Genomic DNA, 144,179 nt, shown 5'->3' with positions numbered 1-144,179 from the left:
TCAAGTCATTTTGATTTATACCTAGACACTGAATCCAGATGGCTCTGGAGAAGAAAGTGAGACTGAAGACTTAGCACAGCACCCCCTCACTCAAATCCAATTCATGTGTTTGTCAAGCCATCACCTCCCTTATGTCATGGGTTTTCTTTGATAATGAAGGACAAACATCTTCAGCCCCTTTCTATACTATCAGGTTGACTAAGAAACTTCTTCAGACCTCTTAAAAGAGAAAAAATATTTTATTCTCAATGAATACTTAATGTCTGAAAGGGTCACCTCTTTGTAAATGGATCACATCAAAGTCATGGCACATTTATGCCATGGAATCTCATTAAATGGATGAGGTGAATTCAAATGACTATTATCTCCTAGATCAACTCCTCACTCTGCAATCCCATATCATTTTTGATAAAGATGTGTGAAGTTATCAGATATGTGTGATGACTATAAGAATAGGAAGTAAAGGAGAAGAAAAAGTTATAGATGTATGGAAAGTTATAGTTGGGAAGGGGTTAAAACATATGAGATAAGCATTTTAATCATCTATCAAATACCAAGTAGTTTGATAAGTGATTTACAAATGTAACCTCATTTTATTGGGAAAAAATTTATCGACTTTTCCTATTACCCTTTTACAAACAAGGAAATTGAAAACATAAAAGTTCAAGGGAGTTGACTAAGGGCAAATTGCCTGTAAATGGTAGATTTGGGATCTGAACCTTTTGGAGAAGTCTATTGTTCTCTTTGCTGAATGGTACTCCTTCCTGCAATCAATCAATGACTGAATGAATAAACAAATGAATGAGTAGATGAATGTATGTATAAATAAATGCATGAAAGAATAAATGGATAGATAGATGAATTTAGGAATGAATGAAAAATAAGCCAAAGACACAGAAATATGATAGTCTTAGAGAGAGAAAATTTAAGTTTGTAATTTAACTCTGACTAAATAAAACACTTTTCATAAGATTCTTCCAAACCATCTATTTCAAAAAAGATTTAGATAGACAAGTAGCTATGGCATTTTCTTTTTGTTCACAATAACTGTGGGATTTGCCTGCCATGAACATAGAAGCTTTCTCAGCTTAGTTTGTGTTTTTCATTTGATCTAACCAAATCATATCTATTTGTCTGTCTCTCTTATTTGGCACTTCTCTCTCTTATTCCTCCCAATCCTCCCTCCCCAAATTAAGACTCTACTGGTATTAACATATCCAACCTACTGATTAATCTAAATCTAAAGGTTAAATAATTCTTTGAAAAAAAAAGTGCTAGGTTCTAAAATGAACCTTTGCTATAATGTCAGTATTTGCAAGGTTCTATTCCATTCTTATGATCTCTTTGGCCAATATATCTTGTCAGAAAGGAAGGTCATCTGAATAATTTATCTGTGCTAATACGAGCAACTCATATTACCTGTTTGTCTTTCAAGTGGATTTTATGCTCTTTGGGGGTCTTTAAAAGTTAAAAATGCTGCCACCACTCTCAAATACTTTAAAATATACTAGCAGTTAGCATTCTTCAAATTAATTTTTTAAAAATTATTTCAATAACTATTTCAATACAATTGGTTTCCTTGGTAGTCCTGTTTTTTTTTTTATTGTATAAATTTAAAGCCATCATTCTGTGGAGGTGTCTTTGGCTTTACTAGACTACCATAAGGGTCAAGGATACACATAAAGGTTAATAACTCCTGCTCTATCCCATTTCCACTCTAAAGAAAATGCTTAAAGTCATATCCCTTTTTTCACTTGTCCCAAAAGATTTAGAGAACATAAAGTTCAAAAATTGTTTCCAGAAGGTCTTGAAATGGGAGGAGGAGTACATTTCTTGACTTCACAGAGCCAGCTGGTTGATGGGACATTTTCACTTAGGGGAAGAATACAGCCTCCAGACTGTGGGAAATATCATCAATTTTCTTTTGCAGGCATTTTTAAAGAAATGTACCTGATCCATGGGATGTGACTAAAAATGAGAGCATTTCAACACACACAATATAAAACTAAACAGACTAGAGATAAAAGGATTTTCTTATGGCCAGATCTAAGCCCCATGACACAATGGAAGCTAGGGGGCTGATCCCACTTAAGAGCTCCCTGCACAATTCAGGGCGCCAGTCTTCAACTTATAGCTTATAGAGCTGTAGAGGCACTGGATATTTAGAAAAACAAAACCTAGGCTCTGGGGCTTTGAGGCCACCAATCAGCTCAATGTATAACCCATAGGCAAAGGCTGCACTTAGAGGTTGTTGCTGGTGTCCAGATGAGCAAAGGGTATTTTCTTTTCAAGGGTTAGAAAGAACAAGGAAAACAAGCAGAAAATATGTCTTTTCTTGCATCAACTACTTGCTTAACCCTTATTTTCACAGCTAATAAAGGGAGTCTTCATTTTTCAACTGAAGTGTTGTCAAATAGTTTACATTTCTCTTTAATCTGTTTTACAGAAAAGGAAATTAAGGCTGGGGGTACTTTAGGTGATTTCCCCCATATCCATAGAGATAATAAGTACTTGGGCTAGGATTTAAGCCCAGGTCTTCTGGATATCATATATAAATTTACAAATTGCAGTAAACTATATCTTTATCACCCTTCCCCCTAAGAAAGATGGTTTAAAGGACAAAGATATTTCTGTAGCAAAATTATTAAAGGTCTTCTCTCCATCATTCTCTTCCTTTCTCCAATTTATCCTGTACACTCTGCCAGATTAATTTCTTTTAAGTTTTGATGAATAGATGCTAGAGAATGACTCCTTGCCCTTTATAAGAAGTCACTTTTTATTGAATAATAATAGCTGGTATTTCTTTTGTACTTTATGAATTACAGGGAGTACTTTCTCTCCAATTCTGCTATGAATTACATAGATGAAATTCTACTCCAAAAGTAGTAATAATAATAATAATTAACTTCATTTTCCAGATTAGGAGACTGAGGTAAAGAAAATAAAAGTTTGTCTAGTACACAGTAATTTTCACAGTTAGGATTAGAACACAGATCCTCTGGACCAGACATTCTTAGCCTTGGACTCTTGGGCATATTCCAAAGGTCCATGAACTTGTGTTTTTTTTAAACAATTGTATTTCAGCATAAATTATGTCCTTTGTAATCCTAGATACTTTTTGGTATCTAAAAACATACCAGGATAATCTTTAGGGATAACCAGACTTCCACAGGGCTCTATGATACATAAAAAAGATTGAGAATCCTATTCTGAACCAAATTCCAGTCCTATTGAGATTCAGAAACTTTAAAGGGACCTTTGTTATCATTAACCACAAGTATTTCATTGACAAGGCACAAGAGATAAAATGATTTGTTCAAAGTATGTAACAGGACCAGTATCCAAACCAAGAAGACAATCATAATATGTTGGCAAGAGGTCTACTTTTGGAATCAAGGGACTTAAGTACCTACCTTAGGTTATGCACTTTAATACTTCAGAATTCTTGGGCAAGTCACAAACCTTCTCTTGTTCTCGGTTTCCTCAAATATAATATGGCCATCTAAATGATACAGTGGATAGAGCACTAGACTTGAAATCTTTTAGAATGTAATAAGAGGTAAACAAAGAAAAAAAAACCTTTCTGGATGGAAATACAATTCAGATCCTGAAGATAAACAAGCCTGGGGTTGAATGCTGACCCCAAACCACATGCGTTTTTAAAATCCTCAAAAAAAAATTAAATGGAGAAAGTGATGAAGGGTTTCATGCATCATAGTGAAGGTTCATTCATTAGATCTGAAAACCACTTCTATAGTTCTTTGGTAAATAAGATATAGATTTGCTAAGTTTATTGACATAGTAATGATAGGAAAGCTTCAGTTTGCTCATTCTTTTACCAAAATAAAAGTGCTTATCAATTCTTGGCCTGCCTTAATATTAATTTAATTCTTTAAAATGGTAGAATAAACAAATAGGATACCTGCTATTCTGTACCTGATTGTGACCAAAAAAAGGAGAAATTGAACTAGAAATGCAAGAAATCTTAGAGGAAGTGATCATTTCATCTTAGAATTTATGACAGAGCTGTAGGGGGAAAACTGGTTAATGTAATTCTACAGACACAAATGGAAACAATTCCAATAAAAGGGAAAATAATTTTAAAAAACATCAATGTGGAACTAAAAATAATTTAATTCACCAACTTAAATTTATAGAAAATGAAAACAAGGAAGGGTAACAGAGGATGATTATGACAATGTGGTACAGGACTTTCAGAATAATCAGGAATTCTAAAACTAAGAAAGAACTGAGGTTCATGATAAATATTAAGAACAAAAAAGACTTCTTTGGTTGTATTACATGAAAGAGCAGAATCAGAGAAGAGGGAGGGCCATTGCCTTAGAAGTAGATTGTATAATATGTATGACAAAGAGGAAATTGTTTATCTTTTTGTTCCCACTATCTTTGAAAAAGGACAAGATTTCTCAGGTTAGAAAAGAAAGATAACCAGGTTGACCAGGAGTTTAAATGAGAAGAGGGTAAGAGAGTATCAAGATACCTTACTTAGTTAAACTATATCTTAGAGTTCAGAAAGAACTAGGAGAAGGGATTTCTGTGCCCTTTTCAGGATCTCAGAAAGATCATGAGAACTGAGAGATGAGCTACAGCACTGAACACTTTTCTCAATTTTCAGGAAAACAAGAGACTAGAATCCACAACTTACATAAAAATTAGGTTGATTTTGATTACTGACAAAATTCTTAAATGTGTCATCCAAAAGGATAGTTCTGGAATATTTAGAAAGGGAACTGATGATTTGGTTTTTTTTAGGTTTTTGCAAGGTAAATGGGGTTAGGTGGCTTGCCCAAGGCCACACAGCTAGGTAATTATCAAGTGTCTGAGACTGGATTTGAACCCAGGTACTCCTGACTCCAGGGCCAGTGCTTTATCCACTGCGCCACCTAGCACCCCCTAAAACTGATGATTTCTAAGAGACATCCTCATCAGAAATTTTCATTTCTTTTTTTGTTTTTGACAGAACTTCAAGACTGATAAAGCATCTTATTGCTATAGACATCCAGTAAGTATACTTCAGCAAGTAAATATTTGATCAGTGTCCTCATATCCTATGGATAAAGTAGAAATGTGAATCCTAGGTGCTATTAAAATTAAATAAATTCGGTACTGACTGAACTGTTTGGATATAGAAACATCATTAATGAACTGATATCAGCTTGAAGGGAGATCTCTAGGAATGTCTTAGGTTTCTATTTATGACCTTTGCTCATGAAGACTGATAGATCAAAGAGTCATAGGATTTAGAGCTAGGAAAGTCCTTAAGAATCATGGAGAACAAACTTCCATTTTATAGATGAGGAACCTAAAGTGCAGATAAGTGAAAAGGATCAGCTCCAAATTACACAGCTAATGAGCAGCATTGCTTGGGTTGAACCTGGGCTTTCTGATTACTCGTCCAGGGTTCTTTCCTCTATGAGTCTATGCCATGACAGCTTATCAGGTAGAGAACAGAATGAATAACAGAATCAGTAGGCAAAAGAAAAATATCTAGAGGAGATAAATGTAAAAAATGGTATTCACTTGAGTTCAAAAAAGCAACTTCAGATTTTCAAAAAATATTAAAATAGTATCATTTTTATAGCACTTTAAGCTTTGCGAATTATTTTACAAATATTAAATCATAATGTCAGGGAGGTGATGCCATGACAAGTACAGGAATTGGATTTGAATGAGGAGATGCTATGCTAAGTCACCAGTATCTCTTTCTCCTCCAGAGCCATGTGACTAGTGGCCAGATATGAATCAAGAGGACTAGAGATGTCCCCGGATGGGAGGCAATCAAGGTTAAGTGACTTGCCTAAGATCACAGAGCTAGTAAGTGTCAAGTGTCTGAGGTTGAATTTGAATTCCCATCCTCCTATCTACTAGATGTTCCAGGTTCCTAGTACCAGTTGGGAAAGTCTAAGCAAGTAAGTTTAGCAAGAAACTGGCAAGAAAAGGGTGACAAGTGTGTTAGAGACTCAATGAAAATGTCATAGCATAATCAACTGAATAAAATTCAATTGAAGAAATTTCTATCGCACATACACTACTGATATTCAAGTATCTGAAAAGTTTCTTTTTTGAAAGAACAACAAACTTTTGTTTCAACCCCAGAGGATAAACCAATAGAACAATGAATGTGATAAATAGAGTTCAGGAACTTAGATTTGGGAAAATATGTCTTTAAAAGATGTTATCAGATACTTACTAGTTATGTGACTCTGGAATAGACAAAACACTTAACTTGCTCCTGACTCAGTTTTCTCATCTGTAAAATGAAGATGATTATATCTCTCTTCCAGGGTAGTGAGACTCAAAAGAGATAACATATACAATGATTTGAAAATCTTTAAATAATATCTAAATGTGAATTTGTATTATTTTTATTATTAACAATAGGTGGAAGTTTCAGAGAGAGTCAAATTTCAGCTGAATTTAAGGAAAAACTTCCTTACAATTAAGTCTGTTCAAAAGTGCAATGAGTTATAGCAGGAAGTAATGATTTCCATCTCACTAGAGGTCTTTAGGTACATACTGGCTGTCCATTTGCTAGAGAAGTTTTATAGAGATTTCCTATTCTGGGAAAAATTGTCCTTGATGAATGCTGAGATTCTATCTCTGGGGTTCTGTGATCTCATTCTGTGAGAGTGCTTTCTCTGGTATGTACCATGCAAAGCCATAAAATGGATATAAAGATCAATTGGATATGGTACCTAATGCCAGCATCATATTTTGCTCACCTGCCCAGTTTTCTGATCCTCTTCAAATATGATAAACATGATATCTAGCTTCTTTTAAATCAGTGATAAAAAACACGGAACAAGATAATACTAAGGACAGAACCCTAGGGCATGCCATGTTATACTTCCCTACAACTTAATTCAGCCATTAATCTACATGCATGGGACACAGTTGTTCATCTGACTTCTACCACCCACCTGATATTTTTGCACCTTGTTTTGCTGAAATCCATATATACCAAGCCCACATCATTCCTCTGATCTGCCTATAGGGATTTGAAGTCTAAAGACTGAGCTTGAAATCCTGTCTGATTTTTGCCACCAATGTCACCCAGAGTAAGTGACTTTACCTCTCTAGGTCTATTCACTTGTTAAAGGAGTAGATTGGATTAGATTATCTAACAGTTTGCTCTCTTTCCATATTAATTCCTATGCTCCTATAACCTATGTGCTTATTTTAGTCATGACTTTGTTTCTAGTGAACTCAAAGAATGATTGAAATCAAATTAACTTGTCTAAATTCTTTTTATTTCCTCCAAGTGCCTACTCTAGCTATATATATAGTCTCCTATAGATACCCTTGGAATTCCTTCTCCCTGTAGAAAAATCATATCCATTTTCCAGGCACAAATCATTTTTTTCTTGAAACTTCTGCCCTCAGAAATGACCTTTTTTCTTATAATTTTTGTTTGTAATTTGTGTGTCATGTTTTTGTTTTTAAATTCTGTATATTTTTGTATATTATATGTAATGTCTTGTATTATAATATTACTTTATATCCTGTATGTCTCAGTTCCCTTATCTGTAAAATGAGCTGAAAAAGAAAATGGCAAACCATTCTAGTTTCTCTACCAAGAAAACCTGAAATGGAATCAAGAAGAGTTGGACTCCATTCAGCAACAACTGTATTTAGAGACAAATAGGTTCAAGTAAATAGTTCTGCTACTTATTCCTTGTATGATCTCAGGAAAGTTGTTCCACCTCTCTTGTCTTCAGTTTTATAATCTTCAAAATAAAAAGGTTAGACTAGCTGGTCCCTAACATTTCTTCCAACTCTAAGTTCTATAAGCATGACAGGTGTCTAATAAATTGTTACTGCAATGTCAAATTAAGGATAAATTCTTAGCTTTCCAGTTCTTTTTTTCAAGGCAATGGGGTTAAGTGGCTTGCCCAAGGCCACACAGCTAGGTAATTATTAGGTGTCTGAGACCAGATTTGAACCCAGGTACTCCTGACTCCAGGGGTGGTGCTTTATCCACTGTGCCACCTAGCCTCCCCTCTTTCTAGTTTTTTTTTTTTATAAAAATGATAGTGTTATTTACAAACTTGAACTTAGCTTTTCTCAAAAGACATCTCAGGTGCCATTTCCTAAGGGAAGTCTTGAAATAACTTTGAATTTATTTTGTGCATCCTTGATATTTGATATTGTAAGTGAGTTTCCTCATTGAAGAGTTCTCAATACTAATGAAATCACAGATACATTCACCATATCTATCCCTGGAACACCTTGCCTTCACTCATCTGGAGAATATGTAAGCTCTCTGAGGATTGCTTCATATTTTTTCTTTTTATCCCCAACACCTAATGCATTGCCATTAATGAACAATTTTTGGTTGATTGATCTATGTATACGGTATTAAAAATACTAGTTGGGGCATCTAGGTGACTCAGTGAATAGAAAACCAACCCTGGAGTCAGTAGGACCTGAGTTTAAAAGGGACCTCAGACACTTGACACTAGCGTGTGACCTTGCCTCACAAAACCAAAAAGAAATTAATATAAAAATATAATTTATCTTTATTTTACTGCAATGTACCTTACAAAAACTCATTTGATCCTAATAAATTTTGTATTATTTGTAGCTCCATATTTCCAGGTGAGGAAACTGAGGCAAACTGAAGTTGACCAACTTGCCCAAGGTCACACAACTACTAAATACCTAATAATGGATTTGAACTCAGATCTTTCTGACTCCACGAGCAGCATTTATTCACCATGCACTAAAATGTAAATTCCTTGAGGACAGGGAATATTTAGATTATTGTCTGTCTCCAGCATTTCTCATAGTGCTTCCCATATAGTAAATTTTTGCTGAACTAAATTGAACTCAAAACTTGACGACTCCTTAGGAAATGAGTTCCCAAAGAATATTCATCCATGATACCATAGGAGAATTCCTTTTCAAAGTACTCACTTCTTTCAACAAGTATTCAAAGGATGCTCCTTGGGTTTTAGTATAAAAGAAAGGTAGTTTTCATGCCCTTGTTTATTTGCTCAGTTTTTGTTCTATCCCTTTCCCCTCTTTCATCTTTATGAAAATGAAGAATCCTAATCTTTTATTCTATTCTCATACCAGAAGCTCCCCCATCCCTGCTGGTATCCCCCCCCCCATCACTTAATGCTGATTACATTGGTCTGTCCTGGAATGTCAGTCATAATGAATCCCACTTTAAATGAAAGGAGATGTGTGCTTTCTGAGCTGTCTGAAAATGGACAAGGTCTCCAAAGGGCATCCCCAAGAAAACAGGAGCTGCCAGGGAGAAGTGGGCCATCCCTGACCAAACACTTGCCTCTTTTGTCTGAAACAAAGAAAAGGCCATTCAGAAATCTAATTGATTAAAATTGAGGGAAATTGCCGGACCATTGATAATTGCTGTGAAAGACCAATGGTCCCCCTAAATGATTGTCACTTCAGAGGAAGCTGACCACTAACAACCAATCAAGGGGCATTATGAAGAACAGTAACCTTTTAATGACCCCCAATTTCCCTCTCAGGAAATACTTTAGCTTTGCCTTGAAAGCCAGTTCCAAACACTCTCAGGCACCAGATTTACCTTTAATTCCTGAATCGCTTAAGTACTGAAAACCATTCACACTCCAAATGTCTTTCACATGCTTAAGAGATGGATAGGACTCAATGTTAGCCTTGACTAATTCCTTTATTTGCCAGCCTTGGAATATGAAAAATGAGCAGCTCTCTTCCAACCCTGTGACTCTATAAACCAACCCTCACATGCCTTAAGAAATACTTTGGAATCATAATAACTCATGGTGATAGAGAGCTTTACTGTTTACAAACACTTTACTAGCTGTGTTATTATAGCAGACAGTGCTTAGAAGGATGAAAAAAGCCTTGGATTTGGAATCAGGAAGCCTAGATTCAAATCTCAGCTTTTGCTATTTACTGCCTGTGTGATGTTTAACAATCGATCTTGAGAGCCTCAGTTTCCTTACTTGTAAAAGGTTCCTGAGCAGTGTTAATCTGATGATGCTGTGAGCTCTTCTGTCCTCAGAGGTACCCTGTAAGGTAGGTATTACAATTATGATTATCCTCATTTTACAAGAGTAAATGAAGTTTCCAAGGATACCTAAGATGGAAAGGATACTAAGTGGAAAGTCATGGAACCAGAAACTCATATTTTGAAGTTCAAATTGAGGACTTTATCCCTCTATATCACCACTGACTGATAGGCAAAATCATATGTTTCTTTGAACCAATGAATTCTGCATCATTTGCTTTCTTCTTGAAACTTTCCACAAAGTCAGACATAGACACATGTTTAATTCAAAATAAAATTTTTCTTAATTTAAAATTCATTTTCTATTTTGCTTTATTATATGGCCTTACATATTTTCTTCAGGAGCAGGGGTATAGCAGGACTGGCACAAAGATTTTTAAGAATAGGTGAAATTCTATAGGTAAAGATAGATCCCTTTTAGGGAAATAGAACAAAATCTCCTTCAGGAAACCTGCATTGGCTTAAGCTGAGGAATTGTTTATAACCCAGCAAGAAGTGGAACTGTTATTCATACTTCAAGTATCAGGCTAAAGTAAATTTAGGGGCGGCTAGGTGGCTCAGTGCTAGAGCAGCATCCCTAGAGTCAGGAGGATCTGAGTTCAAAGACAGACTCAAACACTTAATAATTACCTAGCTGTGTGACCTTGGGAAAGTCAATTAACCCCATTGCCTTGCAAAAAACCCCCAAAAGTCAATTCAACTGCGAGGCTTCTTACTAACCTAGTTCTTTCCCATACAAAGGTGAATCAAACAGATAGATAGACAGACAGACAGAAATTGTGAGAGACACAGATGCAGAGAGAGATACGAGAGATACATATATATACATATATATATATATATATATATATATATATATATAGAGAGAGAGAGAGAGAGAGAGAGAGAGAGAGAGAGAGAGAAACAGAAAGAGGAGGGAGAGACAGAAAGAGAGAAGGGGAGAAGAAAACAAAGAGAGGAAAGGGAAATAGGGAAGGGAGAACAAGAGGGAGAAGGAGGGAGAAAGCAACAGGGGAATTAGAAGGGATGAGAGAGAGAGAGAGAGAGAGAGAGAGAGAGAGAGAGAGAGAGAGAGAGAGATCTTTCCTAGAAGTAAAGAATCCTTGACTTTGCCATTAGCTCCCTTACTCATAAGACCTTAGGCAAATTACACCCCATATCTTGGGTTCAGCTTTCTCAACTGTAAAATGAAGGAGTTGCCTTAGATGACTTCTAAGATAAGTCTTCCAGATCTAAGTATTTTTTTTGATTCTCTGTCTTGAACTAGAATCTGAGAGCACAGTTTCAAAATTCCAAGTCCAGAATTTTTTTAAAACAAAAGGAAAGGAAAAGATAAGATCTGTGTGCTAGCACTAGGCAGATCCTAAGCACTTTACAACTATTGCATCCACATTGCCATGTCTTTATGAAATAATCAGGACTATTGGAGAAAGTTGGAACAATTAATTGTATGCTGTGCGCACAATCTGTGTCTAATACATACTTGCTGAATTGAATTAAATTGTGATAAACTTTGTTGATCTGAATGTTCTAGGTCTTGGAGGGAGTAAGTTGCAAGCTAAGCAACCGACCAGAGGTAAGGAAGTTGTATTATTTATTAAATTAGCCTATAACACTTTATTTAATCATAAATATTTTGTTGTTTGGATTTTGGGGGCAGTATATTTGAAAGAAGAATCAGGAAATTACAACTTCCCAAACTATCCATTGGACAGGACAAGAGACCATCTAGTCTAGCCTGTGCCTAAGCAAGAGCTTTTAAAATACACGTACCAGGCGTCCATCAATATACTCAATATCAGTTGTTGGGTACAAGGAAATGTGAAGTCCACAGCAAAGAACTAAAGAAATCCAGTTTTATTGAAGGGAGATGCTCATGAAATGAAGGGAAATAAGCAAAAATGATAAGAAAAGAAGCTTTGGATCTTGGGTAGAATTGGAGACGCCATTGGAATCCTGTGTGGAACTGCACACCCCACTGTGACTCCTTTAGAGATAAGACATCCAATCTCAAGGCAGTAAAATTTATTGCTTTTTTAAAATTTTTTGCAAGGCAATGGAGTTAAGTGAATTGCCCAAGGTCGCACAGCTAGGTATTTCTTAAGTGTCTGAGGCCAGATTCCGCTGTGCCACCTGGCTGTCCCTTAACCTATTGGATTTTTATAAGGTTCTTATCTGTTTCTATTAGGGTGAGGCATTGAGGAAGGGGGAAAGGACCACTAACCCAGGGCTCCAAATTGGTATTGCTTCATACTAGTTGGAGGAAGGAAGACTACTAGAGAATTGAAGGCTAATTCATTTTATACTTTCACCATAAAGAAAAGGGGCCTTTGGTCATGACTGCTACTCTCACTCTAACAGAATGAGTCAGGTTCTTTCACAGGACTTTTTGTTTTTGGCTTCCCTAGGGTTTCTCCATTTGGTTTATTGAGATGACCACTGAATTCTTTATGAAATCATTCAAATTTTGCTTGAAGAATTGTCACGGGGAGAGTCATATAGAAGAGAACTCTTCCACTTTTGTGGAGCTCTACTGTTAGAAAATTATTTTTCTTTCTTTTCAGCTTCCACCCATTCCCCCAATTCTGCCCTCAGAGGTTAAATACATATGTATTTATATGATGTATATATACATATATATATATATATATATATATGCACATACATCATCATTCCTTCTTCAAAGCAGCCAGGTGACACAGTGGAGAGAGCACTGAGCCTGGCATCAGGAAACTCATCTGCCTATGTTCAAATCTGGCCTTTCAGATACTTATTAGCTATGGGCCCCGGGCAAGTTGCTTGACCCTGTTTATCTCCATTTTCTCCTCTATAAAATTAACTAGAGAAGGAAATAGCAAACCTCTCTAGTATCTTTGCCAAGAAAATTCAAAATGGGCTCAGAAGAGTGTGAAACAACTGAACAAATTTCCTCTGTGATATAGCCCTTAAAGAAAATGTCTGTGTCTCTACAAATGTTCTCTTCTCTAGGTATCTCTAGTTCTTTCAACTAACTTCCTATGGCATGAATGAACTAATTCTTTACTATTCTTAGATGCTTTTCAGATTATCACATAAAATACAGAATATGAATGATAGTTTATTTTTTATATTTTTAAAGATCCTGGATTAGACCCATTTGTTAGGGATATGGAGTACAAATTCAGTTTACATGCAACTATTCAAGATCACATTTACTGGAAAAAACACATTGGTGCTAGTTTTCCTACAAACAAGATTTTCTTCAAACCCACTTACTTTTTCCTCTCATGTTCTTCTAATGTCCTGCCTACATTCTCAGAAAGTCAGTGAATTAAGCAGAATTATGAAGAGTAGACTAACTCTGGAATGGATTAGACTATGCATTTGTCAATAATAATACATTTTCAGATATGGAGAATATTTACAAAAAATAATCTTTTTTCCAAATGACATTTCTCAAAAATATCCTAAGTTCCTAGTTTTTGATAATAGAAAAAAATGATTGTAACTGTTGATATGATTCCAAACTAAAGCAGGATAAAATGTTAAAGTTATCTCAATTAATTCTCTAAACCATGAAATCTGGTTTCAACTAATGAAACACTTATTTGATTCAATTCAATAAAAAATAATTGAGCCAGTGAGGGATAATGACAAGAGCACAGGACTTGGGTTTCAAATACCAATTCTTCCTATTTAGCTTGAAGTCATCTAAATTTCTATAGAGGTGAGAAAACTGGGGTTAAGGCAGGGAAGGTTATAGATAGTTATATTAAGATTAGGAGAGTGGGGTAAATAGATATGGTAGGATCTTATAAAGGAGATGGTAAAATAAGGAGTAATATGGGGAGGGAAAAGATAAGTAAATAGAGACGGAGTGAAAAGAGTTTAAGAAGGAAAATGATGAGTAAAAATACAGTGGAAGGCAATTCACAAATATCAATTATATCTTTGAATGTGCATGGGAAATGTATCTGGGAATGACTGAACAAGTTGTGATTAATGATAGTAATATTATAGTATAAAAATTATGACTTCAATGACTTTAGAAAAAACATGAAAAGATTAGAATGAAATAAGGAAGAATAAAAAACTGCAAATCCAAGAGAACATTGTATACAAAAATAGCATTACTGTTTTAAGAATGATTTTTGAGTGCAGAGAAGTTATTTTGTCTATTATAAATACTCAAATTAATTAAAAAGAAAAATAAATATGTGATCTTTATCCAGAGAAAGAGTTGATAAATAGAAGCATATTTAAAATAATTGTACCTTTAAATATTTAGTAAATGCTTTTCATTTATCTATCCTGCTTTGATTTTTAATTTTTGGTATTATAGATCTTAGGGCAGCTAGGAGGCACAGTGGCTAAAGCATGGCACTTGGAATCAAGAAAACTTATCTTCCTGAGTACAAATCTGGTCTGGCACTTAACTAGTTATGTGAACCTTGTTTGTCTCAGTTCCTAATCTGTAAAATGAGTTTGGTATGGAAATGGCTAACTATTTCAGCATTGTTGCCTAGAAAATCTCCAAAATGAGACCACAAGTTGAACATGACTGAACAACAACAATATATATAGAGATCATCATCCCTCTGAGCCTTACGGACATGTCAGAAGACCTGGACTTGAGTCCTACTTCCACTATTTATCAGATGGAGTTCCTTGAGCAAGCCAGGTATCTTCCATGAACCTCTATTTCCTTGCCTGAAAAACGATGTTTGACTCAAAAGGTTGTTATGAGGTCAAGATGAGATAATGAATATGGTTTTATTTTGTACATAACAAAAGGATGAACTAATGGACAAATATAAAGTTAGATTGTTATGAACAATAGTTCCTCTGATATGGAGCTAGCCTTACAGTTTGGCTGAGACCTGAATTCAATCCCTGAGTCTGACACAAAATAGTTGTATTGGCAATGGGTAAATAATTTGTCTTCTCAGTATTCCTGGAAACTTTCTAAGACTCTTAAGTTACAAGCAAGATGCTGATCAGAATTTCCCACATTGGAATGTAATAGGTGATGAAATCTCAAGGCCAGTTCCTCTCCCCCAAATCGAGGATGCCTTCCTGAAATAGTTAAGGATCATTTAGCTGAAAGTTATTTTGTTTATATCCTTGAATTTATACAATTTTTAAAGATATTTACTATTCTCAGCCTATGCTAGCTATGTGAATGTATTCCTGTGTTTCATATAACCAAGTACCTTGCAATGGAATTTGGAAATAACACACACACACACACACACATACACACACACACACAAATTTCTGGAGAAGAAAATCAGATCAACTTCAGGAATAAAGCAAACTACTCTCATGTTATACTAAGAGACAATTTTCTGAAATGTAATGTTATGTAATGTACTTTGAATGTCTTTAATACTATTTGAATTCTAGATATCATTATTCTCGTTTTTGCTGTTGTTGTTGTTATAATAGAATTTTAAAAGCCTCTTTAAAAGGTAATGAATGGAAAATATGGTTTCAAATAGTCCATTTCTAAATAGGACTGGGTGTACAGACTAAGCAACCAGCAAAACTATCATTGAATGGAGTAGTCAAAAAGAATTGCATTTCTACAGTCACCTATTCAAAGGAGTCTAAATGGCCAGAATACTAAATTACAGTTTGAGTAAAACCTTATGTATTATTTACAAGTACAGTGGTAGCTGTCAGGTCAGTTAAATCAATTATTCACCATTTGTTCAATTTAACTTTGTATAAATCTTCATTTTCTCACTCAGCAAATTCCAAATTTATTGCAAAGCCTTATGTACTGTCAGTAATGAGAATAAAGTGCTAAATTTAAAGCTGAAGACAGTATGCTAAATTTATAAGTGATGCCCTCTTGGTTTGCTTCAATCCCCTGCCACTCGCCCACACCCCAAGTCATCTTTCCTTTTGATCTTTGCATGTAAGTCATAAATAGAACCTCTATACATCCATCCTGGGAAAAGGAGTAACAAGATATCTTTGTTTGAGAGTCTGGAACTGCAAAGAGCCCAGAATCTCACACTGAATTCCCTCCCAAAGGCAATATAGCTCCAGTCAGTTTGAGAGAGGAGACTGTGCTCAGATCTTATCCCTTCAGTGTAAACTGATGAAAATGGTAAAGTCAGCTCATTTCATTCCTTTGTGACTATTATGACCAAAGCAACCTGGAAATTTTGAAGGAGGGGTCTTTACAAAGGCTGAAAAGCAGAATCGCAAATATCAGAGGTGAAAGGAAGCTCTAAGGTCATTTAAGTTTAATCAGTACTATACTAAGATTACCCACTACAACCTACCTGATAAATGGTTTTCTAAACTTTACCCAAAGGCTTTACCCAAAATGAGGGTAAAACCAGTGCATCTCAAGGGAACCTATTACACTTCGGGATGAATCTTAATATCAGGAAGCTTTTCCTTGTTTTAAACCCACATTTTCCTTTTGTCATTTTCCATCCAGTACTACTAGGTCTACCATCTATGGCTCTACTAAGAAACAGCAATCATTCTTTCACATGACAATCCTTGAAACTTCTAAGAATGGATGATATTTGTTTGTTAAATTTGATGATTTTTCAAGATCAATCTCTAAATTGAAGAAATTAGCAAAGTTTAGCTTAGTCATTGATGCATGAGAAAAGATTTCAGCAAATATATATTAAGTGTTGTTGTTATATGACTGACTGGGTGAGAAGTTTAGAAGGGGATACAATCAACAAACAATTTATAAGCAATTTATAATTATGCCACAAGCTACTAAATTGTGTATACCCTTTGAGATTTGATATCACTACTATGCCTACAAGTAAAAGAGACCAAAGAAAGAAGAATCCATATGTACAAAGTTTTATAGCAACTATTTTTATAATAGCAAAGAACTGAAAATTTAAAAAATTTCCATTAATTGGAGAGTATAATGGAATAAGATCTTGCTCTAAGAAATGATGAAAGAAAGATTTCAAAGAAACCTGGAAAGACTTGAGTTGAGATAGAGTGAAGAGAGAGGAACCAAAGGAATAATTTATTAGATTTCAACAACAGTAACATTGTAAAAGACAAACAGCTTAAAAAGTCTTAATAATTCTGAATAACTCAATGACAGATGACAATTCCGGAACACCACAGAACACCAGTAATGAATCATGCTAACCACCTACTGACAGTGAGATGGTGGATTCAGGGAACAGAATAAGACCTATTATCAGACATGACCAATGTGAGATAAAAAAAAACCTTTGATATGCTTAACCATGTATATTCATTTTTATATTGGTTTATTTTGTTTTAATTTTTTTCCTTGAATAGTGGTCAATGGGAAGGATTTTTTTAATTAAAAAAATTCATTTACTTTTAAAAGAGACACCTCAACAGCAACATGGGGATGATGATCAACCTTAATGGATTTATTCATCAGGTACAACAATCAGGCACAATTTGGGGGTATCTGCAATGGAGAATACCATCTGTATCCAGAAAAAGAATTGTGGAGTTTCAACAAAGACCAAAGACTATTAACTTTAATTTTAAAAATCTTATTATATAATTTTACTATGTCTTATACGTTATTTTTCTTCCTTAAGGATATGATTTCTCTCCCATCACATTAGATCAATATACACCATGGAAACAATGAAAAGACTAACAGACTGCCTTCTTTGGGGCGTGGGGGGAGGGAAGCAAGATTAGGGGAAAACTGTAAAATTCAAAATAAATAAAATCTTTCTAAAAAATTTTTAAAAGAGAAAAAGAATTAGTAAACACTTGCTATAAAATAACTATAACCCTTGGGAGAAGTCTGCAGTGCAATAGGAAACATAGCATATGTTTCCTATTGTATATAAAATATGAATATATATGTTTTCATAGGATATAAAAAAGTCTAACCAAAATTGCAAAGCTATGGATACATAGGAAAAGTGCAAGGTGCTGTAAGTACAAGGTTCCCATCACAGGGGACAAGAAGTCCTTTTAAAAAATGATTAAAGTATGGAAACTTTTTCCTTGGTGACTTCCCAAACTCCTTTTCTTTATCTTGTCAAAAGACCACCTACCACCTCCTTTCCTACCTCCCCAAATGATACTCTAAATTTTGGCTATCAAACTCAAAACAATTCTCCTCCATCTTCCTAATCAAAAATTTAGATATCTTCAGCCTAATGTTATCAAGCAAGTATAGAATTAATTAAAATAATTCATAATAAAATTAAATTGATATTAATATTTAATTTTCCCAAGAGTTATTTGCATTTTAATAGAAAACCTTGTTAATTCAACTACACATTTAATTGATAAAAATGTGGTTTTTTTCTTTAAAGAACCAGAGAGCAATAACAGAAAATCAGAATAATATATGTATATGTGTGTGTATATGAAAATAGTATGTAAAAAGTTGGACTTTTAAAGTAGGGAGAAATTTGGGATTTGGAATCATTGAAAGTGACATGTAATTTCCCAATTTGCAGGGAGTAAAGAGTAAAAAGAAGAGAGATAGATAAATAATCTATATGTGTAAATCTAGATATATGCACATACTCATACATTTATACAAATATTTTTGATATTATAGAGTCCCATTAATATATGTCTGTATACATGTTGTTATATGTATATGCATTACCCTACATACCAATAAATATGTATATATATATATATATTATAAATACCCATCCATGTAACTATATGTGTGTGTATATTTCATATATACTAATGGTCTAAATGAAAAAGTCATCTATCTAATTCTATAGTATAAACTATAATATATATATGTATATATGTTTGTGTATGTGTATATATATTTATTTATATATTTCTATCATCTATTTTCTTTTCCTAATGTTTATGGTTATAAAAGTCTCTTTTGAATGACTACAAATTTAATTGAGAAGATGCTGAAAAGTTTTAAAGTTCAGGGCAAATGGTATAATTTTACCTGTGAATTCAAGCATTTGAAAAATAGAAGAGTAACAAGAGCTGATATTTGTATCACATTTTAAGATTTGCAAAGAATTGTACATACATTAACTCTTTTGAGATTATCAGCAATCCTGTGAAATGGCACAATAATTATTAAGCCTATTTTACAGATAAGAAAAATTTTACAGATACAGGAAAAAAATGGCCAAATATTTATTAAACATCTACTATATATGGCCATCACTGTGCTAAATAATTTTCAATTATTATCTCAATCGATCCATACAAGAACCCTGGGAAACAGGTGCTATTTTTATCTCTGTTTTATAGATGACGAAACTGAAGCAGACAGGTTAAGTCACTTGCCCAGAGTTGCATAGTTAGTAGATGTTTGAGGACCAGATTTGAACTTACATCTTCCTGGCTCCTGGTCCAGTTTTTTTATCTACTGTGTCTCCAAGATTTACAAAATTAGTGTCTCAAATTAGATTTAAACCCAGGTCTTGACTCCAAATGCTAAACTCTTTTCAATACACAGATCTTGAAAGTTCACAGAAGTATGCAGGGATCCTAAGGGATCAAGGCTGGTCATTAGAAGTAAAATCCAGAAAAGTATTTGCAAATTCCATGCTTCTTGTGAAAAAGTAGGCAGATGTAAAGTTCTTTCCACCAAGAGGGTTAGGTAATCTCAGCTTAAATTTTGACTCTTGCGCTTACTAGCTTTATGATTTTGGACAAATCACTTCATTGTTCTCTATTTCCTATCTCTAAAATGGAAATAATAACATTGTTAAGGTGGTTATGAGAGAAATTCATTAAAAAACATTAAAGCACCATATAAATGCAAGTTATTGCCACCTAACTGCAGGTTTGTGGATGAGAAAGTATTACATAAATCTTAAGGGACTACAGAAATATGAAATTAGTGTTTACCCCACAGGGCTCATTTTGAAGGGAGTGATTCTTGAAGAGAGTGATTATAAACTTCAGTGATAAAAAATATGAACAATCATTTCAGAGAGTTTACATTTCAGTCACGTTTCTCCACACACCCCCACCCTTTTTCTGATGAGCCTAAACCAAGAAAATTCAAATTTAAAGATATCATGGAATCAAGTCCTGAAATCACTGAGTTCTTATAGCTCCAACCTCACTGCAGGAGAACTAGATATTAAAATTAGCATGCTTGGGGAATCAACTTCACAATTCTATAAGAAGACAGAGTACAGGCAGTAAGCCAACTGAACTCTCCCACTATTCCCCTCTAAACAACTTTTCAAAATCTCCTCAAGTCAAATTTTGGAGTAGCAGAGTCTATAAAAGATCTGAATGAGACATTGTTCTAGCCTAAGACAACTCAGGAGGTAAGCAGGACAGATCTATGACATTAGAGTGGGACCCCATCTAGAGTACCAGCAGTGGACACTGGAAGCAACTGAGACAGTAGCAGTAGCAACAGCAACTACAGGAGCACCTGGTCCAGAGATGCAGTTCTAGGTCACAGTTTCAGGACTAAGAGAAATGCTAGATTGGTCACAAGGGAAAAGGGATCCTAGTCACACTTGGAAGGCAGAAAGGAGAGCTAGCATTTGTGGTTGCAGGACAGCAGGGGACCTTGTCCTAGAACCAAGACCGAGAAGAGCTCTTGTGAATAAAAAGAGCAGAAGTCATTCCAAGATAAAGAGCAAAGCACAGATCAGGAGAGAACTACACCTCTCTCCTGATCACAGCACCTTATAAGCACTGAAGACCCACAGACCCCTGAACTAGATTTAAAAACAACAACACAAAAAGCTTGAAGCTTGGGACAGTGTATCTCCATACCCTGGGAAATGAGGTAGGGGGAAGGTCTTGACCAAAAAAAAAAAAATAAACTACAACAGTAGCAAGGAAAACCAAGACACAAACTCAGGAAAAGACAACAATAGGGAAAGAACTCTTAAGAAAAGACTCTAAAAAAATATGGGGGGGGGGGAGGGTTGGAGTCAAGATGATGGCATGAGGATCGGTTTTCTCAGGAACTTTCTTCAAAATATTTCAAAAACCATAAAATTACAATTCTAACTAAATTTTCTAGAGACAAGACCCACAGAAAGATCCAGTGAGGCAATTCTCCAGCCCAAAGTAACCTGGAAAATAGTGGGAAAGTTTTGTTCCATAGGGTTGAAGGGGAGTGTCAGTACAGCCAGGATTACTGGGCAGAAGCCAAGGAACTCTAGCCATCTGGGAACACTCCACGGGACACCTGGGTCCCTGGAAGGGCTGGCTCTTGGCAGCAGAAACAGTTTCCTAACCTGTCAACCCAGGGAACACCAAGCACAACTTGGAAGATCATCAGGAAAACCTCTGCCAAATTGAATGTGGAGCCCAGGCTAGGGTGGCCCTAAGTGCAGCCATGGCCCTCAGCACAACCACAGCCCTCAATGTAGTCCAAATTCCAAGAAATGAAAGCAGGCCAACAGAGCCACCCGGCACCTGCTCCCAAAGCATTCAGCCCACCGAAGGTAACAGAGTTGGGGAAGACTGTCAAGGTCCCTCCTCCGTCCCTAGGACAGGATTCTGGAGCTTTGTCCATATTCAGACCCTGCTCACAATCTGGGCCCCCATATTGTTATAGATCAGGGACCCTCCTCACAGCTCCAGGACAGAGGGGAGGGCTTGGGGTCATCCACAGACCAGAACACAAGCAAGAGATAAGTCAGAGCCTCTCATAAGACTTTGAAGTAACTGAGGTCCTTGTAGGGGTGTTCCAATAATATTCAAAAGTTCAGGAAGTATCCCAAACACAGGGCACAGGCTGGGAAAATAAACAGAACAAAAGAAACCTGACCATGGACAATTATGTTGGTTCCACTGAGGATCAAAATACACAATCAGAAGATGACAAAGCTCAAGCTTCTGTATCCAAAGGAAAATAGAAATTGGTCTCAGGCTATGACAGAGCTCAAAAAAACTTTTTTTAAATCAAGTAAGGAAGGTAGAGTAAAAGTTGGGAAGAGAAATGAGAACAATACAGGAAAAACATGAAATCAAGTCAGCAACTTAGTCAAAGAGATCTGAAAAAATGCTGAAGAAAGCAACATGCTGAGGGCAGCTGGGTGGTGCAGTGGATAGAGCACCATCCCTGGAGTCAGGAGGATCTGAGTTCAAATCCATCCTTAGACAATAATCTCCTGGCTGTGTGACCTTGGGCTTCAGCATCCTTAAATCCTTCATAATTTATCCTTCTCGTCCACTCTCTCTATGCTTTACCTGAGTCCTATACTTGAAGATCAGACTTTCTGTTCAGCTCTGGCTGTTTCAAAAGGAACATTTGAAATTCCCCTACTTCACTGAATGTCCATCTTTTCCCCAGAAGAGGATGTTCAGTTTTGCTGGGTAGTTGATTCTTGGTTGCATTCCAAGCTCTTTTACCTTCTGAAATATTATATTCCAAGCCCTATGAGCTCTTACTATGGATATTAATCCTGACTGTAGCTCCATGATATTTGAATTGTTTCATTCGGTTTGTAATATTTTCTCTTTGACATGGGAGTTCTAGCATATGGCTATAATATTCCTGGGAGTTATTTTTTTGGATATCTTTCAGGAGATCAATGGATTTTCTCAATTTCTATTTTGCCCTCTGCTTCTAGGATATAAGTGCAATTTTCCTGTAGAAATTCTTTAAAAAATTAAATTATTTCCTGTATGGGAAGATGATACTGATAATACTCATATGAACCTTCTCATTTATTAGAGCAATTAGAAAGAGTATATGTAGATAACATACAGGAGGGAACTGAAATGAAGGTATAATATATTGTAAAAATGGAGTCAATGAATATAAAGGGAATGTACTGGGAGAAAGGGAAAGGAGAGGTAGAATGGGCTAAGATATTTCATGTAAAAGAGTTAAGACAAAGCTTTTGCAATGGAATGGAAGGGCAGAAGGTGAGGGGGAATGAGGGAGCCTTCATTCTTGTTGGAAACGGCTCAGAGAGGAAACAACACATATACTTAATAGAAGAAATCTAGAAGGAAAAAGGAGAGAAAGGGGATGGGAGAAAGGGGATGGGGTAAATGGGAGGGGGGATGTAGGGGATAAAGGAGAGGGTAAGATCATGGGAGATGGTGGTCAGATACAAGACATTTTCTTTTTTATTTTTTGCAAGGTGGTGGGATTGGGTGGCCTGTCTGGGACCTCAGGGCTGGGTGATTGCTGGGTCTCTGGGGTGGGATGTAGGTTTAGAACCTCCTGGCCCCAGGGTTAGTGCTCTGTACACTGTGCCACTCGGTTGCCTCACAGCACACTTTTGAAGAGGGACAGAGTGAAAAGAGAGAGAAAATATAAGAAATAGTAGTGGGGAGGAATGGGTGGAGGGAATTACAATAAGCAACAGCAATTGTGGAAAAATATGGAAATAATTTCTCTGATGGACTTATGATAAAGAATGTGATCCACCCCAGAGATAGAGCTGATGGTGTCTAAAACAGACTGAAGTATTTTTTTCTCTTTCTTTCACTTTATTTCTCATAAAGGAGAGGGAGCATTATGTTTACTCTTACAACAAGACTATTTTAGTGTTGTGTAAATAAATAAAAATGTAAATTAAATTTAAAAATAAATAGGTGGGGAGCAGCTAGGTGGCACAGTGGATAGAGTACTGGCCCTGGAGGCAGGAGGACCTGAGTTCAAATCCAACCTCAGACACTTAATAATTACCTAGCTGTGTGACCTTGGAAAAGTCACTTAACCCCATTGCCTTGCCAAAAAAAAAGAAAACCAAAAATAAATAGGTGGCATAACTAATAAAAAAAATTTATTGAATTCAAGGCCAGAATGAATACCTGGAAGAGTTAAAGAGATGAGTGATAGTGGAAAATTTGCTAAAAGAAATTCAAGTGACACAAGAAAATTATGAAAAGAGAATGAATAGCTTGGTAAAAGAGACACACAAAAAATCATGAATAAAATAACATCATAGAAAAAATAGGACTGGACTAATGATAAGAGAGAGAGAGAAAAAACAAATTCACTGAAGAAAAGAACTTAAAAAGCAAAATTAATCAAATAGAAAAAGAGGCACAAAAAACTAAGAAAATAATTTCTCCAAAATTATAATTGGGCAATTTAGAAGTTACTGATTCCTTTGACACTAAGAAATAGTAAAACAAAATTAAGATATTGAAAAAAATGGAAGAAAATGAGAAATATTCCATTAAGAACTGAGTAAAGTTTATAAAAAAAATAAAAATCATTCCTTAACTGACAAGTGACCAAAGAATATGATTGAGGTAGTTTTCAGAAGAAGAAATAAAAAGCTCTCTAAATTCCTATGAAAATGCTCTAAATCACTATTGATTAAAGAAATTCAAATTAAAACAACCCAGTTATCACTTTACACCTATAAAAAATGACAAATGCTAGAGAAGATGAGGAAAAATAGGCATATTAATAAACTGTTGGTGAAGATGTAAACTAGTCCAACAATTCTACAAGAACAACTTAGAACTATGCCCAAAGGACTTTAAAGTTTTGCATACTCTGATTCTGTAATACCACTGCTGTGTCTCTACTTCAACTTGAGAAGAGAAAAAGAAAAAGGACATATATGTGCCTGATTATTCACAGAAGTTCTTTTTGTGCTGGCAAAAAAAAATTGAAATTGAGAGAATGTTTATCAGTCAAGGGATGGCTAAACAACCTGAGACATATGATTGTGATGGAGTACTTACCACTGTTCTATAAGAATTGAGATGGGTGGTTCCAGAAAAATGAATAGTAAGAACTATATGAACTGTTTCAAAGTGAAGTGAGAACTAGGAGATCCTTGTGATAGTAACAGTAATGTTGTAATCATGATCAGCTGTGAGAGACAGCTACTTTCATTCATACAACAATTTAAGGCAATTCTCATGGAATCATGATAAAAACTGCTTTCTACCTTGAGAGAGGACTAATGAACTCGGAGTTCAAGTTGAAATATACTCTTCTCATTTTATTTTTGGTGTGATGTTTTACATGATTACAGATATATGATTGATAGCATATTGCTTTTCTTCTCAGTGCTTGGAGGAGGAATGGGAGGAAGGCAGAAAATTGGTAACTCAACAATTTAAAAGATAATAGTTTAAAAATAAATAATAATTTGTTTTAAAAATTCTTATTGAAGTAGACAAAGATAAAGAAGTGAGAAATTCATGAAAATAAATGATAAATTCAATCTTAGGACATGATATTTAACCCAGTGAATTGTTCCACATTCCTGAAATTTCATCTGAGAGATTTTGAGTGCTATGATTACTAAAAATGTCAGGCCAACGCATAAATGGCATTCTAGACTGACAAGTTGGCACATCTATTGAAGTCCTAGCACCTGAAATCTTTTATGCGCTCTTGATCAAGCTTTTTGGCTTTCTCATTTCTCAAGAAATTAGGAAAAGTTTTAACTAACTTTCCTTATAACTCTAAAATTCAGCTGGAAAATTCAGGCTTACAAAAATCTTGTGTTCTAATACTGCCAAGGCACCTGCAGGCAGGACTCAAAATTCAATAATTTAAGGAGCTTTTGGGTGGTGAATTAATTAAATGTTTGATCAAATATAACATGCAAATTTTAAAGTTTTAGTCCTTGGCAGAATAAAGGTTCCCTATCCCTGTGCTAGAGTTATAGTATTACCTTTTTTTTTATATAGTTTTTGCTAGGCAATGGGGTTAAGTGGCTTGCCCAAGGCCACACAGCTAGGTAATTGTTAAGTATCTGAGGCCGGATTTGAACTCAGGTACTCCTGACTCCAGGGCCGGTGCTCTGCGCCACCTAGCCACCCCAGTATTACCTTTCTGTTGTCTATTTGGGTCCAAATACTTCAAAATAATGATTTCAAATTCCTGAAACCAAGAAGGAATCTGAAGAAATGTTCCTTTACAGGAATATCATTGGTTCATTTGATCATGGAGAGCATTCATTGCCTGGAAATGATCACCAAGAAGTTAATGGGATTGCGGATGTATCAGGACATAATGGCCTGTATGGATTGCTTACCTGCTCACTTTGACATTGGGATTAGAAGCACAGGAAAGAAAGGAAACCCGGGGGCTTCTAGCCATAACTAAATTAGCTTCCTTTGTTTCTTGAGTTTGACTCATTTTTGGAGGAAAAGTAATTACAAGGCCAGAAAAATCTAGGGACTTTATCCCAAGTCAAGAATCATGAGGTCAGCCTAGGAAATTAGTGACCTAGATCTTGTAGATGTGATCCCAGGCAAAAGTCTTAGTTTTTGGTTAGTCTATGCCTACTCCTAGAAACTTTCTTATTTTCCTTGTTAAAAGAACTATAAACTTGAGGGCACAGATTATGAAATATTTATGTCACAGAGAGTTTTGAAGTTCATACAGGATTTAGCAGGAAATGAAACAAACAGGGCAAATTACTCTGTTTGGGGTTTGGTCTCTGAGCTTTGTTCTTACCTCTCCTATTATAGCTACATAATTTAGAGAACAGTAAACAGGATACCTATTGTGACTGGAGCTGCCTTTCTGGGGAAGGAACCCTGACAATCCCTTTAGGAAAATTGTGTTATTCTGATAAATTGTTAGCTTCATCATGATGTTAACTATTTGATAGCAAAAGGTGCTTGTTGCCTATTGGAGTGGATTCAATTAGGTTTTAAGAACTATTCATTGGCCAGGTAGAGCTACAAAGGGCCTTGGAGATCATGACATGTAGTATTTCCTAGGTGCCAATCCACAGCAAATTTTTACCAACCACAAAACTGAGCAATTATTATTATGACCAATAAAATGATTGGTAATTAGCTAATTAGCATTAGCAGAGGTCCTTAATTATTAAAATCGATAAGCTTAAAAATAACCTGTTTTGTTCCTCCTACCTGAAAAATATTTCTATTTAAGGCAAGCATCCGTTTCATCTAGGTTGCACCTTGGGAAGGAGAGGAAAAGAAGTAGACTCTAAAAGAATAAATAAATCTTGAAATTTTTATGTCACTGAAAGAAGAAGATTAGGAGAAGAATAACATGCAGAGTGAGCCTTCACTATGAGAGACAGAATCCTCGTGGGAGAGAAGTTTGAGGTAACAGGAAGAAAGCCATGGAAAGCCATGGGAATCATGGTTTCAGGGCCATCTAAATCTATGCCCTGGGAGAAAGCCCCAGTGGTTATGCCCTAGATATTAGCTATGCTTCCCACCTCCCCCAATAATTCCAATTTCAAATCCCTCTCATTTCATTCCTTAAGATTTCTCTCTTTAAGGTCAAAAAAAGGAAGGATAAATTTTCTGTTCTACAGTATGGCTTTTAATTGGAGACTTTTCTGTTAATATAAACACAATAAATAAAAAATAAACTAATCAATATTTATATATAAATTTTAAGTTTATAAAGCACTTAGTGTACTTTAATTCATTAGATTTGGCATTGTAGATTTGGCGTCAAAAAGACCTAAATTCAAATTTGACCTTGCTGCTTTCTAGCTTTCTAGCTGTGTGACCCTCAGTAAGTCATTTAATGTCTATTTGTCTTAGTTTCCTTAACTGTAAAATTGGGAGAATAGTCGATGCTACATTTATCCCCAGGGATCATATGATAATCAAAGATTATAATATTTATTAAAGTCCTTGATGTAATAGTAGGTGCTATGTAATTATTTCCCCTTCACAATAACCCTGGAAAGCTGATGCTATTCTTATCCCCATTTTTCAGGTGAGAAAGCTGAGACAGAAAATGGTTAAGTGACTTATCCAGAGACACAAAACCAGTAAGTTTCAGAGGCAGAATTTAAACTCAATTCTTCAAGAGTTCAGACTTAACATCTTATCTGCTGCTCCACTCAGTTGCTAAATTCCTCGTTTTAATCATTTTCCTAAAACCCCAAAACCATATTTTTTCATTGTACCAAATTGCTTCTTTCATACAACTTTATTCATTTATTTGCTATTTACTTATATATCTTTTTATTTTATTCATTTACCCATTTATTTGTTTATCCATTCATCCCTATATTTGTCTGCTCGCTTATTCGATCCAGCCATATGATTTTGCCAGTGTTTGAAATACTAGGTATGCTGAATCCTCAACTTGTTTGCAATTTTTAGTCTTCAAGAGTTCCTTGAAATACAGGCATCATGAACCCAATTCTACCTGATTGCAATGTCTACATTCTAACATTCATAGAACATTGTCCATCACACTACTCACTCCTGACAAAGTCAAGAAAAATACCTAGTTCTTCTGAATTCTGTTTCAGTAGGGCTAAAATTATCTAAATGGACCAGTAAAACATAGTGGCAATTATAAAATAAACATGATATTTGGAAGATTATGTAACTCATACATAAGTTCCCAATAACCAGTAAGCATATTTTCTTTCATAATACTTATTTGTTTTTAATTTAATTTAATTTTTAATTTATGAAATTAAACAAGCATTTATATAACAAATTTTTTAAAAAGATGATTGAACATGAAACTGTTAACCTACTATATACCAAATTGCTTTTCCTTTCAAATATACAACAAAATTATCATACAATTATTTTCTTCTTTCCTCTTCCCTCCCAATTCCATCCTAGAGATGGCTATGGTTAGTCACAAATAAGCATAAATGATGTATGTATGTGTATATATACATATATGTAAAATTAAACTATATATGCTTCTATTTATCAGTTCTTTCTCTGAATACAAATAGTGTCTCTCTTCATATATCCTTTGTAATTAATTTTGGTATTTACAATAGACAAAAATAACATTCACTCAAAATCATTCTAAAAATAATAATGTTGTTACTGTAAAGAATGTTCTCTTGATTCTTCTCATTTTGCTTTTCACTATTTCATGCACACCTTCCCATGCTTTTCTAAAACTCATTGACCTCATTATTTCTTATTGTACAATTAAATTCCATCTCAATCATATACTATAACTTGTTCAGTCATTCCCCAACTAAGGGGTATCCTTGCAGTTTCCAGTTTGTTGTCAACACAAAGAGAGCCGCTATAAACATTTAAGAATATATAGGTTCTCTTCCTTTTCCCTTACTAAGCTTTGAAATATAACAGGTACTAGAATTGCTGGGCCAAAAAGTATAAAGGTGTTCTAATAAATCTTTCCAGATTGTTCTCCAAAATGGCTGAGTCAATTCATAATTCTACCAACAATGAATTAGTGGCCCAGTTTTTCTGTATCCCCTCCAACATTTATCACTTTCCCCTTTCTATCATTTTAGCCAAGCTGGTAGATGCAAAATATCTCCTTTGTTTTAGTTAGTATTTTCTAATCAATGATGATTTTAAGCAGTTTCATATGACCCTAGATTGTTTTGGTTTCTTCATTGTAAAACTTCCTTTTCATATCCTTACACAATCTATCAACTAGCATTTATAGATTTGACAAAGTTCTTTGTATATTTTAGATATTAGAACTTTGATTTTTTTAAAAAAATATTTTTCCCAATTTTTTGCTTTCCTTATAACTGTGGCTATATTTGTTTTATTTATACAAAACTTTTAATTTAAAGTAATATAAATTATTCATTATATACCTAACTTTACTCTGTTTTTTATCTATTTATAATTTGTTCACCTTTTTATAATTCTGATGTCATATGTCCCATGTTCTAATTTTCTCAAAATATTTCTCTTTATATCTTTCTCTTTGTACATTTGTGATGATCACTAACTCATTATATGATTTCAAGCAAGCCTCACTTTTCTATATTCCCCTTTTTCAAAACCTGAATTTGGAATCAGAATATCTGACTTTAAAATTGGCTATACTATGTATGAGATTTTAGAGAGATCATTATTTATCAGTTTATTATAAAATGGAGAGGATCACCAGAAAACTTCTAGGGTATTTTTTTTACTCTAAAATCCTTTTATTTCATTCATATCTAAATTTACAATCTAGTAATTCTTGTCTCTGACTCTTGGAATATCAAATTCCTGTCAAGGTTCAGGTTAAGTAATGCCTCTTAAAAGAAGCCTTCCCTGATTTGTTCAACTGTTAGTACATATATTTCTTTGTAATACCTTTTATATACTTTATATACTTATATACTTTGCCTTTATCTCCATATAGTCTCTCTTCAACAGAAATATAAGCTTCTTGAAGATAGGCTTTTGGTTATGTCTTTATAACCCCAGCACTTATCCTAGAGCCTTATATGTAGTAGAAGTCTAATAAATGTTGATCGTGCTATATTTGAACTACGTTGGAAAATTAGAAGCACTTTAGAAATACTAGGTGGCATTTATTAATCTCTCCAAAGATATACTAATATACTATTCAGTCAATTGAAGGAAGCATTACAGACTGTTAATTCAAATCTTGCAATTCCACTGGCTCCTTGCAATGAACTGGGAAACAAACATGTTAGCACTAATATTTTTAATGGATTAAAGTGAAAGAGATGCAGCACACTCAGGCTTCCAACAGGTTTCCATGGAAACTCCAATGCCTCTTGGAAGGGCTCCAAGTTAGAGGAGTCATACTTCAGCTTGGAGGGAGATGATAGAAGAGATTTTTTTCTTTTTGATTGAATTCTCCTTATGGTTCCCCAAGTATTGAATGAAAATTCTAATTGGGGGCCACACCATATCTATACTCCTACAATGGAGACCATATTTTCTCCCCATCATAAATAATGACAAAGATCTAGTCAGGAACACTTTGGGTCACAGATGCCCATGCTATTCCTGATTAGGCATTCCTTCTTCTCAGTTTCATCCTACAAGGGTTGTATCCTTTGGGCTGAGCTTAGAAGTTCTGTGTATGATTTCTTGGTCTATTAATTTATCTATGGTGCTGTTCTTTATGTCAAAATCCTATACCCATTTTGACCTTATTTTGGCACAGAGTATCAGATATGGTTTTATGCCTAAGTTTTGCACACTATTTTCCAATTTTCCCAAAAATTTTTGTCAAAAACTGACTTCTTATAACAAAAGCTGTTTTGTGCTTTATCAAACTGTAGTCATTTACTACTATTTCTTTTGAACTTATCCTAATCCACTGATCCATTACTTTATTTCTAAACCAGTACCAGACAGTTTTGATGACTGCCACTTTATAGTTTTAGATCAGGTAGAGCTAGGTCACTTTCCTTTACTTTTTTTCATCAGTTCCCTTGCTATTATGCCCTTTTTTTGCTCTAGATGTATTTTGTTGCTATTTTCTTCTAGTTTGGCAAAGTAGTTATTTGGTAGTTTGGTATGGCATTGAATAAGTAATTAAATTTCAGTAGAAGAGTCATTCCTATTCTATTATATCTCTCTGGGGTAGAAGAGTAATGATAACAGTAATGAATAGATGACATTTATATAGTATATAGTACATAGTACAGCGTGTCATTTGAGCCTCACCATAACCCAGTGAAGTCATGATATTCATTATTCCCATCCTACAATTGAGGTAACTGATTCAGAGAAAGGTTGTGACTTCTTTCTTCCACTGATAATAATCATTATATAGAAACAAATAATATCATTTAGAAAGAACTTCCAAAGCTGTCCAATCCAACTTATAACCTAGACAAGAATACCCCCTATAGAAATACCTGGTCATTGGTGATTATGTTTCAAGTGGGGGGGGAACCAATGTGTGACCCAGGCAATTTAAACTCAGTTTCCCTTAATTACCTCAAATGTTCAATGTGGATGATAATAAAATCTTCCAGAATTGTGGAGATCAAATAAACTAATAGGTTTAAAGTGCTTAACATTGTGCCTAATATATATTATTTTTCCCCTTCGCCCTGAAGCAAGCAACCTTTTCCACTTGTTTTTCATTCTACTTAAGGGTAGGAACAAGTTGTTTCATTAGCACCATGGATTGACACATGGGTAGACTTTTTACAACCTCTACCCATACCTTCTACACATCTTTTTTTTCTTTTCTCTCTCTCTTTCCTATCTTTCCCCTTCTCTCTTCTGCTTGTACTTCATCTCTCTCTCTCTTTCCTTCCTTTTTTGTGAGTTTTCTTCCTTTCTCACTACAAAAGCAATTTTTTATTACTATAATGAAAGAACACAACGATCTAATGTGCTTTATCAAAACGAACATTAAATTTGGAATTAGAAGACCTACCTACCAGAGTGATCTTGGGGCAGTCCACATAATGTTCTCTATGTGTGATATTTCATCTTCCATGCCCCATTAACTCCATGCACTGATCTGGAAATCACAGGTGCTTGGATTTAATACCGATGAATATTTTGTTGAAGCACTTAAATGAAAGAGATGAAAAACAACTAAGCTAGTCTTTGCCAAACTATTTCCACATTTTTTCTACATGGTTTGTGCAGTCATCCTTCTTTAGCTGAGGGTTTCACATCACTTATTTTGGTTTTCCTAGGTTGACCATTGATAATTAAATCAAAATTTTTTATTTGCATTATACTATGGAAAATTGCAAATGACTATGCCTAGGTAAAGAAAACTTAAAAAATAGTAAATCATAAATACTGAGTTTATTGATGTACATTATTATTTACTTACATAACTATTATAAATAGTAATTTTTAATTAAAAGTTTCAATGTGCTAAAGAACTATTGGCTACAAATACTCTTTTGGGAATGCATCTTCTTTGTTCCTCTATCATCCAGACTCAGTTATATGATTTTCTTCACAGAGATCATGCTAACTTGTGCTTTTCATAGAAGGAAACCATGAAGCAGTGCTACAGCTATGATATGTTGCTGCAAAAACTCTGCACAGTATACTAGATACTAATCTCTCTTGCATATAAATTGCAACTTTTTATATGTATAATATGTTGTTTTATTTGTTTTTTGTATTAAACAAATATTATTAGAATTACTTGAAATAATGGTTTGGGGTGGGGCCTAGAGATATTCAAGGTTTTTAATTTTTATAGATGTCCTATATCCCTATCTCCCCCCAATAAATGTTGAGGGACAACTGTATTTCTGAAAATAGAGTTCTTTTTAAGGCATACTTCAAAGGCTACCTCCAACAAAAGATCTTTTCTAATTTCCCTAGTTGTCTGAATTCAACCACAAGCACCCCTCAATCCTGCCAAGATTACTTTATAATATATATATATATATATGCAACTATAACTATGTTTATAGATACAAATATATTTTAATTCAATTTTTTAGTTCAAATTCTTTTCCTCTTCCCTATCCCACTGAGAAAGGAAAAAAAAAGAAAAAAACTTGCTACAAGTATGAATAGTCAAGTTCCCAAACTGGGCCACATCCAAAACAAAACAAAACAAAAAAAAGTATGATTGTCAGTCTTTACTCTGAGTCTATCACCTATCTGTAAATGAATGGCATGTTTCATCATCATTTCTTTAGAATTATAGATGTTTATTCTATTGATCAGAGTTCCTAAGCTTTCAAAGGTTTTTGTTTCTTTGTTCATTTTTACAATATAGTTGGTATTGTATAAATTGTTCTCATTCTTTGCATTTCATTTGTTTCAGTTTATACAAATCTTTCCAAGGTTTTCTAAAACTGTACCGTTCATCATTTCTTATAGCAAAATAGGATTCATTAAAACTTTTATATATTTTGTCTTTATTTATCCATAAACATACTGTCAGTCAAACAAAATAAGTTCTTAAATTGGGCCTTGTCCAAAAACCAAAATAAACCAAAAGCAAGTAAGACCTTCAGTGTTTACTCTGTGTCCATCACCTATCTGGAAATGGCATGCTTCATCCTAATATCCTCAGAATTGTAGTTGTTTATCCTCTTTGTTGATCAGAGTTCCTAAATCTTTCAAAGTTTTTTTGATTTGCTTTTACAATATTCTTGGTATTGTTGGTAAATTGTTCTCCTGGTTCTTTGTATTTGTTTCAGTTCATACAAATCTTCCAAAATTTCTCCAAAACTATACTCTTTCCTATAGCACTTATATTTTCTAATAGCACATCATTTCTTAGAGCACAATAGGATTCATTAAAACTTAAATATTTTGTCTTTATTCATATTCATGCTAGTTCCCTTCAAATAAATGTAAATTCCTTAATGACAGAGATTGTCTCATTTTTTTCTTTGTATCCTTAAGCCAATATAACTCCAGGTGCATAATAAGTGCTTAATCACACTCAAGGTTAATTGAATTAAAAGAACATGCTCTCTGTTGTCTGTTTCTTCCTCTGTTAAATTATAAAATTAAATGACCTCTAAAAAATCCCTTAAGAATTTCTTTAAAAAAAAATCTGATTCTAACAGCTTCTTGAATGCCTATTACAAGATAAATGATTCTAGGAATTCCGTGAGTTACAAAGAAGTGTCATTTCATATATTTTAACTGGGTTTGCTACCCTTGACTAGAGACACCCATGGATTAGCTGCAATCTCTATCAGTCTATTCACTACATACAACCACCTACATTAGTGATTTCACATATCTATGTCAATATTTCCAGACACATAAACATTGTTTTGAGAGCCAGGGTTACAAACACAAATCCTAAACAAGCTGTTGTTTGCTCTTCATTTTTGAAAAGGACCAGTGACATCATCAGGAATGTCTTGATTTGTGCAAGAATTGGATTTAAGTGAAGTAGAAATGCACAAAATATTCATTCTTACACTCTCTTTCACTATTATAAAAGTTTGGTGGCAAGAACAATGAGAACCTTGGTTGTCAACCTGATGTCTGATCAAGCTCTAAACATCCACTGCTTCAGCCAGCTTCTCGACTGTTGGAACAAATTGTTCTCAACTGTCCATCCCATCAGGGAAAGTCTTCACAAGTTAAGGGTGGACATATCCCTAACTCATTTCTAAATTTGAGACCTATCAATTACCCTCAACCTAGTTTAGACTGTCTGCCAATATAGTTTTACCAGGATGCGGCCACTACATATGCTTCAGTTTCTTGGCTTCAGTTTCTTGGGACCACTGGGGAGAGTTAGGTGAAGGTAGACACCAAAGTTGTATAATAACCCCAAAAAGGGTTCAGCAAGCTCTCCTATCAGAGGTCTAATCCTCCTGGAACACTCATATGTCATGTAAACAGATGTGCAAACAAAAATTAATTTGAAAAAGGAGAGAAAACACTAGGGGTTGGAGAATTCAAGAGTGGTACTGAGCCGGGACTTACAAGAAAATAAGGATTCTGAAAGCAGAAATGCAGTGAATGTACATTCCAGTCAATGCTTATGGGATTGTAGAGAGTTTGTGTAATGTCATATTTGAAGAAAGAATAATGGGTCAGTTTGGCAGAACTGTAAAGTGAAAGGAATGAATGAATGAATGAATGAATGAGTTCTTAAGTCATCTTATCAAGTCAAGCATTGTGTTAAGTTCTTGATATATATACAAAAATAAAGACAGACCTTACTCTCAAGTAGCTTACATTCTAATGGTGTGTAGACAACATTTTTGGCAGTTTACAGAGATGATGAGAGAATGAAACACCTTTTCCAGCAGAGATGGCAATCTCAATTTCACTGTGACTCCAGAACTGAAAAGGAGAGGAGGTGGGGGAGATGGGGAAAGATAAGGATTGTTTACTGAACAAGGTAGCAGGGTGGCTAATAATAAAGTGGCAAAGGTTCAGAGAGATTATAATTGAGCCTGGATATGGTGGGTGAGGAGGCATTCTCCCATATTTAGGGGAAGAGTTCTGAAAGTGAAAGGATTAAGTACTCTAGGGCCCATTGTCTATAAAATAGCACTAGAAGAGTGCTATTGTAGCAGAGGTAGAGGTTGAGTTTGGTGATTAAAAGACAAACCAAAAGGGATTTTATCCCAAAGGTAATGGAATCCCCAAAGCTATGTGGTGGCATGGTCAGAATTGTGCCTTGGGAGAATTAGTTTGGTTGAAAGTGGAAGATGGAAAAATATACCACGCACCATAAGACCTTGTTCTGTCATCCAAAATGAAATTAATTTTCAGAGGTATTTCCATGAACCCAGTTGAACCAAGATCATTATAAACTTTACTAATTAGACTTTTTGCATGAAGTTGGAGTAGCCTGAAATATGGAGCTAAGAGTAAAAGATATAATTATACTTTGATAATTGTACATTATTGTAAAGCTTCTTACAAAGTATAATTAAAGAGACAGTGGGGAATCCCACAATTTCCCTTTCTTATTGCTTTTTTCCCCAGCTCTTACATTAAGCAAGCCAGCTATCTCCTCTAGGCCAAAATATCCTATCAGTATCCTGTGGGTGGCTCCCCATTGAAGCCAAGGGGCTGGAAAAATTGCCTCTAGCAATCATTAGTGGAGAGTTCTACCCTTTACCACCTGGGAGTAATAAGCTATCTGAGGTTGGTACTCATACTTAAAAACTGTATTAATGGAAGATACCTTTAAATTTTTTTTAAAACAAACTTCATTCAAACCATTCTGATTGATCACTGAACAAAACAGCCCCAGTGTTTCCAAGTGGCTAATGGTCTTCCTTCAACTTCATCAGGACTGAGTTTGGGAAGCTTTTCCTGCAAAAAGATGATTACTTTCTTGAGAAGCATGGTGAAAGGTAAAAGACCTAATTGTTTTTGATGATATGGGAGAGAAGGAGGAGGCAATAGAGGGGAAATATGCTCTGAATATATCATTTCATTGGTGTATTAAAAAAAACTCTAGGAATTGTATCTCTCACTACTGATACAGACCTATAATTTATAGTCTTAAAGATTATGTTAGTTCCACCAGTAAAAAGTTAAATAACTTACCCAGAATACCATCATAATATGTCAAAAGCAAGATCTTAACCCATGTCTTCCTATTTCTAAGGCTATCTTTCTAACTACTAGTCCCAATGATACCACAAAAACTGGCTTTCATAAAGCACCTTAAAATTCACAAAGTTATGTTTGACTATTCACAGAGTCAGACAGGACTGAAACAACTGAACAATAACAACAAAAAGTGGAATTTTAGATGGGCTATGCGACATTTGATATTTGAATTATAGTGCAAAATCAGGAATTTAAATTTTCAGTGATCAAATGAGATTAAAATATATAAGGCACTTAGAGGACAGAGCAAGGGGGTTGTGAGGCAATAAAAGGAAAGTATGCTCTGGATTTGTGACTTCATTGGGTTTTTTTGGAATTTTTTCTATTAAGATTGGCAATTCACCTATAATTTATTGTTTAAAAGATTATAAACTGAATTGGACTCTTGAGATATGTGCATGTAACCAGGGCTCAAAGACCATTTGCATCAAACTTTTCAAAATTGGTGCTAAGTAATTACTCAAAACCAGATATAGAGAAACTGACACCTTGATTAAATATCTAGCTTTCCAGATTAGAAACTTTAGAGAAATTTCTCTTGGAGGTCAACTTCTTTCCAGAGAGAGGTCTGTGAAGGGACTCTAGAAGCACAATTCTTCACACTTAGCAAGCTGAACTTGAGGTCATAGGACATAAGTTATATCTACTCTGCTATCACTGCCCAGCCAGATAGATGGATAGAGAACTGAACCTTGAGTTTTCATTAGTTAAATTCTGATTTCAGACTTCAGTAAGTCACTTAATTCTATTTGCCTCAGTTCTTTATCTGTAAAATGAACTAGAAAAAGAGAAGTCAAATCACTCCAGTATCTTTGCCAAGAAAAACTTACCTGGGATTATAAAGAATCAGACTTGACTGAAAAATGGCTGAACAGCAAAAAATATCCCTTCCAACTGCAGATCTATGATCATTTGTACACAGTAATTTCTAGGTGGTAGGTTCTAGCAACTGAGGTCTGGGAGGTTATAAACATGGGTTTTTCCTTTAGAAGGTAATGTTTGAACTGACTTTTGAAGGCAGTAATTCCAGGATTCCATAGGATCAAAGCTATTCAGGTTATGCATGAGTGAGAAAATGATGGCCTTCATTTCTATAGTGATTTGAAGTTTGTTAAGTCTATCTCCTAAAAAGCGTGTGTGTGTGTGTGTGTGTGTGTGTGTGTGTGTGTGTGTGTGTGTGTGTGTGTGTGTGTGTGTGTGTGTGTGTATTAGTTCCAATTGGTTATTATCATCATCTTTCTTTCAGAAATGAGAAAACTCTCATAGTTCATAAAGAACATATCCAGAGTAACAACTTAAAGAATAAAAGTTGGAATTTAAATTTAGTTCTCTTGTGTCTCCAGATCCAATACTCTGTACCATACCATATTTCTTGACAAGGAGATGAAAAATAATGTAATAGAACATTACAGTTTTCATTTAGTGCTGTGCATGAATTGGAAACAAAGTAGAGGCCCATCAATTGGCTAAACAAATTATGTTATATAAATGAAATGGAATACTAATGTTTTATAAGAAATAAATGTGTAATAATTACAGAGAAGCATGGAAAGAGTTATATGAATTGATGAAGAGAAAAATAAGTAGGCCAAGAACATAATCTACATTAGTGATTACAATAAAGTAAATGGAAACAACAAGTATACAACAAAAAATCAAAAGTAAATGTAGGGGCGGCTAGTTGGCCACAGTAGATAGAGCACCAGCCCTGGAGTCAGGAGTACCTAAGTTCCAATCCGGTCTCAGACACTTAATAATGACCTAGCTGTGTGGCCTTGGGCAAGCCACTTCACCCCATAGCCTTGCAAAAACTAAAAAAAGAAAAGTAAATGTAACAAAATGTTAAATATCCTATGAGATTCTCATGAAAAATGAGAAAACATCCCCTTCCAATCATAGAGGTGGGAGATCTTGATAAGTTATATGTTGCATACTTTAAGACTTTCTTCAATGTATCAATGTGTTATGTTGACTTTTTTTTCCTCTTGAGAAAAAATACTATCATATGAGTTGGCTCTCAGGGTAAAAAGGAAGAATACATGGGATATGCTATACTGATGTAAGAAATAGAAAATACTATACTGCCCAAAAGTATTTACCTCCTAAATTAATTTAACAGTCTGTAGTATTTGACTCAATAATACTACTCCTAGATTTATACCCAAAGAAAAAGGATAAGGACCTAGTGCACTAAAATTTATATAGTGTTGTGTTGACAAAAAAAACTAGAAATCAAAGACAGTCCCATTAATTGAGGAATCACTAAACAAAGAATAATACTGTGCCAACACAGTTTCAGCGAAACTTGGAAAGACTTGTATGAAATGATACAGAGTGAAATGAGCAGAATCAGGAGAATAATTAATTCAATAACAACATTTTAAAGACTAACAATTTTGAGACTTAATTGTGATCAACACAATTAACTTTTATGTTTCCAAGGGATCAATAATGAACTGTATTATCCAATTTCTAATCAAGAAGTAATAAACTAAAGATACAGAATGAAATACAATTATTTTTGAACATGGACAATGTGGGGGTTTTCACTTTCTTGACTATAAATATTCTTATAAGGATTTTTTTTCTTTTTTTCCTTTTGATTGTGGGAAAAGAATGAGAAAGAGGAACTATATTTTTGCTGATTGAAAATAATAAAATAGTGGATAGAGCATTGACCCTGGAGTCAGGAGTCCCTGAGTTCAAATCTAGCCTCAGACACTCAATAATTACCTAGCTGTGTGGCCTTGGGCAAGCCACTTAACTGCATTTGCCTTGCAAAAACCTAAAAAAACAATAAAAAGAAAATAATAAAATAAAATTTGGAAAAAATATGGTTTTATGGTGGTATTCAGTTATGATGTATTAACAATGCTATTGGGAAATAATGTTGCTTGATATATTAGATATGATATAATGCCATTCTCTCTTAGCCTCATAAACTATGAAAATGTCCCAGTACAATAAATTGAAAAATAAATTTATCAAAAAACAACCAAAAAAGAAAATGTTCCAGCAACTCCAATATTTTAACAACATTCACAACTACAAGAGACAAAACAATATAGTGCAAAAGAATGCCGAATCTACAATAGGAATTCTGAGGTTCTGATTTTCTCTTCAATAATATTTGTGAGAACTGAACAATTCTCACCTTCTCTGAATGTTATTTTCCTAACCTATGAAATGAAAGCCAATGCACATCGCATTGCTAAATAAAGCTAGAAAAGTACCATATATATATATATATATATATATATATATATGAACTATTATAAGTAAGGCAATCATACATTGAAATATGTCATGAAAGAATGACTACCACATAAATGATGAATCACAGATTAAAAAAACATTTGCGTGATGCATTAAAATGCACACACAAATTATTGCACTGATAGATACTTGATGGATACATGAATAGTGCTAGTATTGATAGCCTGTGATGGTACCAATGTGTTTGAATAAACAAAGAATGAACAATTATTAAATAGAGTAGTTCAAACAAGAATAAGTCTAACAACATATTATAAACATCATTTTAAAATACAAAGAAAATAATTTATTAATGGATATTTTATATTTCTTCATGGACAATTTTTCTTCCATTAAATGTATCACAGAATATCAGAATTGGAAGAAACCTCCTAAAATGCTCTAGTTCAGCCTGTACCACACAACATCCTCTATGAGTGGTTGCCTAGCCTTTGCTTCAAATCCTCCAGGGTGAAGAAATCAATTATGTCTAAAAACAGTCCATTCTAGATTTCAACAGCTCTATGAGCAACTTCTTCCTGATATCAAACATAGATTTTTCTCTTTGCAATGTGTATTGCTTTCAAAGGTCTAGAAGAAAAGAGAAGTCCCTTTCATGAAACTACATTAGGTAATTATGCCTTCCTCTATATTAAATGTAATTTAAGCACACAAAATGATGTATAATTAAATTATATGATGCAAATGCAAATTAAATAATGTAAATGTGAAGGTAAAAATGATTTAACTAATACTTTAAAAAATTTTTCATATAAGGAAGTTCATATATGAGAAGGAATTTTTTTCCAGATCACATGACTTGATTTTGAATTAGAACCTATGGACACTGAGAGTCCCTACCAATCTCTGTGTGACTGGAGGCAAGACACATCTCCTTGAATTTCAGTTGCCTCACTTCTAAAATGGAGTTCATTATAATAGAGTTCTATATTCAGTTCATATATTAATGTTTCTATATGAATGATATAGTTTAAAGTTTCTCATGAACTTATTATTACATTCTAGCCAATTGAATGGTTTTTAGAAAATCTGATGGTATCATTGAGACAGACCTTTCTCACTACACTGGGTACAACATTTGCAGCCACTGGAATAAGGAAGGAATTGCAAAATTCATTTTAGATTCTTTCTAGGTACAATGCTTCCAGTTCAGGTCATTGCCACCCAGTGTTGCTGACACTTATCAAGTATCAACAAAATGACTTTCATGTGCAATCATTTTGCTCTTAAAGCAAATCACATACATGCATACAACAGAATATTTATTAATGTTGAATAAAAATGAAGTGCCTATGTTTCCAATTTAACAAAGAAAGAAAACAATCAGAAGTAATATTTTTTAAAAAAAATACATGTAAGGTACCTTATGATTTTGTCAAGTTGCTAAAGATCTGTGAATTCATTAATGAGAATAATTTTCCAATAATGCAGCTTATCATAAATTTGTTCTAATTAATAGTATCATTAATTGTTGTTCTCTATCCCCAATGCAACTATGATTAGAAGGAATGCAGAAAGTTTGTGAAACAGTTTTTACATCTAGAATTCCTGGTAAAGGATTCATTTCTAAAATATACAGAGAATTGAGTCAAATTTATAAGAAAGCAAGTCATTACCAAATTGATAAAAAGGTCAGAGGATATAGTTTTCAGACAAAGAAATTAAAGCCCTCTACTATCTCATGGAAAAATGATCTAAATCATTATTGATTAGGGAAATGCAAATTAAAACTATTCTGAGATACCACCTCACACCTCTCAGAATGTGACAAAAAAGGAAAATGATCAATATTGGAAGGGATCAAGTGGGACACATATATTGCTGGTAGAGTTTTGAACTGATCCAACCATTCTGGAAAACAACAAAATTATGCATAACCTTTGATCTAACAATATCATTATTAGGTATGGATCCCAAAGAAATAAAAAAGAAGAAAAAACCCACATATAGAAAAAAATATATATCTATAGCAGTTCTCTTTGTAATGGCTAAGAATTGGAAAATGAGGGGATACCCATCAATTTGGGAATGGCTAAACAAATTGTGATATATCAAAGTGGTGGAATACTATTGTTCTGTAAGAAATCATGAACTAATGGACTTTAACTGATGTTGAGTGAAACAAGTAGAACCAGGGGAACGTTATACACATTAATAACAACATTGTATATTGATCAACTATGGTGGACTTAACTCTCCTTAGTAATAATCAAAGACAGTCCAATGGACTTGTGATGGAAAATAGCATCCATATCCATAGACAGAACTATTGAGTCTGATTGCAGATCAAAGCATACTATTTTCTAATTTAAGGGGTTTTTATTGCCCTCTCAGAATTTTTAATTCCTTTTTGCTCTGATTCTTCAGCATAACAAAAATGGAAATAAGTTTAATATAGCCATACATGTATAACCTATATCAGATTACTCCCTGTCAAGGGGAGGAAGGAGGAAGAGAAAGAGAGAGAGGAAGAAAACTGTGGAATTTAAAATCTTACAAAAAAATGAATGTAGGAAATTGTCTTTGCATGTAGGTAGAATAACAAATAAAATTTTACAATAATAAAAAACAAAGTAGTTCCTGACTTCAAACTAGAATATGATTTTTCTTTCTTAATCTGATTCTTGAACAGTAATATAATTCATCACCAGATGTATACTTGAAGAGTTCATACTCTGAAAATTTTTGTTTCCCTAAATTTGCCTTAGAATAATTTTGCTATCCAGCCCAATGCTGTGATGAAGCTTAAGAATGGAATCCAGAACAATAACAGGAAAAAACCCCACTATTTTTAGAATCAAAAGTCCTGAATTTGAGCCCTGACTTTAACATTTATTAGTGAATGACCACTGGCAAGATTACTTACCTCCTCAAATCTCAGTTTCCCCAACTATAAATTGAGCATCATGATACTTTCATGACCTGCCTAGCAGTGTGGTTGTGATCTAAGCATTATATGAAGTAAATTACAGTAATTAATTTAATTTAAAAAAGCCTCCTTTTTTTTTTTGGTTGACAGCCAATTCAGATAAAAAGCACGGGAAAAATTAAGGTTCTAAGACAATCCAGCCTAAGGAATTGCTTGAAAGTTATTTCTTGTCTGCTATACTAGACTTCAAATAGAGATTCAGTGCTACAACATTTCTCATTGTTGAATCATATTCAACATTTCCTACCCTATCTGGAGTTGTTTTGGCAAAGAATTGGAATGCTGTGCTATTTTCTTCTCCAGGGGAAACAAGGTAAACAGGGTTAAATCACTTGCCCATGGTCACACATTTACTATGTTTGAGATCTGATTTGAATTCACAAAGATGTCTCCCTGGTTCCAGGTTCAACATTCTGTCCATTGAGCCACCTAGCCACCTCTCCACAGTATCTGAGCTCTAAACAAAGACAAAGGGGGATCAAATGAACTCCACATTCAAGTTTGGGAGAAGGAGCAGAGGAGAGAAGGCATCTATTTCTTTGACAAATTTTCTTTCTTTCTCTCATATTATCTCTCATAGTACCAAGAGAGTTAGACTGAATGCCAGTAAAATCAAAAGAGACCTGGATTCCAATCCTTATTCTTTCACTTACTAGCTCTGTAGCTATAGGTAAGTCACTCTATGGACCTTTGTAATCATTCACCTCTGTTAAGGTTTTGATCAAATAAACTACTGTGCTCCTGTAGGTAAAGTAACTTGCAATTGATATGATGATGAGCAAATAGGTGGCACAATGAATACAGTACTGGGCCTAGAATCATCTAAATGAGGTCAAATCTGATCTTAGATACTTAGTACTCATGTGACCTTGGGTAAGTCACTTTTACCCTGCCTCAGTTCCTCATCTGTAAAATGAGCTGAAAAGGAAATGGAAAACTAATCAAGTATTTTTGTCAAGAAAACCCCAAAAGGGATCACAAAGAATAGGATATGCCTAAAATATATTATGCAAATCATTATAACAAAAGATATATATATATATATATATATATCTTATATTTATTATTATCTGAGTAACAATAAAGACAATGACATTTGGATCAAAATGTGACTGTACCACCTCACTTTTTAGTAGAGGAATCAGAGGCCCAGAGGAGAAATTGCCCAAAAGTAATGAACTATTAGGGGTCCAAAAAGACTAGAACTTGTATCTCCAGGTAATAGATTCAGTATACTTTTCACTGCACTGCATTCAGTGTCAGGTATTTTGTCAAATACCTGACTATTTTTAAAATCAATCCATAGAATACTGTCTCCTGAGGGAAGAGCTTTTTCATTCATCTGTTCTCCATCTATGAATTCTTAGGAGGTTTGTTTATGTGAAGTTTTCATTTCAGGAAAAAATTTACCTCATTTAAAGAAAGGCATTTAATTTTAGACATGGAGAGGTAGTGATCTGAGGGAGAAGAGAGAGCTTGATGAGTAAGGGAAAAAAAGAAAAAAGACAAGGAGATGGGGATTAATGTCAGAAAAGAACACAACTGAATCTTCAAGGATTAGGTTAAATTTTCAAGGTAAGTAGAAATTTTAGGTGAGATGTCATTGAATCCATGAAAGGAAGAAAAATGTATTCATAATCATATAATATTGCCAAGAATTAGAAATTGAGGGAATGACTGGACAAATTGTGGCATATGAATATAGTGAGATATTATTACTCTATAAGAAACAATGAGCCAGCTGGAAAGACTATGGACTGATGTTGAGTAAAATAAGTAGAACCAAGAGAGCACAGCACATTTTAGCAGCAATAGTGTACAAAAATCAGTTATGATGGATTTAGCTCCTCTCAGTAATACAGCAATCAAAGACAATTCTAAAAGAGTTGTAATGGAAAATGCCATCCAGAGGAAAAAACAATAGAATCTGAATGCAGATCAAAGCATACTATCCTTACCTTTTTGCTTTTCCCTTCTTATCATTTTCTCCTTTTTATTCTGGTATTTCTTTCATATCAATAGATAAATAAGTGTAATGAGATTGCACATGTATTGTCTATATAAGATTACTTGCCATCCTAGGATGGGGGGGGAGGTAAGAATGGGAGGGAGGAAGCTAGAAAAATAAATGTTGAAAATTATCTAGACATATAATTGGAAAAATAAATAAATAAATGACCTCCATTAAAAATAATAATTATTATCCTGTAATAGACATTCCCCAAACCCTATCACTCCTTGGTTTGTTCAGTTCATTTTTTTTAAAAAGTAGCACATTATGGTAGGAGAAGTATTTTATTGGAAGAGAGAGGGTCCCTCTCAGAGAGAAGAAAGACATCACTAGAGCAAAGACCAGAAACAAAGCAGAGCTCTATCTAGTAGAGATAGCTAGAAAATAAAAGGAAACACACAGGTTTTAGCAGGAAGAAGGATGAATTTCCTTCAGTTTTGCCAACGTGACTAATCATTAACCCTCTAGCTGCATTCAACATGTCATACAAGGTAAATACTTGGGTGACCTGAGAACACCCTGTCTCAGAACACTCATAAATTACCAGGGATATATGATAAAGTTAGTTGATTAGAACTTTGTAATCTCAATGTATTGCTATGATCATATCACTTAATAGATAATACTTTTAACAGCACTTTGAAGTTTATAAAACTTTATAAATATTTACTCATTTTATCCTTTCAACGACCCGAGGAGGTAGGTGTTATTATTATCCCTATTGTACAGATGAAAAAACTGAGACTGGCAGAGGTCAAATGAGTTTGCTAGAGCCTATAACTAGTAGATGTCAGAGGTCAAATTTGAACTCAGGTCTTTCTAACTTCAGGTCTAGCACTCAATCCTCAGAACACCTAGCTGCTCCTACTTCCAGTTCCCCTTATCTAACAAATAAAATGGAAAGTCATAATTCTAATGCTCTGAACTCTGAAAAAAATCTGGCTTCATTATACTTTTAGTGAAGTGTTTGGTACATAGAAGGGGCTTAATAAATGTTTATTGACTTGAATTTTCTAGTATTATTAACAATATACCCTCCTTTACAAAATCTGCATTCCAGACAAACCTAGCTATCTCCTGTTCTCTTTTCTTATCCTGTCATTTATAGACACTATACTTTTGCCCTGTCTCTTGTCCAGTCCTGCTATGGTCAAGGGAAGTCATTGGAGAGGGCATTTTGGCAGAGGAATACTTACTGCCTCTGCTTTTGGGAAGTGGATGGAACTGATTGTCTTTAATTATCCCTATTTTGATCTATTCCAGCTGTTTTCAGGGCTCTTAAGATCCCTTCCCTTGGGGGCCGCTGTAGTGGATAAAGCACTGCCTTTGGAATCAGGAGTACATGAGTTCAAATGCAGCCTCAGACACTTAATTACCTAGCTGTGTGGCCTTGGGCAAGCCACTTAACCCCATTTGCCTTGCAAAAACTTAAAAAAAAAGATCCCTTCCTTCTCTTCCTCTGTCTTTCTGTCATCTAGAAGCAGAGAAGACTGAAGTCCAAAGTCTCCTTGTTCAAAACACCTATCTGCTGAAATAGAAAGAGACTAACATAAATTTTAGGGGGCCAGGGCAAGAGTCTCAGTTCACTTGATTTGTTTTCTCTTGAAAGTTAGAAAGCTTAAAATACAGATTCTTAATAAAATTCATAAAATCTGACTCTACCAGGTTACATTTTAAACACCAGTCTAGGAATACCTGTGGAATGAATTCTATGGAATCAACTGGATTTTCCCTTTTTTTCACACTATCTGTAGCAAAGACACTAACTCGGGGCATAGTTCAAATTAGATTATCATTATCTAGAAGACCATAATGAAGAATACAGTCAGTAAATAAATTCAAAAAAGCAGAGAAAATCTTATTAATAAATAGTACCTCCCATATCCTGTGTCAGTAAAGTAAAATAGAGCTACACAGTGGAATAAATTCATCATTGTTCCAACAATTTCTCCAAGTAGTCGTAATGTGGTCACTCCCTTCTATATTTTCTTAATAAGATCAGAGGCAAAGGAAATTGAAGGCTCCAGATACCATAAGGCTCATAGTCATTTTTCCTGGAAAGCATCCTCCATCTGCTGCTCCATCTTGATGCTTCAATTGCCACTCTGTGCATGTGTGTGTCTCCTTGCTTCAGATTGTCTCTGAATCTCTCCCCACACTTAAAGTGTTCTAAAATTGCTACTTTAGCAAAAAAAAAAATTCCACTCTCCAGGTCAGAACCTTTGATAGCATCATTTCTTTCCAGGCTGTGAAAATCTCCAGCCCCTGGGGTCTTTTGCCATCTGTGCAAAGCAGCTTGTTTATTCAGTTGTTTGCAGTCATGTTCAACTCTTCATGACTCCTTTTGAGATTTTCTTGGCATAGATTCTAAAGCGTTTTGCCATTTCCTTCTCCAACTCATTTTACATTTGAAGAACTGAGGCAAACAAGATTAAAGTGACTTGCCCAGGATCACACAGCTAGGAAGTTTCCAAGGCTAGATTTCAACTCACTAAGATAAGTCTTTCTGGCTTCAGATCCGATACTTTATCAACAGTGGCACCCAACCACCCTGCAAAGTAATTATTCCCAGTCATTTGTGAATGACTATCCTGGGTAGAATGGATTCTGCTCCCATCTTACCCAATAAAATTGTTTCTTTCATTCAAGAGCCATCTTAATGCTACCTCCTTCATTAAAGACTTCCAGGAGTCTTACTAATTGGAATTAATTGGTAAATATAAAGAGACAGTTAAAAAATAGAATTTTGAAATTTTGAAATCATAGGATATGAGTTCAAATTCTGGTTTTGTCATTTACTACCTTAGGGACTGCCCCCTCTATATAACTCAGTCTCCTGATTTGGGAAATTAGGTGAATAGATTAAATTATCAACTAAGTCCCTTCAAATTCTAAATCTATGATCTATACTTACTCAATTTTTTAATCATACATTGACTATTCTTTTTCTTGCTGGTTTATGGTTATTTGTGTACCCATTTTTTGCACTTAAAAGAATCTAAACTCCATGAGACTAGAGACTGTGTCTTATTTGAACTTTGTAATGCTAAACCCTAGCAGAATGTTCTTCCCATGGTAAACATTTCTAGTAGTCATAGCAGACATTGAGTGAAACTGGATGAAATGGAAAAAACATCATAACAAGAAAAGTGTGAACAAAAATACAGGATAAACAGAGGAAAGATGATCTCAGAATGTTATTCTCTTAGTCACAGCATCTCAGAATGGATGATATTGAGTAAGCTCTATAAATGTTAGCTAGCAATAGTAGTAGTAGTAGTAGTAGTGGTGGTGGTGGTGGTGGTGGTGGTGGTACTGGTGGTGGTACTGGTGGTAATAGAAGTAGTGTGAGTAGTGGGCATAGTAGTAGGAGTAGTAGTGATAGTAATAATAGAAGTAGTAGTAGTAGTGCATCTAGGTGGTCCTGGGCCTAAAGTAAGGCTCATCTTCCTGAGTTTAAATCTGACCTCAAACACTTAGTATCTGTGTGATCCTGGTTGAGTCACATTTTTGCCCCAGTTGACTCAACTGTTAAATGAGCTGGAAAAATAAATGGTAAATCACTCTAGTGTCTTTGCCAAGAAAACTCCAAATGAGTTTTCCTCCATATGTCCCTTGCTAAGAAAACTCCAAATGAGGTCACAAAGAGCCAGATACAAATGAACAATGATAACAACAGTAGTAATCGTAGTAGTGGTACTAGTAGCAGTAGCAATAGTAGTAGGAGCCACAGCAGCAGCAGCAGCAGCAACAATAGGAGCAGTAGGAGCAGTGGTGATGGTGGTGGTGATAGTGGTAGTAGTTGGAAGAGACCCTGGAAGTCATCTATCTCAACCCATGCAAGAATAAGTATCTCCAACAGGTGGTCATACACCTGGTTGAAGTTCTCCAATGAGGATAAGTCTCTAGTCCTTTCTCCTGCCTCTACCCCTTACAAAAGCTTGTAATTCTTTTGAATGACTTTAATTGTTAAGATTTTCCTTCCATTCAGGTAAAATCTATCTCTCTTTAGAAATTAAGAATTAGAATTGATTTATCTTTAAATATCTTTTTTCTCCAGCTAGCAGTTGCTTCTTGGAGGCCAAACTTCTTATACTCCTTTAGATTCCTAATAAGTTTGCTTCATATTCAACGTCATCTCCAGTCATCCTGATTCATTTCTGACCACTGGATTCAGATGACTCTGGAGAAGAAAGTGAGGCTGAGGACTTAGCACAGCACCCCCCTCACTCAAATTCAATTCACCTCCTTGATGTCATGGTCTTCTTCGAGCATGAAGGAAAATATCACCGCATCATCATCAAGATCTTTCATAGAGCTCCTCTGATACTTATTATCATAATCCTTTTTATTTACTCATATAATATGCATATAAATTTATATGTATAAGCCTTTACATTTTTAAAATTTTCTTATTCTTAAGTGCAATGTAATGAGTCAGAAATGCAATTTTCAATCCTTAAAATATGAGGTTGAATTAAATGATTTGGAAGATCCTTCTGGTCCAATAAGTTTATTTTATTATTTGAAGACATAAAAGAAAGGCAATTTATGAAATATTAATTTATTAATGGTAGAGTAGTCCCACAGATAAAAATTTTCCCGTGAAGATGTTATGAATACTAACAAAGAAAAATATCAATAAGAAAATTTTGTGCTGCCCAAGAAATAGCCCCGTAAAGTCTTTCCAATGCAGAAATTTTGTGATTCTATGAAAACATCTAACACTTCTCTTCTAATTTCTTACACTCAGATTTCCTGCCCTAAAATCACCAAATTCTTACTGTGACAACATGATTATAGTACAAAAGTATTGAATTAGGTGCAAGAAAGTTTTGGTGGTTCTTTTAGTCCAGGAGTTCCCAAGTTCTATTTGTCCATATGCCCCTTGACTTTCAATTAACCCTCTCATATTCCCAATCAATATTAAAGGAAATAAATTTTTGATTTTACCATTCATATGGACATAAGAAGTATAAACTATATTTATTTTTTATAAAACATTATTTGGTATGTAAAAATTATAAAAATTCAATACTTTTAGAATAAAGTCAAATAAATTAGTGAGCTTCTTAAGTTCATTTCTTCTCACAACCAACAATTTTAATCTTGATATAGTTGGAAGGAAAAAAGAGATAGCTGGGGCAGTTAGGTGGTGCAATGGATGAAGCACTGGCCCTGGAGTCAGAAGGACCTGACTTCAAATCCAGTCTCAGACACTTAATAATTACCTATCTCAGTGACCTTGGACAAGTCACTTAACCCTATTGCCTTGCAAGAACTCAAAAAAGAAAAAAGATATTTACATATAAAATTCATCCTCAAGTTTGTTTCTTACTTTGGTGTTGATCGAGAACAAGGATACTTACTATGTGCCAGGAATTTCTATAACAGCTTTAAAACATATTATCTCACTTTATCCTCAAAGCAGCCCCCAGAGATAGGTACTATTTTTGTCATTAATTGTCCAGTTGAGAATCATAGAGAAGTCAAATTAATTACATAGCGACAAATAGTTTGCAAGTGATTAAAACTACATTTGAACTCCAGTCTTCCAACAATAAGACCAACACTCTAGTCATTGCAGCACCTAGCTGTTCCAAGCCAAGCAGATCTCAGAACAGGGCTGAAAATCTTGAGAAGTTGTTATTAAAGAATTTAAAGTCTTATGAGATATCAGCAGTATTTTTCAATATTGTATAGAAATTTTAACTTTTGCAATAAGAGAAGAAAAAGAATTTGAAGGAATTAGAATAGACAATGAGTTACAAATTATCACTCTTTGAAGATGATGTAATGGTAGGCTTAAAGAATCCTAGAGAATCAACTAAAAAACTAGTTTGAAATTATTTACATCAACTAAGTTGCAAGATTCAAAATAAACTCACATATCTATATGTTACCACCAGCACATAGCAAGAGATAGAAAGAGAAATTCCATTTAAAATAACTGTAGACAACCTAAAATACTTGCAGTCTACCTGTCAAGACAAGTCCAAGAAGTAAATGAACACAATTACAAAATACTTTTTCACACAAATAAAGTCAGATCTAAAGAATTGTAAAATTATCAATTGCTCATGAGAAGGACAAGTCAATAGAATAAAAATGACAATTCTACCTTAATTAATTTACTTATTCACTATCATTCCAATAAATAATAACAAAATTCATCTGGAAGAACAAAGGAATTAATGAAAAAAGTAAAATAAGGTAGCCTAGATGTATGATCTCAGACTGCAATATAAAGCAATAATCAACAAAACTATCTGGTACTGGGTAAGAAATAAATAGTGGACACTGGAATAGATTAGATACCTAAAACACAGCATAAATATTAAGAGAGATATTTTTAAAAATTTGAATAACACAGAATATATCACCTATTCTAACATGGATAGGTGAATAATTTATGAATAAACAAGAGATAGATGTAAGGTATAAAATGGATAAATTTGATTACACTAAATTAAAAATCTTTTTTTTTAAATATTGACATATCGGGCAGCTAGGTGGCACAGTGGATAAAGCACCAGCCCTGGAGTGAGGAGTACCTGGGTTCAAATCCGGACTCAGACACTTAATAATTACCTAGCTGTGTGGCCTTGGGCAAGCCACTTAACCCCATTTGCCTTGCAAAAAATAAAAAATAAAAATAAATACATACATACATACATACATATTGACATGTCATAAGAAAAAAATGAGCTCAATGATCTTAGAATACCATGAACATACCAGTTAAACTACCAAATAACTATTTTAGTGAGCTAGAAAAAATAGTAACAAAATTCATTTGGAGCAAATAAAATCAAAAATGACAAGAGAAGTGATGAAAAAAAAATGTAAAAGGAAGGTGACCTAGCTCTCCCAGATCTCTAAAACTATACTATAAGTGGCAGTCATCAAAACTGCCTGGTATTGGTTAAGAAATAGAATAATGGATCAATAGATTAGGATAAGCTCAAAATGAACTGCAGTATATGACTACAGTAATCTACTGTTTGACAAACCCAAAGGCATCAGTTTCTGGGATAAGAACTCATTATTAGACAAAAATTGTTGGGAAAACTGGAAAATAGTATGGCAAAAACTAGGCATTGACTCACATCTCAAACCCTATACCAAAATAAGGTCAAAAGGGGCAAAGGGGGACAGCTAGTTAGCACATTGGATAGAGCACCAATCCTGGAGTCAGGAGGACCTGAGTTCAAATTTGGCTTCAGACAATTAATAATTACCTAGATGTGTGACTTTGGCCAAGTCACCAACCCCACTGCCTTGCAAAAACCTAAAAGAAATGGGTACAGGATTTAGAGATAAAGGGTAACACCATAGATAAATTAATGAACCAAGAAATACTCAATCTATCAGATCTATGGAAAGAGAAGATATTTATTTATTTGTTTGTTTGTTTGTTTAGTTTTTTATTTATTTATTTAACAAGACAGTACATTATAAACTGCCAAATGAATAATTTTGACTATATTAAATTAAAAAGCTTTTGCACTAATAAAATCAATGCTGCCAAAATTAGAGGGAAAGCAGAAAGATGGGAAACAATCTTCACAACTAGGAGTTCTGGTAAAGGTCTCACTTATAAAATATAGAGAGAATTGAATCAAATTTATAAGGTTACAAGTCATTCCCCAACTGATAAATGGTCAAATATTTGAATAAACAATTTTCAAATAAGAAATTAAAGCTATATATAATCATATGAAAAAAATACTCCAAATCATTACTGATTAGAGAAATGCAAATTAAAACAACTATGAGGTATCACCTCACACCTATCCGATTGACCAAAATGAGAAAAAGAGAAAATGATCAATGTTGGGAGGATTGGGACATTAATACATTGCATAAATACATTGGGACATTGATACATTAATACATTACATTGCATTAATACATTAATACATAGCTGGTGCAGTTGTGAACAGATATAACCATTCTGGAGAGCAATATGGAACTATGCTCAAAGAGCAATAGAACTGTTCATTCCCTTTGACGCAGCAATTCCAATTCTAGGCCTCTATACAGAAAAAAAAAAATCATAAAAAAAATAGGAAAAGTCCTCCATGTTCCAAAATATTCATAGCAGCTTTTTCTGTCGTGGCAAAGAATTGGAAATTGAGGGGATGCCCATCAATTGGGGAATGGATAAACAAGTTATGGTACATGAATACTATATAGTATTATTGTTCTATAAGAAACCATAAATGGTCGGATTCTAGAGAAGCATGGAATGAAGTTACAAAATCTGATGCTGAGAGAAAGGAGCAGAATGAGAGGAACAGTGTACACATTAACAACATTGTGAGATGATCACTCTTGAGGAAAGCAGCTCTTCTCAGCAGTTCAGAGAGCTAGGACAACCCTATTAGACTAGCTATGGACAATGTTAGCCCCATCCAGAGGAAGCAAACTGAAAACAAAACAAAACAAAAACAAAAACAAAAACAAACAACCCTTCAGAATCTAATGAACAATTTTGAAAAATTATCTCTTATGTATCTCTTTCCCTGATTCCTAATTCCTTATACTGAAAATGACTAATCTGTGAATATGTTTATCAAAAATATGCATATACAATGCTAACCTGACTATTCACTGCTATGGGAAGGAGTGTGGGTAGGGAGGGTGGAAGAAAAATTTGTAACTTAAAAATATACATGTGCATATGAATAAAAATATTAAAAAAAAGATTTGAACTAAAAAAAATTGACAGAATTGCACAGAATAATGAAGAGGAAAATGAGTAGAACCAAGAGAATGTTATATATAGTGACAACAGTGTTGCTTTACGAACAACTTTGAATGACTAAGTCATTTTGACTATTATGAATATACAATTTAACTTACAAAGAACATTTGAAGGAAGATATTATCTGCATCCAGAGAAAGAACTGATTAATAGAAATATGTGTAGAATGATTTTACCTATATAGAAATATATGTGTGTGTAATCGTAGCCATCTCTAAGGTGGGTGAGGAGAAATAAGAAAAAAAAAAGAAAAAAATTACATCATACTTATATATTTAAAAGGAATAGTAAATTGTACATAATAGATTTGCAGTTTCATGTATGTTCATCTTTTTTTCTTTTTCTACCATTTTATAGAATTTTTTGGTTTCTTAAATATCAAATAAAATTAGTAATTTTTTTAAGGCATAGGAGATTTCAGCTTTTGGGACAAGAACTCACTTTTTGACCAAAAACTTCTGGGAAAACTGGAAGACAAAGGCAGAAACAGTACAGAGCAACATCTTATATTGTATACCAAATTAAGGTCAAAATGAGTACATTATTTAGATACAAAGGATGATACCATAAACAAATTTGAAAAGCAAGGAATAGTTTGTCTGTGGTCCATGGATTAGGGAGGAATTTAATGTCATGACATGCATATGAATTGTATTTGAGTGAGATAGGTGCTAGGCAGTCATTAGCCTTACTTTCTCTTCCAGAACCTTCTGAATCCAATGGCCACATATGAAATAGGATGGCTGGAAATGGTCCTGAATGAGGAAAAAAATCACTGTTTAGTGACTTGTCCAAGGTCATACAGATGGTAGCAAATGTCTTAGGTTGTCTTTGAAGTCTTGTCCTCTTGACTCCAAGGCCAGTGCTCTATCCACTAAATTTTCTCACAGATAAAACCAACATAACTAAAATTAAAAGGAAAACAAAATCTGGGAAACAATTTTAAAGCAAGTGTCTATAACAAAGACCTCATATAGAAAACTGACTCAAATTATAAGGACATGCCATTGTCCAATTGGGAAATGGTCAAAGGATACGAACAGGCAGTGTTCAGATGAAAAAATAAAAGCTATTTATAGTCACATGAAAAAAATGCTCTGAATCACTATTAGAGAAATGCAAATTATAATAACTCTGAGGTACTACTTTATACCTAATCTATCAGACTTACTAACATCACAGAAAAGAAAAATAATATATATTGGAGAACATGTGGGAAAATCAGGACACTAATATATTGTTGATAGAGTTGTGAAATGATCCAACCATTGTGGAGACAATTTGGAACTATGCCAAAGAGCTATAAAACAATACATATCCTTTATTCTAGCAATAGTATTACCATGTCTGTATCCAAAATGGATTTTTAAAAGGGAAAAAGTCCTATCTGTACAAAATATATTTATAGCAGCTCTTTCTGGAATTTTATAAAAGATCACTATCAATTGGAGGAAGTATAAACAAGTTGTGGTATATGAATGTAATGGAATACCATTTTACTTTAAGAAATAACAAGCAAGCTTATTTCCAAAAAAACTATGGAAGACTTATACAAACTAATGTTAAGTGAAGTGAGCCGAAACAGGAGAACATTTTACACAGAATCAGCAATATTGTATGATGATCAACTGTGAGTGACTTAGCTATTCTCAACAATACCATGATTCAAGATAATTTCAAAGGACTCATGGTGAAAAGTTTTATCAGCATCCAGAAAAAGAATAGATAGATTCTGAATGCATAGTCAAGCATACTATTTTTCACATTATTTTCTTCTTTTACAACATGACTAATATGAGACTATTTTACATGATCACACATATATAATCTATATCAAATTGTTTACTGTCTTAGGGAGGGGGGATGTGTGGGAGAGAGGAAGAAATATTGGCACTCAAAATTAATTTAAAAAGATGTTAAAAATTGTCTTTACATATAATTGAGGAAAAATAAAATATCATTTTAAAAAGCCTTTAAAAGTCTTATTCAAATATTTAGTAAGAATAGGATATGCTTTTCTAAGATTGCACCAAAAAATTGTGTAGCTTCATTGACAAATTCCAAGTTTTTGCTAATTAGAAAAATCATTAGCTTTTCTTTATCTGGGTTGTTTAAATTGCTAATTTTTTTCTCGCTCAATATGAAAATTTCCACATGTAAACCTCATTCATTTGGGTTTGTTCAGTAAGAACTATTTCTACAACTATCCCTTGCGACATTTTAAATAATTTAAAATACTCTGTTCATTCCTAATCTCTTCCCCGCCTACTCACTGTTTTATAACAATAAACATTATTTTCACTTACACAACTATTTTTAGAATTTTTACCAAATATTCCCTTGACAAATTTATAGTATCCCCTTGAAGTTAGGGTTGTAAATATTTAACATTTGTTGGGGAGGGGGGGAGAGAGGATGGACTCACAATATACTTTTAAGTTTAATCTGCATTATTAACATTTTTCCCATCTCTTAAGTCTAGAGAAACAACAAAATAATAAATCAAGCATGGATATGTAACCTTTGCTGATTTCTGAGGTGTAAACTGACAGTTTAACAATCACTGAACTGTTCTAGCACCCTCTTGCCTTGAGGGTACGTTCACCAGGCTGGGAGTCTCTACTTTAATACTTTCACTGGATGGATACTATTCTCAAGACACTTCACTATTTATCTTCATTTCAAAAATCTATAATATGAGGATAACACTACTTGCCCAACACATCTCATATTATCATAATGTCTAGAAAAATACTGTGCAAAGTTAAGTTGGGCTATAATATTTTTTTCTTTTACTTATATCTTAGGAAGTCCAAAAGCTTTTGGGTAGAGCAAATTTTCACAGCAGGATTTGATCATGACATTGAGATCAAAAGTCTGGTCAAAAACCAAACAAATACACCTTCCTATGGAAATCAAATTATCATGGACTGCTGATATAAAATCAGACATACATTTTCAGATATAGCCATTATATAAATACATTTTCTTTGACTGTACATATCTCTTATAAGGAGTTTTTCTTTTATTTTATTTTCATTGAGATTAGGGAGGAAGGAAGGAGTTAAGTAATAAGGAAAGGTGGCTGAACCAAAAAAAAAGGAAGAAAAGAGCATCATTGAAGCATTTTTAAATGTATAGAAGAAAATTAAAGGAAAAACCAGAAGAATCATAGCTAATTAGGACAGTTTTGAAAGTCATACATCTAATTTATTATACATTTTAAAATAAAATTAAGCTCATCAAGAAAGAAATGCACAACTTTAAGTACTCTCTTTTCCATAATATAGAGAAAAAACAATTTTATTTGGTGTTTATTAACCTCAGAGGAGACAAATAAAAGGAGGAAGAATAAACTGAGCCGTCCTTTTCAGAATTCTCTATAGGCAAGTCCACCAAAAAAGGTATCAATTTGAACTACCTCAGTGTCTTGAATGCTACAATATCTCTTCCATTTTTTTCATTGTTGGTGTTCCCTCCATTGATATACAATATATCCTTCCAACTTTTGTCATATCCTCCCACAAATATAATAAGGTATACACCCAAAATTCAGAGAATTTTCTTTTAGATCTCCTGACATATAGACATCAGTGAACAAAGCACAGGGTTAACCAGTTATCTTTTGCTCTCACTACGTGACTTTCTTGGTTAGTCATTTCAATCAGGTTCAACTCTTTTGGGGTTTTCTTAACCAAGATATTGGAGTGGTTGTGTCATTTCTTCCTCTAACTCATTTTAAGATGAGAAAACCAAGATAAAATATGTTTAAGTGACTTGTGAAGAGACCTATAACTATATAGATTTGAACTCAGGTCTTTCTGACTCTAAGCCTGGCTCTCTATTGTTATTGCAACACAGCTACTTCATGCTATTTGACTTGCCCAATTTTTTTCCCTTTTTACTCTGGTTTTACACTTCTCTAATAGCATCCTTAATTGACTTCTTGGACAAATTTCTATATTGGTAATAAGTTTCAATCCATCTCTTCCTACCACAATTTTGGTATGAATGAGAAACACCTTATTTTTTGAGGAAAGACTTTAAGGTGATAATTTGCTTTCTTACAATTGTTAATAAGATTAGAGGAATCTTATGTTTTCCATAGCTTTCAATAAGTTGAGAAATAATAAAAATGAAGTTTTCTCTGGAGCACAATTTACAAAAGACAGTTTCCTTCTATGTTTTTGTAGATTACTTGTAAAAAATAGTACTAGGAAAGTAGGTCTGTTGATCAGTAATTGTTGATATTATTTCAGTCCGCTAACCTAATAATAGGATCTAAGGTTTCTTCCTTATCTTCATAAGCTTTGTGGATTAAAATCTTTTTATTTAAACTAACAAATTTCAAAATTCTTTACAGTCGCATAAAAACTCCATTTCAGGAGATCTTGAAAGGTTATGTATAATAAAAAAAAATTAAATTACTTCTTAAAGGTGAAATACCAACAATATGATGTGAGGTTAGGAGTTTTTAATAATTAATGAAAATTAACTCCAAATGCAAATTTTCTAAAGTAGAAATATAGAACTGTTCTACTTTCTTTTATACAATTAATGAAGTTGTTTAAAATTGTTATTATATAATAAATATGTCATCCTATACATACTCATATCCCACTTTGGTGGATATAAGCTCAGGGACTGGAAGACCAGTCAATCCAGTTCAAGAATTCAATTTTTAAAAATCATCAAACATTTCCTGTGCACAGGAGGTAATACTGGGAAAAGATAAAAAAAAAATTTAGATAAACCCCAGTCCCTGCTCTCATGGAGCTCACAGTCTACTAGATACAAGTTGTGAACACAAATTGAAGACTAGAACAATCAAGCCAAGACTTTTTACTACTGAAATTGTTCACTCCATGAAGGTAGTGCATAAGGAACAGCATATTGCTGAAAGGGGAAAAATTAATGATAATAATAAGTGGTAAGATCTTTATCTTGACAGCATTTATAGAGAGGTGCTAAGTGTTCCCCTTTGCTTGGGAGGCATCAACAGCAGTGAACTGCTAATATCACTTCTGCAGAAAGCTATTTGACTATGCTACTGATAACATGCTAAACCAGGCCTTCTCAGATTGCTAATGTAACCACTGAATCTGCCAATTAACTGTTAACACATTCTCTTTTATATAACAGGCTTTGCATGGACCCCCACTAGCCTGCCAGGGAGAATACTGGGCTGGGATGTGAGAAAACTAATAGTAATAATAGTGATAGCAATAATGACAGAACCCTATTTGTCCATGGCCATTTGGATGCTCTCATTACTTAAAGAGTTTTCAATCAATTTCAAGGGCTATGTCAACTTTGGGGTCTAAAATGCTGTATTAAACCGAGGTACCCCCAATATCAGTGACTCAACCCAGCCCATAGGACCTGCTTAGGATTTCTCCACCACTACTTCATTGACCTGCCCTTTTGGTGACACAGGATAGTTTCCCATGGGAAAATTGGTCTGGTGAAGGGGATAGAGAAGGGAATAAGTATTTATTAGGATCTAATTTATGGCAGTCATTTAACATTTTACAAATCTCATTTGATCCTCACAGCAAATTTGCAAAACAGATGTTGCTAATATTATTCCCCATTCTACAGGTGAGAAAACCGAGGCAAAAAGAAGTTAAGTGACTAGTCCAAGGTCACAGAGCATGTTCTAAGACCAAATATGAACATGTCTTCCTGAGTCCTGGCATCACACTCTATCCATTGCACCACCTAACAGAGGATGGTCTGAAGTGAAGATGCTCAGGTTTAATAGCTGTGTATGTAACCTTGGAAAACTGCTTCACTTCTCTGACTCTCCTTATGTGCCAAACTGATTATGCCAGATTACCTCTTCCAAACTCTAATGTTCCAGTGTCCTGACAATCTGTGTTCTTAGGCTAATTCCAGATCTAATATTCTACATTGCATTTGCTTTTCCAGCTCTGATATTCTGTGATATAATTTCTATATTTTAAAGCCCCCCCCATAACATTCCAAGATGCTATTATTTCATCACATACTTGTGGAACTAAGAAAGGTCCATAAGGGTTGTATTATTTATATTATTTATTATTGTTGTCACTAATTTGTTATGTGATCTGTAAAAATGCTTTCTGTGCCTTAGCTTTCCACATATCTAGCATACCTTTCTTCACAAGAATACTATGAGTGCTACAGTGGGTTGGCAGTTATTAAGAGGTTACTGTACTTGTTTATAAGCCATTTCTGTCACTTTAAATTAAACTTCTGTTTGATTCCTGAAAAAAAAAAAGAGGTTACTATATGCTAGGCCCTAATATTCAAAGACAAAAAGGCAAAACGGTCCCTATACTCAAAGAACCACATTTCCCTTGAATTGGGAAAGTAAAATATTATGAGTTCACTAATGATTAAATGTAATATCTACATACAGTAGACAAAGGTAATTCCATTAGTGAGCACTAAAGGACTGGAGGGAATCAGGAAAAGACTCATGTAGGAGATGACACTTGAGTTAAGCTTTGAAGGGAGTTAGGAATTCCAAAAGGTAGGGGAAGTGAGAGAGAGCATTCAATACATGGGAAAAAGCAGGCATATTTTAATTCAATCCAACAAATAGTAAATATTCACTCAGTGCTTAAGACAAGATTCTCTTCTTGCTATCCTTTCCATCCCTATCCAATGAGTCCAAATATTATTATAATTGATATAATATTTATTATTAATATTGATATTCCAGGACATATTTGATAATGATATTTATCTTTCATATTCAAAGAAGACCATGACATCAGGGAGATGATATCATGATAAGCAAATGAATTAGGTTTGAGTGAGGGTTGCTATGCTAAGTCATCAGCCTCACCTTCTCCTCCAGAGCCATCTGGATCCTGTGGTCAGATATGAATCAGAATGACTCTGAATATAGGTCAGTCAGGGTTAAGGGACTTCTTCAGTTATTGAGGGTCAAGTGTCTGAGTCCACTAAGGGCAGCTAGGTGGTTTAGAGGTTAGAGCACTTGGCCTTGAAGTTAGCAGTACAGAAATTTGAATTTGACCTTAGGACATATTTAGAAATCCAGAGGAAGGTCAACAAAACTTTGAGCAGATCCTTTATATACAAAAATATTAAAAGATATGAAAAAGAAGCAGAGAGAATAAGAAATATAGTTGACTTGCCATCAGGAGAAAATAACTATATTGATCAATTCATAGAATCATAGCTGTAGAGGTAAAAAGGATCTTAAAGGTTGTCTAGTGTATGGGGTGTATAGAGAGCACTATCCCTGATGTGAGGGTTTGCCGAGTTCTTTTCAGGGATGCTCATCCAACTTTGATGTCCATCTGTCACCTAACTCTCATCTGAGGTTCCAAAAAAGCTATGGAATGCTCAGTAACCAACCTGAGTAAAAAACCATCTTTGCAGATGGGCTAAACTAGGTTGAGAGTAACAGAAAGAGCTCAAATCCATTGGTAAATTAGGTGGTTGACTGCTACAAGCATGTGAAGATTTTCCTCAGTGGAATGGGTGGATGAGAACAATTTGTTCCAACAGTCATGAAGGCAATCAAAGGAGGTTCTTAGAGCACCTAGAGCTTGGTCAGACATCAAAAATGCCAGCTTTCTCCACTGCATTCTGAACCATCACCAGTCATCGTAACTTTTGTCCTGACACTGGACTTTGATAACCCTGAAAGAGAGAATGAGACTGATGACTTTGCCTCATTAAATACAATTCACCCACCAGTCAAGACCTCACCCTGTGCCATTATTTCTCCTCTTTGCAAGGAAGGATGAACAAGTCCAATTCCTACATATAATAGATAAGGAATTGAGACCTAAGGGGTTAAGTGACTTGCCCAAGGTCAAATACCTGCCAAGTATAAGAGCCAGGATCTGAACCCAATTCTTCCTGTACCTTTTCTTGGGTTTCCATACTTCTCTCAATTTATTATTAAAATAAAAGAATTGGCTTGCCTAAGAGAATTGTGAGCTCATAGATATATGAATTCTCATACTATAATTGTTATTAAAACAAATGTACTTATAGATCAGGAAACTGGTCACTGAGTCCAGTCCTTATGAGCACATGTAGAGTGTTTCTGATTTCCCCATGCAGAAGAGGCTGGTAATCCTGTTTCTTGGAAATTTGGGTTCATGTATCAAGTGTCTTGAACTAGGAATGATTCATAGATATTCTGTACTGGTCCTGGTCTGTTTACCATATGGTGAACAAGAACCTCTTTTGAATGGCCACAGTTGCATAGGTAGAACTGGGATTCATTCAAAAGGCAGAAGTTGATCTTGCTTTGAAACCTTTTTTTCATGAAACTTCTTCCTGAGTGATATCATCCTATTGAAAAAATAGAGATGGTGCTATAAGGGAAGAACCTTGAGTACTCCTCATCTAAGGCAGACAGGTGGTTCATGAAGATGAGTTTATTTATTCACCTCAGCATTTGTTCATTCTTTGTTAGATAAAAGAGATTGATATATAATTTAAGACTGTGATTTTGTAAAGATTAGGAAGGTCTAGGAATCCAGGATCCAAATCCTGGCCACGATTCACATCTAGTTCCATGTAGATGCCTCCCAAAGAGTAGAGGACCCAGCCCAGTGTTAGGTGACAAAAGGGCTGTTCCAAGAGCAATTTCATGTTTGGATATGAACTTTCTTGGACCAATGCTATGTCAAAACTATGACAAGTCTCATTATCAAAGTGATAGAGGAAAGAGTTTTTTTTTTTTTCCTGAGATGATGGTGGGAAATTATTTGTGCTTCTGTACTTGCTATATTTTTTTGAGTCAGTGTTCCTTTATAAACACTTATTGGTCCTAATTGGTTAAATGGAACTGGGTACTATACACTGGTGGTGAATTGAGGAAGAAACATAACAGGCTTCAAAACAAATGCATTAAAGATATGACATACCCATCAGAGGTACCTTTACTATCCAGAAGGTGAAATATACCTGACCTTATTCTGGGAGGATGCCAGAGATTCTGTCTACACATTGATTCAAATATTCCATTGAATCATGATGACAGATGGACAAAAAGAGAAAAGAGACACTTGCATTATATTCGTTCATATTGCCATGACCTCAGAGCCAAAGTTCCACAGATGTCAGTCTCATGTCTGCACTAACTCTAAGCATTCATCTGAAGAGATTCCAGCCTTTAGGCTATTAGAATAAAGCTGCTGTAATAGTTCAGCATTGTCCTGGGTGTATGGTACAAACAGTCATTAAGAGTAGGTTAAAGGATATCAAGATCTTGGACTTGGAAGCCACTAGTTGTGCCACAGAAGGACTATGTGTTTGTTTTGGATATTTGCCTTTGCCCCACCCCCCAGTCAGCTAGAGTTTTAAGTAATTTAAATTTTCTAGCTGCTAGCACTTCTCTCATTACTGAGGTTCCCAGGCCCCCAAGTTTTCTTGGGAAAGATCTTGGATTTCCTTTTATCATATTATATGATCCTGCTTCATGATGATAGAATATCATTTGTAACAGTAGTGGTGGCATGTTCAGAAGAGAAAATAATTCTGGAAGTAAAATGCCTGTGTTTCTGAGTGTAGTTCCTCTCAGAAGAATCATCCCAGAGGAACAAGCAATAAAGTGACAATGGCAGATCAGCAAAGGAATGCCTGGACTAACCACAGTTTCTGAAATCAAATACCAGCGGTGGGATAGAACAAGGTATAAAGGAGGAAACTTGGACCTTGTCTTTGGTACTGTGAGTTGTGTGAACTGTGCAGATCTTAGTGAGAAGTCTCAATTCTTAACTGACCCCAGTTTTTTTCCCATCCTTCTAAGACCTAAAAAAGTAGGGCCATAAATCTGAAGGTAACTAAATAGTTCTTTAGGAAACTGGAGACTCCCTAGAAAAAAGTATTGCTTTACTCCTTTGGGATAATGAGTGTTTTCTTCTATAGAGGGAGCTTCAACTAGCATAATAATATAGATCTGCAAAAGAATGTCAATATTCTTGGCAATATTCAGTTCTTTAGTGATTTTCAGAGTTTTCTCCTTGTGGAGTTGGGGGGGGAGCCATAATCAAAGGATAACATTATAAGTTTGGAGGATGGTATCAGTAGCTGGGTAACTAGTGATCACCAGAGAGTGAAAAAGGACTTTCAACATTTTTAGGAGCTTGAGTACTCTTACATTTTCTTTTGAATAAAATAAAACATATTTGATGTTTTCTTAGTTTGGGTCCTTGAATTAAAGACATAAACTAAAGTCATATTCCTTTGTGATCCCTTGAATGAGGTACAAGTCAAATGAAAAGCTTTGAATGAGACACCAAGATTGAACTTAAAAGGTTCACAAGTTATACAAGAATTGATTTCCAAATGAATCCATTTCCTTTCCATCATCTGCCTTTCTTAAATGTTACTACAAGCTTGGTTTCTTTATATCTAAAATAAAAGAGTAGATTAGGACATCTCTAAAATCCCTTCTAGCTCTAACCTTCTCCATTTTATATTTTAAAGTTTTTGTCAATTCTAACATTCCATATTCCAAAGTACATTCTGACTCTACCATCTTATTTCCAAGGTGCTATCAAATTTTCCCCATTGTATGTTTCCTGTTCTAACATACTGTGATCCATTTCACCTCTAATATTCTACACCCCCAAATTTTCTAATTGTTATATTTAGTCATTTCAGTCACATTCACCTTTTTATGACTCTATGTGATATTAGATATTAAAATCTTATATAATTTCCTCCTTTTCTTGTTATACAGATGAGGAAATTAAGGAAAAAAGGGTCAAGTGACTTATTTACCTATGATCGCACAGCCAGTATGTGTCTGAAACTAGATTTGAACTCAAGAAGAACAGTTTTCCTGTCTCTAGACCTAGCCCTTTATCTATTGCATAAATAATATTCCACAAATCCACTGTCAGAAAAAAATCCTTTGATCAAAAAAGAGTTCAAATGTCATTATTCTGCCTCTAAGGGTTTTGCAACCCTTGCACATTTAGGAAAAAAAGATAGAAATCTTCCAAGGGGGCAGATTCCATCAGGAGATTGGGCATTGACCTTCCTGAATAAGATTCACTGGAAGCATCCAACTGTTGAGGGCAGGACAGTTGTTAGGTGGGGCTCTTGGTTGCTACAGAAACTCAATAGCTAAGGACTACAGGTGTTTTGATGCTTGACATATAATGTGAACAGCTTTTAAATAGAGAGGGAGAGAGAGCGAAAGCCGCCTAGAGCAATTATCTTTTCATTTCTTTATTATTCCCAAGCTGCTGTGTCACAAATCACATTTTCCGTCCTTTGGGCATGTTGATGCAGAGTTGCTGAATGCGTTTAACATAATTTGACCAGCTGACTACTACAGACAGACAATGTTAGCTATCAAGTGACTTATTAGCTCTGTTACATGGACTCACACATCCATCCACACATCCCTACAAAGACTCCTGCTGATGTGTATGTTTCCTTTACTAAAGGGGATCGCAAAGTCCCCTTTAATACTAAGCTCTTATTTGATTATTTCTTGAAAGACAATAAAACCCTTGTAGACTTTCCTGTCGACCTGCATTACAGTTCAACTCAGAGCTGGAATTGGGTGTAGCCTTGGCTCCAGGCATAGACCTAGACACTGTTAGGCTTTCAAGGATAGGCTGCCATTTCCAAGTCAGAAAAGTGGGATAGTCTAAAAGCTAATGCTGCCATCATGTGGCATTAATAGGAATGCCAGTAAGAAATCAGAGCTTAGACCTTTGCTTGGGAGGATAATTAGACAGAAATTACACTCATTGTTGAAGGTATTATTCTGTTGTTAAGATACCAAAAGTGAATTTAAAGTCATAATTCATCAGTTTTTCTTTGAGAAGATTGATGTTTTTGCACATTTTCACAAGATTTGAATCCTGAATTGACAATCACTTCTTCTGAGTGAATGAGAAAAAAATAATAACAATAATAGATTTGTGGCCTTAGCAAATGGCATGCATTTCTGATGTTCCAATGCTAAATCTGAGTCAAAGGAAAAAACAAAATCATACTATATGCTTATTTTTAACTTCTCTTATTAGCTAGAACATAGTAAGCTCTACTCATCAAGCTAGGGGTTCAAAAGACTCAAATTCTAAGTCCAACTCTTCTCTTCTTTAGCTTGTGTGATCTAAACAAGGGACTTCACTCATCTGGGTCGCAATTTCCTCATCTTTTTTACAGAATCACAAAGCAAGAAAAGCCCTTAGAAGCCATCTACTCTCAACCAACTCTAAAACAAAGGGCTTAGGCAAGGTGACCTTTAAAGTCTCTTCTAGCTGTAATGGTCCCATGAATTCATGACTTTATTGACTCTATAATTCCTTGACTGCTAGGAATTTGTTGTACTATATTTCTTTGTATGCTTTCCCTTCTGTATCTAGCACAGTGTATTGCCTATAATGCAAGATTATTAAATGTTACTAAATTGATTAATGATCATTATGTCATTTCTACCAAATCCCCTTCCAACATGTATTTTTCTGAAACTCGTCTCTGTCAGTGAATGATAACCATGGTAGTAAAAGATAAGTTCATCTTTTAAATCTTAATGAACATTGCCATCAATTAATCTTCCCAAAATGCTCTTATTTATTATACTTTAACCAAAGAAGCTATAATAATTCTCTATTGGCCAACTTGACCAAGACCATGTGGGCAAGTGTCCAAAAGCTTCCATCCACTAAATTCTGCACTGATAGTTTATCAAGTACTATTCTAAAATGAGGCTAATCACTTTATCATTTCAAGGCCATCTTGCATATTTCCTAAGTTTGGTTCCTGCTATAGCCCACAGCTAGAAAAATATCCTCCTTTCTCCCTCACACTAGATTCAAAGGAAAGAGACCTGACTGTATTACAAAGAGATCACAAAAAAGGGTAGTTAAAAATACACACATAAAACTATTCATAGCAGCACTTCTCCTGTTGGCAAAGAATTGGAAATTTAGGGTATGAGCATCAACTAAAGAATGGCTAAACAAATTGTGGTATATGAATGTGATGGAATACTATTGTTCCATAAGAAATCATGAGGGATAGGACTTCAGAAAATCCTGGTAAGTCTTACATAAACTGATGCTGAGTGAAATGAGCAGAAGCAAAAGAACATTATACATACTAACAACAATACTGGAAGATGATGATGGACTTGTTCATTTCAGCATTACAATAATCAAAGACAATTCTAAAAGACTTGTGAAGGAAAAATATCATCCATATCCAGAGAGGTAACTGGAGTTTAAATGTAGATCAAAGCTTACTATCTTCAATTATTAATGGTTGTCTTATATATTATATCATTTTTTCTCTCTGTTTTTCTTTTGTTTGGATTTGATTATTCTTTCACACTATGATTCATATGAATCTATGCTTGGCGTAAATTACACATGCAGAGTCTATATTAGATTTCTTTCTGTCAGGGGTAAGGGGGGAGAAAAGGTAGGGTGAGAAAAAATGCAAAACTCAAAACATTGCAAAAAATTGATTGGTGAAAACTATCATTTCATGTTGTTGAAAAAGCAGATAAATAAAAATATTAAAAGAAAAGAAAAAGGGGTGGCTAGGTGGCACAGTGGATAGAGCACTGGCCTTGGAGTCAGGAGTACCTGAGTTCAAATTTTACCTCAGACACTTAATAATTACCTAGCCCTGTGGCCTTGAGCAAACCACTTAACCCCATTGCCTTGCAAAACAACTTAAAAAAGAAAAGAAAAGAAAAGAAATCTGAATTTGAATCCCATCACTGCTATTTAATCACTACCATTGTGAATTTGGATGATTGTGACAAGATTATTAATCTATAGGTTTTAGACAAAATAATCTCTAAAGTAATTTTCATCTTGAAATTGATCATTCTATGAATCCCCACTCCAACTGATCTCTTCCTTTCTATATTTCTGATGGCACTATTCAGACATTTCAAAAAGTTGTGGATAAAAAAATGCAAATCAGTTCCATAAATTACTTTCATTTCATTTCAGTTAAAAAGTCAAGAAAACTTTGCAGTCCTATTCAAAGGCAATGAGTGGTCTACTCAGTAAATGAGATCTCTACTAATAGATAACATTTGTTTCAAATTCTTAACATTTGTAAATTGCTTAACAGAGTTTATCTCATTTGGCCTAATGAAATGCCTTTCAAATAGTAGAGAACTCTGAAATATTTGCTAAATTTAGTTTTTGAGTGCTTACTTAATGGAATGATCATATTTCAATGTTTATTGAATTTTATGGTTATTATTGAATATTATAATAGGTAACCATATACATCACATCCCCTCAACTATACTAGAAGTCTCTTGTGGATAGGCTATTACTCTATATGACCAAATCTTATTCATCTTTACCCTAAAATGTCCAATATTCTTACACAAAACAGATGTTCCCTAAGTATTTGTTGAATTAAATTGAACCACTGTTGCAGGTTATCCTGAGAAGTCTATCTTATCAAGTCTCTTTGTAAGAGGGATCTTCATTTTCTAGTAGCATTAACATCATCACAGACCACAAAATCTCAAAAGTTGTTAAGGGTACCTCTTTTGGCTATTTAGCCAAGTCAATAATTTACCTCTGAGCAAGTATCCCCTCTAGATTATGGATGGCAAGAATGCCTCCAGGGATAAGGAACTCAGTTCCTCCCACTTCATTTTGAGATATCTTTAACTAGGAAGCAAATACTTCTTATTAGTCCCAAATTTGTAATAGAACTGTTTTATCTTGAAATGATGAAAAAAATGTTAATCATCTTTCCAGGAAAAAAATAAAATGGGACTTTTATTGGGTGTGATTCATTCAATTTATTCAAACTACTACATATATATATATATATATATATATATATATATATATATATATTCATTCCAAATGACCTTAATTTGCTTTCTTTTCCCTTCACTTTTCCCAGCAGATATCTTTGTTGGCTAGCAAGCTGTATAGCTTTTTGAACTCAAAGAAAATGATGTCATATTGATGCATCACCTCCCAAAACACTATGCACAGGATGGTATTTGACACCCATGATCAGATAATGATATGATATAGACAGATAATGATAAAGACAGATCAAGGACAATATTTTCTATTGTTGGAGAAATTAATAGAACATAAAATCTTTTACAGGTGGAAAAACCATGAAGAATGGGAAACTTCTTTTAAAGATCATAAAATTCTTAGTTAGAATTATTATTTGCCCTAAGGAGAGTAGCCTAAGATTTTCATTTGTGTTAGAAAAAAGTAAGATAACTAGCTGATAAGAATAACTCTATGATTGGCTCTGAGGATGTAACCTGTCATGCAACTTTATACTCTCATGGAGCTCTCATCTTTAAAAGATATTTATCAACTAGTCATATGGAATGTCTATATCAAGGGAACAATAGTATGAAAGAAGTTAAAGACTTAACAAGAAGAATTAATGAAGAGGTTACAGAGAAAGCTTATCAAGATGAATCATGATGGGGAGGCTAGGTGGAGCAGTGGATAAAGCACCGGCCCTAGAGTCAGGAGTACCTGGGTTCAAATCAGGTCTCAGACACTTAATAATTACCTAGCCATGTGGCCTTGGGCAAGCCACTTAAGCCCATGTGCCTTGCAAAAAAACCTAAAAAAAAAAAGATGAATCAGGAGAGGATGCAGGCAGATAGGGTGAAATTAGATGTTAGATCATGTAGGAGATAGTCTTGTAATTTGAGGCTAAGATATCAAATTTAGAGGAGAAGCGTAATGGGGAGTTGCCACTTTAAAGACAGTTAAAGATACCTGAAGACAGTTATACTTTGCTGTTTGAGAGATAAGAGGAGGCAATGCACCATTTCAACCATCACATGAGGAAATAAGTCAGAGGAAAAGGGAAACTGGAATGACTCTAAATTGGAGTAATCCATTCATTGATATTAAAGAGGATATCACTGGTAATGGATTGGTGCTAGTATCTGATTCATTCCCTCTATTGCCTATGGAATATCTGGATATGATAAACTATGCTCCCCATCCTCAACACACTTTCTTTTCCAGTGGATATACAACTTTAAAATTAGGAAGAGAAAAAAGCAATAACAACTTTTTATAGTTCTTTGTGGTTTACAAAGTGATTCCTTACAAAAACCTAATCCTTTAAGAACAATCATTTCCAGGAATATCCAATCCCTGCTTGCTCTTCTCCTTTGCCCTCTGTGTAATGTTAATTTTCAGTCCTTCCAAGACCTTGGTGTCTCATGATTTGTTTCCCTAGAACAACAATGATGGGTCTTTGTTTCTAGGAGAAACAAGGGATCATTACTAGAAATTTTCAATTTCATAAAGAAATTTCTTACTGTTCTGGGTGCAGCTTCTCTATTTATACTTCCTATCCCATAAAAAAATGTGAAATGTGAAAATTTAGAGATATTTCCACTCCAAATGTTCATTCAGATTATTTATTTCCAATCTATGCTAGAGCCGTGTGATTTATTGGTCTAGTCAGAAAGTCAGATACATGATTCTTGATAGTGATATCATTATGGTCTTCTTTGAGCATAAAGAACAACCAACCAACCAACCAGTTATATATTGATAGAAAACTACATAAACTGTCCATTCAATTCCATGTCATAATCTGGTCAACTGACATCTTTCATCCACTTGACCATTCCTGTTAGGATAGTCAGGTCAAACTCCTTTGAAGTTGGTAATGCAAGTATTATCATCATTTTTACAAGTGAGGAGAGTAAGGCTCAGAGAAATTAAGTGATTTTCCAGGTCCACAAAACTAGTAGCTATTAGAGCTACTAATGTTCAGGAATAAGCTAAAGAATCTTCTTGAGAAAGACCAGAGATCAAATTTATCATTTACCATATACCTCCTCAGACAGCTTGACTGCCTTGTCAGATTTGCAAATATGGTAACGTACATGATTTTGTCTTCAAATCTCCTTGCATTTATTTTGGTATCACCTTTTTTCTCTAGTCCTCTGATTCTATTCCACAACAATGTAGAAGCTTCATGTCACACAGCTCTCTAACTGAGGCATTGTAGTCATTGTCACATTCCTTCTACCTCTACCTACTAAAACAAAACTTTGCCTTATTTTATTCGCTTTGGATCCACTCACTTTATATCACAGTGAGTGGTAATGGTTGAGTTAAACTAGTAAATATCTACTAAAATATCCTATGTCTCAAAAATTATTTAAGCACCCTCCTTCCATATAACAATATTTTAATTTAGTCTAAATATTTGTCTTCTTATTAAGGAGTATGGAACAAAGAATTCTATTTTTAAAGTCAGGGGTACTGGTTTTTTATTTCAACTACTTGAAGAAGTAATTCCACTACCCTTAGTCTTGTTTCTTCAAATATAAAGTGAATTAGATGATCTCAAAGGTCACTTTTAGCTATATCTTATGATCCCATGATCCCAAAAAAGGATATTATGAGATAATTACAATGAAGGAACTCTCAAATGCTAGGCAAAGATATTATTAAGCCAGGCAAATTATTGGCATTACTCAGATAATGCCACATATAGGAACTAGCTAATTCAACTGTGCTAAAGTCAGCCCAGCTTCTAAGCTTCTTCTAGGGCAGGGTTCTGTGACCGTTGGCTGACACAAGCATGCCTAAGAGATTAGAGAAGTACTCACAGGATGTCATCAAGGCCCCCAGCTGTCACTAACCTTGTGAATCAGTATCATCACTCTTCAGTCCTTTGCTTCTCTCTGTGTCAAAGGCTTCAAGCAGCTGGTGTGGGAAGCCTCTAAGGGTCAATGATTAGACCAATTATTAATCCCAAGAGAAATCCTCCTCCTGACCTAACTGCATCCTGAGGTTTTTTTTGCTTTTGTTTTTATGATGAAACTATGCATCCTTAAATTCAATCTTGATCTAATATGAACCAGTTTTAAACTTAAGACATTCTGACTCACTTAGGAGCAATTGGTAGTATAATGACTAGAAGTCTGGGACTGGCATCAAAATGACCTGAGTTTAAACTCAGCTCCATATACTTACTGGCTGTGTGATTCTGGGGAGGTCATTTTTTTTTTAGGTTTTTGCAAGGCAAATGGGGTTAAGTGGCTTGCCCAAGGCCCCACAGCTAGGTAATTGTTAAGTGTCTGAGGCCAGATTTGAACTCAGTTACTCCCAACTCCAGGGTCCTTTCTCTCTCCACTGCGCCACCTAGCTACCCCTTGGGGAGGTCATTTAACCTCTATTTTCTTTGATTTCCCCAACTATAAAATGGGGATAGTAATACTATTTATATTGCAGTCTTGTTATGAGAATTAAGGAAGATATGTGACTAGCATATAAGAGGCTCTGAACAGCATTTATTCCCTTCATCTTTACCTTCATCCTATTCTATCCACCTAAAATTGTGAGCTCAAAAATTCATACAGCACAGGTAAATGAATAAGACCTTTCTCCGGTGAACACAAATAAACTAAGAAGCTAACTAGACTCCATAGGAGCTCTTAACCTGGAGTCTATGAACTTGACTTATGTTTCAATATAATTTGTATCCTTTGTAATCTTATATATTTTATCTTATCATTTAAAGATGTCATTTTGATAAGGAGTCCATAGACTTCACTAGACCATCCAAGGGATTCAAAAAATAACAAAAGTTAAGAACTGATGCCCAGAGGTATTGCTCACTCAGAAGAGATGCCAGTTGACTCCCTTGCTCCTCTTCCTTCTAATTGTGCTGGAGCCAGCTTGGCAGCATCAGCATCAAGGCATGGTCCTTTTAGAAACTGTCAATAGGTAACCTTAGACTAAGAAGAAAGTGAATGCTTTCGGTACTAATGGTAGGTAACATTTGCTAACTTCTTTTCTGTTCTGCCCTGTATAGGAGCACTGTGAGAGGTAATATGCAGAGAGATGAATTACCTTAAAGAAAGCAAATTCAAATGACAAGGTCACTTTGTATTTGCATGATGGGTTTATGATGCATATCCCATTGTTGGTAGCAAAGTCAATTCTAATTCAATTCTAATTCTAGTATACTTTTTCATGGGTAAGAGGATGGAGGGGAAGAGAAAGTTTTACATGTGCCTTTGTAAACTTAAGCTTTATCCCATATATCTAAAAAGAAACAAAGCCAGAAGCTATGAAGGAAATAAAACTTTTTAGGATTTGAGTTAGAGGGTAGGATGGAAAAGATCCAAGGAAGGAAGTGGTTCACCTATTCTTCTACCTCCAGGAGCTATATTGAATACTTCAGTCTCTTAAAAAAAAAAGATGTTACCACAGTCCTAGTGTGAGATTACCATCTGAATAACGACCCAGCCTCTTTCTACCACCTTCTTCCTCCACCCCCTGAGACACAAAAGTGCTGTTTGTTTCTGACTTTATCTAAACTGGAAATTATAGGCAGTGTCCTTGACATGATGACTGATCCTGTGTTCTGCCTCAGCTGTTTTCTGATGTTTGTCTATTCACAAGGATGAAGTCACAGAGATTACAATCAAGGGGAAAATGATATTTTTATTCAGTAATTACTGTTCTTGGAAATAGGAGATCATAGAATGTGCAAGCTGGAAGGGATCCTCGATAAGATCTAGTCCACACACATAATCACATCACTGACACTAGTTCTGAAAGAAACTGAGGCTTTGAGAAATTAAGGGACTAGTTCAAGTTCATGTTAATAGTGAGCTGGGAGAAGATGTCTTTACCATATGTCCAGGGTTCATCACAGTTATATTCAATCTTGTTTTGTTTTCTTGGAAGCTATTATTTCAATGATGAAGAGAGTTCAAAAAACTCCTCTCCACCAATGCAGATTGACAACTCATCATCTCAAAGAATTGTTGGCAAGGTCATTTTAGTGTATTTTTTTAGGTTTTTTTTTTTTTTGCAAGGCAATAGGCCAGACAGCTAGGTAATTATTAAGTGTCTGAGGTCGGATTTGAACTCAGGTACTTCTGTCTCCAGGGCCGGTGCTATATCCACTGTGTCACTTAGCTGCCCCTTTTACAATACTCTTGCAAAGAAGACTCTATTTCTCAAAAAAAGCAGAACTCTATTTGTCCAAAGAGCTAATTTGTTCCAAAACTCAAATCTAGATTGTATACAAATTTTCATTCATAATCACCATGTAAATGCTAGAATTGCTCATGGGGGTCAAATACATGACAGGATGGAGGCAGTTTCCCCAAACTCCAAATTAAAGTGGAAAATACTCCTGACCAAAGTTATCCCATATCTATGTGGAAGGGCTGATTTTCCAATACTTGGTAGTTTCCTCATTGTTTCTTCAAGTGTTTTTCTTGGCTTTTTTTTCCCCTATTTAAATTCTCATATTCACTACAGGTGAGACATGTGATGAATCACGTCTCAGCTTGCTTTCTCCTCTTTGCCCTTTGGAAATAAGCAAAGTAGGACACAAGGAACTGACAAACAAAAATTATTCAGAGCCTGCTAAATCACCAACATCACATCTGAAAAGACCAAGCAATGCAAATAAAATTTAAAAAAAAAGCCCTCTGGAGACATAAGAAAACATGCACACCTCCAAAATCATCTCTTCTTTTTTTTTTCTTATGAATGGGTTTGGTACTAGAGATAATAATGGTCTAACCAAAGAGGATTTTTACTAGGGGATGTATGACATTAGTCTTCTACTGCTTGAAAACCTGTCCAATGGAAGATGGACTAGATTTGTTTGGGATCAATAGGTGGAAATGCAGAGAGGTGGGTTTTGGAAAAGTGAAATAACCTATCTCAGGTCATAAGAAGTGTTGTTTTCTTTGTATCCTCAGCACCTGGCAGAGTGCTGGTATACAGAAGGTGCTTAATAAATTCTCATTGATTTATTGATAAAGGGGTTTTCTTCTATCATGGACATTTTCAAGTCAAAGTTGAAAGTTATCCAACTTTCTGGTGTCTTTTAGAGGAATTTAGAGGAATTATTTTTCAGTTATGGGTTGAACAAGATGACTTTAGAAGTCCCTTTTCCTTCCACCTTAAAGATTCTCTGATCCCAGAATAATTCATGAATTACTAATCATATTAGAAGGATTGCCACAGAAAGGAAGAATTCAACTTGTTTTTCTTGATATCAGAAGTGAATCCAGAAGCAAAGGATGGAAGTCACAAATTGATCTGACTCAATATAAAGGACAACTTGCTAAATGAGTAATCCTAAAGTGAGATGGGGAAGTTTGGGAAATAGTGGAATTTCCTCATTAAAATCTTCCAGTAGAGACTATATGACCATTTCTTAGTAGAGTTAGGTTAGAGTTTCACTTATTAGACCTCTGAGGTCTGTTTCAACTCTGATATTCTATGATCCTGTTGAAGATTTTGTAGATTATGTGATATAGTCTTGGTCATTTCAAAACTCATTTTTCTCACAGGAAAAAAACCAACCACTATGCTTGTCAAATTCTCTTATCCTAATCCTTAGGAAACTCCATAATTATTAAGCAAAAATCCCAGTCCTACAAGAAACTCCCTTGCAATGTTAGTCAGTAAAAATCACAAAACTGGCAGCCATAAATTAGAATTAGAACCTTATACATGAGACATTTATGATACCTGGAAAATAATTATTCAGGGAAAAATAAGAAATAATTATTTAAAAGGAAGGTACTAAAATTAAGAGGGATTGCAAAAAGCTTCTCATAGAATTAGTTGTCAATTAAAGGAAGTCAGGGAAGCCAGGAAATAGTGATTCCACCCATGAGAGACAATCAGAGAAAATGCCCAGAGTCCAGAGAATAATAAAGAGGTCAGTATCACTGGATGGTGAGTATGTGGTAAGGAATACGTATAAGAAGGTTGCAAATGTGGAAGAGTTTTAGGTTATGAAAGTCTTTGAATGTCAAGCAGAGGATGTTGTATATGATTCTGGAGGTGTTAGGGAACTATTAGAGTTTATTCAGTTTGGGGAAGAGTTGTATGTGACACGATTAGACCTCCACTTAGGAAAATCACTCTGGTGAATGAATGGAAAATGAATTAGAATAGAGACTTGACTATTGTAATTCTCCTGGTATGAATTCATACAGGTCTGCATCAACATGGCAGCAGTATCCAAGGAAAGGGATGTATTTGAGAGACACTGCAAAGGTGAAATCAATAGACCTTGGTAAAAGATTGGATCTAGGGATTGAGAGACAATGAGGAATTGAGGATGATTCCTAGGTTGTCAGCCGGGGATATTGGGAAAATGATATTGCCCTCTAGAGTAGTATGGAAGCTAGGAGATGGGGGTACTTTTGGAGGAAAGATAATGAGTTCAGTTTTGGACAAGTTGGTTTAAGATGTCTCCTGGACATCTAGTTTGAGATGCCTGGAAATCGTTTGGAGATGAAAGAGTGGAGATCAGCAGAGAGATTGGGGCAGAATGGGTTTATACAAGAATCTTCAGCATAGATTTTTAATCTGTAGTAATTAAATCCATAAGGGCTAATAAGATCACCAAGTAAAATAGTATATAAGGGGAAAAGAAGAGGGTCTAAGACAGAAACCTAAAAGACATGATCTGAATGAGGATCTGCCATGAAGAATAAGTAAGATTAATCAGTCATGGGAATAGGAGAGAGGTCTAGACAGAATTATGGAGATGAGAAAGCCTAATGCCAGATTGAAAAATAAAGATTTTTCCAAATTAGCTGAATTTTCATAGTAAGAGATAAGCATAAATTGGAACCAGAAAATGAAAGGATGGAGTTACTTTGTGTACATATATTTTTTAAATTTAAGAAATGTTTGCTGAACTTAAATGAAGAGTCTTGAAAGAGGTATGATTGCCCAACCTGCCTCAGTTTCCTTATCGCAAAATGAAAAGATAGAACTAGATGGTCCCGGGGCAGGGTGGGGGTCTTTCTAGTTCTAGTGCTAAGATATTTCCAATCTATAAATGTTGGGTTGGGGAGTTTTTTTATTTATTTGAAGATTTTTGAAAAAATCAACAGTATTTTGAGAAGATTATTTCATTCCTAGGGTCCTATTGTGGCAGATCTCCTGGAAAGATCCAGTCTATCATGGAGGTCCAGACAGAAGACTATAGAAGGAAATTAAGACATATAGCTCTTTGGTATTAGAGAGATTCATTAGCAAGTTAGTGAGTCAGTAAAAGATATAGTTCAAGTCATAGGTGGAGGAAACAAAACTGAGAGGGAGAAGAATAATAGAGATTCTAGATAAAAATATTCACAAAGTAGCAGGAGAGAGAAAACTAATGATCATAGAATTTGAAAAAAAATAGTCAAAAAAGATAATATAGAAGTTGGTCAATCAGTCAATAAAGACATTTTTAAAGTACCCACTTTGCATTGTGTCAAATACTAGGAATACAAAGAAAGGCACAAGACAGTCCCAGCTTTTAAGGAACTCACAGTCTAATGGAGGAGACAAAATACAATTACATACATATAAGCTACTCATAAGACAAATAGGAAATAATCAATAGAGAGAGAAAAATTAAATAACTAGAATTAAGAAAAATTTGAAAAGTTTCATACAGAAAAAAATTTTAGATTTTAGATGAATTTTAGATGAAACATAAAGAAGCCAGAGAAGGTAGGAGCTGAGGATGAAGAGATAGAGAATTCCATTTATGTAAGACAGTCAAGGGAGCAAAATGTCTTGAAAGGTTTGAGTATTCTGCATTAATATGTGCCAGAGAGTTCAGAGGATGAAGATTTTGACAAAGTCATTGTATTTACCAGTCAATCAATCCATCAACTGACAAACATTTAGTAAATGATACTTTTTCTCCAGGAATTCCATGAACCAAGTTGTTGAGGTCAGAGACAAAAAATGTAACAATCCCTGACCACAAGGAAGTAGACAGGGGATAATTTGGAGATCCTAAAGTCATGTAGTTTTATTAGAGTGGTGGCATTAAAAAGTGGCATTAAAAAGTTAAGATTTGACTAGGGAGGGAAATATTGGGTGTAGTTCCCTTTTTCAAGATTTATAAGTGAAAGGAAAGGGGGGACAGTATAGTAGTTTCCAAAGGGCACAGGATCCATAAACATCCATTTTTGTTTAGAGGAAAATTTTAAAAAGGCATAGTGTATAGAGTCCCAGACTTGGATTTAAACTTTGATACTTATTCTCTGTTCCATTGGCCAGGACTCATATCTTGTAAATGGCTTTTAAGTTGTATAAGGTACCTATCCCATTAAAGTGAATTAAAAAAAATTTCTTCCTAACCCCAAGACAACTTGGGATCCTGGATATTCAGTGACAACCTACTTGACCCCATACACAATAATATATTCCCTGAATATCTTGACAAATTGCTGGTCTGAGTGAAACTTAAGGAAATACTATAAATAGAATTTACTATAAAACAATGACAGCTCCCCAAATGACTCTTCCAGCCCAAGGGGCCAAAGTGCTAACAATTAGAGTATCTCAGACTAAAAGGAACTGACTCTAGAGGCTATTTATGAGTCAGCACAAGCCTTAGGGGTTGTTAGTCTTTACATAGGAAATCTCCTCAAGGACTTATAGGGAATGGATTCTCATTTCTCTTTTCCTCCTGTCAGGAATCAGTATCTATTTTGGTGACAAAGTAACAGAGGAAGAAGATTATTTTTCCCAAATAATTGTGAAATATTTTCCCCCAAAATTTGAGATGTCCTATTTAGAGCAAAGCCCACACTAGAAGAATTCAAATGAGTCATTGCTCGCATCCTCAACTAAGGTCAGTCAGAGCTTGGACTTTACACAACTCAGCTGTCACTTCCTCCATTTAATGATCTCTGCCCATAATATAATGGGCAAAAGAGATAGTTTATGATACCTTTTTGCAGATTTCTCCCAGGTTCTTGTAAGTTTTAGGAGTAAACAATGATGAGAGAACTCTGTAAATTTGATAGATTTCCTATTCAATCTGATGAGATGACTGGAGCATCTCCAGTTAGAATATAGGCATCCCCATTCGTGCCTTGCTCATAAGATATAGAGAATTCTTGATGGTCAGTGAACTAATTTAGAGTGATGCCCTCTTGTTAGGAAGTTGTCTCTTTCCTCTCTAAGCTCTAGATAGAAATGAGTTCTGAAATAAGCATAAGCTCATTTCTAGGGAATATCATTCCCTATCCTTTTTTACATTTAAAAAAAATCAAAAAATGCTATTTCTTCTTAATAGAATATAAGGTACTTGAGGACAGGAATTGCATTATTTTTTTACTTCTATCCCCAGCACAAAGAAAGTGCTTGACAATTGCTGTTGATTTATTGATTTTTAAGCAATATTTATTATAGTGATCTTAACCTGAAATGAATGGATTAATTTCAAGGAGTCCTTGAACTTGGACTGGAGGGAAAAAAACTGCACCTTTATTTTCATTTACCTCTCACTGGAAATTTTGTATTTTTCCCATTATGAATGAAGACAACCAACATCATTATGAGAATTTTTCCAAGACTACCAAAGGTTACCAATATACACATAGACACTGACAGACAGACAGACACACACACACACATACACACACACACATACATACACACACACACACACACACACACACACACACACACACACACACACACACCTTGTTCTAAAGGAACCATGATTTCTTTCATGCAGAATTCCCTCAAATAATGTAAATCTCAACCCATCAAGGTTTAGCCATCCTTCATTTCTTCTTTGACATCTGCCCCCCAGGGGGTTCCTTCCATAGCCATATTCTGGAACATTATTGTCATAGGTAACAAATACTGTTTTCTTCCCCTTTCTAACTGTTAGAAACTTGAGGGCAGAGACTGTGTCTTATGACATGTATGTGATATGAACAGCTCCCCCCAGCACTGTGGTTTGCCAAGAGCATTAGTATGATCTTTACGTCAGAAGTTTTCAACTGAACCAAAGCATTTTATACCCTTTTCACATAAGTTACTAAAACTTCTGATTTTAAAACCATGAAATTGGTTGTGTCCATTAATATAATGGAACTTCAGTGACTTATAAGGTAATAATTAATGATTAGCAGCATTCCTATATCATTTTAAAGTTTGCAAAAGGCTTTACATACATGTTTTCAATTTAGTTTCATAGCAACCTCCAGAGGTTGGTACAAACAAATGCCAGAGTTGGTATTCGATACAATTCAAAATAAAGTATTATGTACTTGTTCTTTGAGAAGTATTTGGTACTGGGGGGGGGGGGGCATAGACAAAGACAAAACCAAAATAGCCTTTATTCTCATAGCTTTTACCCACTAATATCACTCCTATGAGACTTTAAGCTCCTTGAGGACAAAGATTGGTTCTGCCTTTCTTTGCATCTAGAGTCCAAAATGGTGTTTGGAACATAATAATAACCTAATAAATTATTGTTGACTAACTAGAAGTTTTTTTGTGTATTAAAGTTTTCAAAGACACGAAATTACAGAATCTCAGAGTTGAAAGTCAGTCAGCCAACTATTATTTATTTAGCACTCACTATGTATCAGAAACTGTAATAAATGCTGGTAAGCAGAGGGCATCATCTGTCTACAACAAATGTGACAAATTGCCATCCCTACTCTCTTTGATTAATGGATATATAAAGAAAAAAATGAGGAAGAAGGACAATCAGGTCTTCCAAGTTGATTTTCACATTTCAGGCAATTGTAGCATCATTTCATAGGATCATGGAGTCTTATGAGTAGCCTGAATTTCACTTCTTTTGTCATAAAATGTAGGGGTGTGGATTTCCCTAGCCTTAGGAGACTATAAAGAATCACTTGGGATGTTTTCAAAGAAGCTTAATTCAGATATTTTCCCATGCTTTAGCTAGATGTGTCTTTCCATGATTGAAATTTATCCCTAAAATAAATAGTTATTAAACAAGGTGATATTATGAATCATCAAAAATCTCTTTTCTTTGCAAAGAAAATAAACAAAACACCTGCATTCAAACCTGGCAGAGCCCTGATGTTTTTTTTTAAAAAAAAAGAAGAAAGTAAAACACAACCTCAATGTTAATAAGTTAAATAAATACCACAGCATATTATTCTTTATTTACCTCCTGGGTACTGAGGTTGAGGCTGTGTCAAAAGGGCTATTTGTTTAAATTTGCATGTAATTTCCATCCTTTCAACCCTACCTAAGCATCTTATCATTTGATGATCACAATTCTTTTGTTACTTTAGTTCTCAATCATTTAACCCCAAAGCTAGGTGATTTGCATCCTGTCATGTAAAGCAATTGTACCCAGTGAAAGGAATTTTCTTTAAAACAATCTAATCAACCTCCTCCCCCCAAAGGATTCTCAGGTAATTCTGATTCACTTTCATAGTGACTAAATTTTACCTTTAAATCTTAGCAAAAAAAAAAATTATTAGCCAAAGACCATTATTTGATACAGTCTCCTTATTCAGTCTATCAAGCTACAGACTACACCCATCAGTCAGCATCCATACTTGTAAGAACTTAGAAAGAAAAGAATTATGTGTTATGAGTTAAGGTGATGTTCAAGTGTGGCAAGATCATTTTTATCAATTTAATTCAGGATTTCAAGGAAAAGAGAATCAGCTATACTCACCTTAAACCTTTCTGCTGGTATAAGAGTCATAGATAGAGCAAATACTTATATAGAAAATATGAATAGATACAAATGTTTTTGTCTCACTCATACTCTTAGGTCCCAATCTTGGTCTGGCCTCTATTCATAAAATAGACCAATTTTAATGACCTTTGACAATGGAGGTTATATATATATAACTTAATACTGAGATAAACATAGAGAATAATCTTTTTCACAGGTATAGATCAAAGATCCCTGATAGCCCTGAGGTAACTAGACAAGTTGGAGAGGTGGGAGGAAGAAGGGAATAAGCATATAAATTGTACTTACAATATGACAGACCCTATGTTAAATAATATTTAAAATATTCTCTCATTTGATCCCACAACAATATACTTAGATAGTAAGTGCTGTCTCCATATTACAGTTGAAGAAAATGAAGCAAACAGAGTGTAAGTGACTTGGCCAAGGTGATATAGTGTCTAAGGTCACATTTGAACTTAGGTCTCTCTTACTCCAGACCCTCTACCCTTTTTATTGCACAAACAACAGCCCTGATAAGATGAATCTAAAATCATGGGCTATTTAGAATTCCTTTAGCATCAGTGGCTAACCCATAAATTCATTAGTCATTTAATATATTTCTAGCTACACAGTCACTATTCTTGCTGGGCAAAGAATCCCAGACTGCAACATTATGGACAGACTGTTAACATAAAATAATGAGATTAGTTTTCACTTGTAGTTTTAATTCAGGAGGAAATTTAAAAGTATCTACTATTTGTCCCACACTGAAATAGACTTGGTGCAGGAGGGGGAGTAGTTTCCATAGTTAGATAAGATATCAATTATCCTCTTAAGGAGTTCAGCAGTTACTTAAAAGTATAGACAAAAAAGAATGATATTCCAGGAGAGAATGTGATAGATGCAAGGAAATGGTACAGGTCGATTATTATAGAGAGTTTGAGGGGAGGAATCAGGGAGGACTTCATAAAAGAGGTGGCACCTGACTTGTATACTGAAGAAAAGAAATGTGGAAGATGTGTATTCAAGGAGGATGGAATAATACCTTTTCTATACTATCATTTCAATAGTAAAATGAAATGTTTTAATGTTTGTAAAACATTCAACACAGTGACTAACACATGGGTAGGTTCTCAATAAATGCTTAATTCCTTCCTTTCCCTTAAGCATGGAGACATGATAGGGGAAAAAAAACAACTTAGGAGATGGAAGAGGAAGCTATCTCACTTTCACTAGAACACAAAATATGAGAAAGGATTAGCCTGGAAAATTAAGTTGGAGACAGATGGTGAAGGGGCATGAATGTTTAGATTTTACATGTATACGTTAGTAAAATTCTGCTGAAGGTTCTGAGTAGGGTTTCTGAAAAACAACTCAGGCAACAGTATGGGGAATTGATAGAGAGGACATGCTAAAGACAGGAAAGCCAGATAAGAGGCTATTGGTATACTTTAGGAAAAAAGAGATGAATCTTGTAGTATTAATCAAGACGTAGGAAAGTTAGCGAAGAGGAGAAATGTCATCATGAACATCTTTCATGAAAAAGAGTGTTACCTAAACTTTAGAGGTGGTTAAGTTTTATGATGAACTGGCAATATTACCCCCTCCCAAAAGAAATATGAGTAAAGGAAATATAATTGTCCTCTGAAAAATCTCAAAGAGTTTTGGAGGTAGTTTTGGGAAAAGTTAGTAATCAAGGGAATTTATTTAGTGTCTGGGATTAAATATGAATTTCTCATCCTAGAATTAAAGCCCTGCATAACCTGATTCTTTTCTATGCTTTCAAGGCTTATTTCAGATTTCCCCCTTCACTTATCCTCAGCTGCAATTCAACTGGTTTGTTAGTTGATAGTATACTATATTCCATTTTTTTTTTTCATGCCATTGCACAAGTAGATCCCCATGACGGGAATATGTGTATTATGTCTCCTATACTGGAGAAGGCAGAGACTAAATCTTTCCATCTCTTTTTCTCCCATAGTGCTTTATGCATGGGAAAATGCATAAATTTTTGTTAGCTGATTGCTGATAATTTCTGGTATTTCCTAGCCAAGTCATAATACCCTTCAAAAGTTACTCTTTCCAAAAGATCCCTCAAAATCACAAGTTCATATTCACCAGCCTCTGGTGAATTTCTGACTCAAGTTTGAGGTTTGTATTGCTACCCTTCCCACTTGTCCCCTACCACAGTGGACCAACCTACAAAGGATTTCAATGATCAAAAAAGGATAATTTATTAAAGTTTGAATAGCAAATATTTCTTAAGGATTATAGATTAACATTTACATAGAAATTCATATTTTTGAGTTATTTTTATTTGTACTACCAATATATACTATATTGTACACAGACATACACATACACATACACACAGAGAGACAATTAATGTCAGTAAATGATAAATTCCAAAGTAATGGAGCACTCATTTTGTGGGAATTCATAGGAAGATTCCTATCTGTTTTAGACAAGAAGTTGTTCCCAGAGGGGGAAAAAAATTGAATGCTATTGAGAACAAGTTGCTTCTCGTCCACTTGTCCATGAAGAAATGATAATGAAGATATACAGGTGCTGTCAGGTGGGAGAATTTCCACTAAGCAACGAAAGAGATGAGTAGTGATGGTCGGTGTCTCCAAGCTAAAGGCTACTAAGGAAGCTATTTATCAACCTGGTAACAAAATTCAAGGGAACTGCTATTTTCCCAGGCAAGAATCCAAGATGTGGCATGTAGAAGAGAATCTCCTAAGACTTGCTTAGCAGCATGCCTGGCTCTGAGATCTAATGATTCACGAAGGTGTCATGAATCTTGTCAGAAGGAGCAAAGAAAGTATGAAGTCTTGCACAAATCATGCACAAGCATTTATTAGGCACTTACCATGTACCAGATACTATTCTAAGCTCTAGGGAGCAGAAAGAGCAAAAGGGAATAGAAAGACAAAAGTAGGAAACCCTTTTCCCTCAAGGGGTTTACATTTGATTGAACACAGATGAGATTACTATGCTGGCCATCAGAGACAAAGGATTCAGAATAAAAATGTTTAGTGTTGTTGGAGAAAAGATCAAGCTCTTAGAATCATAAGTCTAGAGCTACAAGAGTCCTATGAAGCATAAAACTCAAACTTAAGAGAAATTACTTGCCCAAGGTGGAAAAACAGAAATTCAAATACATGTTTTCTGGCTTCCAAAGCCAGCAATCTTTCTACTACATCACATTTCCAGGAGATAGTTATAATAGTTACATAGTTATGGATGACATACACACATATACACATATATATTTTATACATACATATATGTATGTATAACCTATATATTTATATAAAAATTTATATAAAACTAGAAATAGATGGATAATCAGAAAGAAAGATAAATCTAGGGGCAGAGTCAAGGGAGGATTGTGTCTCAGGAGCTCTCTCATAAAACTTGTAAACTAAGGACTCTAACTAAATTTTCAAGAGACAGAACCCACAGAGGGATCCAGTGAGGCAATTCTCCAACCCAAGGTAACCTGGAAAAGAGCAGAAAGTCTCTGCTCCCTGGGGTTGGAGGGGTGGTTTACCAGAGGGGTGGCCCATCAGAACAAAAGAACTTCAGCCTCCCGGAGGCAGCCCCAGGGCGCTGGGAGCTATGGCTCAGGGGAGTTTCCTGAGCTATGCCCTGAGGAGCACTGGGCACAAATTGGGGGAACAGCAGGGGTACCTCTGCCAGAGTGAGCACGTGAAGCCCAGCTCTCAGGGCACACAGCAAGCAGCATGACCAAGGCAATCCAGATCCAGGAAACAGAAGCAGGCGGAGAAGGTAAGCAGCAGTCCCCAGGGCTTGAGCCCATTGAACCTAGGGAGGGGAGTGAAGAGAGTCTGCTGAGCTCTGTCCTCTTCCCCTGGAACAGAACGCTGGGGTTCTGACCACATTCACATCCTGATCGCAGTCTAGGCCCCCCCATAGAACAGAAGTGCCCCCCCCACCTCAGCCCCATGGCAGAGGGGGGTGCTTATGTTTATTTACAGACCAAGAGGGAGGACAGAGCCTCATACACTGATATCCTTGTGGGAGTGTCCCAAAAGCTCAGGAAGCACCCCAAAACCAGGCTTAGGCTGGGAAAATGAGCAAGCTGAGAAAAAAGAGGAACACCACTGAGAAATATTTTGCCTATGAGCCCAAGAATGATCAAAATATTCAGTCTGAAGATGAGGAAGCACAAGCTCCTGTATCTAAAGACTCCAAGAAAAACAGAAATTGGGCTCAGGCTATGACAAAGCTCAAAAAAGACTTTGAAAATCAAATGAGGGAGTTAGAAGAAAAACTGGGAAAAGAAATGAGAGAAATGCAGGAAAAATATGAAAATGAAGTCAGCAGCTTAGTCAAGGAAATCCAAAAAAATGCTGAAGAAAATAGCATGCTAAAAACCAGCTTAGGTCAAATGGATAAAACAGTTCAAAAAGTTATTGAGGAGAAGAATGCTTTAAAAAAGCAGAATTGGCCAGATGGAAAATGAGATAAGAAAGCTCTCTGAGGAAAATAAATCCTTCAGACAAAGAATAGAACTCAGGGAGATTGCTGAATTTATGAGAAATTAGGACTCAATACTTCAAAACCAAAAACATGAAAAATTAGAGGAAAATTTGAAACATCTCATTGAAAAAACAACTGATATTGAAAACAGATTTATTGGAATACCTGAAAGTCATGATCAGGAAAAGAGCCTTGACATCATTTTCAACGAATTACTACAGGAAAATTGCCCTGATATCCTAGAAGCAGAGGGCAAAATAGAAATGGAGAGAATCCACCGATCCCCCCAAGAAGGAGATCCCAAAAAACCAACCCCCAGGAATATTATAGCCAAGTTCCAGAACTCCCAAGTCAAAGAGAAAATATTACAAGCAGCCAGAAGGACACAAATATTGTGGAGCTGCAAGTCAGGATCGCACAGGACTTAGTAGCAACTACATTAAAAGCCCGTGGAGCTTGGAATATAATATACTGGAAGGCAAAAGAGCTTAGAATGCAACCGAGAATCAACTACCCAGCAAAACTGAATGTCCTCTTCCAGGGAAAAAGATGGTCTTTCAATGAACATAAAGCCTTGTACTAGAAAAAGGAACTGGACTTGCAATCCAAAGACTTGAATTCAAATCCCATTTCTAACATTCATTTACTCTATGAGCACAAGTTGATCACAGCTGTAACCTCAGATGTATCATCTGTAAAATGGGACTGATAATACTTTTGCTACTTACCTCACAGAGTTGTGAGGCAGGCATTTTGGAAACCTTTATTAAAATGCAAGTTGCTCTTATAAAATGAAGTGATAGTAAAACAAACAAAACAATGACATAGTCTTTAATTTCTCCTTTTTAGCTCAACCATTGGATTCTCCCTCAGCTATTTCCTAAGATTCAAATCTGGAGGGAAGTTAAGACATGGACCCCACCCATAAGAATGATAATAGCTGAAATTTGCAAAGCATTTCATACATATTTACCTCATTCTAAAGTTAATTTTTGTAGTAGGAGACAGAATTCAAATCCAGGGATCTCCTAGCTGCTCATCTTGCTTTGGTAAACTATGCCCAGGAAACTGAGATTCTAAGAACAGTGATGTTTACAATCTCAGAATTACCAAGTAGATGATCTAGGAATTGAGGCTGAGAGACTGGTTTTCAAATCTAGTGCACTAAAGTGATCTAGTCAGGTCCATACCAGAACAGAAGACAGTCTTATCTACTAAGTCACCAACATATTGGGCAAATAGCATTTAAGTTTTAAAAGAGTTCCAGGAACCTAGTCCAGTGCCTTATACCCAGAAGACACTTGGTAACTGTTGAGTTAAATTTAAAGAATTTTTAAGTTTATTGGTAAAATTTCAGACATGATAGTATCTAAACAGGAGATGTTTTTTTGAGTAAAGGACCTTCCTGAATTCCTCAAAACACATGAGAAAGATATGAGATTTTTTTCCCATGAGTAAAGTCTATCTCATGGAAAGGGTTACCCTCACTTAGCTCCCAGCACAATCATGTCCTAATCTACAAGAACCCAAGAGAAGTTATACTTTACACCAAACATAGGATTAGACAGTGTTTCTGAGAATATAAAATTTAACTGTGATTCATATCCTAGTGCTCTCGGAAACTTGATAGAAGCAAATTTTCCTTTAACAACCATACAGAAGAACCACTCACATGTAATGACTTAGGTTCAAAATGACAAATGACTCATCCCTCTCTAGAGAACCTGACCTTGTCACCTCAGAGACTGAAAGTTCATACTGGCTTCAGCTAAAGATCTTTGGAGGTAGATACTGAGCTAGCTGTTGAAGCAAAGTATCTGATTAAATAGTAAAAAAAAATGAACTTATGATTTTTGTTGTCACAGTATAGTCGAGTGACAGATTAGATTGGATGACCTCTGGATTTCATTTCAATGCTGAAATTCTATAATTTCTAGTATCTTGGAATTTAGCAAGCTATTCCATATTTATACTATTAGTGGCTTTCTAACTATCACAAAATAGAATTGGAAAACACCTCAGTGGTTCTCTAATTCAATCCATATCTGAACAAGAATTGCCTCTATACTATAATCCACAAGGGGTTATCAGCTTCTATTTTTAATCCTCCATTAAAGGGGAGTTCGCTCCCTCTAGAAGCAACTTAGTTCATCTTCAAATATCTTTAGTTATAGAGAAATTTTTCCTTACATCAAATCTTTGTAACTTGGTTTCATAACCTTTTACAACCCCTTCCTATCTTTCCAATCTTTTTATATCTTATTCTCCTGTACATTCTCTAAAATTCAGTTGCACTATTTCTTTTGTACCATGTTCATTGAAAAAAAATAACTCCATCTTCCAATTCGAGGCATTTTCTCTGACTGTCCCTCAAGACTGAAATTCTCTCCTTTCATCTCTGCCTTCTGACTTTCCTGGCTCCTTTCATCTAAAGTCCCACTTTCCACAAGAAGTTTTTTAACCAATCTTCTTTTATTTTACTTCCTTTCCTCTGAGATTCTCTGATTTTATGCGTGTGTGTGTATATACATATATAAATATATACATATATATTTATGCATGCTTGTGTTTTATAAATGTTATTTATATGTGTGTTGTTTGCATGTTGTCTTCCCCATTAGACTATAATATCCTTGAAAATGTGTGATATTGGAATGTTTCATTTGTTTTGGCTTATTTTTCTTTCTTTGTAACCTCAGCACTTAGCATATAATCTGACACACAGTAGACACTTAGATGTTTAGATTTGATTTGATAATATCTAGTTATATTTTCTGAGGCCAACTGATTCTGTTTTCTATGAAATTGCCCCTCAGATATTGCAAGATGGCTCTCCTCCCCTCCCCTGCCCTCCCTTCCCCCCTGCCCTCCCCTCCCCTCTCCTCCCCTCTTCTCAAAACTGAATATACCAGGAGAGCAGGAGATGTGAATAGATAGGATTTGAACATAAACCATCAAACCTTAACCAAGGCTTCTCTTTCTAGACTAATCTTTTTTTGCATTCTTACAATGGGTTTTATCCAAGTAGATTATGTATCAACAGAAATCTATCTGCATGTGACTTGAGAGGAGATAAGGATACTGTTGTCTCTTCCACTTGCTCTTCTCCAAGGAACACTTGGATCCCGGCCCTTGAGCCAAGTAAGAAGTTGGGATATAGTGTGGGATCACTATTAGAGAAAATGTACTGAACTAAATATAATATCTTTTTACCCTACTAAATTTTTGTTAATCTAAGAAAGAGTTTAGGTTCAGATTGAGCTCCAGATTATCATCTCTTAATGGAAAAGTCCCCCAAAATATAATTCCCTTCCCTTCAAATTCCACTTTCACAAAAATGGATATAGCCAATAAAAAATAAATTCACTCATCCAAATTGATAGCAAACAGACATCAGAAAAAGTGAATATATCAAAAAATACACAGATCTTATTGAGTTTTCCTCCTTTGAATGAGATATTTTAGCTCAACTGAGTGTTCAAGATTTCACCCAAGGGGAAATTCCCAAAAGTTTATAGTATAGAAAATTGAGAATTAGGAATATGATAAAAGTCCTAGTTCCTTCTTCCCATAACTTTCTTTCCTTGAAGAAAAGAATCTAGAACAATATATCTTCTGTCTTGAAGGTGGAAACTAGAAAACTAAATTCTCTCTTCTCCCAAACTTTTGTCAACTCTTTCCTACCTATTCCATTCAGCCCAATAGAATTCAGTAAACAATTTCCATCGGTGAGCTGGGTTGTATTCCCTCTGTCTCTCTCTCTCTCTCTCTCTCTCTCTCTCTCTCTCTGTCTCTCTCTCTCAATCTACCTTCTCCCCTTAATCTGTTTTAGTACTTGCTTTTGGACCTGCTGCAGTTCTATTAAAAAAAAAACTTCCTCTAGCTTGAGGGGTAATGTCCCATAGTACTAACCAGAGTGCTACTAGCAGGAAAGCTAAAAGTTGATTTGGTCTCCCTGAGATCTCTAGTCTTTTTTGAGAAAAAACTGAAAAAAAAAAAGAAGAGTCAAATCTCAAAGAATTTAGAGTTGCAAGGATCCTTAACTCCAATTCATGTCCTTCATTTTATGTATAATAAAACTGAGATCCAGAATCATCTTCTCATTTTGGTTAAGTGCCTTCTCTAAAATCATAGAATACTAAGTAGAAACAGGAAATCAAATCCAAAAGTGTGAAAGCTATACCGCACAATAGAGTCTTAACTACAAATTTTTGCACTAAGGAAAGAAAGGATTATATTATGAAATGTAGTGTTCATCTGGGACACAGGCATTTGGGGAAAGAGTATGACCCATTTTGCTTAGAGGTTGGTATGCTGAAGGACCGGCCACTGCTATGAATAAGGTAGCTAAAGTGGCACAGAGAATTGTGTGCCAGACCTGAAATCAGGAAGACCTGAGTTCGAATATGGTCTCAGATACTCACATAGTTGTGTGATCCAGAGGAAGTCACTTAACCCTCTTTGTTTCCTTATCTGTAAAATGAATTGGAGAAGGAAATTGCAAGTCATTCCAATATCTTTGCCAAGAAAATCCCAAATGAGGTCACAAAAGGTTGGTCACAACTGAAATTACTAAACAATAACAACGACAAGGAATAGGAGCCAGGGAAGGGGACTGAGACTTTTGAGATGAAAGACTGTGCCCTACACTTTCTAAAACCCTAGGACAAAAGTTCCATTTCATACTTCCTTTATTACAACTCTGCCACAATGCCTCTATCAAACTGACCCTCATGACTGAGGCAAAAAACTCTCATAAGAGAGGGGGCAAGAAAGACAATAATGAGAAATTAGGACTTTTGTCCCTAAGTCAAAGTTTTTTAAGCATTCATAGCTTTTCTTTCCCTTTTTCAAAGGGTTAAGAAATATGGGTTGACTGCCACCAACAGGTTGTGATATTTTATTTCAACAAATTTAAAAAAACCCACCCACCACATCTGTACTATGGTTCTATGATTTCCTCATGGCTTCGAGATGATCAGTTTCTCGCTGAATTCTTTGTTGGTCCCTCTGGGATTTTGTAAGGAGATATGGGGCTCAACAGTAAAGCTCTTTCAAAAGCCTCCAGCTTTAATAAGTCACTTCTTTCTCCTCAGGCTAAATTCAGATGAATGAGAAGCCAGGAGTTTTATGCAAAACTTCTGACCTTCACTACCTCTTATTTGCATTGTCTTTTCTTTTTTATTCTTCTAAAGTGCTTTCATTTTGCATAATGTTATTCTGGCTTTTGCATCAGGCCTCCGCTTATTCTCCCAATTATAACAATTTTAGACAAACTCATGTATAACCTTCAAAAATCCATATGTCTATGTGATCTTTCACCAGAAAGGAGAAAAAAAGAGATCATCTGGGGGGTGGGGTTTGGAAACTTATAGCCTAGTTTCTCTTCTTTGAAGGGATTAAATAGATGAGTTTCCCATTCCTATATGAAAATCTAGGTGTCCCTATGTAATAATTATATACAAAACTCTGACCTTGAGATAGTAGGCTATGCCATTGCCAAGATGCTATAATTACTTGGGTTATCCTTGCTCCCATCCCCAAATCTACCTCTTGCATCATAAGGACTGGAAAAAGAAGATTCATTCCTTTAGTTTAACATTTTCATAATTATTAAATACATTTTATATTTCTGGTACTCTAGTGATCATCAAATTATAGTATTAATCTGAGAAAAGGGAAATGTCAGAAACTGATGAGGAAGATGAGACCACAAAGAGTGGGATAAAGATCCAAAGCAGTCACTACTAGGGCTGTATTACTTTTAGGGGTTTTTTTTTTGCTCAAGGCAGATGGGGTTAAGTGACTTGCCCAAGGCCACATGGCTAGGTAATTATTAAGTGTCTGAGACCAGATTTGAAACCAGGTACTCCTGACTCCAAGGCCAGTGCTTTATCCACTATGCCACCTAGCTGTCCCAAGGGCTGTATTTCAAAAGAGATGAAAACAAAAAAGAAAAAGACCTATATATATAAGCATATACATGTGTGTATACACACATACACACATGTATGTATGTAAACTTTTGACAGCTCTTTTTTTTTACTGGCAAGGAATTGGAAATTGAGTGGATGCTATTAGCTGAGAAATGGAGGACAAATTGTGGTTTGTGATTATGATGGAATACTCTTCTGCTATAAGAAATGATAAGCAATACATACTCAGAAAAAACCTGGAAAGACTTAGATGAACAGTTGCAAAGTGAAATGTACTGTGTACAAAGTAACAGCAACAATGTAGGATAAATGACAGCTTTTCTCACCAATACTGTGATCCAAGACAACTCTGAAGGACTTATGATAAAGAAAGCTATCTGGGGGCATCTCGGTGGTGCAGTGGATAGAGCACTGGCCCTGGAGTCATTTGGACCTGAGTTCAAATTTCACCTCAGACACTTGCTAATTGCCTTGCTGTGTGAACTTGGGCAAGTCACACAACCCTATTGCCTTACATAAAAAAAATTTTAAAAAGAATGCTATCTATCCATTCCCCAGAGAAACAAATAATGGTATCTGAATACAGTTTGAAGCATATTTCTTTTTTTCTTTATTTTTCTTGAAGTTTATTGGGGGGGGGGGTCTTTCATAGGGTAAATATTATGGAAATGTTTTACATCACTACTCATATATAATCTATATCAAATTGGTCGATTTCTAAATGGAAGGGGTGGGGTGGGAGTTAGGGAGAGAATTTGGAAATCAAAATTTTAAAAATGAATGTTAAAAATTATTTATACATGTAACTGAGGAAAAATAATATATTAAATAAAATTTTAAATTTATTTGAAAGCAATTAGATAAACTTCCAAGAAAGAATTTATTTTTTCTTCCTATTGTGGATCAATTCTACAAACATACACTAAACCTTTACTCTGTGTAGTGTATTACAATAATCTCTAGGGGTACATTCAAAATTTTTTAAATTAAATTTTATCTATATAACTTTTTGAGTATTTATGTCTTAGGGGAGGCTGGGTGGTGCAGTGGATAAAGCACCGGCCCTGGAGTCAGGAGTACCTGGGTTCAAATCCGGCCTCAGACACTTAATAATTACCTAGCTATGTGGCCTTGGGCAAGCCACTTAACCCCATTTGCCTTGCAAAAAAAAAAACAAACAAACAAACCTGAAAAAAAGTATTTCTGTCTTCTTCATCTTACCCCAAAGTGGTTGGGGAAGGGAGGGAAAGAGAAACTTTGTAGCAATTAAGTGATATTAAGCATAACAAATTCCCATGTTGACCATATCTCAAAATGTGTATAATTATTAGCCAATCACCTTGCTGCCAGGAAGTAGAAAATGTATTTCATTACAAATTCTCTGGAATTTTGGCAGATCATTGCATGGATTAGAGTTCTCAATTCTTTCACAATTCTTCATTTTTTAATATGTTGATTTTATAGTTTATATTGTTTTCCTGGTTCTGTTCACTTTAGTCCTCATCAGTTCATATAAGTCTTCACATAAGTCTTCTGAGTTTTCTTTGAAATAGTCTCTTTCAACTTGTATAAACTGATGCTGAATGAAGTAAGTGGAACCAAGAGAATATTGTAAACATTAGCAACACTGAGGGAGGATCAAATATGTTAGATGCAGCTCCTCTCAGCAGCTCAGAGATCAAAGACAATCCTGAGAGACCTGCTATGGACAATGTCATCCACATTAAGAAAAAAAAAAAACTATGTAGTCTGAATGCAGAGCAAAGTTATACTATTTTTACTTTTTTAAAACTTCTTTGATTTTTTTCCTCTTTTTTTCTCTCCCCTTAGTTCTAATTCATCTTTGCAATATGACTAATATGTTAATATGTTAAACACAAATGTACATGCACATTTTTTAGACTGTTTGATGCAATGAAGAGATGGGGAGGGAAGAGAAGTTGGAACTCTTAAATTTGCAAATGGATGAATGATGAAAAACTACCAAGTAATTGGAAAATCAGAATAAAATTTCAATTGAAAAAGATATTCTCTTTCATCATTTCTTATAGTACAGTAGTATTCTATTTTTCATGCCATTTTATTCACCCATTCCTCTCCTGATAGACACTACAGGACATACGTTTGGAAAGCTCCCTCATCTCTAAGGGGAAAAGGGTGGAGATGGAAGAAATAAAAAGGTAAAAAATAAATTTGCAGGATAACTTTATTGTATATGTAAAAGGAATTGCAAGTTATATAAAATTGCAATTCATGTACAATAATCTTTTTATTGGAAATTATGGAAATGCTTGCTTATTCCATAAATTGAGAATAAAAATATATACATATATATTTTTTAAAAGACTCCCCATTGAATTCATTGACTAATGGATGTGAAATGGCATTATAATACAAAATTGTCATGGGGATTATGCTCTTTAAACTAATCTATTGGTAGATCTCCCTAGCTTCTCCAAGTGACAGAATTCTTTCAATTATACCCATTTTAGAGATGAGAAAAAAATGAAAAGAGAGGCAAGGGCATTGTAATCCCCATTTAGAAATCCCTCTATCATAATAACCATTGTAAGCATCCAAGGGTATATTTCATCTGCAAGCATGTACTAATGAAAAGACATCAACCTAAAGGGCTATGGGATCTCTTTCATTTAGGAGATAGTGCCAGATTTATACAGAAATAGATGACAGTGTGGGAAAGGACAGGAACAAAGGGCATCATACCACCCTCCTCTTTCCAATTTCTGTATGCAACCAAGCTCCATGAACCAATTATATCCTGAGGAAGAGGAACAATAAAACACAGTGGAAAAGAGAGCTAAACTTTTAGTCAGAGGTCCTAGGTTCAAATCCTAGCTCTGCCAATATACTAGAGAAGCAGTACTTCTTACTCTCTGGGCCTCTTTCCCATCTATAAATTAAGGGAATTGTATTAAATGGCCTCCAAGGTCTCTTCAAGATGTGCACCTATGACCCTATGAAATACTTGTACATGAGCATTATGTCTCTACTAAGTTTTTTTTTTCTTTAGGCTAAATTTATAGTTCCTTGCACTTGCCCATCTATGGCCTGGTCACCCTCCCCCTCCCCAATGTGATCCTTTTCCTTTGAATGGGATCAAGATTGTTAATATCCTTATGAGAATGTGAGGACAGACCCTGTTTAATAATATTGGCTAACTGGCTAGCATCCATATCCTTCCAATCAAATGTAGCCAGGTTACATTTCTGTGATTACCTCACTCAATCTTGGAGGAGGTTAACCATGTGATATTATTAGTCCTTTTTTAAAAAACAAACTAAAAAGTTTAAATATATAATCATAGACTTTAGTGTTGGAAAGGGTATTTGGCCCACTCCTCTCATTTTATACATGAATAAACTGAGGACCAGGTAGATTGAACTATTTGCCACAAATCATATTATAGACATTAAGTAGCAGAATCAGGGGCTTCTAGGTGATAGACTGGATAAAATACCTCTCTAGAGTCAGAAAGGCCCATTTTTCCAGAGTTCATATCTGACTTCAAACACTTACTAACTGGATGACTCCTGGACAAGTCACTTAGTCCTGTTTGCTCAGTTTCCTCATCTGTAAAATGGGTTGGAGAAGGAAATGGGAAACCACTCCAGTTATCAGTCAAGAAAACTCCAAATGGGTTCACAAAATGAGACATAACTGAATCAAATAATGACAAAAGGAGAGTCAGAATTCTAACCTACATCCTCTGATCCTGTTTTCTATGTTTTCTGCTCTATTTTGCTATCTATAATAGCAAGTAACTGCAGAGTCATAACTAGGAGTTTTGAACCTAAGGCAAAAGAAGGATCCTTCCTCTTGAGCTGGGAGAGAAAGTGAGAATGAAAAAACTGAAACAGGTCACTTCAGGAAAGTGTGCCACACTGTGCAGTGTGGGTGGGGGAGCTTGGCAGAGCAAATGAATGCCTAACGTCATTCTATTAGCTGGTAATTTCCCTTATTAACTTATGATTATTTCCCATAATACCTAATTATTCTTACTGAATCAGCATAAACTCTGGTTTCTACATCGTAGAAGGAATATAAATGCTGACATATTACTATAAAATTAGTGTCCTAGAGCAAAGTCCCAGATGTCTTACCCTAGTTATGGCTCTGAGCCACCAAGTCAATAGATGAACTTATATTATCTCCCTCCAAATCTGACCTGACAATGTGACAATGCTGCTCCTCCAATGATTAGAACTCACATGTTGGCAGTGAAGAACATACTTACTCAACCCCATCTTTCGTTCTATTAAATCATATAAGAAACTGAGAATTCAAATCTCAGTTACATAATCCCTTTCCAATCAGAAACATCCCACTGCTGAAAAATTAGTCTTGTTATTCCACTATGAGCCAGTTTTGTCTCCAAGAGAGAGGCTTACACTTTACATGGCATTTCCTTCTTGTTTAATTTCCTTCGCCACCCGTGGAGGCTTGCATGGGGAAATCAGGAAGCCACTGTCACTAGCAGACAAAGAAACTTGGACTAACTTCACTTCTTTGATCTTTTCCCCCCTAGAAACACTTTGACCTCTTTCCTAGAAACTTGAGACTGCTATTTTTAGTCTGAAATAGATACATTTCATTCCAGGAGCCTTTTCTTAAGTAAATAGTGACAATACCCATCCTCACCCCAGAAAATTAGTAATGATTCTAATTATTATAATTACCATGGTCTACTCAAGTATTTCTGGTCAATGGACAAAGGGGGGAAAATGGCTAAAATAAACATAATTTCCAGTTGCTTCTGGGCTTCATCCTGTTGGGCAAGCAGCAGAGGGGGGTGGGCAAGAAAATGATGAACACTGAAGAACCCTTCTAACATGGTAGATGGGAATATGATCTGTATGCAGTCAAGATGGGGATTGAAAGCCTAGCTGGAATCTACTTGTTAAGACCCAGAGAAAATCTCTTCTACTCATTGAGTTTGAGTTTCTTCATCTCTAAAATGGAGAAAATAACATAAATATTATCGATGTCATAGGGTTTCTATAAAAAGTCATTATACAAATATAAGTGATTTTTATTAATAGGGGATATTCAACTTTTGATTTCATTAGTTGAAGGAGTGGCCAGATGAGGAGACTATTTTTACCAAAGCAAGTAAATAGCTTCTCTGTCACTTACAAATATGAAGAATTGCCTGAAACAGTAAGAAGTGAAATGACTCTACATATCATACTACAGTGCTTTTTATGAAATAATGCTGTGTGTTGAAATCAGAAAAGAGAGACAGCTAGGTGGCATAGTGGATAGAGCACGAGCCCTAGAGTCAGGAAGACCTGAGTTTAAATTCAGCCTCAGACACATTACTTAGATATGTGACCTTGGGCAAGTCATTTAATCTTATTGCCTTGCAAAAACCAAAGAAAAATAAAAAAAGAAATCAGAATAGAAAGTCTTGGACCTGGAACCTAAGGATCTGATTTCACATCCTGATTCTGAAGTTCTCTACTGCATGACCTTGAGCAAGTAATCTCGCTTCTCTAGGGATCAGTTTTCTCATCTGTAAAATGAGGAAATTAAACTAGACAGATTCTAAGATCCTTTATAGCTTTTAGATTATGATTCCATTATAGAATACTCCAAGGAACTATTTTTCTCCTATTGTCCCAAACTGAAATCATGATTTTCCCTTCAAATCTGCCCAACTCCTAACTTCGCTGTTTCTGGTTTTGGTGCCTCCTTTAAGAAGTCCCAGACTAATTTTTAGCTGTTGCCTCTTCTTACCCCTACCAAATTTATCTAGTCAATCCTAGTTCTGAAATAGCTCTTCCCTTAGTCCCTTCTTCCCCCTCCCACTGCCTCTGCTCTAGTCGAGACCCCCATTGCTCCTCACCTAACCCATCATTCAATTCAGTAAGCAACACTGAGGCACTCACTGAGTACAAGAATCTGTGTTAGGTGTGGGGTAGTTGAAGCTAGCTAAATTGAGATTCTTACTGTCAAGGGGGTAAGGAAAAAAGAGATAAACATGTTTTTAATGAGAGTCAAAGACATGTCTTGTCAAGTCTAACTTAAGATACTGCTTTACAACATAGCTCCCTTAAGCAAAATCATTCTAATAAAACTCATTGAACTAATGAAAAGATCTTAATCTCATTCAAACAAGCCTCAGATATCACAAATTTGGTTTATCCAGATATTTTGTCTTTCTGTTTCTTATAAATGCATTTTCATCTCCGGATCATTTTAAAGATACTATGCATAACCCCCAAATGATCCCTATATAACAAGGTTATGGAGGAGATATTCTTAGAGCATCTAATAGTCATTGTTGGGGGTGGGAAGGTGCTGGTGTATTTTATTTTGTGTGTTTTTTCCTTCTCTTTGTGTGTGTAAGTAATTTCCCTAATACCTACCTAGGGGTGAGTTGAGTAAGAAGCATCCCATGAAACAATGATCTTCATTTCAGGAAAGACATAGTACTTTTGAAGTAATTGGTCCATTGGGGGCTCTAAAACATGCTTGATCTGATAAGCATATATTATTCTATGTCAGAATTTCCTTGTCATCACATATTCCCCATTCCAATAAATTAAAACATTGATTGAGGGTAAGAGATGTCATGCAGGATGGGGAAGGTGAGGAGAGACAGCACCAAATACAGAGAATCCAGATATAGACATATCACAATTCTTAGATTTACCTTGCCACCATAAGTCAGAGCATGGGCAAGGCACAAAGTAAACTCCCATATAAAAGAACACTGCCTTTTGTTCTTTTTCAGTCTTATGGCATCTTACTACTTCTGTGTGATTTGGATTTAAGAAAGGTATAGTTGCACAGTCATCAGTTTCACTCTCTCTTCCCAAGCCATCAAATACAAAAGTCAAGATGATGGAAGATGGTTCAGGATACAGTGGATGACCTTAATATCTTTGATGTCTGACCAAGCTCTAAGCACTTTGCAGCACCTGCTTCAACCTCTTTCATGGCTGTTGGAACAAATTGTTCTCAGCCATTGAAGGAAGTCTTCACATGCTTAGGAGTGATATCTCTCCAACTCACCAATGGGTTTGAAACCTTTTGAGGTTACACTCAGTCTGGTTTAACCCAAATAGAGAGCACATGAAGACCAAGTGCCAGATACTTGATTAAGAATCCAGTTCTAAACCCAGAGTTTACCTCTTCTGAAACAAGTTTAGGCCAGAAGACTATATTAGATCTGAACATTCATAAGCAAAAAAAGATCAACCAACGATCAAGGCAACTATAGAACAAGGGCTAGAATGGTACTCAAAAAATCTAGTTACCTGTCCTGGTTTGCAATCTGTGTGATCATGAATAAAGTTTTGGATTTCTCAGTCTAAGATTCTTTATCTACAAAATAAGATAGAAAGACTAGAGGATTACTATACCATTTGGTGAAATACTGAATGTTTTCCTCATCACTCTTGCACTCTACATGAGCAACACAAGGGAGTTAGGCCTTATTACTGAGATACATGGTGTTTATTGCATAAATGTGAAGTTATTTGGGATGATAACCAAATGCTTTCATGTTTCTGTTTCAAGAGCTTGCCTCCAGGCCTGAGCAACTGATTTACAGTCAAGTCATTCAACAATTTAATATGAAAGCTTTCTTCTCTCCTGCCCCCTCATGCCCAAGGGGGTGGGGAACTACATGTGGAACTCACCTTGCAACTCCTCAGGAAGGTGGTAACAGCTGGTGATCATTACAACTGAGATGTGTTTGTATAAATACACTTATATTTTCCTGAATATATTTGAGTGCCTGACTGTGACCAGAAATGGAGGGGTTGCTATTAAAGGGGAAAACACCTTTAATCAGGAAAACCATGACCCTGACTAATAGAAGAATGAAATGCAATGTTTTAACATTGGCAAATAAGAATTGATAAAGGTGAGAATATGAAAGAAAATAGTAATGCCTTAGGACCTATGTTTGTTTTGTTAAGTTTCTTTTTTCATTAAGCCCCATACCCCTAGAAGAAATGTAATACAGGGCAGAGGAACTGAACCTGCAGTTTCTTTGGGATAAGTAATTCCCTCTACCCATGTAGAGAAGACCCTTCTCTGAAATATATCCTCTCAGAGAGTTTCCTAATGCACTGAAGTTGTTCTTTATGGTTTCAAAGCAACCTTTGTAACCATTATTCTCCACTTCATCACAACAATATAGAGATGTGTATAGCTGTCCCCCATAGAAGCTCTAATTAACGTGAGCGTTTATGCATACACTGAAAAGATATTAAGGAACAAAACCCTACCCTTTAATTCTTCTATAGGAATTGAATATTTAAAAGAGAATAATCATACGCTATATTTCACTCCTTAAAGTTCCCCCATTCCATGGTTCCAATCATCCACATAAGCCCCAGTAAAGTCATTTTGAGCTTACAAATGATAACTCTCTTTCTACATTTAACTAATTTGTTCTTCAGATATAGGAATAAAATACATTTCACTAGGGTGTATACTCCAGGAATATTAATTTTTTGTTTTTGTTTTTTGCAAGACAATGGGGTTAAGTGATTTGTCCAAGGTCACACAGCTAAGTCTTAAGTTTCTGAAATCGAATTTGAACTCAGTCATCCTGCCTCTAGGCTTATCCTATCCACTGTACACTTAGTTGCCCAGAATATTGAATTTTTTAAAGTGAAAATTCACTGACTACTCCATCACAAAGGACATTATTTTTTTGTACCTCAAACACAATAAAGCAACTAAAACGCAAACTTATTCTTTTAATTGACAATGAAGTTTTACTTAAACACAAATATTAAAAAGGGCCCCTTTCTAGTATTGTTTGCACTTTCACTCATACCCATATAGTGAGATTAGACTTTGTTCCCCAATGTCTCCTAAAAATTTTCCCAAGTTCAGACCTTGTCATTCCACTGAAATTGTTCTCTTCATAGTCACTAACAGTCTCTTAGTCGTCAAATACAATAACCTTTTTTCATTCCCATTCTCTCTGACCTTTCTGTGGACTTTGATATTGTTGAAAATTTGCTTGAAATGATCTTTTCCTGATGTTTTCTTTTTGTTTTTGTTTTTAGGTTTTTGCTAGGCAATGGGGTTAAGTGGCTTGCCCAAGGCCACAAGCTAGGTATTTATTAAGTATCTGAGACTGGATTTGAACCCAGGTACTCCTGACTCCAGGGCCGGTGCTTTATCCACTGTGCCACCTAGCCACCCCTTTTCCTGATGTTTTCAAGACATCAGTCATTCTTTACTGGTTATCCTCCTACCTTGCTGACTAATCCTGTCTTCTTTCCTGGATCCTCTTTCAGAACATCCTTTTTTACCATTTTTATCCATCAGGGTTCTGAGTCCTCTTCTGTTCTCTTCTTTTTTGTTATCCTTTCTTCTCCTCTGTTGTCTTCTCCTTCTACACAATTTCTCAACTCCCATGGATTTAGTTATCATCTCTATCTATCCTTATGATTCTCAAATCTACCTTTCCTTCCCCAATCCCTTTGCTAACTTCCAATCTTACATCTCTGATCGAAGACATCTCAATCTAGATTCCAGTAGATCTTTAACTCATCTTTTCAAAAAGAGAACACATCTTTCTCTCTAAGCCCTTCATTATGATTATAGAGAGCACTAGCATTCTCCTTTTCTTTCAGACTCACAACCATGGAATCGTCCTTGACTACTCACTATCTCTCATCCCACCTCCAAATTGGTGCCCAAAGCCTGTTGATCTCATCTCTACAACATTTCTCAAATATACTTCCTTCTCTCCTCTAATACTGCCATCACTCTAGTGAAGACCCTTATGATATCAGACCTGGTCTATTACAATAACTTTTCCCACTTCAATTCATCTTCTATTTATGCTCTAAAGTGATTTTTCTGGAGTATAGATCTGATTATGTCATCTCCTTGTTCAATAAACTCTAGTGGTTATTAATTGCCTCCAGGATCAAATATAAAATGCTCTGTCATTCAAAGATCTTCTTAAACTAGTCCTCATCTATCTTTCTAGTCTTTTTATACCTTATTCCCTGTTACATACTTTTTGATACTGGACTCCTGGCTCTTCCACAAAGAAGAAACTCCAACACTTCTACCATCATCTCTGGACATTTTCTCTGGTTGTTCTCTCGTACCTTGAATATTCTCCCTCTACAACTCTACCTACTGGCTTCCCAGGATTCAAGTCTGAACTAAAATGCCATTCCCCCCCCCCCCAGAAGTCTTCCCCGATTCCTCCTTATTCTAGCGGTTTTCCTCTGTTAATTCCTATATCTACTATATACAGCTTGCTTCATATATTTGTTTGCATGAGGTAGAAGGCCTTTGGGTGATGTGATATGAGGACCGGGGAAGAGGTTTCAGTGAATGATCTCCTTTTTTTCTTCAGTAAAATATGAAATGTTTCTTTACTAAAGGTGGCAAGAGAGTGATCAATGGATGGTTTGAGGATGGATAAAAAGGTTGGAAAAAGCTAATATGATGAATAAGGTATCAAGTTAATTGGGAATATGTAAAAAAAGATTGTCCTGCAAGTGAAGGCCTAGTTGAGGCCATGTAACAAAATATTATAGTGCATATTTTTTCTTCAGCTTCATTCAACCATACATGTGTATGGGAATGAAGCAAAAGTGATTTGAAAACTGAGGTTTGGGGAAAGATCAGCTATAAGATAAAGGAGTAAATGCCTCAAAAGAAGAGGAAAGTATAGAATTGAACCAGTTCACCTAAGGGTCAAGATGGGGAAGAAAGGAGAATGTTGCCATTTAGGGATGATGGTTTGGGAAGAACTAAAAGATCATGGGAAAGGGGTTAAAAGAAGGTAGAGGGCAAGATAGAATGAGCAGATGATCAGAAATTATGATCCATTATATTATGATAAAATTAAGGGATTTCAGAGTTCATGAATAAGAAAATGGAACACATTTATAATAGCAAAACCAAGGGTATAAATACCTAGAAATCCAAAATTGAAGACGTAAAGGAAGAGATTACTAATTAAAACTAATATTTCCTAATGAAACACTGGGATTCCAGTTTCAGAATCTCCCAAGGAGATAGAACAGTCAAAGAAGTCATGGGGAAAGAAGGGAAATGTGGTCATTAGGAACTCATTTTAATTCAAAGACAAATGCGTGTGTGTAGTTAAAGTTCACAATAGAGATCACCTAAAATGATTACATTTAAGAAAGAGAAAGAGAGTTTGAGAGAATATAAATTTTTATCTTAAGTTCCTTAGAATTAGGACAGGAGTTGAGGAAGTAAAAACTGTGATCCATGAACTAAACTCTTTGAGAAAGAAAGGAAGGAAAGCAGAGCATCCTGGGGGTTGGGAGGAAAACAACTATCAGAATCTTCCATAGATGATAAATATAGATTCAATGAATTTCAGAGGAGAGGCTTCTGACTGAGACTAGTTGGGAAACTGTGATTGGAAATAAGATTCAGAACCCCCCACTACACCACAAGCAGTAAGTGGGAGGGAGAAAAAAGATATGAGTGAAAGTGCAACTAGAACAAGAAAGGATAGTCAGGTACACTTAGTACTGTGCCCCAAAATAGCAGACAATTTAAAAAATACTTAAAGACTTGAGTGGAGTGGAGTGGCCCAGATTTATTGGGCCTTTGCTCAAAACTTTGTTTAATTTAGCAGGACCTGCCAGAGCTTGAATTCCCTTGACAAAGCTTTGATGAATACAAATTTCCCTCCACATCACAGTGAGGCATCAGAGGATGGCTTTAGTGGAAAGGCATAGAATTGTTTTATAAAGCAGAATGGCTGAGAGGGAAGTTTCCTAGGGATCCTAGCTCTACCATTTATTAGTTGTATGAACTTGAGCAAAGTCTCCATTTCCTCATTTATAAAATGAGTCTGTTAGGCTAGATATATTTTGAAATCCCTTTAAGCTATGAATCTATGATGATATACACAAATTTGAATATATATATATGTATATATATATATACATATATATATATATTTGTTGTTTGTCCTTCATTCTCAAAGAAGACCATGACAACAGGGAGGAGGTGATGCCATGATGAGCACATGAATTGGATTTGAGTTAAGAATGGTTGTGCTAAGTCATCAGTCTCACTTTCTCCTCTGGAGCCATCTGGGTCAGATATAAATCAGTATGACTGAAGATGAGCCTGGAATGTAGGGCAATCAGGATTAAATGGCTTGTTCAAGGTCAACACAACTAGAAAATGTCAAGTGTCTGAGGTAGAATTTGAATGCAGGACCTCCTGATTCCAGTGCCAGTTCTCTATCCACTGCACCACCTAGCTGCCCCATACACACACACACACACACACACACACACACACACACACACCCCACACATTTGTACATGTGTATGTATATTCATATATCGGTATCTCTGTATGCATGTATATGTATGTATATATGCATTTTTGAATAAAATAAAAGCTACATTATAAAGTATATGTGTATAAACATTTATACATATATATATTCTTGAAAAGGTCACACTATGGAGCAAAAAACCCTAATATCAATGTGTATAAATATGTATGTTCATATAGAGGCATTCTGTTTAAAATTTGTTCAATCCAAATAAAGATGTTTTATTTATTATTATCATCATCACATGTAGCTCTTCTCTTTTCCTATCTTCTCCCAATATATCATCTTCACCATCATCTGGTGTTTTACATTGGCAACACTTTTTGAGATCCTAGGTTATTGACTCAGGATCTAGTCTTTCCTCTGTACTTACCAAAAAATCATTACAGTAAAAGTTGGCTTTGACACTTAAAGGTAGCTTTTACACTAGTGAGTTATGTAATCAGATCTGGAGGGTACTGGAAGATTTGACTGGTCATAAAACATAATAAAATTGAACAAAACAATGTGTTCCAAAAGAAAATCCAGTGCTATAATACATAAAATTCATTGGAAAACCTAGTGTTCATCATAATTGAAACTGTAACCTTAGATAATGTCTTTAATCACCACCTCAAATTCTATTTTATTTAAAATTCAGCCTCTTTGTTTTCCACCTCCTGCCCTTCAATCTTTCAACAAGCAGTTATTAAATACCTACTGTACTTGGGCCAGGATCTAGAAGTTCAAAAACAAAAATAAAGAAGGATCTTTACTTAAGAAGCTTACATTTTATTACTCAATATAATTACATTTAAAAAATGAACTCATTTATTACCCAATCCATTCTCCAATCATTTTCCTTGTATGGGAACCTCAAGTAACGTGGAGCTCCAATAAGGATGGAATATTTACAGTTTCCAATATGGAATGCCATAGGTCTTTACCCATGACAGGTCCCAGACACAGTATAATCCCAGAATTCCAGGAATTTACAGTTACAATAACAAAAGACCATCATGCTGATGCATAGCTATTTCTCTCCTTGATATCTGATACAGTGGTTGAGAGAACTTTGAATGGGAAAGAAGGACTCTTGAATGTGGGGGAAAGGCAATAGTGGCCCTAAAGAAAAATCACCCCAATTTGCAATTTCTCTAGTAGGAATGTCTCTAAGAGATCAAGAGCAGACATTCTGCAAAGGCTGAGCCATCCTATTGCTCCCTCCCTACCCCCCACTTCAAACCTATTTAAAATATTCACATAAATACAGTAATAAATCAATCAATGGAAGACAGGCTTGTTACACAGGGGATACAAGTCTTAGGTTTGAAGTTGAAGACAATTTCCATATTCAAGATGCTAATGCTTCTTTGCCACCTTCAAGAAGGTGCAACTTATTCTCTTTATTTTGCAAGACAAAGAATATACTGTAGTAGAGACTATAAAATGGCAAACTGATGAGGGGAGACTCCTTTTAATTAGGAAGTGAGAGAGAATAGAAATGTATAGCCCTATGGCTTGAGCCAGTCTATTTAGATATAAGAAAAAAATATGGTGGGTTCTTAAGACCAATTACATTAAAAAAAAAAAAACCTCCATCCCCAAGGCTCCAGTGATTTAACTAAATACACATCCCCCAAGCTTTTTGACTAGGAATTCTATGTTTCTAAAGATTAAATGATTCATAGGAAGTTTCAATATAAGGAAGAAAATAAAACACAAATACTTTATAGGAGCATAGCTTTAGAACTGCAAAGGACATGAAGCTATGTCCAAACACTACTCTTCCCATTTCAGAATTGAGAATGTGGGGGTAAAGAGGACTGAATTGCCTCATTCTGAACTGGAACTTTGGTCTTCTGATTCCAGGAATATGGCCTAGAGGCAATTATAGCAGACACCATCCACAGAGCACTGGTTCTAGCCGGATTCAGAAAACTGGGTTCAGAGAACCTGAGTTCAAATCCAGTTTCAAACACTTAATAGTTATGTTACCCTGGACAAATCATTTAATTTGTTTCACTTTCCTCATCTGCAAAATGGGAATCATAATCTCATTTACTGTGAGGATCAAAGGAGATAATATTTGTAAAGTGCTCAGCATAGTAATAAAAGCTTGTAACCTATCATTTTCACTTCCAAATTCAGCTTGTTTCTACTGCATCAGTTTGAGAAGGAACAAAAGAAGTTCTCTCTCCTTTCCATAAATGAATACATAAAATAAATACTAAAAACCATACCTCTTAATCTATCTTAGAGCAGGGGTCCTTAACCAAGAGTCTCTGAACTTTAAAAATAAATTTTATAACTATTTCACTATACTGAATTTCCTTTGGAACTCTATTTAATTTTATTCATTTAAAATAATTATTCTGAGGATGCTATAAAGGTTTTGTGAGACTGGCAAAAGGGTCCATAACATTAAAAAAATTAAGGATCTATTTTTCCCAAAATCATAAAAAAATCTGCTAAAATATGAAATGCTAAAATGTAAGTCACTTTAGGGAAAATACAGTTTTCCTGTTTTCTTAGCATAAATAAAGGCAAATAGCATGCCAAAAGCACAGACCTTCACAATAAGCTATTTGTTAACTAACTACATTACATTGAATTAAAAAGCACATAGACTACCTAAGATACATATGGTATGTGTGTCATGGTCTTGACCATAGACATGGTATTAATTCTTGTTTTTCATTTAGAAAGGCTGCTATTCATTCTCTTCTTTTCACAAAACAACAATAGAAACAAAATATTCAGAATGGAAGGTCAAAAATAAGGCAAATTACTTAGAAATGGATCATTGACCATTAGGTGATTAACTTTCAGCTACAAAAATTCTCTCCTGATATCTGTGAAATTATATACATGATAGATTCAATCACACAATCAAAATTATGGATCTTTGAATGGTGAATTTACCTAAGACAGGTATTACCACTACCATATATTACCACCATATAGAAAATTAGTGAGTTAGATTAATGGAGAAGCAAGTCAAATGGGGTTAAGTGGCTTGCCCAAGGCCACACAGCTAGGTAATTATTAAGTGTCTGAGACCGGATTTGAACCCAGGCACTCCTGAGTCCAGGCTGGTGCTTTATCCACTGCGCCACCTAGCCTCCCTTTTGCGCCACCTAGCGGTCCTATAGCATTAAAATTTGTTGGAGGAGAGGGAGAAAATGGATAAGAATTTGTTTCAACAAGGAACTGTGGGGAAACCTTCAAGACTCTACTGACCTTATTGCTCCTTTCTCTGTGTGTCTCCCTGTGTGTCTTGATCTCTGTCTCTGCATCCCCCCCTTATCAGTTCCCACAAATTCAAGTAACATATATAGAGGAATCTCAGTTAAAAATTTGCCTATTCACTCTCTTGTCAACTTCAGATTTATATTAACAACTTTCTACTGGACATTTAAAATATCATTTTTTGGGGGTACTGAAAAGAATGTGCACATTGTTTCCAAATCATCCTATATGGCTATTGTGTAAGATAGTTTACTTTAAAAGAAAAACCAAGTCTTATAATTGGTGGTAAATTTAGATGTTGTATGGCATAGTTAGACTAGGAATAATTCATGTAAAACTAGCAATCTGGTGAATGGTCTTTCTTCCCTTCAAATCATAGCAACCCTAAATGATGTGTGATAAGATTCATTTATGTGTCCAGTTAATATAACAGAAATAATACAGCATATGTAAATACACAAAACTTTATCTTAATCACCCATTTTGCAACTAAAACATTTCATATGCTTTCTTAATTAGAGGAGGAAGTTTAATTCCTTAGATTTATGTTAGCTTTCTACTTGCATTGAAGAAAAAGCTATTTAGAGGATTCACTCTTGAAGCATACTGAGAATTTGAATAATTCACACTATCTTTGACACTTAAGTATAAAAAATTTGAAAAAATAAAACTGCAGAGAGATAAAACTTTAATTCTTCATCACAGAACCACATATCACATTCTATATTAAGTGTATCTTTGATAAATAGTCCATTGTCCAAATCTAAACTTGATTTAGTCAACAAGCTTTCATTTTCTTTTTAAGAAATTATTTAAAACATTTATCTCCTTCCCATTGTTCCCACAATGGTCATACCGAAAAACATAAGTCATTCTTTATTTTAAATCCATCATTTTTCTGACTAGAGATGGATAGTGTGTTTCATCTTCAGCCCTCTGTCATCATAGTTTGTCATAGCATCAAAAGAATTCAAAGATGTTCAAAATTGTTTTACTTTATAAGTTTGTTATACAAATAGTTGTAATTCACTTCACTCTGCAGCACTCTATAGGTTTTCTAGTTTTCTCTGACACTATTTCATCATTTCTTAATATAATAATAATAATAATAATAATAATAATCCATTACATTTGTGTACCATAATTTGATTAGTCAACCCCTTATGGTTGGACATTTATTTAGTTTCCAGTTCTTTGCCACCATGAAAAGAGACTATTTACATATTTCTGTACACATGGTGTCTTTTCCTCTTTATTTGACCTATTTATGTTATCGACCTAGCATTGACCTGTGATTATATTATAGAACTGGCATCTGATCTAAACATCCATACTAAGGCTTGGTCCTGCTCAGGACTTAGCCTAAGAATTGGCCACCTCTGACCTATATTATATCATGTAGGATGATTTGGAGTTGAGGGGAGAGTTTTGAAGTAAGCTAGAACTAGTCCAGAAATCCTCTCAGCTCCCCTACCCTTCCTCTCTCCCTCCAAATACCATTATCTACCCCCTAGGCACCACATTCCCCTCCTCAGGTGGCTCTCAGCTAATCCTAGATAATTGAGAAGGTCTTGGCTGATAAGGATTGGGAGATTGGGTCTACCCCAAGTTATTTACATTTGAAAAGGGAACTCCAGAAAGATTGAGGAGATTTCACACCTCAGTAGACTCTGAAGGGCTAAGAAGAGGAATGAGAGAGAAAGTGAGAGTGAGAAAAGGCAGTCTCTGCTTCCTAGGCACACACTTTTATGACAAACTATCTCTGAAAGGAGGTCCACTCCTGGCCAAGTCCATCTTGTTTGGGCTTTTGTATATTTAAATCTGTTTGAACCACCGCTCCCCTAGGGGCCATTTGTTCTTTGAACCATTTCCATCTTTCCCCATATTTGGGCCAAGAGACCCTGTTGCAGATTTGAAGCCAGTACATTTTTGACTGATAATTTCAGACAATAAAACCCTTTTCCCTACTAGATGATTAGCCTAAGGGAAGAAGACAGCATTTTTGAATGGACAGCCCCTCCAGGAGCCAAATAATCCTCTCTTATGAAATATTTTCTTAGTTCTTAAAGGTTCAAGATAAGATCATCAAAATGATCAACCATTTCAGATGTTGACAGTGTGATGTTAAAGAGATTGGGGGGAGGATAGGCAGGCCAAAATTTGCTTTGCTGGCTTTGAATTTTGTGAGAAGCTGAGAAGTAAAGAATTTGGTATAATTCCTGAACCAGTTTTCTATGGGAACAAAGAGCTAAGTGAATCTTGGTGCAAAAGATTTACTCAAGTGCTCAGATGAGATGGGAATGTAATTAAGTGACTGTTATATGCCAACATTGTGCTAAAGATTTTACAGTTATCTCATTTGATCCTCACAATACCCAGTGGGTGGGTGCTATTATTAGCCATATTTTACATTTTGGGAAATTGAGGCAGAGAGGAGTTATCTAATTTCCCCAGGGTCATACACCTAGTATGTTTTTGAACCTGAATCTGAAAAAGAGTGATCTTGTCTCCAGTTCCCCTGCTTTGTCCACTATGTCACCTCCTAGCTGCTCCTTTAATGAGGTCCTTGATCTCATTAATGTGGAGGTTCCCTCCAATATAAAAAAAACCAAAAACAACCAACAACAAACTAGCCAAACCTCATGTTTTCCAAGAGCAGTCCATCTAAAGTTTTACCAACATGAGGTCACTAGTGAACCTCATGGGTTATCTACTAGCTATGACTTATTCTTACCCTGGGTCCAGGCCATCTTTTTCTTTCATGATAGTTTTATGTTTTCCTTGACACCATTTCTTCTTTCTTAGTCTTTTATTATTGTCACAGCATTCCTGGAGTCAGAAATCAATCTGTGGATCAAATACTGCTCTTAGGATGAGAAAGACCAGAGTTCAACTAGTCCAGATGTTTAGAAGGTGTATCACCCTGGACAAATCATTTAATTCTCTTAGTAATAATGATAATGATATATAGCAATTATTGTGTTCTAGGCACTAGCGCTTTATAATTATTGTAGCATTTGATCCCTATAGGAACACTGTAAAGTAGCAGCTATTATTAATCTCACTTTTAGAGTTGAGAAAACTGAGGCAACCAAGGGTCAACTGATGGGTTCAGGGTCACATAGCTAGAGAGTGTCTCAGGTTGGATTTGAACTGTTCTTACTGACTCCAGTCCTGTACCACCAACTACTTCTATAAAATAGTGATAAAAGCATCTATTTCCCAAAGCTGTTATGAGGAGCAAATGAGATAGTAAATGTAAAGCACTTAGCAAACATTAAAACTATGTAAAAATTATTATTCATTTTCAATTATTCATAGAATAATATATGGAACAGTTAGGTGGTACAATGGTTAGAGTAGCAGACCTGGAGCCTGGAAGAGTCTTCTTCCTGAATTCAAATTCAATTTCAAACACTAGTTGTGTAACCCTAGGTAAGTCACTTAACCATGTCTATGTAAAACCCAGTTTGTGTAAAACACTGTAAAATGAGCTGGAGAAGGAAATGTCAAAATATTCTGGTATCTCTGCCAAGAAAACTACAAATGTGATTTCAGTCAAATATGACTGAAAAAAAAACCCGCTAAACAACAAAAAAGACAATTATAATTCGCACAAGTATTGGCACTCAAATCATTATTTTAAAAAAAGTTTGTCCTGAATTTTGGGAAGAAGTTTGAAAGGACTTTGTAGTTTCCTAAGAGCAATCCTGCTTAATTTTGGATCACTTTACTTAATTCTGTCATAGTGCAGTTGTAATAGAGTATTTGACTTGGATTACAGAAAGACATGAGTTTGAATTCCTCTTCATAAAATTACTAGCTGTGTTTCTTTGGGTAAGTCACTTTCTCTGCCCTTCAGATTCTTCTCTTTAAAATGAAGGCATAGGATTTGACCCCTGAGATGCTTTTCAAGTTTATGCTTTTGTGACCTATTGGTCATTTGTACTGATGCTCCTCTTTGTCAGAAGAGAGCAGGGATTTATTAAATGCCTACTATATACAGCACATTATGATAAGTGTTTTACATATATCTTATTTGATCCTCAAAACAGCTTTGTGAACAGGTGACAAGCTGTTTGCCTCAGTCTCTGGGATATTATATATCCTCTGAAGAGAGAGGATCTATCTGATTCTTAATATCTAAAGGTCATCTAGCAAGTCAGTTTCCCTCCCTGGGCCCTGATGGCTTCCTCTCAAAAATGATCAGACACTAAACAACATTAAAGATATCTGCCAGTTATAAATCTAAAATATGAAAATAGTCTTTGAATTGGATAGAAGTGAATGAATATAAAGGAATTCATACTTTCACATTAGCAAGAGAGAATAACCAAGGGCCCGGGGAGAATATAAAGGTCCCTTTTACTCACAGAATTTTATTTTATTACTTTGATATTACCTAGTATCAAATAGTCCTTATTCTTACTTTTTTAAAAAAGGGTATTGTTTTAATAATATTTTTGATGCCTTTGTTCTTTTACATCGTTATCATTTATATATCTATTCCCCAGCACCATTCAATGAACTCTCCTAATTTATAATGCCAAATCAATCCATTGACTTTGTATAATAATATATGTAACATCCCCCCCCCTTCCTTTTCAAAGAAGACTATATCATCAGGGAGGTGATGCCATGATATGCATGGAAATTGGATTTAAGGGAGAAGGTACTGGGCTAAGTCACCAGTCTCATTTTCTCCTCTGGAGCCTTTTGGGTTCAGTGGCCAGATATGAATCAGGACAACTAGAGACAGCACCGGATGCAAGACAACCATAGTCCCCCACCTCTCTACTGGAAGGAGGGAGATGTCTTTCTCTTCTTCAGAGTCAATCACTCAGAGTTCTACTTCATTCTAAATTTACAAATTATTGTAACATTATATAAATATGAAACAAATTATATAAATACATATCTATATAACACACATATATACATATATATTGATTTTGGTTCTTCTTTATTCATTTTCATCAATTAGTATGAGCATTCCCATGATTATCTGAATATTTCATATTCCTTGTTGATGGGTACAAGGAGGGGGAGGAGGTAGACAGCACAACAGAGCTTCATACTCTGTGCATGCCTAAGGGAACCAATAACTTTTCATTGCATTTATATTAACACCATTACTTCAACTTTGCCTACCCTTACCTTTGCAAAGTTGAGTTTTTCTTAACACAGAGACTTGTATATTTTAGGTTTTTAACAAATGTTGAATTGAATTGAATCAACATTTACAGTCATTCCAGAGGTGGCAATGAGTTAGTTGTTTCACAGTTCAAAGGGATTCAATTTTATATTCCAAGTTTGCAGTGAAATTAACCATCACTCTGACTGTTAACCCTTCTCTTTTCTGCTTAAAAAGCCGACCTGATGACCTTTCTGGCTTCCTCCATCTCCTTAGCCTATAGCTTATCAGACTGTTAATTAACAGGACCCAACTGCTTGATTTGTGGCTTCCCTTTTTCCTTCAAAGGCATCAGAATATGAGTCCGAAAGGGGAGTAACTTTCCAAGTGATCTACCCGGTGGACTAGAAACCTGACAAGTGGTACCTGAAGTAGCTGAGGAAACTCTTAAATACTTCTTGGAAATAATTTCCTCAAATAAGCTCCTGGGCAGCAGGGGGCAAAGAAGGGGGTCTGCCAAGTAAAACTGCAAAAACCCTCCGCTTTTGACCCTTATGTCAGCAGCAATTGAAAAAACAAAGGCCAGAGAGGTTAAAGGCTAATTGCTAGAAGGAATGTGGTCTGATCGCCTAGAGTCTTTTTTAAGACCCAAATGGGGTAAAATTTGAGTTGGGAGATTAATTGGGTGAAAAGCATTGGTACCTTGACATTCAAAAGGACACCCTCATTAAGAAAACTCACAGGCTTCATGAGCAATAGAAAGTAGAGGTTCAATTTTAAGTAGGTTCAGCACTCTGATCCCCCCTCAAATTCTTTTAGCTATCTAAGTAGAGTACCATTCTTTCTCTCTCTCTTTTTTCTCTTCCTCCTCCTCCTCCTCCTCCTCCTCTCCTCCTCCTCCTCTTCTTCTTCTTCTTTTCTCTCCTTCCATCCTTCCTTTCTTTTTCTGTCTTTATCTTTTCTTTCATTTCTTCTTCCTTTCTTCTCTCCTATCCTCTAATTTTTAGTGAGTTTTTCCTTACATCATTGTTTAAATTTGTATCTTTGCAAGTTCAGTGCATTGCTCTTGTTTCTGTCTTCTGGTGATAAAGCAACAAATCTAGTCTCTCCTCCATATAACAGTCTTTCAAATACTTGAAGACAGATATCATTTACCTTCTGAGTATTCTCTTCTCTCTGCTAAACACTTCCAGTTCCTATTCTTTGCAGATATAAAGACAGACCTAGGTTATTGGAGAAACACCAATTGTTCATGGATAGGTAGAACCAACATAACAAAAATGTCAATACTACTTAAATGTATTTATTCACTACTATATCAAAGTCCAAAAAAAAGACTTTTATAGAAGTAAAAAATAATAGCAAAATTCATATGGAGGCATAAAAAGTCTAAAGTAAGAATAATAACAAAAGCGAGGGAGTCAAGCAGTACCATATCTCAAAGTAAACTAAAAATCCAAATTAAAATAATTTGGAAAGAGGAGAATGGTGGGAGTTAGTCAGTTTAGGTACACAACATAAAGAATTAATCAAACACAGAACCATGGTGTTTGATAGACCCAAAGATCTTTTTTTTTTATCAAAAAACAAGAAAATCTGGAGAGCAAAATGGCAGAAAAATTAAGTTTAGAATAATAACTCACACAATAGAACATTTACTAAGGTAAGTTCCAAATTGAAACTTGGCTTAGATATAAAAAGTCACACTTAAGCTAATTAAAGGAACAATGAAAAAATTTTCTTTCAGATTTTTATATATAAGGGAAGACAAAGTGGCATTTAAAGATCGAGAATTGCACATGATATAATGAAAAAATTAGAATTATGTAAAATTTAAAAGCTTTTACACAAACAAAACTAGTGGAATAAAAATTAGAAGGGGAAACAGGAAACTGAATAAAATATTTTGAACTAGTTCTCTGATAAAGGTCTCATTTCCAACATATATAAAAATCTAATTCAAATTTGTGAGTCCTTAAGAACCATCCTTCTAATCAAAGGGTATAAAAAAGTGGATTTTAAAAGAAGAGATTCAAGCTATTAACAATCCTATCAAAATCTTTTTAAATCACTAATAATTAGGGAAATTGAAATTAAAGCACCTCTAAAGTTCTACCTTACACCTTTGCAGACTGGCAGAGATGATAAAAGAAAAAAATGAAATGTGTTGGCCAATTTGTGGGAAAGAAGCCACACAAGTATACTGGAGCTATGAATTTGTCATCATTCTGGAAATCAGTTTATGATTATGTATAGCAAGTTGCCAAATTATTCATACCCTTTGACTGAGTTTTACCACTATTAGTTCTATATCCTAAGAGAATCAAAGAAAGAGGAAAAATTATCTACACTGAAAACATTATATTATCTCTTTTCACAATATTCCAAAACTGGAAATTGGGAAAGAGTCAATCTATTGGAAGATGACTAAATTGTGGAATACAGATATAATGTAATAATGTCATGGCACAAAAATATGATGAATCGGGTAATTTCAGAGGAAACAAAGAAAAATTTTATGAATTGATACAAAATGAAGCAAAGAAAACTAGAACAATTAATATGAGAGTTTTGATATAGGGGAAAGCATCTTCAAAAATACATACTTAGATCAATGATAAACCATATGTCCAATAGAATGAAGATGATTCTCAACTCTGCTAGAGGTAATGAAATTAAAATGCCCCAAAATATATGTATTTGCAAAACTATATTTTGCTAGGCTGTGTATTTACAAATTAAAGAATCTTTTATTTTAAATTTGTTCATTGGAAGGGGGACAGTAGGAATAGTGGAAAGAACAGATCAATTTTTTAAAAAAATAGAAATTACCTGAAAATATTTTAAAAGAAAGAAAAAGAATGCCAAGTTCCTTAAAATGATCTTCATATGACATGGACTCAAGGCCTTTCACCATCTTTGTTGCTTTCCTTTGGACATTTCCCAGTTTATTAACACTCTTCTGAAATAACAGTGTCCAGAAATGAACATGGTATGTGAGATGAGGTCAGAATGAGGGGACCTTTAAGATCCTTTCCAAAACTAAATCTGTGATCCTAAGTAGCAGAATCAGATTTCAAACCCTGACCCTCTGACCTCAAATCTGGTGTTCTTTTCATTAAGTTGTGATGTGATATAGAACTTATTAGGATCAGTTTGATCTTTTTTCTAACTGTAATCTGCAACATAAAGATCAATGGTGTTATTTTGCTCTGTTGAAATATAGAACACTTCCAGTTTCTGAACTGTCATTTTATTACATGAAAAAAAAGGGAAAGGAGATAGATGATGTTGACAGAGGTGTTATGAATGGACTTGGGGTTCCTGTATGTCTTAATTGTGCTACTTTTCCAAAAAAAGGTGATACTCTAATTCCTGCAAATTCATCCCAGACTATCAGTGGGTGGGGCATGAATTTAATCCATTAGTAAATATTGATTTCAGGACAACTTCTAAGTAGCCTCAACAGACACTTTTCAAATCTTCCATGCCCTACACTTTTTTTTTCCCTATTAAACTGAGTACAGAACTAGTGTCACAGGGTGGATGATAGATAGTTAAGTTTCTGTTCAATATTAGCAAAAATAAAAACAGCAATTTTAACCAAAAAAAAACCATCTTAATAATGAGAACTATCCCAAATCATAATTAGTTGCTATAGTACCTTGCACATCTTTTCAAAGAGAGTCTGGGTGACCACTCATTGGAGATATCCTAGGTAGGAGTTGGGCCAGATGACATATAATGAATATTTTCTAATTTTTAAATTCTATGATTATTCCTGATTTCCCCAAAACTAATGAATTGATCATTAAGTAGACATGGTGGATGGTGAACATTGAAAAACAGTCATGAGAAAGATTCTTCATATCAGAATTAAGATAAAATGGAAGGAAGAAAGATAATACAGAAGAAATTATACATAATAAAAGAAATATTTGCCAAAACAACTCTGAGGGCTTACTTTCCATCTAGAAAATTGGCAAGGATGAAAAATAAAAAGATGGGAATAGTCTTATAGTTATGGAAAAATAGTCACACTAATATAGTTTTGTTTGTTTGAGCCGTCATCTCCTTATCTCTCCCAAATTAAAAGGAGTAGATGCCACTTATGAGCCTGATGCCACAAATGATTCACTCCGTCTTATGTCACTCTTTGGGGTCTACCATATTGGGGCTAGATTTACTGTTACATTCCAATTGGCTTTAACATTCCTTCAGCTTAGAAATCACAAATTCAAGGAATAGATCCAACAGTTTCAACTTCCCCTGGCAGCATGGATTATAGGTATGTGCCCCATATCTGGCATATATTAATATACTGTGAATGGGTCCAACCATTCTGGTAAGCAATTTGGAGTTACACTAAGAAAATGACCAAAAAACTTTTATTCTCTGAAAGATCCCATTATTAGGCATATGCTTCAAGAAGTCAAAGACAAAAAGGTCCTTTATATAATTAACTATTTTTAACATTTTATAATAACAGAACTAGAAACAAATAAAATGCCTGTTAATTCAAGAACATCTAAATAAATTGTGGCACATGGATATAATGAAACATTATTATAGTCTAAGAAACAATGAATATAAAGAAGTAAAAAAGTTGTATATATTAAGTGCAGTGCAAAGTAAACAGAACCAGGAAAGCAATGACTGAGACAATGTAAATGAAATGATGCTACATGCTTTGTAATTATAATGAATAGATTTGTCCCCAAAGGAGAGAAGACAGAGAAAATGAACCTCCTTTCCCTTCTTTACTGACATGGGGAACTATGGGTATGTAATATTCCGAGTACTTACTTGCTATGAGACTTGATACACAATGATGGGTAAGTATGATTGAATTGATTTTTATTTGTGTTCCTTTGCTTTCCTTTTTAAATCTTTGCTATACTGGGCAGCTTTTTTTGGCAGGAGAATGAATGGCAAAACATTTATGAAGTAGGTACTTTCTATCTATGTGCTATTCTTGGAACTAAGCAATAGAAATACAAATATAAATAAGCAAGCCAGCCCTTACCCTCAATAAAATTATATATGGGAATTAAAAAAAAATAAATGTGATCTAGAAAAGGGGAGAAGCTCAGTCTGGAAACCTCCAGGGAGTGATGAGGAAGTCTAGTTCCTAGAAGAATAAGGAAAAATGCCATCTATCAGAGGCCCAGTGCCCAGGAGATTAGTTCACATGGTCTCAGATGATTGAGGATTTTAACCAGAATGGAAGAAAATAGCCTAAAATAATATAGAAATAAAATTAATATTTTTAAATAATATGGAAGTAGAATTTCATAGGGTAATTCATCTATAATGAGTAACCATGTCTTCAGTAAATCAATCATCAAAAAATATATTGAACTCCAACAATCTAAGGCAGTGTGATAATTATTGTGGGTGATACAAACTGCCCTCTGATTATAGGAATTAAGGAACAAGTATTCCATAGGAGGCTTCATGGAGAAGGTCGAACTTCAGATGCTTTTTTTTAAGGATTAGCAAGATTCAGATACATGGAGAAAGTTTCTGCTTTTTAGTTTTTGCCTAACCTCATGATGTTCTATCTTTTTTAAGCAATAGGGGTTAAGGGACTTCCCTCGTATCACACAGTTAGAAACTGCAGCCAAATTTGACCTCAGGTACTTTTGATTCTAGGACCAGTGCTCTATACATAGTGCCATCTGGTTGCCCAACCTCATGTTATTCTAAATTCTGTAACCTTTAGCTTAGAATTGTTTTATGATGAACCTGGTTCAGTTGGTAAGTGAACCTATCAAGTTTTAATTATTTTCCAGATCTTTAGCCATGATAGTCATGGAAATGTATCTTAGACAGCAAATAAGGCCTACCATGAAGTAGTATGAAGAATTTTGTGACAATCAATGAGGTTCTCCGAAATAGTTATAGAGCATGGTAAAATGTAAGTGGCAACAAGGAAGGAAAGCTTCAAACTGGGCCCTGGGTATCTCTATTTAGTTTAGGGCCTCCAAATAACCCAACATAATAGCAATAAATGGCTAACAACACTGACCTTGCGGAGTTGTTATGAGGATCAAATGAAATAATATTTGTAAAAATTATAGTACTTGGCAAATAGCAGGAGTGTAATAAATCTCAATCCCTTTTCTCTTACCCTTTCGATATAGTGAAGGCTCAAATATCAGTATTCTCCTTTTACTTTTCCTTCCCAGTCATCTCCAAAAATACAATATTTAGGAACTTCTTTGCCCAAAGACTTTGCCTTTCTCTGAATCTTTTTGAAAAACCAAACATGGAGCAGCTACATGGAACAGTGACCCTGGAGTCGGGAGGACCTGAGTTCAAATCTGAACTCAGACACTTAATACTTACTTAACTGTAAGACCTTGGTTGCAATAAACAAGCAAAAATAAAAACAAAAACCCCTAACAAAGCAATACAACCAAATAATAGCTGGCACTGACATTGTTTTGTTAAGATTTGAAAAACCTTTTACAAACATTATCTCATTTTGTTCATATTGTAATCTTATCTTATGATTCATTCATCTGTTCAATGGGTATTATGATGTCATTTTGGTCTTCTTCGATGAAAATAGAACCAACCATCTGTTATAGCATGCAACTCTGGGTCAAACTTTGTTCTAAGTTTTGGGGACATATATATGGGCAAAATTTTAAAAGAAACCACTTTAAAGCAAATACTCTCAAGGAGTTTGCATTCTATGGTAGAAGAAATTGAAAGCAACCTACAGATATATAAATACAAAATACATGGAAAATAATAAAAGGTAATTTTGAGAGGAGGCAGAAATGAGTGTGTATGGGTGAGGCAGAAGGGGTTATCAAGAGAGGCCTTGTGTAGAACTTGATTGAGTCCTGAAGGAAGTTAGAGATTCTAAGAGAAGGAGATGAAGAGAGAAATTCTGAATAAGTGAATAAATGGAGGCAGGAGATGTAATATATGGAAAATAGCAAGTCAGTCAATTTGAATGGCAAGATAAAAAAATTTAAGTGTTATTTTATAGATAAGAACTGAGTATCAGAGAGATTAAGTGCCTTCCTTGCAGAGATCCTACTATTAAATGTCTGAAGATCAGATCACAGATTTTTCTGACTTCAAGGGGTGCATTCTCCACACTCCATGCTCCAAGCTCAGTTACAAATATACTTTTTTTTTCCAATAGGGTGAAGAAAACCCATTTGATGCAAGGTACTTGGACTGAAAATCAGGAAAGAAATTTCTCCATTTCTTGTTCCATAAAACATTGCAACAAAGTAAAAGAGAAAAGTCATCAATGATCTCCTAATTGCTAAATCATAGGACTTTTTCTCAGGTTAAATTCCTTTTATTCTCTCTCTATACAACTCTTGATATGGATGATCCCACTCCTCCTGGGGACTCTCTCCTCCATAAGTTTTCAATGTACTACTCTGTCCTGTTTCTCTTATGATCTGACAGCTCTTCCTAAATAAAATCCATTTCCAACCCTATCTATGTTGGGTGGACCCAAGACTCTGTTCCAAGCTTTTTCTCCTCTATATATACCCTCTTTCAATTATACCCCCAACTTCCATGGATTCAATATATCATCTCTCTGGTTTCCATATCTCAATTATATTTATTTCTAAACTTTTTTCCTTCTTTCCAACCTTACATCACTGATAGCATGCTGGATGTTATCTTATGACACAATTCTTATTGTGGTGGCAAAGAACTGAAAATTGAGGGGATGACCATTAATTGAGGAATGGCTGAAGAAGTTATGTAATATGACTGTAATAGAATACTATTATTCTTTACGAAATCATTAGCAGGTGGACTTCAGTAAAACCTGGAAAGATTTTCATGAACTGATGCTGAGTGAAGTTCTGAAGCAGAACCAGAACACTGTACACCACAATAGCAACTCTGTATAATAATCAACTATGATAGATTTAGCTTTGCTCAGCAATACAGTGATTAAAGACAATTTTAAACACTTGTGTGATGGAAAATGCTATTCAAATCCTGAAAAATAATTATGGATGGAATCTGAATGCAGATCAAAGCATACTATTTTCATTTTTGTTATTTTTTGTTTTTGCTTTTTTTCTTATAGCTTTTCCCTTTTGTTCTGACTCTTCTTTCACAACATGAGCAAGATGGAAATATGTTTAATTTGATTGTATATCTTTAACCTATATTGGATTGCTTGCTATCTTGGGGGAGGGAGTCGGGAAGGGAAGGAGAGAGGAAGAAAAATTTGAAACTCAAAATTTTACAAAAATTCATGTTGAAACTATTTTTACATGTAATTGAAAAAATAGCTGACTAAAAAAACTTGAAAGAAAGTGACAAAGAGTTTTGGACTTAGAATCAGGAAAACATAAATTTAAAATCTTCCTAAACTTTTAGTCACTGTGTGATCTTAAAGAAGCCACATGACGTATCTTAACTTCAATTTCCCCATCTGTAAAATGGAGATAATAGTTGTATCTATTTACAGAATAGTTGTGATGATCAAATTAGTATCTGTAGAGTCAAGTCAGACACTTATTAAGTGATTACTATGTGTCAGAATCTGCTAATACCTGGAAATGCAAATATAAGTGGAAAGACAGTCCTTACACATAAGGAATGTAATCATAAATATGGAAGACATCTTAAAGACTCAAAAGGAGGCTGAAGTAGGGGAATGATAAGGGAAGAAGGAGATGATAACTAGGCATTAATCAAGGACAAGGTAGAGAAAGTTAAGAGAATTAAGAGGAACGTTCTGAGAGGAATAAAGACTTGGATAACTTGGTACCTTCCTTAAAATAGAAGCTCTTGAAGGAACCAGCCAAGAAATAGAAAAATCCACAAGAGCAGAATATTGTTTTATTGTGAGAAGTCCAGGGGGTAGAGTAGACCTCTCAAGTGAGGACAATTCAGTGACATGGTAGAAAAAGCCCAATAATGATGGCTAAAGAGGAAGAAAATGATCTACAAACCTTACAATGCAATTAAAAACTATATAAAAGTATTCTACTTTCAAAACTTATCTATTTTTGCTGAAGGCACTGCCATTTTATCAGTCTTCCAGATTCAAATTCACAAACTCAGTCTTCTATTTCTTTTCTTTCTTTCTCTTTCTTTCTTTCTTTCTTTCTTTCTTTCTTTCTTTCTTTCTTTCTTTCTTTCTTTCTTTCTTTCTTTTTTTGCAAGGCAATGGGGCTAAGTGGCTTGCCCAAGGCCACACAGCTAGGTAATTATTAAGTGTCTGAGGCCGGATTTAAACTCAGGTACTCCTGACTCCAGGGCTGGTGCTCTATCCACTGAGCCACCGCCACCTAGCCACTCCCTTCTATTTCTTGATATCTCATTTTCCATAATCAGTCAGTTGGCAAGTCTTACAATTCTATCTCCAAAAATCCAATAAATATTTGTTAAATGTTTATGCTGTACCAGACACCACACTAACTACTGAGATTTGGTTAATAAAAAGAAAGAACAATGCCTATTCTCAAGGAGTTTACTATTTGGGGTGGGGGGAGACAATAAAAGTATGGAGAGGCACCCAATGTGGGGAGATCTAGTTCCATGGAGTTGAAATGAGACAGAATTTGAAATGAGACAAAGTAGCAGAGCATGAAAAGTTCAAGTTTCTGCCAACTATAAAAAAAGGCATTTGGAGGAGTTTGGCATTCTACCTTCTAGACCTCCAGTCTTTCACAAAAGCACACATCTTATCCTGAATCTCTTAAGATTCCAGTCTCTCTTCTTCAGTTCTTCTTTTTATTTGCAAAGTTAATCTTTCCTTAATATTTCTAACTTCATTCCTTCCCTATCAAGAAGCTTCACTGACTCACTATTACTTTCACAATAAAATCCAAATGTTTTAGCTTGATATTTCACATCCTCCACAGTCCATCCTTAGGATACTTTGGGGGGGGGGGTTATTTCATATTGTTCCCTTTCAAAAACTCTCCATTCCAGTCATACTGGGGTGCTTTAATTGGCAGACTCTCTCTTGTTTCTGTGAATTTTTCCTTAATGTCCCCCCAACCAGGTCTTGAATGTGTTTTCTCTACAGTTCTGCCTCTTAGAATCCTGAGTTTAATTTAAGACTACCCAAGTTCCCCCCTTCTTATGGGAAATTCTTCCTGATCTCCCTGGGTTTTTAGTTGCCATCTTAGTCATTATCGCTGTTGTATTCCTTCCTGTCTTGAATTATCACGAAAATATATGTATATGTGTGTATCTGTTCGTGTTTTGTATCCCTTTAGTAAAATGTGAGCTCTTTGAAGGCAGCGTTTTTTTTTGTTTGATTATTTCTCCCAAGTACTGGCTTGCACTTATTAAATGTTTGTACTAAGATAAAGAGTGGGAAGGGAAAAAAGAAGAAAGGGGAGACAATGAGATGGAGAGAAAAGGAGAGAAGGAAAGGAGAGGAAAACCTGGGAGAGTAAAGGATCAGTGTTTGGAATCACAGATTTAGAGGTAGATCATTTAAAAGAGGAAGGAAAAGAGAAAGAAGACAGTAGAAGAGAGGAGAGGAAAGAAAAGAGGAGATGGGGAAGGGAGAACAGAAATGGACAGGACAGGAAGAGAAAGGAGGGAAGGAGAGGGGGGAGAGAAAAGGAGAGGAAGAATAACTTTTTATGTCAGATTTTTTTTAGCCTGAGATCCATGAGCTTAAAAAACATAACTTTTAGTAACTGCATTTCAATAAAGTTAGTTCCCTTTGTAATTTCATATATTTTATGTATTTGAATTATTCAGAGAAGAGGTGCAGTGGTTTCACCAGACTGACAGAGTCCATGGCATGAAAAAAGGTTAAGAACTCCTATTCAAAGTGAATGTTCTAGGATCACATTTCATTCCTTGTATACACTTAGTGACATATCAGGAAACCTCTTCCCAGAGGCAGTTTTCTCCCCACTTGTGACCATGTTGAAAGATCAGACATACGTTTTCAATGAAGTCACTGAGGATCATGGAATGCTGGCAGCAACAGCTGGTGGGGTCTGAGTTACCCCCAGGCAGTTTAATCTCTTGGTCTCTCACATAGTGAAAGCAGACAGAGAAAGGTAAAGGAGTATTAAAAAAGGAAAAAAAAAAGTCCCATATAGCTTGTAACAGCTGCTACTATTGCTGAAAACCAAGAATGGAGGGGGGGGGGGGGGGGAACCTGGGATGAAAGTCAGGATTGTTATCAGCAGCTCGGGTGGCCAGAGCCTACATTCCCGGGAGAATAGAATTTCCTTTGTGGAATGAGATACCATAAAGTTTTTTAGTCCAAGCAAGCTTACTTGATGTGGACCCTGAGACAGGAGGGCCTGCCTCCAATCACAACCCTTGTCAGCCCAACTCTGGATCATTGGTGAGACAGACACAGCCCTTGTGATTGGTAACAGGAGAGGGGACAATTAGTGAGACTAAGAAAACCTAAGAGTCATTAAAAGAATGGAAAAACAGAGGGAGGCCTGCACAGTACAGCTGTCACCCCCTCCCGTCAATTAGGTTGGCTGAGAAAAGTAGAGAGGGATCTCAGCCTAGTGATCATACTGACCCTTTTCCACCTTCCCAGTCCTAGCTAGGGTAATATCCGACCATCTCTACCTTTCCCCCACAGCTCAAAGGAAAACCAGGAAATTAGATTAGAGTTTCCACTGAATCTCTCTCCCTCTGTGTTTCTCTCTCTCTCTCTCTCTCTCTCTCTCTCTCTCTCTCTCTCTCTCTCTCTCTCTCTCTCTCTCTCTCTCTCCTCTGTCTCTGTCTCTCTGTCTCTCTCTTCTGTCTCCTCTCTGTCTGTCTCTCTGTCTGTCTCTCTCTATCTCTTTCAATTTCTCTCTCTCTCAATCTCTTCTCTCTGCCTCTCAATCTCTCAATATTTTTCAATCTCTCTGTCTCAATTTCTTTCAATCTTTCACAGTCTTTCAGTCTCAATTTCTCTCAATCTCAGCCTTAGTTTTTCTCTCAATCTCTTTCAATTTCTCTCAATTTCTTTCATTCTCTCTTCAATCTCCTCTCTCTCTCTCTCTCTCTCTCTCTCTCTCTCTCACACACACACACACACACACACACACACACACACACACAGAGTGGACACTGATACAGGCTACACATTTTTTTTAGCACCAGAGCCTGTGGGAACAGGCATTAAAATTAATCATTCCTCTCTGGGAGAGATTAACTTCCTTCGAAACTGGGGAATTTGTTGAATCAAATGAAATGATAAAGTGGATCAAATGACAACACCCTTCTATCACTGCTGTTAAGAATGGAAACCACATTATCATATAGTGATCTTATGTGAATTCTGCCAAGGTCATTTTATTATTTTTTTCAAATTGAGGTTGAAGAGGGAAAAAAGTATAGAAATTTATATAGTCTAAATGGTTATATTTTGTTAATAAGCCAGCCTACAATACTGAACATGAAGCAAGAAATGGGGGTTTCAGGGACAGACATTTCTCCACTAGGGTGATTTTCTCATCTCGTCTGTAAGCAGGGTACCTTCTTGCTAATGTCTCTGGCCAGCAGTTCAGAATCACTGGGACCCTGGAGTATTGAGCAGTAGAAAGGTTTTTACAAGTAATTAGGGGAGCATTTTCTATTTAAAAGACAGTAGATCAGACTAGAGAAGAAAACTGTGTGTTTTTGTTTAATTTTATTTTTAAAGAAAACACAAGAGTATGACCTACATAGAGGATTCAGTGGACAATCTTGATGTCTTTGTGTTGAACCTTCTCCAGCCATCTTCATGGCCTTCAAGTACTTGGGTTAGGCATTCTCCTAATTCATCAACAAGTTTGAAGTCTGTTGGTTACACTCCATCTGCTGTATTGGTTTTTACTGAGACGTGACTGTTACATATGCAATGGCTTCCTGTAGTCACAGGTGAAGCATCATGATATGGATAGCAGAAGACTGGTGGTGAAAAGGGCTTGTGTTCAAGTACCTCCTCTAGCACAAGCTGAGGAAATCATTTAACCTCAGTAACCTAGACAGCTTCCTAAGGCAAAATGTCAAGGAAGAAAGGTCAATATTAATTGTACATGGGAAGTCTCTCCATCAGGAACAAAAAGAAAGAATGAAAGAAAGGGGGAGGGGGAGAGAGAGAGAGAGAGAGAGAGAGAGAGAGAGAGAGAGAGAGAGAGAAGAAGAAGAAGAAGAAGAAGAAGAAGAAGAAGAAGAAGAAGAAGAAAGAAAGAAAGAAAGAAAGAAGAGAAAGAAGGAAGAAGAAGAAGAGGAAGGAAGGAAAGAAGGAAGGAAGGAGGGAGGGAGGGAGGAAGAAAAAGGAAAGGAAAATGATTATAATCAGATTCTCAAGTCAAGTCAGGTCAAAAAGAATTTATTAGGCAGACACATACATCAGGCACTGTGCTAATCAATGGAGATATAACAAAAGGCAAAAATTCAAATTCTATAATTAATAACTAAAGATTTGTCCACACATTCTTGCTTTCACCAGTTCCATCAGTTCAGTCTGGATGTTCCTGAATCTAGCACTCCAGTCTTTGACTCTGACTTGTGTGATGCTGAAGGGTGACATCTCCAAAGCCTCAATTCCACAAATCCAGACTCAATGAAATGAGAAGTAGAAGAAAAAAGTTTAACTATAGTTTAGTTTTATCAAAGGATGATAGATTTTGATTTGGAAGGGACTTCAGAGGTCACCAATTCTACCCTTCTGCTTTTAAAGAACAGAACTGAAATAACTTGCCAAGGTCTCACAGTTAGTGACTAAGGTAGACTTTGAAGCTTTCCTGACCATAAGTCCAAAATTCTATCTGTAACTATGCTGCCTTTCTCATTACTTCAGGCTACTGTTATATGAATCAGGGTCAGAGACTAGGACATTGGAGACAAGAATATCAAAATGGAATTTGTGAGAGGAGCATGGGAACAATTTTTTAAAAATTAGCTCTCCAAATTGATGGGACACACTTTGGTGTTTAATATGAATTTATTTCCATTTTCTTCTTGAGTTCCTTAAGTCTAGATCACCTACAAAACAAGAAATCCAAACCTTATTTGGAATTTTCCAATTTCTAAGGTATAAATGCCCACATAAAAATTTTGACAATTGACACTCAGAACTTCTATGAGATAGTGACAGCACATATGACCCAAAGGGTCTGTCTAGGAACTAAGAAAAATGCTAGATTATCATAGGCTCCTTGACTTGGACCGTGAAGAGATGTTAAGAAATCAATAAATCCAAACTTATTTTTAGAGAATACCAAAGCACAGAGAAGTGAAATGAAAATTTTAATATAACAAATGTCAGAGCTGATATTGGATTAAAGTATCTGACTTCATATCCATAACCCCAACTAACTCATCAACAGGAAATCTACCACTCAATACCTTCAAAATAATAATAATAATAAACAATAATGATAATAGCATTTATATAGCACCTTAATGTTTTCAAATAACTTTATAGATATCTCATTTTATCTTCAGGACAAGCTTGAAAGGTAGGTACTATGACTATATTAATTTTATAGAAAAGAAAAATGAGGTAGAGATTAAGTGACTTAACCAGGGTCAAATAGCAAGTGAATATTTCAGGTCAAATTTGAATTCAGGTCTTCCTGATTTCAGATCTAGAAGGAAAAAAAGGCAGGAAGGGAAGGAGGAAGGAAGGAAGGAAGGAAGGAAGGAAGGAAGGAAGGAAGGAAGGAAGGAAGGAAGGAAGGAAGGGAGGAAGGGAGGAAGGAAAGAAGGAAGGGAGGAAGGGAGGAAAAAAGGAGGAAGGGAGGAAGAAAGGAAAGGAGGGAGGGAGGCAAGGAATAGCACGGGAAGGCAAAAGTAAGCAGTGGGGGGGGGTGGAGGGAAGAGAAAGCTTTTGCCCAATTTTGATCTTACAGGTAGTAGGAAGCAGCTTAACCTTATACCCATTTAAAAAAGAAAAAACAATCTAACAGAGCCTGAAATTTGTCTTTTAGAAGAGAAATCCAAAGGAAATCTCTGAGACAGATAACAATGAAAAGACCAGAGGCGGAGTTCCAAGGATGCCTTCAGCATCAATGATAGTTTGGCTCTTCTCCTGAATGTATCATCAGTGCCACCTACTGTTCAATTCCTCAGAAACCATATTCTACAGATTCAAGGTCAATGACCAACATATTAAGTCAAAGCAACAACTGTTTTAAAATAAAGACTATTTCCAATTTCTAAAATTTGTTTTATGTTTTATAGCTTTTTCCTTTCATTTTTCCCTTTTGTTCTGATTCTTCTTTTATATGTCTAATATGGGAATATATTCAACATAGTTATACATGTATAACCTATAGCAGATTACTGCTGTCAAGGGGTGTGGAGGGGAGGGCAGGAAGGAGAGAGAGAAAAATGTGGAACTTAAAATCTTACCCAAAAAATTAATGTTAAAAGTCATCTTTGCATAAATTTGCAAAAAAATAAATGTTTTTTTAAAAAATGAATGTTGAAAATTATCTTTACATATAATTGTGAAAATAAATATTAAAAGGTTTAAAAGAATAATGACTGATATTCACATAGTATGTTAAAACTTATAAGGAGTTTTGTGTAATGGTTCTAATCCTAGCTCATTTATAACTTACTAATGTTACTTGAATAAGGAGGAATTATGCTATAGTGGTGAGAAGAGTATAGGGTTTTAAGTGAGAGGATGTGCCACCAATAGTTTACTAACTATAAGCAAGTAGTTTGCAGATCTTTGAATATTGATGTTCTCACTTGCAAAATGAAAGGATTAAAGTAGATAACTTTTAGATTATCTCTATAACACTTCTATAAAACATCAACAATATAAATGAAGTAGCTAAAATAACTTTAGCTTTAAGCTTTTTTAGCTTTAAGGTTTTTCAAGATGCTCTATTGATCTATCTATCCCATCTGATCTTTTTTACCTCCGTAAGGTAGTCACTATAATCATCCATATCTTACAAGATTAGGAAATTGAGAGGGAGATAGGTCAGGTGACTTACCCTGGGTCACATAGCTAGCAAGTGTCTGAGACATCATTCTAATTCAACCTTTTTCTTTATCAATAAAACAAGGGGATTGAACTCAATTCATTTAAGATCTCTTTTGTTCCTGACTTCGACAGGTACTATCCTCATGATCTTGGCCAAATCATTTTGCTTTCTTGATTCTTAGTTCTCTCATCTATAAGGTACCCTAGTGAATGCTATCATTTGAGCAGTTTTATTGAGAAAAAGAGAACCCAGAAGGAATAACCTATTAGAAAATATTAGAGGCAAGAAGTAGGACTGAAGTGCACAGGAGAGAGTGTTTTTGTTTGTTATATATAAGTCTGCCTCAATGTTTTAGAATGTGTAGAGGTGGAGTGTGGCAGGTGAGTGTGACAAATTGAGGGAAGATGGTGGGATTGGGAGTTTACTTTATTGGGTTAGTACAATCCTTATAATCAAGCAGTCAAGCTCACTTCCAAGGCCATTTCATTTCCCCCTGCTGAGTTTCCCTTTGAATTATGGTTATAAGAATGACAGGAAGTCCAGAGAGGTAGCCTAAGAAAGTTCCTTGTACCCACAGGTTCAGGCTAGCTGGGGCTTGCTGCAAAGCCCAAAGGAAAAGAGGGAGCTCTTAAATGGAAGCCAAGGCAGGGTCACAAAGGCAAATCTGAAAATTTCCTCATGACCTTAGGCCAGAGGAATGTTCAGCTGTAAAACTGAACTAAAACCAAGATAAACACACACACACGCACACACACACACACACACACACACACACACACACACACACACACACACCATATTCAAATCGTGGTTTTTTTTTTTAATTTGGTTTTGTTTATTTACTTGGAGTACTTTTTCATTTCAGTGGGATGGACCTATATGTTGGCATTAAAAAGAGATTATTCTTCCTACACGAGGTCATTACACAGTAAGATGTATCCTGGAACCAGTTCTCTTTCCGAGGAAACATCTGGTCATGTTCACTTTCTGAGGACTCAGGTACCTATAACTCAACCATCTACCAATGGAAGTCCAAGAATAGTTATGGGAAGGGGACACAATGGTATCTTATAGAGCTGTGATTTCAAATGCCCCCTGGGTGATTCATTAGCTCCCTGAACCTAATAACAGGAAGTGTCAGTTGATTGAATTTGCACCTCCAATCCTAAATTCAACTTTGAGATAAAGATCCTCACTGTAGAGATATTTTCAAGAAACCTACTTAAAGTGATGGTTCTTAACCTGGGATCTGGGGTAGGATTTGAACGCAGTTTTTACTGACTCCAAGTCTATTATGACCATGTTACAGAAAACTAAGTGTTATATGGGGAAGTGGTAAGGGGGGTGGGGGGAAGAAGAAGAAGAAGTTGTTATTGAAAAAAGAAATACCCTCATTTATCCAGAAAATAAAAAACTGTAGAACCATCCTTTTTTCTTAGCATTATAGTGAATTGATGCTTCCTGTATAACCAGAAGGCATACCTTTCCTTTTTGTACTTAGGAAGTGATTATGATTCTTGTCTTTCGTAATCAAAGAGTACATGTTGTTATATAAATGATGATATGATTTGCATATTATGTTCATAATAGTGAGAGGAATGCTGTGTAAAGACATCCTTTACATTTGCCTTTTCCAGATTTGTTCCACCTCATGGCCTGATCAATAGGGGAAAAGGACTTCTGGTGAAGGTCTGGTTGCTGTGGGAGTCCTTAGCCTTATAGATATGATTTTCCTTTCATATCATCAAGGAACCATGGTTCTCCAGCAGTGCTAAGAAAAATGAATGGTGAATTGGAGACAACACAGCACATCTAAACCTATCTCTTGAAGGGTTAATCACTGGTTCAGGGATTTCACCAGTTAGATACAGCTAACCTGTCTCATGGTGTTGGCAACACTATGGTATATCCAAACCTGCATTTCCATACATTAATTTTCAGTTCAATGATTTAAAAAACATCTTAGGAAGTAAATGTAAACCAATCCTCATGACCTCTGTAAAGCAGGAATGTGACCCTGGCCCTTTTATTGAATACTCCTCATTAGTCCGTAGCTCTTGAACATGATGCTATCCCAGGTGCTATATGTTTTCAAGAAATAGAGCTGCAGAAACATTGTATTTTGATTTCAATCTTGTTCTTGGTTTGTCATTTCTTTTATTTGCTCATTTACAACTGAGAAAACTGAGGCAAACAAGGATAAGTGACTTGCCCAGGGTCACACAGGTAATAAGTGTCTGAAGTCACATTTGAACTCAAGTCTTCCTGACTCCAGTGCTCTATCATTCACTGTCTCACCTTGCTACCTGGCTTTTAATCTGTATGTTGGTTGACCTAGATCTACCATATTGTTGTGTTAAGGTTATTCTATATTAGGAAAAATGAAATTATAATAAAACCTCCAATTAATATTTCTGTCATATTTCAAGCTTTAAAAAGTGCCCTGGAATATAGAAAATACTGAATAAAATGTTTGTTTTCTGACTTCCTTCTTAATCCTACGAAGTAAACAGTAATTGTAGAAAAAAATGTAATTTCCTTTTGAAAAGTGAAATACTTTGCTCAATGGGGCATAACTAGTAAGAACTAAAGATAACCTCCAAACTGAGGTCTCTCCTTACTCCAAGTCCTGAATTTTTCCTATTGTTCCCCAGAAAGCCAAAGCCAGAATGGCAGGGTGGTATAATGTAGTTTTCAAAAAAAAATCACTGAGAGTTGAAGTCAAAAAATTTGGAACCATGTTTAAATATGTGGATTTAATGATCATGTGCATTTCCTTCATCTGTAAAATAGAGGTAATAAGAATGAGAGTACCTATTTTTGAGATTATTACTTTAAAGTTGGGAGGGAATCTAGTCCACAGTTCATTTAGTCTAACTGAGACTCAGAGACTTTAAAAAAAAAGATTACATAGATAACATCCATAATAAGCAGAAAAATGAATCTATAACCAGGTCTTTCACTTCCAAAATTCAGAGCCCTGACCAGGACCTGTACCCTCAGGTGCTATGAGTAGTGAATGGAAACAGCTTGGCCTGTCTGGTAGTTTAGTTTTTGATTCTATGGAAAGAGGGCACAAAGATGGATGGATGGATGGATGGATGAGAGTTAAATTTGATGGGTTCTTTGGAGGGAAGCTTCAGGAGAATCTCCATACCACAGAAGTTCTTTGCAGCTTCTCTAATCTTTTAGATGGTGTTGACTTCTGCTGCACAGGCCAACTTCACCTCCCCTTGCCAGTGGTGCCAGGCCTCACCTCATGGGTCTTAGATACACATTCCTGTCTTCAAAGTTATCATCCCCCAGAAGATGCCAAGAGGAGGCCATGCACCCACAGGGAGATAAACATCTCAGAACTTGGATTTAATTGCATTTGGATCTATAAGTTCCGCTTTGAGTCACAAGTGCCGTGACTAGGTATCTATTACAATTTAATGAAATGTTACGTGTGTTTTTAAGAGTGGGGGGGAAACAGTAATCAGAGAGCCCTAAAAAAAATAAATATTTCAGTAAAGTATCCTTGCTTTGTGAGATGAAAGAACTGTGACTATGGAAGGAAGAAGATAAATTTGAAAGGCGTCTGGTGCCCTCTTTTGGTCAGTTTCTGTTTGAATACAAGTCATTAGAGGTGTTTTTTTTCCTCCTTTTTTATGTCATTCATTGGATAAAGAATTCAAAGGGCTTTTTTGAAGATATTTATTCCAAAGTTCTTGTTTTACAGATGAGGAAATTGTCCAAAATCACACAAGTAATATATTATTCAGATTCGATTCTATTCCAGTTCTCTCTCCTCTCTGTCTCTGTCTCTGTCCCTCCAATGTCTCTGACTCTGTGTCTCTTTCTGTGACTCTGTGATTCACTCTGTCTCCTCGTCCCTCCCTCTCCCTGTCTATCTTCATTTCTGTCTCCCTCTAACTCTCTTGCCCTCCCTCCCTCTCTCTGAATCTGTCTTTGACTCTCTTCTCTTCCTCCATCCCCCACCTCACTCTATGACTCTCTGTCTCTATCCTTCTCTGTCTCTGTCTGCCCCCATGTCTTGCTCTCTGTCTCTTTCTTTGTCTTTTCACTAACTGTCTATCTATTCCTCCATGTCCGTGTCTCCATCTCAGTCTCTCTATCCTGCTCTCTCTTTTTGTCTTTGTCTTTGACTCTCGTTTCTCTCTCTCTCTCTCTCTCTCTCTCTCTCTCTCTCTCTCTCTCTCTCTCTCTCTCTCTCTCTCTCTCTCTCTCTCTCTCTGTTTCTGTCTGTCTTTGTCTCTGTCTCTCTCTGTCCCTTGAAGAATGTGCTAACTTATTGATGAATTAAAAGATAGCTGAATGATTTATACTTTCTTAGGGATTGAATCAACCATTATTAAAAGTGAATAAAAGGAAAGGAAGTCTATTTCCCAAAAAATAGCAACAAAATAGCAACAAAAGAACAATCCCTTCCTATTGGTCTTAAATAAAGTAATTGTTCGTGAGACACCAGCTGTTGGAGTGGGCCAGGTACTGTGTAGGTGTAAGATAGATATATGATAGATAGATAGATAGATAGACAGACAGACAGATGATAGATAATTGGATAGATGATAGATAGATGATAGAGATATCTATATAGAGAGGTAGCTCTCTATATGTGCATTTTGTATGTCTGTCTGTGTGTCTGTCTGTCTGTATGTATGTATAAACATAGGCTCTCCACTCTCTAGCAATATTCCTTTGTAAAAGACAGAACTTATAGATCTAGGTCTATTTCTTTTGGTAGTATCTGGGATAGTAGGTAATAGTAACAATAACAACAGCAATAATGATAATAGTTATAAAGACAATAGTTTACATGCATCAAGTACATATTATATACTAGGTAGTATTCTAAGTACTTTACTACTATTATTTCATTTGATCCTCACAACTGTGGGAGTATTATTCCCATTTTCAGATGAATAACCTAAGACACTTTTCCAGGGTTTCACAGATAATAAGTGTCTGAGGTTGAATTTGAATTCAGACTTCAGAACCAATTTATGTCATGTAACTCTGGAAAAACTGATTATTATTTGATATGGACATGATCTGTGACATAATCTAAAATATGAAGGTTGCTCTTGTATCTTCAGAATAATGGGAAAATGCTGGCTCAAGAATCAGAGGTCTAACTTCAAATTTCCTCCGATGCCTAATATCAGACAGCTCTCGGATAGCGATAGGCAGCTGAACATCAATTAGTACTGTTCTCATGAAGTCCACTCAGCTATTCCTCCTCTTTCTGTTACTACCTTATACATGAGGTCATTCCTTATCTCCCTGGATCTTCTCCATAGATCATATTGTATTCATTTGGTATTTTCCTTGTATTTACAAGTATAAACATTGTACACATTTATTTTGCATATATGTTCTGTATATATGCCTATGATATCTTGTTCATGTTGCCTTAGCCTATAGAATCTAAATTAAAGGCAGGGACTGCTGTCTTTTTGTTTTTATAATATAAATCATAGAAGGTGCTTTAAAAATTCCTATTGACATAATAATTTTCATTTGCATAGTGCTTCACAGTTTTTTTATAAAATTCTTTATATGCTAACTCTTTTGAGTCTCACTGCAACCCCGTGAAGCAGATATCAGAGGTCTTGTTATCTGCAGATTATAGGGAAAAAATGACTTAGAGGGGCTAACTGATTTCCCAAGATCCCATGTTTTTTCTTGTTTAGTCCTAAACAAAAATACACATCTTCTTAATCGAAGCTAGATGACACAGTAGATAGTCGGGTCTGGAGTCTGGAAGACCTGAGTTCAAATTTGACCTTAGACATTCACTAGCTGTGTGACCTCGGGCAAGTCACTTAACCCTGTATGCCTCAGTTTCCTTATTTGTAAAATGGGCTGGAGAAGTTAATGGCAAACTGCTACAGTATGTTTGCTTAAAAACCCAAATGAGAAAACTAAGTGCAGATTTGAACTCAGGTCTTCCTGAGGTCTGCTGCTTTACCATGTTGCCCCAAATTGTGACAAACTTCTGAATTTAACTAGTTCAGGGGCAGGTCCTTGACATGTATGCATTCAATTCTTGAGCTTATGCAAAGTCCCTCCAGCTTAAAGAGATTTTGACTTCAAGACCTCCTGGGAGAGGAAACTTTACTTCCTAAAGCAATTCATTCCACTTTGAGATAGCTTTAGTTTTGTTAGGATATTTTCCTAATAGATTCAACAGATACCAATCACACCAACATTTTGCCTCTGAGATCCAGAAAGGTTGAAACATTTTTCCAAGGCCACATTGGTTTCAAATGGTCCAAGATATATGATAGATAGATAGATAGATAGATAGATAGATAGATAGATAGATGATAAATAGATGATAGCTAGATGGACATAGAGATATTTATATAGAGAGATAGCTCTGTATAGGTGCATTTTATGTGTCTGTCTGTCTGTCTGTATGTATAAACATAGGATCTACACCCTCTAGCAACAGCCCTTTTAAAAGACAGAACTTCTGTCTGTTCATCTGTATCCCTGCTCCCTCCTCCCCTCCCCCAACACCCATATCAGTATTTCTTGACATAAAACAGCAGACATACATTGGCCATTTCCACTCCTGTCTACATCAATTATTTTCCCCTTAAACCTTCATAAGGTCCCTTTTTTGCTTGTCGGTTCCCCTTCATGGTTACTTGATTCCTCTTCCCACTGAGGAATCTTTAGTGCTTCCAGATGCCCCAATCATGGTTTGTTTAGGAGTTAAGGACCATGGCTAAGTTTAGCCAGTAATTGTGCAGAAGGTGGAGATCCCAGAGTAAACAAAAAGCTGTATAGTTTTACAGACATATAACACAGCCCAGAGATCAGCAGACTTTGAATTGACAGTTCACATGAAGCAACAAAAGAACAGTGCCTTCCCTATTGGTCTTAAATAAAAGTAATTGTTCATGGGACACCAGCTGTTGAAGTGGGCCAGGCACTGTGGAGGTGTGAAGCATCTTTATCAGGAATCTTGTAATGCTAAGGTCAGGAGAATGGAATGTCTCCAAGAAAACTCTGTACCTGGAGACAGAATTGTTCACACCAAAGTCAGGACCAAATGCAATCAGACTGTTAGATATGTCCCTTTCTTAGTTATCAGTGTGCCGGTCACTCCTTGAGACATAGTGGTGAACTGATTGATTGACTGATTGATTTTGATTGATTTCAAAACTTGGTCTGGGCTCTTTTCCCAGACCTCCCTCTCTAATCTCTTTCATGTAAAACAAAAGAACAAACAGAGTCAAAGAACCAAGGTCCCTGTTTACAGGCCACATGTTGACCTCAAATGGAAAAAGCCTAAGGTCTCTCTTTTAGCATTTTCTAGTTTCTCTCACCAAAATACCAGGTAAAGAAGGACTTCATAAAAGAAGAACAAGACTGAATAATGTCTCTTTGTATGCTCTTGTCCTCCAGTTTTAGCCCCATAGACAATCAAAGAAGCTCCTCCTTAAGAAATGGTTAGGAGACTAGAATCAGTTATGGAAAGAATATCTTAGCAGGTTCCAAAATCCATGTGATGACTACATTTTTTTGAGGATTGTGTACATGCTCATAAAGGCTTGCTTTATTTATCAATTCTCAGTTACATCAAAATCAAAGATTTAAAGATCAATGAGAAATTAGCAATCAGTTACACAGGAGGAAACTGAGGCCAAAAGAAATTAAAAGACACCAAGTCAACTAGGTAGTAAATAGTGGAGGTAGGATTCAAACATAGATTCTTTGACTCCAAATCCATTGTCCCTTCTAATTATTTTTAATCTTTTTTTCCCCCTAAACATGTCCCATTCATTATGACCCCATTTGGGGTTTTCTTGGCAAAGATAATGGAGTGGTTTGCCATTTCCTTCTCCAATTTATTTTACAGAGGAGGAATAGAGAAAAGCAAGGATGAATGACTTGTCCAGGGTCACACAACTACTAAGTTCCTAAGACCAGAATTCAGGTCTTCTTGATTTCTGCCCCATTGCTTTATCCATTGTACCACTTACCCGCCTTTCCTTCTAATAAATCAATGTATTAGCAGTTCTTTCCATAAAACTCTTTCATAAAGATCTAGAAAATATATCACACCAAGTTCTGATCAGGAAAAAACCCCTTTTACACCCCCCCATATTAACTTTCCATATCAGACAATGTCATTTTCCAGTTACAGTTTGCAAAAAAGAGAAAAGGTGATCAATGGAAATGGAGTCTGGCCATAGATGCATCATAAGGGAGCCCAAACTAAGGAAAGACTTCACCAGGAAAAGAAATCCTTGATCCAGGATAAAGGGTGCCAACTGATAGCTCTATTGATCACTACTCAGTTCTAGGTCACAGATCTAGAACGAACTAAAAAGGAGATCTGAGTCTAGGGGGTAGATTTTCAGGGTGAGAAGTGGTTATCCATCTCAGTTTGTGTAGTGGTAACAAGACCAAGTTTAGAAATAAGCAGCAGCTCTGTGGTTCTGATACCAAGACCTAATGGAATGTCAGTTCAAGCTTCCAGCCCGTCTGAAGCATAAAGGGTATAGTCAGATCAAGAATCATCCAGAGTCAAACTGAATGATCTCTTAGAGTTCTGGAATTGAGGAATTAAGGAACAACTGAGTTCAAATCCAGGTTCAGACAGTTGTAACTCTAAGCAAGTCACTTAACCTCCATCTGTCTCAGTTTCCTTATGTGTAAATACTAGCACATATCTCCCAGAGCTGTTTTGAGGATCATCAAGGATAATATTGTTAAAGCTCTTAGCACAGTGGCATATAGTAGGTATTTTAAACATTTTTTTCTAATTACATATAAAAATAATTTAACATTCATTTTTTTAGGTTTTGAGTTCCAAATACTCTTTCTCCCGCCTTCTCTTCCCTCTTTCCTGAGACAGTAAGCAATTTGATATGTTATACATGTGCAATCAAGTGAAATATTTTCACATTATTCATTTGTTGTAAGAAGATTTGAGAAAAAAAGAAAAGGAAGAAAGAAAAAGAGAAAGAAAGAAAGTAGGAAGGAAGGAAGGAAGGAAGGAAAGAAAGAAAGAAAGAAAGAAAGAAAGGAAAGAAAGAAAGAAAGAAAGAAAGAAAGAAAGAAAGGAAAGGAAAGGAAAGGAAAGGAAAGGAAAGGAAAGGAAAGGAAAGGAAAGGAAAGGAAAGGAAAGGAAAGGAAAGGAAAGGAAAGGAAAAGGAAAGGAAAGGAAAGGAAAGGAAAGGAAAGGAAAGGAAAGGAAAGGAAAGGAAAGGAAAAGAGGGAAGGAAGGAAGGAAGGAAGGAAGGAAGGAAGGAAGGAAGGAAGGAAGGAAGGAAGGAAGGAAGGAAGGAAGGAAGGAAGGAGGGAAGTATCAACATCTCAAACTTGTTCCCAACCAGGAAAGCTTAGATCTGATTGATCAGAAAGTAAAGAGATTTTTGTCTAGGTTAGTGACTGGGGAAGTTTGAACAGTAGCAAAGTCAGGATTTGCATTGTATGAACCTAACTGAGGTAGTTTAAATACACCATTCTCTTTTTTTAATTAATCTTTGTTTTTCCAACAAATGCAGCGATAGTTTTCACCAATAATATTTTAACAAGGTTTTGAGTTTTACATTTTATCCCTCTCTCTTCCCTTCCCCCTCCCTTGACAGAGAACAATCTAATATAGGTTCTATATGTATAATTATGCTAAACATAGATTCATAATTCTCTATTAGTTTGATTAATTGAGAATGTAAGAGGTGGCAGTATATGTTATGAGGACTTGACTGTGAAGATGAGTGATCATGGAGGTGGTGTTCCTTTGAGGAAAATTGATAGACTCTTCAACTACGTGTATTCAACTGCACCCCGACCTCGTGTTGAGACATCTCGAGCTGTACCATTGGCTGGTTTTGGTTACAGTTTGCCCATATCTGGGTTTTATGCACAGTACTTTCAAGGAGACCTGCAATTGTATTCCTTAGAAGGGTATGGGACAGATGCTGTTATCTACATTAAGGCCCTATCTACAGAGTCCGTGGAGAGACTCCCAGTATATAATAAAGCTGCTTGGAAACATTACAGTTCCAATCATGAGGCAGATGACTGGTGTGTGCCAAGCAGTGAACCAAAGGACATGACCACATTCCGCAGTGCATAACTGCATCTAGGCTATCTGAAAAAGAACTAAATAGGTTTCTAATATTATGTTTGAGAAGTACTTTGGAAAACTGTTAAACCAAGCATCTGGTTTTCATACTCATTGACTAGTTAGAATAAATGGAAACTGATTTCCACATTCAGACCTCTTAAAGTATTGAACTGTACCATTTAACTGTAAGAAGAAAAAAATTCTAGCTACTATGTACATTTACTTTTAATTACTGTAAATGTGGCTAGCATGTTTTGCTTCCTTTTCATTGGACTTCAGGGACTAGGTTTCAGGTATAGAAATCTTCAGGTTCCTCATGGGACCTGTGCAATTTATCTTACATCTTTCACTTCCATCCAGGAAAAGGATTTCCCTAATTGTAATGATTAATTGGTTAACTGCTTTTTTTTTAGTTTGGAAAATCTTGTTAAAATTTATTTAATTCTACTTAGGAAAGACAGTAAATTAAAATTGCTTTCACATTAATCAGTAACTGCCTATTGCTTGCACATACAGAGGCAGAAAATTATCCTGTGGGTTTAATACCACCTGCTTTTTATTATTTTGTTTTGTAGTTAACTCAGAGTCATTATTTTGAAAGGTAAATTTTCTTTTTCTGAACAGAATCTCTAGTTCTCTATGTTCATCAGGATCCTGTGAAATTTACACTGAATCTTCTGTGGATTAATTTCAGAAGGAAAATTTTTAATTGCTAAATGACTAGAAAATGACTTAACAAAATCCTCTAAAGTTTTGAGGGGATAGCTTTTTACTTTGTAATTATAATTTGTGTAGTGATTCTAATTATGACATTAAGAAGCAGTGTGACATAATCATAGAAGACCAGAATCAGAAAGACCTAGATTCACGTCTTGCCTTGACCCATACCAGCAATGTTTACCAGTCACTTAACTTCTCCTTGCCTTAATTCTCTAAGATTGTAAGTTTGTAGAGAGAATTTTCATAATAAGAGTTCACCATAATGATGAAATCATAGATGTAGCTTCTTCCCCAACAAGGTATCCTAATAATAGTAGAATTATCTATACATATCACATGGGCATAATGATAGATCTAGCTTAGGTTTCCACAGACATCTGAAAAAGCATAATAAAACCTCTCTTGATTCAGTCTCCCGGCCTCTTCAACTACTGAGAATCTGACTGAGGGAGCACTTGTATAGCTAATTGTATATAAGAGAACATAATAGAAGAATAAGAATTGAATAAATAACAATTGATAGCAGAGATTAGACTTGAGGATAAAATCTATGTATTTTGGTAAACCCAGTAGCATCATTCTGTCAGCACAAGTAGTAACTGATTTTTGTGATGAATTACAAAAGAGGTCAGTTCTCCTAAAGTATTAGAGATGTGACTATAATGACTATTTTGTGAACCTATATCATTTTGATTAGGCCACTGTGGAGAGTGACATGAATTTTTTTAAAAGCTTTTTATTGGAAAATATTAAAATAATTTCAGTTATAAAGAATATTGCGTTTTCCAATGATTCAGGTTAAATGAGGTATTTATTGTCCATACTATAATTGCAATGTGACATAGTTTTGGAATGTTCAACTAGTTTTAAAAAAAGCCAAATGTAGTATTAAGGTTACCACATATTCTTAGATGAAGGGGAAATGATTCTCATTCATTACTATTGTTATTTATAACTGTCTTCAAATTTTTCAGCAATAATGTGTATAAACTTTTGGAATTCTTCAAGTCAGAACATGTTTTGAATAAATTATAAAATTGTCATTGTCTTTCTTAAAATGAAATTTTTTACAATTGTGGTATTTAAGATTGAAACTTACATTTTTTTAATCCTGTCATAAAGAGTGCCCTTTTTTCCTTTAGACAGCTTAACTTAGACATACTAATGCTTTTAGATAGGATGATTTATGTGGACTTATTTCTGATGGTTACGATCATCCACAGAAACTTACAAATAAATTTTTTGTTTCCTCCTGGAAAAAAAAGAAATAGACAACCATGAGTTATTCTTAACTTGTGGACCTGCTCACCATAGAAATAGGTAAATTAGTGGGTTTGGATGAGAAGGATAGAATTAAGGAAGATCATTAGATTGCCTGAACCAAAACCCTCAGAATTTGGGACTGTAAATTAATTTAGACAGTAGCTTTCCAACTGCCTTCTATTTGACTATATTTATTCTATTCATATCCATAGATCCATATATATCCATATATCCTTATATGCTTTATTCCATTTATATATATATGTATATATATATATATATGTATATATATATATATACATATGTAATCCATATATACTTATACATAGTGTTACCTTAGGGCAGTTTTAAGCTTTAATAACTTAGAAATGCCCTTAGATTTTTGGTATAGGCAGTGCTCTCTCCTGTTAGAATATAAACCCTTTGAGAGAGAGAATTGTTGCATTATTTGCATTTATATTTCCACCAAGTTACTCAATGGCATATAATAGACACTTAATAAACACTAGGTGATTGGTTAATGGATGGAATATATTTTCCCCCCTCCTACTGCTTTGCTCTGTCATTTTCAATTACTGATTAAGCAAAATTCACTAACAGGACAAATTATACAACATTTAGCATCCATAGCCTCCTTCCCCCCCCCCCCCCATATTTTTCTCATCTCAATTCTGGAGCCAAGATTGGTTAAAATTATAGGGTTCAGCTTCCTTTTCTGTTCTTTTTGTTTAGATTATTATCATAATTGTATGTATTGTTTTCCTTGTTCTGTCACTTCACTCTGCATCAATTTATGCAAACCTCTCCTTCCCTACTTGGGCTTCTGGTTAGCTTTATTAAGTATTTGAGAAAGGGAAGAAATTGATAGAGAATATCCCAATACCTTAAGTAGGACACATAGAGAAGCCTTTATAGCAGGTTCCAAAAATTCATATGTTGAACAGATTACACCACCTAGGTCCCAGCTAAATATGAATGCAGAGTCTAGAATAATTGTACATTCTCCTATGGATACACTTCCTTGGGGGAAAACCATCATCTTTGCCTTTTAATCACCTAAGTTCAGTTTTATAAAATGGATACCTCCTAATGGAGCAAAATAAATTTTTATCTCCCAACTTCAAGTCTGACTTATGGGCATACAACATCAACATTTTCTTTTCAAAATTGAATTTTATTTTTTTTGCAGTCAATTAAAATCCATCTTCTCATTCTCTGATCTCCTTTTCCCCAGACATATTGAAAAAAAACAAAACCTTAGTTACAAATGAATTGTCAAGTAAAACAAATTTTCACCTTAGCCATGTCCAACCCCCCCCCATAACTCTCAATCCTCACTCTGAATTCATCTTAACTCTGAGGAGATAGGCCAAATACATATTATCATGAATCCTCTGGAATTGTGATTGATCAGTGTGTTGATTAGATTTCCTAAGTATTTCAAAGTTGTTTGTCTTTACAAAATTGCTATTATTATATAAATTTTTCTCCTTCTTCTGCTTACTTTACTCTTTATCAAATCATACAATTCTTTCCAAGTTTCTCTGAAACCATTTGATTCATCATATCTTACAGCATAATATTTTCATTATATTTGTATACCATAACTATTTCAGTCCTTAATATGCCAAACTCAGTTTTTACTTTGCAACAGAAAAAGATGTTTTATATATTCCTAGAGTTTGTTTTGATTAAGAATATTCCTTTACTTAATAAACCCTACCTCTTACTCTTGCTCTCTTTCCTCCCCTTTGTCTCATTTTCCTATTCAGTGAAATACACTTTTGTATCCTATTCTCTCTATATATTTTTTCCTGCTTTGACCAGTTCAGCTAACAGTGAAGTTCAAGTGTTGACCACTCCTATCATCTTTCTTCCTTGTTTGTATAGATTTCTAATTGAATATTTAGACTGTATGATACTTTTTCCATCCTTTTTCTCCCCTTCTCTGGAGTGTATTCCTCTCCCCCTCCCTTTATATTTTTTTCTCCTTTAGATTATGAAAATAGACCAGAACCCATGAGAAAAGAATGAGGCAGACGTCACTTACCTGTTCGTGGGGCTCTCCGGAGCGATTAGAGGGGGTCGCAATCAGAGGGGGTCACGACGATTCTTCTTTACGGGGTCTGCCTGGCAAGAGTCCGTGCCTCGAGCCGCACGATGGGCGCCATGTGCCCCGACCCGCGGGGCAGAAAAGTGGGGTGTCGAGGAGGACCCAGCCTGAAATGGAATGGGTGAGAATAAGGAGAGTGAGACCCAAGGATGGTGGATAAGGTCTGAGTTTATTTGAAAAAGGTACATGCTTATATTTTGTAGAGAAGGAACAAGGGGATTAGCTTAGGGGTGGAGTTGGTATGCCTTGGCCTGAGAGAAGGGATAGTCTGTGGTCTGTTTGTTCTTGATAATGGAGGGTGAGGCCTCTTTTCTTTATCTTGGCCCTTGGCATGCCTGGAATTTTGTTTGCTCCTTTTATCTTATCTGACAGGGGGCTTCTTGGCTCCTGGTATGTCTGGAATTTATTTGCTCTTTTTATGGGGGCTTCTTGGCCCCTGGCATGTCCCCCTTTTTTATTTTAAATTTATGGGCAGGATCCCTGTCTTAGGCTGTGCAACTTGATTTTCATGCTTGGTATCCGTGACCAGGAGGGGACCTTAGCGAGGTCCTTGTTATCTCCTGTAGGATCTGATGTTCCCAAGTCATGGAGTCGCACTAAATCCCGTCATTGGGTATCACTGCAGCCCTTAGGGGGTGCCTTTCCTTGAGCAGATGCGCGCATACCAAGGTGGGTGAGGTGTAAGAGCAGTGAACCTCAAGGGTTCCATTTGGGGGTCCTCACAGGACCCTTGGCTTTTCAATTGGTGATATAAGACCAAAACTGGTTTTCCAAGGGCTGAGTCAATTTGGGATTTGATAAAGTTGGTCAGTCTCCTGAAGGCCCATGGTCCAAAAGAAATTAGAATTAGGAAGCCAATTAATGGGCCTAGAAGGCTTGGGAGCAGAGTAGAGAGCCAGGGGGATGTGGAAAACCAATTTTTATACCATGCCTCACCTTTCTCTCTCTCTCCCTTTTTCTTTTTTCCAGGCTATCCTTAACCCTTTGCAGACTGTCTTCTACCAGGCCAAGTTTATCCTTAAAAAAAACAGCATTCTTCCTTTAGTGCCGCGCAGAGTCCCCCCTGTTGTAAAAATAATAAATCAAGACCGCGTCTATTTTGTAATGCTACTTCAGCTAGAGAGGCAACAGAATCTTTTACGTGTTCTAACCCTGCTTGAAGTTCTGAGAGATCCTTATCAATAGCAGAGCTAAGCTGGGTGTACTGTGCATTGGAGGAAACTAAGGAGGCAATGCCTGTACCAGAGCCAACAAACCCAAGTCCAATCAGGACTGCGAGTGTAATTGCTGTCAGGGGTTCTCTTTTGTCTCTGATAAGGGTACCCCTTCCATGTTCCCAAAATTGGAGGAATTCCTCCAGGTAGTGGACAGTTAGGTGAGGAAAAAGGGAGACAAGGACACAATAGTCCTTTTTCTCAAGGAATTGTTTGGTGTCCACAAAGGTGGTTAGTCCTGACAAGCAGGCAAGATAGGTATTAGGAGGGGCTACAGCATATCTATAGGAAGTATTAATAAGGGTACTTTGGTTACATACTGTGTCTAGCTGAAGAGGGAGGAGCATTTGCGGGCCAAGGAGACAATTTCCCTGACCGGAGATTTTTGCAAGAGTGAGGCCTTGGGATTCCCCAGTGCCCCATCTGAGATCATCTGTTCTGTTGGAGTGTGTGATGTTCCCGAATTGAGCAATACCTTCATAGAAGGGAGGGGAAGAGGAATAGCAGATCCAGCATTCTTCCAATGAAGAATTCTGTATCTGGGTCAAAGCTTGTACAGAGGCATTAATGAGAGTAAATATGATATGG

General features: G+C 35.5%; 1 long non-coding RNA gene across 1 annotated transcript; it reads right to left on the bottom strand.

Annotated features, from left to right (window-relative positions):
• Positions 1-52,371: 52,371 nt before the first annotated feature.
• LOC141498568 (uncharacterized) lies at positions 52,372-142,687 on the bottom strand. Its single transcript, XR_012471693.1, has 5 exons — positions 142,315-142,687; positions 140,101-140,253; positions 109,869-109,981; positions 90,046-90,094; positions 52,372-54,408 (listed from the first exon to the last, which is right to left on the bottom strand). It is a non-coding gene; the product is annotated as an uncharacterized LOC141498568 (long non-coding RNA).
• Between the last annotated feature and the right edge of the window lie 1,492 nt (positions 142,688-144,179).

This window comes from Macrotis lagotis, chromosome X, assembly GCF_037893015.1.
Source record: "Macrotis lagotis isolate mMagLag1 chromosome X, bilby.v1.9.chrom.fasta, whole genome shotgun sequence".
In the NCBI taxonomy this organism is placed as follows: Eukaryota; Metazoa; Chordata; class Mammalia; order Peramelemorphia; family Peramelidae; genus Macrotis; species Macrotis lagotis.
Note: the sequence above shows the minus strand (reverse complement) of the source record. Positions and strands in the feature narration are given on the sequence as shown.